At 39.7% G+C, this 144,179-nt stretch overlaps 1 protein-coding gene across 1 annotated transcript; it reads right to left on the reverse strand.

The window, feature by feature from the left end:
* Positions 1-6,833: 6,833 nt before the first annotated feature.
* vstm2a (V-set and transmembrane domain containing 2A) lies at positions 6,834-113,868 on the reverse strand. Its single transcript, XM_031300962.2, has 5 exons — positions 113,416-113,868; positions 112,105-112,271; positions 33,578-33,628; positions 25,706-26,042; positions 6,834-10,080 (listed from the first exon to the last, which is right to left on the reverse strand). The coding sequence occupies exons 1-5, from the start codon at positions 113,492-113,494 to the stop codon at positions 10,007-10,009; spliced, it is 708 nt and encodes a 235-aa protein (XP_031156822.1). The 5' UTR covers positions 113,495-113,868; the 3' UTR covers positions 6,834-10,006.
* Positions 113,869-144,179: the final 30,311 nt, after the last annotated feature.

Here is a 144,179-nt window from a genome sequence, read left to right on the forward strand (position 1 = left end):
TTAATACTAATATTGAGCTGGCCTTTGTGTGGTGAGGCTTCTCTATATCTGAGGTCACTGAGATTTCTGTCACAGTCTTTTCCCACCCCAACCTTCCTTGTAGTTCCTGAAAATCCCATCTTTGCTACAGAATTATCTGACTGTCACAAATTGTTTAATTTACATCCAGTGGAAAACAATCAACCTCTGATAAAGTCTCCATGCAGTGTCTCCATGTTGCCAGGTCCTCTCTGAAATGCATATGCAAAATAAAATGACGCAAACTTTAACTGCAACCTAGAGTAGTCTCATATTGCCAGACCTATCTCCACAGCACTGTGGAGTAAGGTCTGGCCACACCATAGATACATTCTAAGATAGGAGTAAAAAAATGCTCTGGGTTGTTTTTATTTCTTTAAACCGATCACAATTGTCTTGAGCGGCGCAGCAATCCTGCCAATCTGTCCCAAAATGTCCCAGTTGGAGAGTAAATGCCCTAAACATAATCTTTGCAAATCTTTATCCGCTAATCTCTCTGCCCAAGTAGCAGTGCTTCGCCTTCTGAGAATATAGTTACCAGTTTGTATACAGTTAGAAGATGGCTGTCTCATGTTACGTTGTTATTTGTACACTCTGTGACTATACAAATCACAACATGTAAATAGGACAATGTTGGCATTATTTTGTCACTTATTGGGAGCAGTAGGCTAGATGGAGGTGGTTACCTCCAGGATCTGGGCTAAGCTAGGATAGCTGTGGGTGTGTCAGACAGAGTTACAAAACACACAGAGATGAGAATGGTATGTATGGACTTATCTAACTCGGGGGGATACGGTGAATAAGCTAAAGTCCCAATAAGTTGTCGTGTTCCTTTAAAAGGTAGAGGTTTTTACACGTCTGTAACGTTGTGAAACGGTTGCATTTTTGTTATGCACAAAAACCACTTGGTTAGGTTTAGGCACCAAAACTACTTAGTTAAGTTTAGAAAAAGATTGTGGTTTGGGTTGAAATTAGACGTTACTTCACTTCCAATTAAGCATGTGACGCTGAACGTGATGTTCGTAAAGTAAAAAAAAGGCCTCCTGGGTGAAAGTCCTGGAGCTCTTATAGAGTATATCGTCACCTTACTTCCTGCTTTGCTCCCATTATAATTACTACGGCCACTAGTGGGCCCTATCACTATAAACATAAAAATAGGTTGTAATTGCTGCTTGAACAAACGACCTATGGTAGCGTTTTTCAGTGGAGAACAGTCTCTTCAGGGCATAAAGGCAGGTGAGCTGGATCACCTGCCTGTGCAGTCATCATCAGTAACTGATGTTGCTTCAGATGACACTTACATTTAAAGGTCCTATGACATGCTGCTTTTTGGATGCTTTTATATAGGCCTTAGTGGTCCCCTAATACTATATCTGAAGTCTCTTTCCCAAAATTCAGCCTTGGAGCAGTGTTACAGCCACTAGAGCCAGTCCCACAATGAGCTTTTCTTAGGATGTGCCATTTCTGTGTATGTATCTTTAAATGCTATTGAGGAGGAGAGAGGGGGGGGGAGGTGGAGGGTGGGAGTGTGGCCTTGACCAACTGCCACTTTGCTTGTTTGCAAGTCATGATGTCTCTCTCTTTCTCATGGGTGGGCCAAATTGTCTGGGCGGGCAAAGAGAAAGGGGAGGTAACCTTTCCCCTTATGACCTCATAAGGAGCAGATTCCAGATCGGCCCATCTGAGCTTTCATTTTCTCAAAGGCAGAGCAGGATACCCAGGGCTCAGTTTACACCTATCGCCATTTCTAACCACTGGGGGACCATAGGCAGGCTGGGGGAACTCATATTAATGTTAAAAAACCTCATAAAGTGAAATTTTCATGCCATGGGACCTTTAAGAGGGATATAGGTACCAAAAGAAGAGGCTTAATGGTTAAAGATGGTTCATTTTTTTCAGATCTGGTTTGGTGAACTTTGAGTAATAAATATCTGGTTCTATTTGGCTTGTTAGATATTTGACTCTCGATCAGTGAGTGAGCTGAGAACTGCACAAAGCTGCAGATTAGGTTGTTGATTTTTGGTGGGATCAGCACTACAGTCATTCCTTTCACATTACAGGGAGATATTTGAAGAACAGTTGTTATTGCTCGACATTCAAGCAAAGGAGGTGTTTGGAATTTAATCCTAGATTAAAATTTTTTAATTTACATCTCAGTTATTAGTTATCTCAGTGTTAGTATATCTTCAACAATGTTGACAGGCAAAATATTTTTTATAAGACAGGTGCTTGAGGCTAGTAGTTTCCCCCCGCATCCACTCTTTGTGCCAAGCTAGTCTAAACATATTCTGGATGGATCTTTCTGCTTCATGCGGATGAAACTGATATTGATCTCCTTCATTTATTTTCAGTTCGAGTGACAAAGATATATGTTAGCATTTGCCATTTAATCTCAAAACCATTGTAGTAATTTAAGTCTTAAAACTGTATTTTACTCTGTAGGCAACCACTCAGCGCAAAGGTAAGGGACCCGTCTGTCACTAATTTGTTTTAAATAAAAACCTTGAATTGATTTGACAGCCGGTTGTCACTCACCTCCTGTGTATGCTGTTCACTTCCTTCACACTATTGCAACCTGTGAGGATTTAAGGGAGAAGGAAGATTTTGCTGGAGGGGTCTTCCGTATTGGATGGCACGTAGATTTGGAACTGCAGCTTTTGCATGCTGGATTTAAAGACACAGTAATGTACTTTACCCAACAAAAAACACACACACACACACACACACACACACACACACACACATTTTTCAACAGCAATGATTAATAGTGATTGGAACTAATTTGTTTGTTTTCATGTAAGGGAAGTGCTCAGGAGAACAGCACATGCCTGTCCCCAGTTCTATAGTTTAATGAGGCAGGCTTCACATTCTGTCAACACACTCAGTTCTCTTGGGCTTTCTTTTTTAATCAACACACCCACTCACTTATAGCAGTGCAGCACATTTCCAAAACTGCCTTCCTATTGCTTCATCTGTCTCTCATGTTGGGTTAAACTCAGAGCTTTGTATTCACACACTTTAAGGTAACACAGCTGTTGTTATCCCACCCAGTCACTGACAGGAATCCTAAGCCTGCCGCAATATATTTCTGGCTGATATGCCAATATGATTTTCTATCAAAGCCTTTGGGGTTCGTAAATCCTACAGCATTGAGAGATGCTTAGCATTGATGGGTCCGCACAAACACATTTCCGTTCCTCTGGGCGTTTTGTGGAACAAAACAATCAAGCAGGGTTAAAAAGTCACACGGTACATTACAGTGACGGATTCCTGAAAGCCCAATAAAGACCCTTACATCAATGCCAGTTCCAATTGATTACATTTAATGAGCGCAAATAAATAATGCAGGACTGTTCTCTCTCTCTCTCTCTCACACACACACACACACACACACACACACACACACACTGGCAAGCAACAGAAACTTTAGTAAAGTTGAATGCCCTTCAATTCATTTTCCTTTGTTAAAATGTCTTAGAGCAGAATTGCTTGTTAGCACATTGCCAGCCACCAGATCCAAATCGCACCAATAAGACAGTGTCAGAGGACCCTCCATCCTGTTAAGTCAGAGGCACGGTCACATTTTTGAAATCGTGGGAGATTTGTCTTGATTTTTGGGAAATGCAAAATGGCCAGAGTAGTATAACTTTTTCAGGCATTGCTAAGGGTAGATCATAGATTTCTTCAGGGTAAGGTTTGCAGAGTAGGTTTGTTCTTGCTCCTGTTTCTTTGGGGAAAGTGCATAATCATAAAGAAAGACTGTCCATTCATCTGTACCATACCTGGGCCAAGAGCATGTTAACTCAACAGTGACTGGTCAGATTTCTATTAAATTTGGTAAAGATATTCATGGTCCTCAGAAGATAATTTTGGTCGTCATCCTCTGACCTTTCATTCAGTGTTACAATCAATATCTGAAAGTGTAAATGCTTATTATCCATGAATTACCATTAGTGTAGGTAGATGACTGAAGTCATGCTGACATTTGTTGTTCATTCATGCTTCACAACCACTGGCTCATTCGTCACCTTTTGGCTACAAGCTGAGATGTACAAGGTGACTGCTTCTACCTGACATAATACTCTGCTAATACTTAATGCAATTAACACTGTTTTCTCCCACAACTACCTTCATCACCCTGTCTTCCTATGTGCTAAGCTTTGGTGTTCATTTATGATTATGTGATTATATATGTGTTAAGTGGGAGTTAGTTCTGCCAGCAATCGTCATTGCTGTTCAGATTCTTTGAGAGTTCCCTCAAAGAGCAGAACCTTTACTGTCCAGCTTATTTAACTCTGGACGCAATTAGATAGACTTACTACCAATCAGAGCAATTAAATGTGAACTACAACCAATCAGAGCAATGAAATGTGAACTACAACCAATCAGAGCAATGAAATGTGACCTACAACCAATCCAAGCAATGTAACGACTTCGGGGTGGTGCTTGGTCCATTTTGAAGAAGGAAAAATGGCAGCCGGGTCACAAACTTTCTTAAATTACACCTGAACACTGCACTGAACAACTGCTACACTAAAATGTGTTTATAAAAAAAAAAAAATAGGCAATACAGTAACAGAATTCTGAATCATATTTGGCAGCACTGCCTAGTTTGACAGTTTGATCTGAGCTTTTTGAGCCTGATAAGTTACGCTGGACGGAGAATGCCAGTTATGTCTAAATTCAACCATGACACTCCTCTGTCAATAATCATCTTAAACCGCCCAACATTAGATAAACTGTTGTGATTGGTCCGCCGAGGGCCTGGTCGACTGGAAGTCTGTCTGAACAGGAGGCGGGCCAGATGTATCTGCCTGAACAAATGAGCATGAGCTCAGCAGATTTGTCTGGTTCCCAGGTTAGGATACTTGTGCTGTATCCAGATGATGAACCCTGGTGATTTAAGACTCTCCTCACCAGAAAAATTACAACATTGATTGATTATTCAAATACTTTAAACAACCTATGTTTTCCTTGTCCTACCAGAAGAAATTCCTATTGCCATACGAATGAGGACTGTGACTGACCTTGTAGGAATGAAGTCTGGGTGGATGGATGGGTCAACAAAAAGTATGACTTTGACACAAGAGTACCATGTAGATTAGGTCGCCTAAACCTAACCAAACCTTGATCATAGCAGTGCTAGATCTAAAATTGGCCCTATGAATAATGATTGCAGTGGTTAAGGAGGGCACTGGCAAATTATGTCTAGATCAGAAAATGTTAATAGGGCTTGAGCTTGAAGCTTTTCGTTTGAAAGATTCAGAAACAACAAGTTGGACCTTTTTTGGGATTTCCTTTTTTTATTGGCCAAGACATTTTAAAGTGTAGTGAATTGATTGCCTTGGCATTTGGTGATCACAATTACAAATAAACTGTATGAATTTAGGAATTCCATTAACTGTAATACAGTGACTAACTAAACTCAAAATGGCACAATAGATGCTACTTGTGAGGATTCAGACTTTAAGGCAGAAACGACTTCTCTAACCTTTAGGCAACTGCATCCCCACAGTGTTGTTATGGTAAGATCTTCCCCATGTTATCTGATGTACAATGTTATCCTCAAGGTGTGAGGAAGCAGTTGAACAAATTGCCTACAACATGCAGTGCTGCCAGTGGGGTGCTTTGCATAAAGGCTGGAATCTCAGCGGCTCTCTCGCTCAGCATGGATTCTTTCTCTACAATGTATGCATGTATATTTCATGAGCATATGAAAATGTAAACCCAACTTATCTCACTATTATATTTTTCCTCGATGGAAGCATATAAAAAGATGAATAGATCTATGCCATCTATGATTCGACATTGCCACAACACAGCATATTTGAATATGCAAAACAGACTAAGTCATACAATAATCTCCACCTTCCCTCTTTCTTTGTGCTGCAATAGGACCAGTGGCCTGATTAGAGTGCCAGAGGCAGGCTGGTGGTTTGCCCTCTCTTTGCCTCCACGTAAATAACTGTGTCATTGCTTGCTGAATTAGCAAACATGGGCAGAGGTTTAATTTTGCATTGTTCCTCGTTTATCTTGCCTTCGTTCTCTTTTGCTACTTGGACTGCTTTTGCATTCTGAATTTACTGATTGAGTAAACCTGATAAGGTGAGCTGCCACTTCCAAATTCCTCCTCAATTCCAAAGAGGATCTTTTTTTCCTCTCTTCATTTTCCATTTCTCTAACTTGTCTTTCAAACAGATGAATGGATAATGAGATTTGACAGGCCCATTTTTACCAAGAGAAAGGTAGTTTCCTGTTTCCAAGGTTTTCAGTGATGAAGGCTGACTGCCAAAACCAAGAGACCTGCAGTTAGACTAATTTGCAATATCACCTGCAAAATGTTACCTGTATTACACCACCTGTATTACACATTACGATTTAGCGTTCCTGAGTCATTATATATATATATATATATATATATATATATATATATATATATATATATACTACATCTACTACAAGTATATGGAGGAACATTCAGTCCCATTGGGTTAGCACAAAACTGGAAATTCCATTGAATTCCATCTTGCCCATCAGCAGCTATACACACAGCAATCACACACATTTTCTTTAGGAAATGCTTTTCTAGTGTTATATTACCACCATCCTTTTCTATTTGTTTTTTCTCCATTTCTCTGAGTAGTTGCATAAATGAAGGAAGGGCTGATTTTAAATAACATTTAGCAGTACTATCAAATGAAAAGTGGATAGAGAAAACTCAAGTTGGAAACTGGGCCAGTTTTCGGCGTAGTCAGCACTCTCTCCAGTTCACTCACTATGAGCTCAGTACTAACCAAACAGATGGAATCCCTGTGTTTGAATTTCATCTGTGAAAATGGTTTATTTAAATATTATTCTGATTTCGTCATTATAATACAAACTGTTGCAATGTTCCAGTACAGAAGCCTCACACAATACGAAAGAAAAGAAACTATAATTCATCAGAATTTTTGACAGCTCAACAAACAGACAGGACCGCATTGAAATGAAATACATTAGAATAAACAAATACATCTAGAGTGGATGAGTAGCATGGTATATCAAACAGAAGAATGGCTGTGTTTATGAAATAACATCCTGGATGAAAGAACTGCTGCTGTAGCCGTCATTGTGAACTGTTCTTCTCTTTGGTAACAGAGATCTTGTTGCTCATGAGCAATTCAGCCTCCATCACAACCCAAACTCATGACTCAGTTTTTTTTACTAAGCATCATTTTTCATCACTCCAATCACAATATCAAATCAATCTTCGTTCCAATATCTCCTTCTTTGTTATTCAATATGTTGCAAGGACCCACAGTCAAGTGAGTACCCTAGATTAGGATGAAAGCTTTATAAAGGAGATGTTTCTAATATATATAGATATTTTTTTTGTCATATACATTTACCCAAGTTCATTTTGAGGAGATGAAAACCCACTTTGGACTTGTTAACACTTGAATATGAGTACATGACACCATTGTTACAAGTACAGAACATCACTGGCCTCTGCCTTTTTAAATTGATTAAAAAAAAAAAAAAAAACGTTAACATGCTGATTATTTCATTTACAAGTTGTACACATCTGTAACTTTTTACATGAGGGTTGGACAAGCTGTCCACTCAAACTGTGCACACTCTTCAAAGTGCTGGTGCACTTTTCCAACAGAATCAACATCCTCATCCCATTCTACGTTAAAATAAGTACATTTTCTGAAAACTAAACATTCTGGATCATATTACATAACATGTTCTCATTTCAAAACACAGCAATCGATTTCCAGTCGCAGCAGAGTGGCATATATATATATATATATATATGACAGTGATGCTAGATTAACTGTCCAAATACACCCTGAAGCTATTTGGAATTTGAGGGATTAGACAGGGTTGCCCTCTGTCGCCCACACATCTTGTAGCCAGGCTGGAAGCTGCTGATCAGTAGATGTCTCAGGTCTGATCCTAAAGCATGACAAGGACTGCCAGCCTTTGGACTTCGGTGCTGAATCAACAAGTTTCCCTCCACAGTTCTTTGGGAATGCAGTACAACTATACAGGGGGATTTTTGCTTTGTCTGCAAAGCGGAATAAAAGCTTGAAGGGAGGTGAGTATTTTGCTTTTTAAAACACACAGCAAAGTAATCGTTGGCAATTACATGTTATGCAAGAATGTTAGATTATACCATACAACATATGAGAAACTACATAATCATGCATCATGTTAGCTTAAGTTACATGATGGTGTACATTTTGGGAATTAACTGAGCAGAAAAATAATATGGGTTTCGGAGTCAGTGTCTACCAAAATAAAATATTGATCTCATTGTAGGGCAACTGCCGCACTCTGGCAGCATGATCCTCAGGGTGGATAACATTCACTTAGAATATGATTCTTGAGACATAAATCAACTACTCTATTATTCATAAATATTTCAGTTTGAATTGGAACATCTGCATTTCTGATAGATGGTTCACAATTTCCTTTTTAGCTCAAAAGTTAACAACAAAAAAATTCCATTTATTTCAGAGGTTATACTGTATCTGTTGTTGCACTATGAAACCAAAAAAACACCTTTGTCCGTGTTTGAGTCAGATTGTCAAAGCGTTTTGCTCATAAATGCTCTGCCTGGATAAAAATCTCTATGATATATCATCTGAAAATAAAGCTAAAAATATAATACTGTAAGATATAAGAGAGAAGATTACAACAAAACTAACTAATTTCACCAAAACATGGGTCATATATAATGTTAATGAAAGCAAGTCTACTCTCCGTGTTGCACTGCATCTCATCCAGTCACTCAAACATCTACCTGCAAATGTGTGTGTTTGTTTGTTGGAATCAAAACAGTAAAAACTAGCAATACTCATGATCAAGTGTGTAAATACTCATTCATTTTCTGTAATAATGAGAAATACTAGGGAGGTGCACAAAACTGAAGCAAGCATGCTATTTGAAAATGGTGCAGGTCGATTAAAATTAATCATCCAATGGTCACATATCAGGATTTTCAATGACTCATAAATTGTGACATCCTTTTTATTCCTACTGGAGGATGCAATACAAATTAAAACGACAAGGGACAATGTTTTTTTTTTTCACATCAAAGCTAGCACATTAAAATAAAGCTAAATTCAATGTACTGTAACACTGAACTCCAGAGTGATGACTTATGTAGCTCAAATAACTTATGTCCCCCCCCCTCTCTCTTTTAAGCCAATCAGACCAATACGCATGCACACCTCTGTGTGTCACTAACAAGATGTAAACGTATGCATAATTAGATCATTTAGATGGCCAATACAGCTTTGGAAAAATTAGTATCTTAACCCCTTTTAACCTTATGGTTAATGTTAACAGTCTAAATTAACATGTACTTTAATCTCTTTTCTTTTCTGTAGTTTCTTTGAGAGGGCCAGAATGCCTTTACGATGCAGTTTCGGGGTCAATATAGTGAGTTTCAGCTATGTATACAGCACATACACTAATTCTAGGTGTTTCAAATAAAACAGACATATCTAGAATCATATGTATTACACAAATATAGATACTCCTTTTTTCTTGTTCACTTTTGAGCAATAAACACATGAACTGGAACAGTGAAACCATAAGAAAGTCATTCTTCCATGAGAGTTATCCAACAAGATACAGAGTCCGTTTTCACACTGAGCGTTGCACCTCGGATGGTGTCGAGTCGACTTCTGTACAAAAGGTAATCCAACCGGTTTAAAGGTGACTGGTGTTTGCAGTGGCTAATAACAATGTGCTGGGTGCAAGAGCAGTAGTGGCAGGGAAATGAGGGCCAGCTGTGCTGTTCACATGGTGTGTGTGTGTGTGTGTGTGTGTGTGTGTGTGTGTGTGTGTGTGTGTGTGTGTGTGTGTGTGTGTGTGTGTGTGTGTGTGTGTGTGGGAGGGCGGGGGCGGGGATAGAACAGACAATTTTCTTGTTCACTTTGAGAGCAAACAGAGAGAGAGTAGATCAGGGTGAAAACCATTTCAGTTCTTGAAATTATAACAAGGCATCCCTCACCAAACCACACACCAGGAGGACAGCCAGCCCATAGGTGGATGATATTCTTGTACCTGAGAAGAGAAAATCAAAGGATTGAAAAATGTACTATGAACATTACATTTTCTGATATAACCATTGCAAAAAAGAGAGAAACATATTTCTCTCTCTCTCTCTCTCTCTCTCTCTCTCTCTCTCTATTGCCAGATGTTACAAGATTTGTCAATTGTCAGAGACTTTGCCACAAAATAATTTTTTTAAATCTTCTTTTAAGAGAGACCTGAAAACATACATACATACATACAGCTTGCCCTCGTACTTTATAATACTTTTATAAAATACACATTATTTCATGCAGTGTTACAAATGTGTCTATATTGTTTTTTTTGTGTTATCTAACATTTGGTTGTCTCTTTGTGTTTCAACCTCCTCTGCATTCCAAATATTACACCATATGGTTTCATTAAGTTTGGTCCATAAGGCTGCAGTCACCTATAAAGCCTGTGAGCACTGCTTGGCTGCGGAGCATGTATTCATACACATTACATTGCAAAATACATCTAGGTTATTTTCTGTGTGAGTCAAATAGTTTTTAACAATTTGCCAAACAATATTAAACCATTAAACATTCATCCATCTTGTATTTTAACAATCTTTGGTGAGTTACTTTATTGACTTTATTGTTTTTCACTGTCACGACACAGACAACTGGAAACATTAGTTTCTTTTTTGTACTGGTGAACACATGCACAGCTCCTCAAGCACATACATTATGGCAAGGCTGCTCAATGTAATTGCAGAATTAGAGTAAATAGAACCTGGCACATCATTCATACAAAACTGTCAAGGTCTAAAATTGGCTTTTGACGAGTTGACTTAAAGTTAATATTCTTACATAAATTCCACTATCTTTACCAAACAACCACATAAAACTACATCTGTAACCCCCCTCAAAGTAAACAGCCTTTGAAGTGTTATGAAAATGATTTACATGGGCAGCTACTGTTGCCTTGGCCCTGCCAAACTGTTATCACCACTGCAGGCAGCTCTGACTGTTTACTGAGCATCTGACATGACTAACAACTGCAAACTAGAACACAGCCTCCTCAGCCTACTCTTTGATTCCCCTGCTTCTCAGGGACATCCAACCTGAACTTAAGAGAGCAAAGCAACCAATGTCAACTATAGAATTCTATGCAGCAGAATTCTTTGTACGAAAAATAGTTTACTCTCCATCAGCAGAAACAGAAAGAAAGGATTTGATAAGCTTAAAAGGAAGAAGAAGTGCAAAGTTGTAATCCTGTGAAACAAGGCAGGACTTGGGAAATACAAAATGAAATATTCACAAAATCATATTGACATTGACTAGATTCCTGTGTCAGGCCGGGGGATGGTTCTAAGAAGGAAATCGTCCGGGGGGGACACTTTGTACCTTGCGGCCCAGCTCTGTCTGGGCTGCTGGGGATTGGGGGATGAAGGGAGGAATGGTAGGGGGTAGGGCTTTGACCCTTCATTCCTCCCCACCACATCTCATTTGGCTTGAGGTGATCTAGAGAACAGGAGTGCCACAGAGGAGCAGCAATCACTCTGGGCCAAAACATCCTTCACACAGAGAATAATTAATCAGCCTCCAGCTACGAGTCAGAGCAAGACACAGATACAGACAGTACATAAAACTGTACATGGAAAAACATGCACTAATTCACTTATAACAAGCTTTTTACAATCGTCCAATCAGTAATCAATCAGTAAAGATCTTAAAGATGCACAATTTAATTTAAAAAACAGAAAACCTCTTAATTATTTTGAGAGAGTTGTGACCTTGTCCCATTTCTTTTTTCTTTGGATGCACCAAGCAGGTTTTCCTGAGGGCCATTAAGAAAGTGTGAGACCCCGAGCAGTTGCGAAGCTATCCTATGCCATTCTTTTTTTGAGACCAATTTTTTATTAGCACCATTTATCATTCAGACATACAGAACAAATTCCACAATATGTGCCAGGTAATATCAGATGGTGCACAGAACATGAAACACAAATTGAACAAGAACAAAAACCCTCTCCCACCCCCCACCCTCTGCGGTCTCGAGGAAAACAAAAGAAAGAAAGAAACAAACAGAAATCACACCTTGCCTAATCACTCTCCTCTAGTTCTTGTGGCGTTGAGTTCATTAGGTCTGATATTTGTGCTGCTGTGCTTTTCCATAGGTTGATAGTCGCTGATTTGGCCTTGTTAATCCTTGCTGTAGAGAGCTCAAGCATAACTATGTCTTGAAAATACCTGTATTTGGTTTTACATGGGAAGTTGTAAGGAATCAGCCAGACATTTTTTCTGTTGTGTTCTACTGTCATTACTACTCCTCCTACCATACTGTACATTTATACGTTTAATTCACAACCACGTACAGTACCTGAATTAATCAAATCATAACAATGAAGCACCATGCTTCAACAACACCTGGTCAACATCAGTCAAGCTTTATCCTGCACTGCATGACTAATCTGGTGAAAATGATAAAAGGTTTTTGAGGATGAATCTGGCTGAGTGTTTGAGTATTGAACTTACAATTATCTACACCTCCATGCTTTTAGTATAGCATTTCTTTACATTTTACCAAATCTTGGCAAAACATGATGAAAAGTCCTGCTGCTTTGGCTACTCATAGTTCTTGTCCCTACTGTAGAGACAACAATCCCCTGGATTAATTATTGCAAAATGTCTGAAGTTAAAAACAGTTTTGATCCTGTAAGCATCTGTGACAGGGTTTCTGCTCGGCCTTAAAAAGTCTTAAATTAGCTGAAGTTTTGTGTCTAGGTCTTAAATAATTTTAAACAGGTCTTAATTTTCCTACGTCCATTAGTTACTTTTAATGCTCATTGAAATGCTTCCGCAGCGCTTTAGCATATTTTTGTTGTTGTAGTTATTTCTTTCACTAGTGCAAACATAATTCGCTGTATAACGACTACAAATGAGACCAACATGCAACTTATATTGCAGCCAATCAGCTTTCGTGTTATTGGTGTCTCTTTTAGATTGTACCACAGACATAAACCGATTTTTTTCTTTAGGTATGTGCAAGTGCACGATTAGTGATACTTGGCTTGACAAACTGAATTTAGGGCAAAAAGCCATTTGCTTACAATGTATTTGAAGCCAAGTGCTTCTTATGCGAGCGAGAAAGCAAATTAAACTGGGAACGTTGAGTGTAGTGGCGCTGGAGTCTCATGCAGAAAGTAAGAAACGTGCTGCTGTGAAAGGTCTCCAGCAAACGACAGCCATCAGCCAGTTCTGCCAGGTATCTGGCAGTGGCTCCAGCTCTGGCCCCAGCACTACCTCCACACAGCCTAGGCGAGGCCCACACAGCAGCAGGTAATGTTAGCCCACCAGTAGCTGCTTATACGGTTAAATGCTGAAAGCTAAACGGTGTAAAGTGTGGCAGTATTTCACTGGAAATGATTCCAACAGTCTGCAGTTAAAGATAGAGAGTAGCTGCACCGTAGACACCGGTGGTGCTCTCAGAGTTGTCAGAGAAACAACACAGACAGGACGTAATGGTACATTCAATTACAGTTGGTAAACTGGTGGTGCATTTAATGGTATTGAAAAATACCCTTTTGTCATCTGTTGTTCTTCTTTTTGTCGTGTAACTGCAATTGACAGGTAAACTAAGTAAGTAATTGTTATTACATTTTACATAAATCATTTTAATTAAACCATATGGCCTTAGCAATACACAGGCCGTGCTCTTCTTTATTTTAAAGTATCGATTCAGATACTCAGAATGAGAGTTGATTTCATCCCTTTTTTTGCTAAACTGTAGACAAGCAAATGTTTTCTCTGTGCCTAATTTGTGTTTTTTCCTATGCAAAAGGTTAATCTATTTTGTCTAGTTTGTTGAACATGATACATAAGTTCAAGGCAACAGCAACAGCCATGGGGAGAATTCCCACAACCTGCATGCTGTAAGAATGACTCCTACTAATGTCAGGTTAAATTGATGCAATATATGTAGCTGTATCTGTTTGGGGTATGCTTACATAGAGTAGTACTAGCCTTATTCTTTAGCCATATTTATTATTGCACGTGTACAATACTCGATTTAAGGAAAAAAAATGTTTCATTTCATAGTTCAGAATTGATTTAGAATTCATATTATCTTATTTTATACCAAACTACTGTAAATCAAGTGTTTTTTTGTTGCTGGCTGATCTCACTGTGGCACCTATATCAAGAAGTATTGAAAAAACAAGTCCATCTATTTGTATTGATATATTTATATTGTGCAGGGTTTACACACTGCCATGTATGGCACTAGCCTTTTCATTGGGAACACATTTGGGGTTCAGTGTCTTTCTCAAGGATCATTTGACATGCAGACAGGAGGAGCAGCTGGGTCTACTGCTCCAACTGCTTCAGAGCTTTGAATAGTGTAGGCTGCATGGACCTGGATAGTAAGTAATCATTTCCTGAAACAACAACTAAATACACTAGCAATAAATTGAGGCAGGGCTGCTGGGTCATAATGACATCCTTCTGGGTACAACATGATAGGTCACTGCACGCTGCACAGCTGTGATGGGTCAATTCTTTGCTGTCAGTTCTGACATCCTCCAGATGTACTTTTAAAATCCATTGAAGCAACTCTAAATAGTGCTACACTCCCTCTAGAATCTGGGGATAAAGCCACACTTGTAGAGAACAGAAGGGAGATTGATATTCATACATTATTGATTTGCTGTTGTAGTGGTTTCTGTTGCTTTCGTTGGTATTTGCAAAGTCATTTTTCAGTTTGGTTGTCTGAGAGAACATAAAAAGTAAACGAAGGTACATGTAGATATGATTTTATCAGGCAAAATATAACCTGAGTGTAGCTGTAGCTGAAAAATCCAGTCAAAATAACTAATATATAGCGTAAACACTCTGTCTCCACCTGAAAATTCATAGAGTGAGGTGCTCCAAAATCCAGTCAGACCCCCAACTCTCTTCAGGGGGTCTGCATTTTTATTTGTCTTCTGGTGTTCTTCAGTTTCAGAAGAATGTGTTAACGTGCAGACAGACAAACAGCATTATGACAGTGGGCCCAACTATTTTTCCAATTATTTCACAAAGGATGAAGAAGCCATAATAGCAGAGCCAGTATAGCAAAGCAAAGTTGACCATTTTCCTATTTAAGACTATGATGGGTGAAGATCATTTTTTGTATTCTGTAAAATCTGACAAGTTGATTGACAATTTAGGAAACCAAATGCCTTCTTTTTCTTGCCTGTCTTTTTTGTGTTTACTGGTGTATGCTGGTGCAATGGAATGGAATAAACTACTTTTAAACTAAGGAGGCGACAAAACCCCTTATCTTCAAGGTAAAGGTTAAATGCTATTTGTTTTCAATAGTTTTGATCGTGCGCGGCTGTGAAGACACTGTTGTATTTATAACGATAAATAATGACTTTATCCTTCTATCCGTGGGAAAGTCTGATATGTTTTTTGATTTTTTTTTTGACAATAAACCAAATCAAAAGCCAAAGCCAACGCAATAACAGAGATCTGGGAGCACACAAGTTTGCTACAGTGAAGTCAAACAGGGAAAACGAGTGTTCGATCATCAGAGAGCATTTAAACAAGCCAACAGTCTATCCTGAATATTTTTACTTCTAGTTACCAACATTTTTGGGTTGTACCCATTCTAGCTAAGAAATGTCTCATCGCAGGTTGCATGAGAAAAAGCAAAGATTTGAGAAAAGTCCAAAAACAATGGAGGACATCATTTTGTGTTTAATTGAATATTTTTTCTCTTCTTCTTCCCTAATGTTTAAATCGTTTTGTAATCCATAAGATTTATCTTGTGACCCTCCAGGGTTGAAACCTCAATTTGGAGGTAAAAGCAAATATGAAAGGCACTCAAAAAGTTTGTTATAATTCTACAGGAAGACTGTATGCAAGCAACTATGGTTAGTGAGGTAGATCAAAGTTGAAGCAAGAAATCTGTCTGTAGCCTGTGATTGGTGTTTAATAATTTCACCGTGCACCTGCATTTTCAGGCCGATTGTGCAAGCAGCTCATAACGACCCATATTTACGTTTGCTGCAACCTCTTGTGGCAGAAGTAATTATCGCAGGAGCAAAGGAGGAAGTGAGGTAACAAATAATGCCAAATTCCACGTAAAGCAGTAGGTTGGGTTAATGAAAGGGTCAAACAAAGACAGGACTTTCACTCAGAAGACCAGGTTCTTTACCAAATCCGCATCAAAAATCAACTGTCACTTTTTGAAACTAACCAACTTTTACAGAACTTAATATGACGCAGTGCGGCACTTTGCTGCATGTCAATCATCCTCTCATCCCCCTTTCCTGTCTTCAGCTGTCCTGTTTAATAAAGGCATAAAAATGCCCTAAGAATGATCTTTAAAGAAAGATGTTATGTTAAATAGAATGGTCATATAATTAAACTAGCACCAAGGTCTTCTGTTAAAGTCACGTGTTAAAAACGGCCAGTAAATAGATAGATAGATATATATGTCGTTTTGGGAGTCAATGAAAATGTACCTATTCTGTTGATTGGGTATGAGGATATGTTGTGCATTTTGTACCTTGCAGCCCAGCTCTGGATTGTCTAGGCTGGGGGATTGCCACTTTGGCCTCAAGTGGTTTTGACAAGTTCCCAGATCTCCGAAATGAACATGGTAGGTAGTATCCAACATACTACAATCAAGGTAATTGTTCATTTCCTGCTGTCTTTTTTTACCTTGCAGTATGCGTTATTGAGACTGTTTTAACACAACAATGACGCCTTAGCTAGACATTGCAATCCTGTATCTGCGCTAAAAGGGATCCGCTGGAGTTATTTGGAGGGTCTTTTATTTATGATTCTTACGCAAATGTACAGTATGGACATTTATTCACTGTAAGTCATACTGAATCTAAAAATATGTGTATAATGTCTGTTTGTTCAGATTTGACTGAGTCATAACTCCGGGAAGGAGTAGAATTGTTGATGCAAATTGCAGTAATCAGGTGTTAAAGGTTTTGAAGTAGCTTAATTGCCTTTGTGTCACAGCAACTGCTGCTGCTTCTGCTGACCTTGTATGTGAGCGATTAATACTACTGTAAGTAACTTCTGTTACTTTTAGAACACCTGTATGCACCCGTTCATTTTCACCTAACAAGATAGCTTTGCCTCACATGTAGTTTACTTAAACTACATGAGTCATTTGGATTCTTTCCTTCAATGCCAGTCACATTGAAATACAGTCTGATTTTGTGTGACTTATATAACACATATGAGACTATATCAGCTTACTCTACCAATTAGCATGCATCTGGTGTCAGGTTGTCTCATGTGTTCTCTCCTTGGCACAGAAAATGCATGTAAGCCATCCACAAACAAATGAAACACAGTTTAAGCCATTTTTCTCATATAAATCACACATTATCTCAGCTATATATTTGTGTGAGCTGTTTTTCTCTTCAAAATTAACCTTGTCAGTGAGCATACTAAAGATAAAGCTACCTTCTGTGTTCCTGTGCTACTTTTAGAAAACAACAAAGGAAGAACATTTATGAATTATTGTTGTTTTTGTACACTAGTATGCATTTTAATTGCTGAGTAAATGAAAAATACAAAAAGAGTCCAGCAATACTGTTGAATACACAAAAAAACTACCTTGTATGTGGGCAGTAGTTGCATTATTTCACCTATCACTCATCACACATCACTGTGGCTACAAGCATCTCCACACACTTCGTGACATAGTTTGGTTGACAAGATCACTCTGTCTCTACATGCCATTTTACATCTGAATTCTTACATGGTTATTGAGCTGAAGAAGGGAATCTCAAAGAGAAATGAAAGCTGAAGGAAAAAGTTGCATCCATGGCAGATATGATTTGGAGACGCCTGACTTTTTATAGGATGTCTCAGGGTTTAGAACTGCACGATGCCTCTTTGAGTTTGCATTTTCTCCATGTATTTTCCTGGCTTTCTTCCACAGGACTGCAAACTACTTTAGCTCTGTAGCCGTAATGAGTGAGAGTATCTGTCTGAGCTAGTAGAAACCTTTTCAGGCTTTCTCGGTGCATGCTGTCTTTGAATAGACCCACACTGAATACTCTTCATTTTGTCCTACTTAACCTAACATAACTCTACATTTTGCCAAAATGTTTTTGGCTCAGTGAAATGGTGATGTTGAATATCAATTCCAGGCCAGCGAGGCAGTCAGGTTCAGTGAGGTAGGGAGGTGAATCACCACAGCACCTCTACAGGGAGCTCAAACTGGCTTAGTGCCAGTTCCATCTATGCTGATCCCTGGCCAGCTGACTGGCTAGCTGACTGTCTCTTTGACTCGCTTGCTTACTTGCCTGGTGGCTCTGTCACGAAACCTGCTGTCTGATTTGCTTGTGGACTGATACACTCTCTATCTGACTGTATGGCTGCCTAAGCCATGACTGGGTTTTTGGCTGACTGACTGGTTAAATACAACTTGATGTCATTCTCTTGCAGCTTGACTGTTCAACTGTGAATGAGGGTAAATGTGATAACACAGTCTGGTGGGTAATGCAAAAGCTTCAAAATTACCATCCACTACGTTTGGAAGGATCCCACCAGCAGTTTTGTGTGTTTTAGCTGACATTACTGCAACCATTTTCCAAACCATCTAGCCATAAATGACATGAGGAACAAGCAGCTGATTAGGGCTTAATGTGGGGCCCAGCTAAGAGGTAGTTGTACTTATCTCAGTCTGTTTCCTTCCTAAACCAAAAATACTGATTCTATGAATGTTTCAGCTTATGTCAACATCCAATTTGCAGCTGTTGCCATGTACTAAGTAACATCACTGTGGTCGAATGTAACAAAGTACATTTATTCAAGAACTTGTGCTACTTGAGTATTTTGATTTCATGCCACCTGCTACTTCTGCAAACACATTTAATTGATTCTCAGCAGAAAACTAAATACATTATGCAATCCAACAGAAACAGCTCTGCATACATACAGATATGCATGCATTTACATTCGAAAATAAATAAATGAACAAAACAAATCAATCCATCCTGTCCTTCCCATCCCTGTCCATCCCTCTATGCAAAGATAAACAACCAAAGTATGTTTAAAACACAGTCTCAGGTGGGCGACTCCACTGCTGTGAGAATCTGCTTTTTAATACAAATTCTTTAAGGTCATCAGGTAAATAGTCCAACAAGGGAGACCACATCCTCGTGAAGGACATCTCATTACCTTTAAGAACTGTGCAAATTATCTCATCAGGGAGAACCCTGAAGCTCAGTACAGTAATGCCTGTGCCTGTTAGACATAAACTGCCACTGTTGCAGACATTTAGCCATTTATCTATTGTGAGGCTTCATTGCATCTTCAGCTCAGAATTGAGCTTTTCCCCCCATGTCTTTTTGTCTTTTTGTCAGGACCCATAGAGGCATCCACATGAACTCGAAATGACACATTGACATTGCATGCGACTGCTTGAGCAATATGAATGCAGCCATGAACAGCAGTCCTGCGGTTCCTAACCACCTACTGGAGTGATGACTCATTGGTGTTCTTTCCTTAGACGTATGCAGTCGAGGCAGTTTGAAAAAATACGGTGGTTCTTTAAAACAAGGTCAGTGATTTTTTGTTTGGATGAATGCTTATGCAATAAGCTGAGTCCATATTTGTTTTTCTTTCATGCAGGAACCAGGCTGGCCTCGGGGCTGGGGGGACAAGTCTTGCTTAGGGGACATTCTTCCTTTTTTTTTTTTGCTCGCATTCAGCTCTAGTCACCTCTGAGCCTTGAGAAAACAACACTGCCAGGAATGATGGCCGAGCTGTGATCTAACAACATCTGACACACTGGTGGGGAGTAGCTGTGAACAAACCACTCGGTTCCTGCTGCTGCTGCAGACGCTCCACAAGCCACAGTCACATTCCCCCCATCTGGAAAGTGCCTCATTGTTTACAGATGCAGCAATGCGGAAAAGGAAAATATCTGCACTCTCCCAGGTTTAATTTCATCTCAGCCCATTTACCTATTGTTGCTCATCTGCCTCAAACCTGAGCGCGGCAGTAATAGAACTCTGTCGCCCTCAGCCGTAACACCTCTGTGCCACTCAGAGAAGGTGGCTTAGGCTGCCTGAGCAGACACGGAGAGGCATTTATCAGTGTCAGACACACCACACAGAGGACTCACTGCAACACAGTTGTCAGCATAATTTGGCTGCCTCATAATCTCTGACTCTGCAGCCCCGGGGATTATTCAATTTTCTACCTCTATTCAGTGGCAAGTAATATCTTTCTGTTTTGCTTCAGGGTGCAGAGGGCTATCTGAGCCCAGAGCAGGGCCGACTTTGTGTTTGAACTGACCAGGAAGAAAATGATTGGCATTTATAGATGAGGAGGAGGGGTACTGTTGTAACATAGTTTGATAGTCAGAAATTAAAATAATGCAAAGAGGTAATGAGAGAAAATTCACACTGAGCCAAGACTGATTTCCTCTATCATGCTGACATGAGAAATACATGAAGCACTACAAAAACACAAACTTACATCACATACATGTAAAGGAGGCATTATAAGTGATAGACAATTGTGTATTTTTAAGTAGTATGAAAATACAGCCACATTTTAGTTCAGTTAGGTTAGTCCAAATATTTTGGTTGAGATTAGGGTAAGGTTTTTACTGATACTATTGTGACAGAAAAAGACAACAGCATTGATTGTTTATTTTCACGACCATAAGAAGTTGGTCATGTCTGAACAATTTCTCTTAGCAACAAAGGTGGCAGTAGTGTGCCATTGTTATACTGAAAACCCTCTTAGGGAGATGGTGAGGGTGGCTGCAAGGGTGTACAAAGTGTTTAATCACAACGACAATCATTCCCTAATCTTAACCAAGGTTTATTTGAAGGGCAATAAACAACCTATTGTGTCATTTAGGACTCAAATCTTGGATGGTTCCACTTATTGGACTATATAAAAAACTCTGATATGGTCTGAACCTTTTCTTACTTAAAAAAATGAACTAAAAATTGTAAGTTTTGAAGAAAACTTTGTTTCGATTGTGCAACAAGGCAGGCCAGGTTGGTTCTTTCGGAGAATGATTGTAAAGATTTACAAAGAATATGTTTACAGCATTTAGTCTCTAACTGGGACATTTTGGGACCGCTCGGTGGACGATACACTGGTAAGAGCAAATTAAGTTTAACCAGGCCCGGGTTCGAGTCCGACCTGCGGCCCTTTGCTGCATGTCATCCCCTCTCTTTCTCTCCCCCTTTCCTGTCTATCCACTGTCACTACTGAATAAAGGGAAAAGCCCCAAAAAATAAGTTTAAAAAAAAAAAAAAAACATGTATCCAGCTAATTTAAATAGCTCACGTTACTGCACTGTGTGAACAGTTAACGTCATTTAATACTATATTTGGTGTTTTCTTTTGCGGGGTGCAAATGTTCCACCAAACCAAGTTCCTTCCTGAGACTTTTTTACAGAGGCATTGTTGCTGCATCTGGATCTTGAGAGCTGTTCTTTCTCCTATCCCAATATGTATGTATGTATGTATAACTCCAGAGTACTGTGGAGATAGGTCTGGCAATGCGAGACAGTAGTAAACACCCAAGTGCGATGTCATGGTGTACTGTCCACTAGTGCTGACAGATGTACTATGCGATAAACACATCATAAAAGACGCAATGAATGCCTGAAACGCAATGAATAAAGAAAATCATTCTATTTACAGTATCATTACCCCTGTTCAACAAGTTTTAACATGTAGACATTGAGGAAGCAATATTTAGTGTTTTTTAAGATTATTTTTTTGGCCATTTTAGGCTTTTATTATATAGGACAGCTGAAGATGTGAGAGAGAGAGGGGGAATGACATGCAGCAAAGGGCCGCAGGTTCGATTCCGACCTGCGGCCCTTTGCTGCATATCATGCTGTGACAAGGACTGAGCCTTTGTACATGCACGCTCCACCAGGCGAGCTATCCAGGCGCCCCAGGAAGCAATATTTTAATCTGCTCTTCTGCAGTCTCTCATCCACTGCCGTTATGTTTTACACGAGCACCCACTAGCTCAGCTAATGTGTACAAGCTAATAATTGTACACTTAGCTGCTGGCTGAGACAAACCAGCCCCACCTCCATCTTTCAGTAAAATTCACATGGCAAATTATTATTCACGTCAATGATGTCATCGGACCTCAGCAGAGTGAAGAGGACAAAGGACAGACATCAGTCATTAATACATTTCTAGGATCTTCATTTTTTTCTAAACTTAACTAAGTATTTTGATGTCAGGAATATCATTGTATTGCTATTTTAGATTGTTTCCAATGAGATATTAATATGTTTATATAGTGACTTTGCTGTTGTAAACATTACTGTTGCTGCTATAGAAATTGTATTTTAGCCTAGTGATATTGTACATTTTCAGTTATAATCCAGATCTGAATTTAAAGACAACCAGGCTGACATAGGAAATATATAGCTTATATGCACACTACAATATTCATGCGTGATCCGGCAGAATTTCCAGCAGCACCGGAGCAATTTCGGAAGTGGAACATCTTGGATATAGACTAACTTCTACATAACTGCAGCAAGGTAAGAGGTTATAGCACTAAAGCTAAAACAAGATTTTCAACTGGTGTTAAGTTAATCTTTTATCATATTATTTGTAAAAGGACAACATAAAAGTGATTCAGATGCCCACATAATATTGAAGTTACAGGTATTAGGGTTAAATATTTCCTTGTACAGTTTGTTCATTCAGAATGCATGCTCCTGTTCACTAGCTTGATTGTGATCAAACTAAAATGGTCAAGTCAACTTATAAAAGGCTGCACAAAACGTTTACAGTTACAGTTGAGTAATTAATCATTTTGAGATTCTACAAGTTAGTGAGGAATACCCTTTTAAAATGGTTGACAAAGTTGAGTAAGGAAATACACATGTTGAGCTAATTGCAGCTATTTAAATTGATGTTATATTAAATATACCCATAACTCCTTACAGGTCAATATGTAAACTGTTTTCTGTCTTTGCTGCTATATTTATTAATCATGCCATATTTCATTAACAATAACAGATGGCTGTTCCAATCATTTAATCTAGTAAAAACGTGAACCAAAACAAACATAGACTCCAATTTGGTTTCTGCTGGTAACCAATTTCAATAAAAAAAAATTAGACATATTTAAGATTGCTTCCATACTGTCTTAATCATTAAAAAACTAATCAGCAGTCTCATTTAACTTACACACATTTCCGTTAATACAGTAATTTAATCAACCCATAAAGCATTTATTTTCAATGTAAATAAATGATTACAAAGAAAATGTGTTCATTACTTAATTATTACCTGTTAAAATAATTTTAAGTAAAAATTTTGTTTTGCAATAGCTTTAGGGAAATAGGGAAATATTACTGTATTTTACAGATTGGTTGCTGCATATTATCTCTTATTTAAAGAAAGGGCTTCCTTGAATAGGTGCAATATGTTCATGTTTGTCAAAGAAATCCACTGGGAGCACAGCTGACCTCAACAATAATGAAAGGGTTCGATTATCCTCCACTAGCTTGGTGTGCACGTTTTTCATTTCTTGCAAAGGCTGATGATGTTTGCACTCACCAAGACAACTCAATAGCTATTACACTGCACACATCTTTGAAAGGATTTCAGCCTTACTGTGCTTGATGAAAGACAAAGGTAACATTGATATTCTTTGCAATCTGCTGAATGTAATTACAGCATGGGTATTAGATGATGGAGACGTACTGCAGTTAATCTCATGAATTCCAGTTGTTAAAGTTCAATGAAAATAATGATAGCTTAAAGTCAGTATGTTTAGCATTTTTATATTTATAGCATCTGTCAAATTATTCTAATGGCGTTTTTTTTATGCAGAAAAATTTGAGAATTTTGGAGAAAATGTGTTGCTTTCAGTACCTTATTTTACAGTATCCCAAGTTCATATTCAGAGGTGTCTTTCCATCAATATGGGCATGTTCAAATTCTACCCACAGCAAAATTTTAAGCAATTGGGGATAATAAAAAGGAGCAATGACATTCTTACCAAATAAATGTGGGAAATAATTTAGAAATGTGCTACTGATTTGGACTAGCCTACTCAGGCAGGGAGTCCCATAGCCGAGCACCCTGCAGCAAGGATACCCTGGGTAATAAGGTGAGTTTTAAGAAGCACCAGAGGAAGCTGCCTGGGGATCTCAGAAGCTGCTCATGGGGGATAACTATTTCTATAATATAGCTGGTAGCCTGACATATAGTGCTTTAACATTAACAGTAACGTCTAAAAATCAAAACTTACAAGCAGCATGCAAAGAGATGCATAAAGGGTAGAATGTGTTCTCATCTCATAGAATTAGTTAAGAGCCTAGCAGCAGCGTTTTGGGTATGCTGCAGGCAGGCAATTGACTTGTAATTTATGCCTCAATAAAGAGAATTGCAACACTTCAAACGAGATGAAATAAAACCAGACTTCTTCAATATCTGTGGTGACTGAAAAAAGAAATAATTTTGGCTCTGATCGTCATCTGAGGGAAACAAGACTGATATCTGAGTGACTGAGATGACTGACTGAGATCACCCTAGCCCCTTGCTTATCAATGGTTATTATTATTATTATTATTATTAATATTATTAATATTATAGTTTCTCTAAACAGATTGTACTTATGTAAGTCAGAGGAAGAAGCAGAGCTAAATAGCGGGGTCTCATATTTTGATTCATTGATAGTGACACAGTGACAAGGCCTGCTGCATGGTTCTCCAATTGGGCTCCATAAACATTCATGCCCATTATAACTTCCGCAATTATGTAATTGCAACTTTAAGACAGAATTTTAGACGGCAACTCATTTCAAAATATTTCTATAAGGATTCTTAACAACATTGATATTAACAAATTATTTGTCAGAATTAAGGTAAAAGTGTCTCTTTACCTGAGATGCTGAGCTATTTTTGCATACAACTTGAGGATCCTCACACCTTGGAACCTGAGGATTTTCCTATGACACACTAAGCTTCTCTCTCCTCCTCTCTTTCTCTCCAGCTGTGTGCATTAATGTCCCATTATTACATGTTACTAACTCAGATTCTTCCCTGGAGACCTTGTGCTTTCTCACCTCGTAGACGCTCTTGGATTGTGGTGGCACCTGGATTTTGGTCCTGCTCAACGCCCACTGCTACTACTATTATTTGTCATACTTATCTTTAGTGTTACTATAATTGCCACTGTTCATCATGTCATTTCATTATAGCCACTGCTATAATTATTATGAGTCATATTTATGTATAAATAATACAGAAGTATTTATAATATTTATAAAAACTGTTTAACTGAAGAGTGCATTTGTATTATGCATCTGTTGTCCCTTGTCTGTTTTTATTTTGCTCTATTTTAGGACTTCCCAGTTAAATAAAGGTTAAATGAATAAAGTAAAAAATGCGAGTATGTGCGTCTGTTTTCTAAAAAGGCCATTTTACACTGGACAGCTGTATAAATGCATGCTGAAGTCTGTTGTTGGTTGTTCTATATCTCCCCCAAACAACTTTATTTTAGGTATGTGACTCACAAACATGTCAAACAGATCAGGAACATTGCAGACCAGGCTATATGCTGATGGTAAAACTCTGACTACATGAGTTCTTTTTGTCTTCCACTGTGCCCTCATTAAGTAACCTTCCCCCAGGGCCTTACCTGAGCTGGGGTTGTGTTTAGCTGTATTGGAGGATGTGTGAGAGGTGGAGGTGGAGGCCACTCTCTGGTCTGAACTCATGCTGTCCTGGCCCAGAGGTGAGTTGGACTTTCTTGGCTTCTTGTCTGTCAGGTGCAGCGGGGAGCTTTTCTTGGGAGGCAGCAGTGGTCGTCGAGGCCTGGCCGTGGCATTAACTTTCAGCCAGGCTTGGGCTTTGTACTCCACAATCTCTCCGTAGTTAGCTCGTGTCACCCGGCACTCGTACAGTCCTTCGTCACTCTTGCCGACTCTTGAGATCTGCAGCTTGTGTGAGATGTCGTTGCCCTGGACTTTCACTGTCTGTTAGAGTGATTGAAAGAGACTAAAGTGTCATAACAGTGATGGAACCAAACAAGACTTCATGACACATCATGCCAATTTATTCTGCAACATATCTCATTGTCATTATACTGTGACATTTGGATACAAACATATTGAGCGGAAGTTGGACTCGGACATATAGACATATAGAGAAGTGGCAATGATAATTACAGTTTCAAATTTATTGCTTGATGCACAGGTCAAAGTTTGAATAGTGGTTCTTAACAGCGTCCCATAAGCATACTACATACAGGTTTTCCTTCTCTCTTGTGGTAAACCTTGAGGGCTCCGGACTACTTTTTTTCTTTTCTTTTTTTTTTTCAATAATATTTTATTAATTTTTACATTAACAAACAAAGAACCAGACAGCTCAGATCTTGCCAAATTACAACAGAGTAATAATGTACATTGTACATGTTACATCAACACATATTAGGATCATATCATATACGTTATTATTTGCATTAGAGTCATGTCAAAGGAAGAAGTTAAACAATCTATGACTTATTTATGAAGGCAAGGTGCGGACGCCCTTTCTGCAATAGATCAACAAGATCACTAGAAAGGTAATCGAGAAGGGGTTGCCATATATTATAAAAAACACCCTTTAAAATAGCGCTAAGGTGTTCACAGGAAAAACCTTAAAGGCACCTAGAGGCTTCTCCTCAATCCACTGGAACAGAATACACCAGTCCCTCCAGGATTTCACAGCCTTTTTCTGAGATTGTTACAGCCCAAAATGCCTGATTTTGCGGGAGCTTTTGTAAAAAATTGTGATAAAAGTTGCGATGTCTTTTGTATTTTTGTTGCAATGAAGTTGAAAGAGACAGTGAAAATTGCAAAAAAAGTTTTGGTATACTTCTTTAAAAATAAAAGGAAACTTGTTTCGGGGAGAATAAAACTACTCTGGGCTGAGTTTTCCTAGTAACCTTACCAAAAAGGCTCAGGGTGCTGAAAATGTTGGTATAGTATGAAAATGGCTGGTGAATTTAAAAAAAAAAAAAAAAATAGAAATAACAATAATAATAATTTATTGAATGAATCAAATTTGAACATATGTGTCAGTGGCGTGTTGATCTGTTGTTGTTAGTTAATTTCCTATCCTGTCCTGGGACACATTCATACGATTTGATAAAGTACTTATTGGACTTGTCATTGCACTTACAATAATGAGCGTAGCTGTCCTCAATTTAGGTCATTGTGTCTCATCTCCGGTTTTTCCTGCATCCACCGTGTGTGTTTGTGTGTGTGTGTATGTGTGCACCCGCTGCAGAGAGCCGACAGGATTGAAACAGCAGCAGCTTTCAGCGACTTTAGAGTGAAAACACGTTACAGCATACATTGATGTTAAAATTTATACAGGTTGGCAGGTTGTCTTTCGCTGTACCTTTTGTTGGTAAAAGTGAGATGTTCGAGTCACACACGTCTCGTCTTCATATCAGAAACAAGGAAATGAATTTGGTGATGTACGTGTGTTACGTCAACCCGTTCTCACTCCCGCTTGGTCAGACAGTCACATACTGACGCAAATTCTGGCACGTGGGACTGCTGTGATTGGGAGACTTCGGTTATTGGTCAAATTTGTGGAAAAGTTGCGGTGATTGGTTAAAATTGCGAGTCGCACCAAATTCACAGTGATTGGTTGAATTTGCGTGAATTGTTGCAATCATGACATCGCAAAATCCTGGAGGGACTGATACACTGTTTCGCCAAAAGCAGAAGTTTATACAATAAAGTCAGCTGTGCAGTAGACAAAGATAGCTGTCCCCTAGGTATACTCAGAAGAAACAAAACTGGGTCTAAGGTAATTGTTTTGGGAAAAATTTAACTAAGCTCCTTAGCGACATTTTTCCAATATCTGGATATTAAGGGGCATTGCCAAATACAGTGGTAGTAGGTTCCTATTGCTTTATTACACTTAACACAAAGCGGGGAAACCTGGGGATTTATTTTGTGTAAAAAGTGAGGAGTACGCTGCATCCTGTGTAATATTCTATATTGACTCTCCCGAAGTCTATTGCATGTAAATATTTTCTTAGCAGATACAAAAGCAGCGGACCACACCTCTGTGCTAAGTTCAACCTCCAAGTCCTTTTCCCATAGCTCCCTCGTCCTGTCAGCATTGACAGACATATAAGAGGTTAATTTTCCATGTAAAAAAGAAAGGAATTTCTTCTCATTTAAGACAGTTAAATTAAAATGAAGGAGGAAGCTTTCAATAGGACTCAAGACTGGTTGATCAATTGGTAATTTAAGATATGATTTTACAGAATGCCTCACTTGGAGAAAATCAAAAAAGTGGTTACGTGATACTTTATACTTATTCTGAATTTGTTTGAATGACATAAAATAACCATTTTCAAATAAATCAGAAACCAATCTTAGTTCCTTTGAATACCAGTCATCGAAAATGCTCACTACTATGCCTGAGGGAAAGCTTTAAAGGTTGTAACGTTGAGAAAAAAGTGTTTAGTGATATCATTTAGTGATCCGAAGTGTGTTAAGTATAATAAACACCAAGTATCCACGGGGGGTTCCCTTTGATGTAGGAAATATTTAAATCAACCTGATATTATGCAGCATGACAAGCCTAATTGTAGTAAAGAAAATTAGGGAGCGCTTGACCCCCCTTGTCTATTGGTAATTGTAAAGTCTTAATTTTCAATCTAGATTTCTTTCCATGCCATATGAATTTCGACAGCAATCCTTCAATATCCAAAATGACTCCTATTGATCTTTAGTGGCAGCATTTGCATAGGGTATAATATTCTGGGAAGCACATTCATCTTAATCAAACTTATTCTACCCATCCAGGACAATGGGAGATTGATTTTTAATTGATGTCAACGTTGCCTTAAAATTTTGTTTGTACAGCTCTTTAATATCTCCTGAGACTCTGATGTCCAGATAAGTAAAACCTAAGATTGACCACCTGAAAGGTAAATTGACAGGAGTTGCCCAGTCCTTAGAGCCACCCAATGTTAAGACCTCTGACTTGTTATAGTTAATTGTATACCCTGAAATCAGGCCAAACTGATTAATGACTCGGGAGGGAGTTTTTAGGTTTAACAATAAACACTAACATGTCAGATGTCAGCATAGCAAAATTCTGTATTCAATGTCTCCCAACTTGACTGGCACCCAAACCAAATCTGTTAAGAACATTAAATATATACTCCCACTCCACCCGGTCGAATGCCTTTTCAGCATCCAGTGACACTGCAATAACCTTGTTTTTTGTATTTTGTAAAAAAAAAAAAGTATAACATTCAGAAGCTGTCGGACATTGGAGTGAGAGCATCTACCCTTGATAAACCCTGTCTGGTCTGGTCTCACCAAAGTGGGCAGCACCTCCTCCAGCCTCCTAGCCAGAAGCTTGGATTGAATTTTAAAGTCCACCCCAAGCAAGCTTATTGGTCTGTAAGATGCACAAAGATCAAGAAGTTTATCTTTCTTTAATATCAGAGAGATATGGGCAAGATTTAAAGTTGGTGGAAGTGTGTCCCCTTCAAATGACTCCATAAACATGTTGGTCAAAGGACCCACCACAGACATGGCCATCTTTTTCTAAAATTCAGGCCCGAAGGCCAGGGCCTGGAGCCTTACCACGCTGTAGGATTTTAATGGTCTCCAGGACTTCTTGAGCTGTGATCGGCGCATTTTAACACTCGGATGAGTATAATTCCTGGTAGAACTCTTTCATTATTTTACTGATAATTTTGGTTTCAAAATATTGTTTACCCTTCTTATCTCTGAGCGAGGATATTGCATAGAACCCTGCCTTGCTCTGGGTTAGCTGAGCAAGTAGCCTGCCAGGTTTGTTACCGGATTCAAATAATCTGTGCCTGGCATAAAATAATGCTGATTCTGCTTTTTGAGTTAGCTGTTGATCTAAAGCAGAGCTGGCTGCTTCTAATTTCTTCAGTCCAGAGGTGGAGGGAGATGCCTTAAAAGTTTCTTTCCAGGCTAGCAACGTCTCGCTCAAGCTCTAATTGTTTAGCTAATGTACTCTTCCTTTTTGTTGCTGTAAGTAGCAGTAGAGACCTCAGGTGAATCATTTGTAGAAATAAAAAGTTCCCATTGATTTTCTAAATATGTCAAGAATGCAAGGTTGCTAAGAAGAGATGGATTTAAACGCTAGGGTCTAGAAAAAGGGTCACGATAAGGTGGCAATAGTTCTAAAGATACCGAAAAGTGGTCTGGGAAAACGTGTTAATGGAGCAAGTTCCGGTCCTATCAAGGACAGATCTAGAGACAAAGATATAATCAATTCTAGAAAAAGAATGATGGGGACGGAAGAAAATGTGAAATCTTTACGAAAATACTTCACCTAAACGTGTTTCTGCGAGAAAAAGGCCATGCAGTTGCTGAATCTGTCTTCATTTCAGATCGACAAAGGTCAGTTTAAAAGATTTTCGTCAGATTTTGAGAGGCGTTCGTCACGCTCATCCTGCTCGTCATTTCCGGTAATTGGTCATTGAGTCCGACTGCCCACTAGTCAAATCGGCCCAAATGAATGCCGACGGCTCCTCCGACTGACGACGGCACGGAACACACCAAACAGACTCGGGTCACCGACCTTGCCAGACAGATGGCCAATAATCGGGTTGGTGTGTCAGCGCCTTAGGGTGGTCTTGTAACAATGCCACTTGTACCTTATCTTTTTTAAGCATGTAAAGTATATTGCATCTCTTAACAATGTGGTTAATTCCTTTAACATTTAACGTTTAACATTTTCTTGGTAACTCATTTAAGTAGGTGATTGATCAGACAACCAATGAAAATGATCCAGATTGAACCAAAAAATTACCCATTATAGTGAATACAGCACATAACAGAGAAATTTGGCACAAGCTGAGTGAGCTGTGCTGGTATAAACATTTCCATCTTCTAATGTAGGAAAAAAAACTAGAACCTTGTTCATACACAGAAAATATTGTAAACATAAACAAACAGAGAGTTATGAACCAACAAAACGAAACAAAAACAAAAAGCTACCCGCTGGGTAGTTTTATAGGAGCACATGCTGCTAAAAGGAGTTTCCATTTCCGGAGCGAAGAATGAAGATCCGCGTCCGTCATGTTCCAGATTAGGCGTCGCCCTCACTGCAGCCATTATTCTCGGTTTATCCCTGGAGTTGTCTAGTTTAATAATCACCAGGTGGGGACGCACGCCCTTCGGGCCCAAGCTCCGGTGCGCCCGGTCAATTTTAATACAGGCTTTAACACCTGGACTCGCTTCTATACCGAGCACGGTGGGCAGCCATGTTTCAAAGAAGTGGATAGGGCGTTTTCCCTCCGTACCTTTTTCAGGTTGAGAACACAAATGTTATCCCGCCTGCTGCGGTTCTCCATATCATCCATGCAATCGGCTATTAGCTTAATTTTCCTCTCTGCTTCAGTGAGCCTTCCTTCTAGACCGGTCACTGTATCCTCCACATCCAACACTCTCTGCTCTGCCTCGGTAATGGGTTTCGACTGGCTTGACAGTGTCGTGGATTTTTTTTTCAAAGTCTCTGTAAACTTGGAGAATTTCTCTTCAATCATGTAGCTAAAGTTTTGAGTCACCTCGCAAATCAGAGCCGTGGTATTTACCGCCAAGGGCTCCTCACCTGTAAATGGCGAGTCTGTTTTTTGGCTAGTAGTTGTAGCATTAGTCATTCTTCGTGAGTTGATTTTCATCTGTTTCATCACTTGTTGTCAGAAGGGTACTTTTTCTTCTTGCCGCTGATTCGTACACTTCTGAATCATTATAATAAGCCAAAATGGGAACAATAAAGTGAGTTAAACATAAATATAAGAGGAGTGGGAGCAGGAGCTCGGTGGAAACACGTCTTCTAGCCAGCCATCATCATGTGACCCCCGGACTACTTTTTTTATACCCGGTGGCACTCGAGCCAATGTCTTACTGGCTTACTGGCTTGAGCACAAAATCTTATGGTGTCTTGAGATGGGTGATCTAAATAAAATCCTCTATCACAGTACATGTATTTGATTTGATATAGCAATTTTTTTTTAATCTGTATCATTATAGAGGAAGTTTTCTGGAAAGTCAGCGGAGAAACTGGTAATCGATAAAATAGCTAAATGGTAATATGTGTTTTTGGCAGACATTAAGGTACTTAATCACAGAGATGCAGCGAGCGGCAACATCAGCGTTTGCGTTAAACCTGCATTCTATCTAATTTCCAGCAGGGGGAGACTCCACTGGCTCCAAAAAGAAGTCAGTTTCTATAGGTCTATGGGGAAATGACCCTACCTCTCACTTGATTTATTGACCCAGTAGCTTAAAATTTTAAAAAAGAGTTTATGGTCTCAATCGCTAGTTTTTAAGTCTTCTTCAATACAGCATGATGTTCATTTTGTAAATTATGTTCCCAATTATTTTAAAATACACAATAAAGCAGAGGATGCTTTAAGGCGTGGCTACACGCCGACCTGTCAATCATGATGAGGCTTAGCAATGTGTATACATGGCACTGTGTAAATTAAATAGCCATGAACTTGTTTTCGGGGTGCTGTCCATGTTTTTATCTTAAACTCTGACCCTCTCACAGTGTGTTTTCACTTCATAAAAGTTAATTGGAACATTTTGGTCGCCTAAAAATGTATTGTTCAGTGTTCGGTAGCATCAACCAAAGCTAGCTAGCTACCCCTAGCGTTAGCTGGTAACTTGAGGGAAAGTCTGCCAAATTTTCGTTACTGCTGTACATGCAGATAACCGGCACCAGTATCTGGAGGTCTGCGTTTGACCGCCGGTGAAACTCTGCTGACTCAAGCCAGAAGGGTTGAAAATCGGCAACTTTCCCTCTTTAGCATTTAGCTTAGCACAGCGCCATTGAAACCATAGAGACAGTGGCGTAGCCGCGTCATTCTCCCCCAGCTCTGGCCTTTTTTCCTAAAATGGTCCAAAATACCAAGATGGCGTCTGCCAAAATGCAAACTTCAGTCTTCAGAACGGCAGTCCATAAACCAGTAGTCGAGGTCACTGATGCTACGTCCATTATTTTTAGTCTATGCAATGGAAACTTTTATTTACATTCTGAGTGCTGCATGTGGTTAGGTTTAGAAATGTAGGGTTAGGGAAATGTTGTGGTTTTAGTTTACGATGTTAATATAACTCATAGAAATGATAACCCAATTTGCAATAAACCATAATTTAAAACATCTACCTGTCACTTTACATTGCACATGACTGTTTGACTATCTGTGGACTCCAGTGAGGTCACTGGAAGGAAGTGTGTTGCACTGGGCACAGAATGCACATACAGAGAGACAGGAAAAAGGGGCAGAACGGTTGGCAGGGCAGGAACACAGGAAGGGAACCACTCTGACAGTAATAATACACTGCCACTGATTTCCCTGATTAGCTCCTTTCTCCGGTTGAAGGTGTATTATTCGGGGGAAATCAGCTGCTGTTGTGTTTGCTCGGAATGAAACGCTGCCAATAACACGGCACACATTTGAGAAGCACTAGGTTGCAACTAGGAACGCATGACGTGCTATTCAACTTACACTTATTTTTGTCCCCTCGTCATCAGGATCAGGCTCTGGTATCATCTCCATCTGGGAACACACAAAACAAGAGAAGGAGAAAGAGAGCATTAGCGTGCTGTAGTGTCTGCTGCAGTGTAGCTCTCAAAGAGCCATGCTGAGGACACATTCAAGTATGCATGTTATGGAAGTCTACTGTCAGACTCCCTAAAACCAGCTACAAGATTACTACGACAACTTTGAAAAAAAGGCATCATCTATCTGCTGACGGTTATAAATATTTCATTCCAACATCAACACACAGTTTACAAACTGAGTGATTGCATGGCTACTGTTCTTTTGCCTTTAAAAATAAATGCACAAAGATGTTGCTCATGCAACTGTATTTGATTTATTTTTAGATTCTTTGAGTGGTTCTGTAGAGAAAATAAAGACAGTTTCCAGATGATGCAGTGAATCAAGGGGAAAACTGGTTCAGACCAGGATGCTGTGTGACAAACTAAGAGCTTCCTGAGACAAATGATGCCTCAAAACCTCCATCAGTCTCTGCAGTAAAAGTTATATTATCAATGAAAACTTATGACCAATAATTAAATGTCAGAAGGACTGGAATAGCTTTTCAGGAAAAAAAGAAGAAATTCAAAGCACAAAAAGTACTTAACAGCAACGTAGTTCTGGGGCTCAAGAAATGCCCGTTTGAGCTCCAGTGGCATAATTCTAGCACGGTGGCAAGCACTAAGTCTACAGCCTACATCATGGACTGGGCATTGATTTTAGAGGCTATAATTTATTTATCTTACATCGGATGCCAAATGGATGTTTGCCCGGAAAAAGTCTGCTGACTACAAAGCTGAAGCTGAGCATGAGCAGTGCAGCAGAAAAGGCTTGAGAGGAGGAGGAAGTTTCTCCAGACGACATTAGGGCTTCATAGCTGAGACAAAAAAGGAAGGGTAGGAGAAGGATAAGATGGCTACTTATGAGCATTTGCAGCAGATAGCGTGTCTTCAAGTGCTGTAATTACCTCGGAGGAAACAGGCGCTTTTCTCTCGAGGATGTTCGGCAGACAGGTGATTAATGAGCAGAATTAGGAGCCATATTTTTCTCTGTCTGCATGTATGCATGACTCTTACATCTTGACTTCACAGATGGACCTGGCATCCGCTTTTGTATCAGGGAGACGTCTTTAACTGTGAGGAAGGATTAATTGTCCTCAAGTCTTGGCGTTGGGCTGTTTCAAGTCATCAATTTCAGCCTCCTCTTTTACAAACTTCTCAGTGGTTATATGGGCTGGGTGTGCAGTCTATATATGTCACCTGAGGAGAATAAAGTTAGGGTTCCACTTGAAGACAGATGCTTTACTCTTGTCTACACATAGTGGTTGCTGCAGGAAAACATGGTCACAGTGATGACGATGGTGGAAAACGATTTAATTGGTTCTCAAACATTTCATTATGGAAAGTCCTATGGGGCTATTAAAAAAGCCTTTCATTACCGCACAGTGTCCAGTGCAATACAAAATTGTTTTTTAATTAATTATTCCTAGTTCTTTGTTTTAATTTAAATCTTTTACTGACTTTTGTCAAAGCAGTAACACAAGCAACATGTTGTCATTGCTTCATTGATTATTGCAATTTGCATTATTCTCTTCTGACTGTAATATGTTCTTTAACTATTTATAATTACTGTATGTCATTGTCTTTATCATTGCAAACCATTTTAATGCTAAGAGCACCAAGCTTGGAACTCTATTCAAGCTCTATTCTGGTGTCGGCGCACAATGCAGTGAGCTGGTATTTTCCTGCGGCGCCCTGACGTTTTATCTCTTCAACTGCGCTGGTTTGGTATCATAGTGACTCGCCATACATCCCAGCAGAAGCAGAGGTGCAGGAGAGGGTGTAGATGAAAATCCAGTGGTGCACTGCGATCTTGGTGTCACTAATAATTGCGTCTTGCGTGGTCCACTGCCTGCCTGCTCAGAGCAGGGCGGCAGCTCAGCACACTGTTGTTCCTTAAACACTTAGTAAATCTATGTCGTGAAGGCACACACCCATGTAAACCTTGCTAACATTACACAAACTCATTTATTAATGTTTTGTTAATCTTTCCACTTTTCTACATTTACTTATCCATTGTTCTTACCAGCTTTGTAATCTACGACAGTAAGTAGCCTGTACTGAAGGCCTTTCCTTTTCTCTGGCCATCTGAAGGCAGCAGGTATCTGTTCCATCTGCAGTCTCTAACTGAGTGATGATGTGCAACGTCAAGGGGCAATTGTGCACAGCAGATCAATTGGTTACATTTTGTGCAACCAGCACCAGACTATTACAAAATACCAAATTTGTCATCTTGATGAATTATTCTACATTTTCTACTTCAAATCACCAGTTGTGTTGGAGATGGATGCATAGATTCATTTTAACTTCTTTCTGTGCTAATAACTCCCTCAGGGCTGTCCGGTCCTGCCAGTTCTCCCTCTGTGTCTCCATCCATGTTACAGTAAAAAGTACGGTTTGATGAATGGATAAATACATATTTGCCTTCATACCAGCAGCCCAATTCGTGTCCTGTCTCAGACTAGAGATGGTACGTGTCCACTGGCAAGTGTCATTTCCACGCTTACTATTCATTGTATATGTGAGCAGCTGTTCAATGCCTTCTGGTAGCGTTGCAGCGACTTTCGAGAAGCGGGGCGTCTAGTTGCCCACTGCTCATTTGCATAAAGTTGAATCCAGGCTACTTTATGCAAATCAGGGACCTCCAGCTCGACACGCTGCCTCTCAAACTCATACATGGCTTATTTCTGAATAAAATGTTTCCAGAAACACATTTCTATGAAGTATTTTCGTAAAATAAGAGACATTTTTCCTAACAAGCCACCATGTTTGTCTGTTTTGGAATCTGGGAGCAGACAGCCCTACGACTGAAGCTTTCGTCAAATCAGGTGCAGCCATCGCGGTTGTAGGAAGGAGTAGCCTGTTTTCTTTGCTTGTCAGTGGTCATTGAAGAGAAATTGATAACGCGTCCAATGCTGGAAAGCATTTCCCAATAAAACATTTCCTGAGGGTAATGACATGATTTTAGTTGCCTAACTGTACCATACTGTTGATGCTGTATGCAGATGTTGTAGGAGTGACCAAGTAAAAAACACTGGCAGTGAACGTTTTGCACTGATTTAATTAAAGAATGAGTACACTGACTATACTTGACCATCAGGAAGGAGCATAAACCTTACCCCTAAATACACACTACTACTACACACTGAACGACTGGTCAGTAACCACTGGAGTTCTGGAGGTAGACAACCACACAAATCCTGTGAGAACATCAACCGTTGTGTTCTTTGCACTGAAAAGGCTAAAGCAAGGAAAATGGATGTAGAGGCTGATGGGGAAGTGAACTGTATAGCCCACAGAGGGAGTTGGAGGAATCCCCATTCCTCTTCTTCTTTTTTTGTGATTAACAATTTCAATTCCTCTTCTTTTTTTATTATTCACTGGTATGTCTCACGCAGCAACACACAAGTGACGCCAACGGTCACCGGTGTCGGTCACAAATATCAAACATGTTTAAAATAATCGTCTTGCATCTGCCAACTGTCAACACCAACTGACCAAAAATGGAACAGACCCCGTACACCTTGGTTCTGTTAAGCCAAGTTCAGAACAAAGATTCGCAACAAGACAAAACCGTTTTACAACATCGCAGAGAAAGTTTGCAGCAGTCTGAAACGGCCCATCTCAACTTGACATAAACCAGCTGATGGTGTCGCCTGTCAAGTCGCCAGTGGCTGGTTTTAGAATGTAAGGAACATCACCTGCCAATAGAGAAGTCAGCTTGTAAAGTCAGCTTACAAACTACAGCAATAAAATGATTCATAATTCCATTTTTATTTCTATGTTACAAACTGTACACTGGTCGAAAAGAGTTTTAGACAGAGGCTCAACAACCGCTGTCAGTGACTAAAAAGAGGGAGTGCCTAGAACAAAGTCGTGAATCAGAGAAATAAAACGTTTTCGCTGATTCACCACTAGAAATGCAGCTGTAGCAAGCATCTCACTATCACTAACGTTATTCGCATTCATATTTTGACACAACAAATGATATCCAGCTAAAAAAGAGCCGGAAAGTCCCAAGTTGGAACGGAAATACAAAGAATCGTTGCTATGGAGATGATACACCGTCTCGTTGCATTGGTGTAAACTGGCAGGTTTCAGAACATTGCAAAGCGGCGCGTTGCAAGTAGTCGCAAGTTTCAACTTGTCTCGAACTGGAATAGAATTGGTTCAACAGTCCTAATGTGTAGGAACTAACATTTCCACCGCTGTTGCTGTGGGCATATGTAAACAGGGAGTTTGATGCTTTTATTTGTTAAAATCCTAAATTACCAATTTTAGAAATATGTACTCCGTAACATGTACCCACCCCCAGAGATAATTTTTGATTTAATGATGTGTTTCTTTACTTTTGAAGCTGGAGCTGCTCCTGAGCTAATAGACATCCAGCAAATTAGCAAAAGAGCAGACTTTCAAGAGATAACATCAAAAAACAGAACTCTCCTTCAAGGTTTATCAGGACACAGACTAATCACACAAAACAGTATTTTAAGGAACAAACAGCTAAATGTGTGTGTGGAAGCAGTGGGGGAGGATAAAAGGACTGACAATATGAATTATTTTTGTTTTCAGGACAATATCTCTCTGCTCAGTCCCCGGGTCAGCTGACTGTGCTCACCTCACATATTGGTAATAAATCTACATCTGGTTTCACCTCTGCCTTTCAAATATTTTAAAATATTTTATCCAAATTGACTCTTTGAATTTACAGGCACTAAAACTTAAAATTAGTCAGTATTTTATGAGTGTGAACCCATTAGTCACCCAGCACTGTGCAAATGCAATTAAGGTAATTGTGACATAATGAATGTCCAATATCAATTCAGAATCCTGGCATTTATCATCCGCTGTAAAAGGCATTTATCTGCCACTAAGATGTTGCTGCTGTGTGTCATAAAAAAGAACAGATAAAAACGTTAAACCTTTTATAGAGAATAATCACTCTGTTGCATTTAACAACAACAAAATAATGACTTTTTCTTTATCTAAATGTACCTGACAAATGTTCCCAGAAGTAAGTTTGGAGCCTGTGACAGCAATGTAAAAGTTTTCAATGACACTGTCGGAATAAACCTCCATTATTTTCCCATTTATATTTCATTTCTATCGCATGAGTGCCTTCTGAGCCAAAGCCACGGCCGCTCACAAGTATCTCAATTTCAATCTCTTGTCTTTTTATTGCAAAACCCTTCCACCATGACACACTGCCATTCTTCATGCAAATCTCAAATTGACTTCTTGTAAAATGTGCTCTGCAATTATTGTGCATCAAAAGAGCTCCATTGAGTTGCTGCGACTAAATTAACGTCACATGAAGAAAAATTGTTATCATTTAAACTGAAATATAGACTAGACCACCCTGTGTTGCTGTGATTGTATTACAGCTCTTACTGTGACGGGATAGGATATCGTGTGAGAGCCCTGACCCCGGATGATAAGACATGCACGGCCATTGAAAACACATTAAAAAGACCAAATATTTAAACAAGTTTATCCAGCAATCATCAGTTTTACAAACACCAACACTCAGAGGAGGTTAAACTGCAGTCATGGACTTCATATGACACATTAAACCCTGTAATCTTAAGCTATGGTGGTGGAGGAAATGGGTCATTATATACTGCTGTGAAAAGCTTATCATCACCATTTCCAGAATGTGATGCCATCTTAGTATTTTATTGAAAGACAGATTAAAAAATAGATAACCCTGGACACATAACCATACATTTATATTGTCCTTTAAATATCATAGGAATCAGTAATATTCCATTTAAATGCATCTGTGATGTGATACATGACAAAATCAATCTCAAGACATATGGATTTAAGTATATGTTTGTGTATACCGTGAAAGAAGCTGCATACAGAGTTAAACTCTACAATTAATTTCAGAATTAGATTAGACCACCCAACTTTACACCCAACGATGGCTGTGTCATCGGCGTACTTCTGTATGTGACACAGCTCCGAGTTGTAACAGAAGTCCGAGGTGTACAGGGTGAAGAGAAGAGGGGCCAGCACTGTGCCCTGGGGGGCTCCAGTCCTGCTTACCACAGTGTCAGACATGGTGTCCTTCAGCCTGACGTACCGTGGCCTGTCAGTGAGGTAATCCTTGATCCAGTCTACCAGATAGGGGTCCACTCCCATCCTGTTCAGTTTGTCCTGAAGTATAGGGGGCCGGATGGTATTAAAGGCACTGGAGAAGTCCAAGAAAAGGATCCTCACTGTGCCGCTTCCCTTATCCAGATGGGAGTGGACTCGGTGTAGCATGTAGAGCAGGGGTGGCGAACCTGTGGCTCTTGAGCCATATGCGGCTCTTTGCCTGCTCCTGTGAGGCTCTTACTGTGTGGCTGGGGGCTGTCTAATTGGTTGATTGTTGTTTTTAACTTTTCTGAAACATACAGTATTTCAGATAAGTAAAAAAAAACACATTTGTATGCATCTGCCAATACATTTGCCAATTATTTTAAAATGGAAAATAATGCAGCAGAGTTTTGAGGACAGATTCTGCAACCTGAGGAAAAACAGCGGCCACAGATCACCTTCCTCGTTAACCCTTTCACTGCTGAATCCGATTGTTTGAAAGCCCCTTTAGTGACAAATGAGTGAGAGAGTTGCTTCGAGTGGCCACAACCGAGTACAAGCAAGACCTGAAAAGGACTGTGGATAACAAAGACTGTCAGGTTTCCCACTGAGTCAATCTAAGTGAAACTATGAAAACTGCTATGTATTATGACTGTCATCAGATCTGGAAGACACTGTTGCTGTTGTAGTGTGGACGTGCATGTGTTGTGTGGCTTTTTGCTATGGTGCGTTTTTTTTTGTGGCTCTTTATACCTAACTGGTTGGCCACCCCTGATGTAGAGGATGGCATCCTCCACACCAACATCTGGCTGGTACGCAAACTGCAGGCGGTCCTGGGCGTGTTGTACCTGAGGTCTGAGAAGGCTGAGGAAGAGCCGCTCCAACGTCTTCATCAGGTGTGAAGTGAGTGCCACCGGTTGGAAGTTGTTCAGCTCGCTGTTCTTCTTGGGAACCGGAACGATGCAGGACGTCTTCCAGAGGGTGGGCACTCTCCCTAGCTGCAGGCTAAGGTTGAAGATCCGTTGTAGTGGTTCCCCCAGTTCTGCAGCGCAGGTCTTTAGTAGTCTCGGACACACTTTATCTGGGCCTGCTGCTTTCCTGGGCCGGAGCTTCCTCAGCTCTCCGCTGACCTGGTCTGTGGTGATGTGAGACGGGGGTTGTGTTGAGGTGGGGGAGAAGGAGGGGGATATTGTGGTGTCAGGGGGGAGGTGTGTAGAGGGAAGAAGGAGAGATGGCTGCGGTGAGGATGGGGGTAACAAGGGCTGGATAAACCTGTTGAAGAAGTCATTCAGCTCATTCGCCCTCTACATTGTAGCTCTGTAGCTCTGGTGTTGTGACCTGTGATGGTCCTCACACCTTCCCAGACCTTCCTCATGTTGTTCTCCCTCAGCTTCTGCTCCACCTTTTTCCTGTAGCTGCTCTTAGCTTCCCTCACACAGTGTTTCACCTCCTGCTGTGCTGCCTTCATGGCCTCCCTGTCCCTGCTTCTGAAGGCAGCCTTCTTCTTGTTGAGGACAGCCTTGACTACCCGCGTTACCCATGGCTTGTTATTAGGGTAACAGCGGACAGTCTTGATGGGGGAGACCACGTCTGCGCAGAAGTTCAGGTAGTCCGTCAGACAATGTGTCATCCCCTCTATGTCCTCACCATGCGGGTTGATCAGCACATCCCAGACTGTGGTGTTATAACAGTCTCTCAGGGCACTTTCCATCTCAGGGGACCACCTCTTGATGGTGCGAGTTGTCACCGGCTGTTTTTGGACCAGTGGAGTGTACAGTGGCTGTAGGTGAACCAGGTTGTGATCAGACTTCCCCAGTGGGGGGAGGGGAGTCGCTCTGTATGCATCCCTCACATTAGCATACAGGAGCTCAATTGTCCTGTTGTTTCTAGTAGGACAGTCTACAACCTGGTGAAAAACAGCCAAAGTACAATCCAGAGTTGCATGATTAAAGTCCCCAGAGATGATCATAAAAGCCTCAGGGTGCTGCGTCTGCAGCCTTGCTGTGACGGAGTGGATCTTCTCACAGGCAGTGGCTGTGTCCGCTCTCGGAGGGATGTAAACACAGATGGTAATCACGTGACTGAACTCCCTCGGCAGATAATGTGGCCGTAGGCTAACAGCTAACAGCTCGAGGTCCCGGCAACATGAGGCTGTCTTTACAGAGATATGTCCCAGGTTACACCAGTGGTTGTTAACATACATGATGAGTCCCCCACCTTTGCTTTTTCCGCTCGCTTTTGTGTCTCTGTCGGTTCTCATGGCAGTGAATCCCAGCAGGTCCACGTTAACATCCGGTACAAGGTGGTTTAGCCATGTCTCCGTAAAGATGAATAAGCTGCTCTCACGGTAGATCCACTGGTTGTTCAGCGCGAACAACTCGTCGATCTTGTTCGGCAGCGAGTTCACATTCCCCATGATTACGGAGGGAATCGATGGCTTGTAGCGCCTCCAATTCTCCGTTAGCTTGGCCTTTAGCTTAGCCCCAGCCTTGCAGCCCCTGGGTCTCCTCCTCAGCTCCGCCTGGATAGGGTGCCATATCCCGGCTCGTCCCTTTGTGCGCAGAGCCAGCAATTCCTCTCTTGAGTAAGTGAGAAAACTGGCTCTTGGTTGCATTTTAAAATTAGAAATATCCATAGGATATATATGAAACACACAATCTCTTCGCAAGAAGAGTAAAACAAGTAGAAAGAGAGAGGATAAAATAGGTTAAAAGAGCTAAAAACTGGAGAGCTACTGGACAAAAAAAACAGACACACAAAGGTGGCTACATGACATCACTACATTTAATAGCATTACATCTACATGTAACTCTTTGACCATTTTTGTATTTTCAAACATTAGTATTTTGTAAGTATTTGTCATGTCACAGAAACCACAGAGTGAATTATGTGTTTTAGATGTCATTATCATACTGTCTGTGTTTTTATGACAGTGCTCTGCAGTCTCTGACAACTGACATGCGCCTGCTGTCAACCCATCCCCAGCTCTCTGGAGCTCTGTGCCGCCGACAGGCCACCGGTAGACAATAACCTTATATTTTTATGTTCATAAAATGTAACTGAATTCTGGAATATGTAGAATATTACTGGAAACATTCATGTAAACTCACATCACAACATCTGCTGTATTGTTCTGAGCAGATAGAAGCCCAGCAGACCAGCCTGATTAAGCTGCCTCTAGCTAGTGTGCAGTGTTGCCAGGTTGGTTGAAAAACAGGGAAATGACCCACTAATACCAGTTAAAAGATTGAACTGGTATTAATGCATAAAATACACTTTAAATCATTCCCTGTCATCTGTCAATGACAACTTTCTTCTTTTTTTCCCGTTGGATTCTGCAGACTAGACGCTGCAATGGAGTACTACTGCCCCTGACAACTTTCGCTGGATGCTTATCTAAGTATTTGAGAACGTTGGAAGATGTTGGAGCTGCTTCCCCCGCAACCCGATACCAGATAAGTGGACGAAGATGGGTGGATGGATGGAAGATGTTGGAAAATGATCCAACAAAATATGATTGGCTAACCATATTACTCTTTACACAAAAATGTCTATCTCTGTAGGATCCAGTGATACTCTAATCTGACCACTTTTTTCAGTAACGAGTAATCTAACGCGTTACTATTTCCAAACCAGTAATCAGATTAAAGTTACTTATCCAAGTCACTGTGCGTTACTATTTTTGTCATTTTCCTTAGTAAAAATATATATTGTTTTTACTTTCTTCTTGCATCTCGGTGAGTGAAGTCACGTATGCGACGACAAGTCACGTTTTCAGTATGTGGACAGGTCACGTTTTCAGCATGTGCACAGGTCACGTGTACCACGCAGCGACACAAACGTAAACAACAATGGAGGGAGGAGAGAGATGCACGTTTTTTAGCTGGAAATACAGTCACTATTTTGAGCTTGTGTCAGCTAAAGATGGCAATTTTAAGGTTCGTTATACTCTCTGTGCTGGTGGCGACAAAGTGCTATCTAGCTACAAAAACACTACATCAAATTTGAAGAAACATTTGGAGTCGCAGCACTGCAGTCATACTTACAGAGCAAGTCCCACCAGGTGGTGCGAAGCAGAGAGCAGAAGGTCCCCCACCACCCAAACAACAAAAGCTGGACTTCGGTGCAAAACCAGTAAGTGGGGGAGAGTTGAAGAAGTTGGTCGGGCAGTATGTTGTAGAGGAAATGCTGCCCTTAAACACGGTTGACTCGCCTTTGTTTCGTGCGATAATAAACAAGATCCCTACTACTGGCAATGCCGAGCTGCCTCACAGTAAACCGGTTGTCATTTTTATGTTGAGGCTGTGGGGGTGTTGTCAGCAGCTGCTGAATGTAACTTATAAAGTAATGTAATTTGTAAATAATAAAATAATGTAACTTGTAATCTAACTTAGTTACTTTTAAAATCAAGTAATCTGTAAAGTAACTAAATTACTTTTAAAATTAAGTAATCTGTAAAGTAACTAAGTTACTTTTTCAAAGTAACTGTGGCAACACTGGTAGGATCCTTTCAATAATGTTGTCAGATAGTTTTAATAACAATCTGAGCTGTCAGTGGCAGCACATTTAGTGGATGGAAAAATAATGGTGCACATTTGCCTTATCATCGGATTCATGACTTTAGCCTGACTTACAGTAGGTCCAAGTAATGTGACTCTTTATAGGAATGTAGATTTGTTGTTATGTGTGGCTTTAAGATACTTTGTGTTAATTGTTTTTTTAACTGATATTTGATGTTTTGTGAAACTTTTAATGCTCTGCACAGAACATCACACACATTCTATATTTAGATGTGAAAACATCCTGTACCTAAAGTTCCTAAACTGTTTAACAGCTCTTGGCTATGTTCCCTGCACATCTGGATCCATTTTGTTGTTAGCTGGTTTCTCTCTTATCTTACAACTGGCCAAATGTGCACTCTGTGACACAATGTCATGATATTCCCAGTGCAGCATTAATAGGGTTTAATAGCAGAAAATATCTCAACGATCTGAACCACCATGTTTTGGTGTCAGTCTCTCAGAATCAAAGAGCAAGGCTTTCTTTGTAGAGTCGCCATTTGCACTGATTCTCAATAATGATAAAAGTAGAAATCCATCATGTTAGAGGTAGAAAACAGACCAGCATCTGTTGTAGCAATATGATGATATGTTTTGCGTAAGACAAATGTAACCCACAGGTTAATGTTCTCAATTTTGAGCTAATTATAAATAAGATCATGGCCCATTGATGAGGAATGTAGGACCTTATGAGCTGAAGTCGAGGTAGATGACGCAACCTTGACACGTCGACCATCACAAATTAATGATATTTAAAAATTTAAGAGTATCTCTATAAATGTTTTAGCTTTCTTCAACTAGTGTTGATGCTGTGAAGGAATCTTCTGCAATAGGAAGCATGGAAGCTAGAGTCAGAATAGGTTGTTTGATTTGATTAATATCATAAAAAGACAGCTGCCATATTAAAAATACAGAGCAATCTTCTAAAGAGATACTGTATAGTGACTGACACAATCAGAATAAAAATCCCGTTTATTGCTGAGTAGGTTTTCACATACAAGGAATTTGCTTTGGTGTATTGGTGCATAGACAATAAACAAATACAGAGTAATAAAAAATTAAGATAAGCAGTCAAACCAATGAACTGGGAGGAGGCCTCGGGGAAGACCCAGGACTAGGTGGAGGGATTATATCTCCAACCTGGCCTGGGAACGCCTCGGGATCAGCCAGTTGGAGCTGGTTAATGTGGCTTGGGAAAGGGAAGTTTGGGGGCCCCTGCTGGAGCTGCTGCCCCCGCGACCCGACCCCAGATAAGCGGACAAAGATGGATGGATGGATGGAGTCAAGCCAACAAGAGACACCAATCCAGAAAAGTATTGACATGGATACTTACATCCAGTGGCATTTTTATATCAAAGAAATTGGTGGGGCACAATTTCAAAAGATGGGCTACATACCAGTAAAACTAGAAAACTATCTCACTCTGTTAACATGTCAACAAAACGCATGGCTCCACAAAACAGACAATGTTGTAATGTGAACACATAGTGCGATGTGGCTACCAGCGCCAGTTGTTTAGCAGTCAATAGGTGACTGCAAGCCCAGCAACAGGCACCGCCACCTGACAGTGCTTTTAAGGGCCATGGTAGTAAAGTTAACTTCATGCGGCGATGCATACAGATTCATTCTATGACAGCAACTGAATATGTACACACTCGTCACCATCTAATGTAGCTAATATCAATCGATCCAACACAACATGATCAATGTACGGACCAGCACCACAAAGGTAGGATGATAAAATGTGTTTTCACTCACCAAGGCTAAGGGCTCTCTAAGAGAAAGGCAACGCGGCGGTTCTTCCTCTGGGAAAACTTGACTTATTTTGTAAGCTAACCACTCCACGTTTAACCGCGGTTACTTTTATCAGCAGTTTGAGTGATGACAATATCCCGAGGCTGGTGGGCACCAAGGCGTTTTAATTCCAGTTTCTCCTCCAAAAGGTTAAAACCTCTGCTTGAGTATTAATTCCACTTCGATCATTTTTCAAGTTAGCTAGAGACAATAACACAATCTCCCCTCTTCGCTCTTCTTGCCGACTGCCAATCATATCTGAGACATGAAATGACGCTGTCATGGGGCTATGGGCCGTCTGCCCCACTGGCCATCAAATTTGTGTGATCAACATTAAACACACTAACACTCTGAGCATGCATATTAATAATTTCCCATGTAATATGCACATTGCATTGTGTGTGAGGGGCTAGCCCCATTCTGACACATTCAGGCTGCCGTAGTCTACCGCGAACACGGGAGAACGCAGTCTGAAGCAGCAAGGCAGGGGCAGAATGTGTAATAAAATCCTACCACAAATGAAATGCAATTTAGGAAGATGTTATATTCATAGAAGACAATACATTATAGATGATAATTATCTTGAATTAATTAAAAATAACATAACATTTATTTGCATTTCTTTGGGCTGTGCCCCACCTGCCCCTAATGACCAGTCGCCACTGATACTTTAAAATAAGCAATCTCCAACTTGAAATACAAGACATGTCATCATCTTAAAAGAGGCAACCAGTCTGAAAACTGATCAACAACAAATCAAATGCACTGTGCAAGACATCAAATGCTTACTTCAGCAGGCTTCTCTGCCCACTGGCTTGAAGACCAGTGGGTTAGACAAGGCAGTCAGCCTTAATACAGTACATATAATATCATACTCTAGTGGTTGCTATCAATACTGGCCATGAAGCATTCCTTCCCAACGTGATTCCAACCTCAGAAATTAGGAACAAATACACACTTGTCTTATGGTCTATGAACCCTGATGGCAAGAAAGTCCATATTGGACAATTCTGCCAAAGCTTGGATTATGTTCAAGATACCCACTTGATTTGGACAGAATGCTAAGCTTCATATTGACTTCCACTGAAGTTTAGAATACATTTTTGCACATAAGGACTGTGGGTTTTTCTACAGTGGTGTAGTCAAAAGGGATTACTTCTCAGCCAGTATAGACAAGAGAAATCATTACAGCCACCAATAACTCGTGCACTCAGACAGCCTTGAAAAAATCCAAACCTGTCCATGCACACTGCTTATTCCATCTTATAGCACGGGTATACAAAAGAGAACCTTACCTGTTCTGCTCCTAAATCTGTAAAGGTTTAGGTTTGCTACACTTGTTCTGCCATTGTGAGACTGACCTTCTCTTACCTTATCAAAATAAGTGGGACATCTACCATGTAAAATCCTGTGAACTGTATAACGTTGGATTTTATATGCTCTTTTCCTCAATTCAAAACCAGAGTAGTTCTCTCAATGTATACAGCTCCACTTATCCAGTGCAAGCACAACACTCGTGAGTTTGTTTACTTAGTTCAATGCAAAATAATTCATCTTATGAATACATATCACCAAACCTCTAGGGCAATGCAATAGAGGAGTAATCACTGCATGTGTAAGGGACCTACAAATTGACAGCATATTGATACTCAGTGACACATCTCCAATTATGATGGATGTGTTTGGCACCATCAAGATCCATTACAGCCAGGACAACTTAATCACATCCGATAATGAGCTATGAATGTTTTTAATGAATTTCACATTCAATCTCTTCTCCAGCTGAGGCTATCGGTGGCAGTGTGCCTCCTCTTTAAGAACAAAGTGAGGCTGTAGTGGGTGTAAAGTTAGAGTACATAAAGCACAGTAGTGTGCCCTGTAAAGTGTTTCCTAATTACAATGCTCACTGACTCCCGCTTGAAGATGTTTTGGGTCTAAGCTTAGTTGTTAACCCTAATTACATCCCACAGCTGACATGGGTCCCATTCACATGCAAACAGTAATCCCCTTCACAGTCCATTGGTTTATGACAAGAGCTATGTTAATTACATGTAAAGCCTGCAATTGTGCGTGTAGAAAACATGAAAGTGCTTGAATTGTGTACAATTACTCCATTACTTAATCCAGTGAAGGGGAAATGATCCTTTGACAAGCCAATGTTACAGGAATTAAAGACCAAAGGAGCGATCTTATTGAACTGTGAGATGCTCTCAAAGCAACCAAAAGAAGAGGTACAAGATGGTTCTTGGGACTGACACTAAAATGCCATAAAGTCACATGCACTGCATTGCTGTTATCATCTCAGCTCTATTCATGACACCCATACACACTTTGGCAGCCATATTACTGTTGCAATGAGGACACAACAGTCCCAGTGTGCAACGGCGAGGTCAACATCAGAGATTTGCCCTCTTTTCAGCTACTGCTGTTGAAACAAGCCGTGCAGACATCCTCAGACATGCACTTGACTCTCTTTGTGTCGTAGCATCAGATTCCCATAGCGTTAGTGTCATCAAATTACAATTAGTAAGGTCAAAGGTCTGCTAGAATGCTTTCAGCTCTTCCATCATCTTTTCAAGTTTCATCAAAATTGCTGCACATAGACAAATACTTTTTTGTGTGATTATGTTTCGGCATGTATCAAAATTCTCTTTTTTCAAAAGTCTTTTTATTTAGGTAATTTTGTTATTTTCGTAAAAATAATTTGTGCAGTAGAGGACCTTTGATGACTATCACCCACTTAAAAACCTTTTAGTTTGAAACTGCCTTTCTATGCCATAAAATGCACAAAATGGTGGTGCTTTATCAGCCATCTTAATTTTTTAACTTCAACACACACAAAAATAACCTTACAGGCTACAGCGTTGCAACCTTGATGCAATGTTACCACACTGCACATAGCTGTACATACTGTACATATCTGTATATATGGTTCATTCAGAATATCTATATATATGTAATCTAAAATATATATATATATATATATATTAGGGCTGTCAATCGATTAAAAAAATTAATCTAATTAATTACATACTCTGTAATTAATTAATTGAAATTAATCGCATACATAATTAACGGTGCCTGAACCGATACTTTTTAAGAAAGTAAAAAAAGAAAAGAAAAAAAAAGGGTACTAAACAACAGTTGGTGACATTAAAGAATGGCTTGTTTATTGCTAAGGCCATATGGTCAAAATTAAATGATTTAATATAATGTATAACAATAACAATAACTTATTTCACTAGTCAATTGCTGTTGAACGACAAAAACAACCAGATAGGAAAAGGACATTTACAATAACTTCAAATGCACCACGAGACTGTAGTTTACCAGTGTCATTGAACGCACCGTCTGTGTTGTTTTTCCGACAGCTAAAACACAGTCAAACTTTATACCGTTTAGCGTTAGCTGTCAGCATTTTAACCGTTTTTAATCCAGCTACTAGCTAGCGGTAGGCTAACGTTAGCTGCTGTTGAGTATAGTGTCACGTGCAGTGGTGTTTGTGTTGCCGTCTGTTTCAGAGCAGCAGAGAGAAGTGCAGACATATCAATGGCACCAGATTTTGGTAGCCAGGGTTGGCAGGAAGAAGATTTTTACAAGTAAATGTTCCAATTAATGATCCAGGCAGCACATTCTCGTCTTCCTCCTTCATTTTACAGTCGAGTGGTGGCTAGAACGGCTCCGGGTCAAACGTCAATATGGAATGGATTAATCTGCGTTATTTTTTCTCAGATTAATTAATTGAAATTAACGCGTTATTTTGACAGCCCTAATATATATATATATATATATATATATATATATATACATATGTCACTGCTACTACATACATGTTGTTCATACATTGTTCATATTACATAGCCATATTTTGTCTGCTCTTATAACACTGCAATATATATATATATATATATATATATATTTCTTGTCCTGCCTATGCACCAACTGTCTATGCTTTGTATATCACATTGCACTTTTCTGCTTTTTTTGCACTTCTGGTTGGACGCAAACTGCATTTCGTTGTCTTTGTACTTGTACTCTGCACAATGACAATAAAGTTGAATTTAATCTAATCTAATCTAACCTTCAGACACATGTACTCACAAGAAAGCCAACAACCAATGTACTACAAATCCTTTAACCCCACACTTTTGTTCTTTAAAATAATAAGAACAAACTTGCCAAGTATGAGAATCCACACATTGAAACACAATTCAGATTTTTTTTCCCTCAAATATATAGACTGAAGCCTGGTCACTGTATTGCTGATTGATTAATGAAGACACTAAGTACAACCTTTTTTAAACATGCGCTTTGCGCACGAACCCTTTTTCCCCCCGTTAAACTAGCAAAAGTGGATTCGTACACGCCCTAAACGCACCTGCGCCAGGCGCTTCCCGCTGTTCGCTTAGATCGTTAAAATAGGTCCCTAAGTGTCTCACTGGCCAATAAGTAATTTTGTATTGCAAAGTATACGTAATTCTTACTATAACATACAAGGAGGAGAAGAGGAAGAAGAAGAAGCAAAAAAGGAAGCAGAAGATGACAACGCTGTTAAGAGAAGGTGCAGGGAATTTGTATCGTGGCTTGGTGGTTTACGACACATACAATATGACCACATGTAATTGAAAGGCCTCTTTCCAGATGGGGACTTTTGTTATGTTATCCACCTCTCTATCTCCCCACGTTTCCCTTTCCTGTCACTTGTGAAATAAAAGCAACATTTTCAAAAATATAAAAATAATTCAATAATACAGCCAAATTGTTAGTGGTCAGTTGTAAAAGCGTCATGAATGGAAAGGTAATAAATCAGACAGGAACACAGAACAATGTTACACACACACACACACACACACACACATACGCACGCATGCACACACGCACACACACACACACACACACACACACACACACACACACACACACACACACACACACACACACACACACAGACACAGGCAAATCCTCCAAACTCCAAGAACAAAATATGTCACCTGTCATGGCCATCTAAAACGATACATATGAATGAGACCCCTATCACAAACATTACATTATTTGTTAGTGTTATTCATGACGATGAAAGTGAAAAAGATTATTCATATGATCGCTGGGGCAATAAACCAGACTAGTGCTAGTGCATTCGAATAATGCATCATTAAGTTTGCCAGCAGTGGGCACACTGTCAGCCACAAAAACAGTTTCTTCCCCTCTGCAGTCAGCCTTACTAACGAGGCCCTGGACTCCCACTGACCTTAACTCTTAACCTACCCCATCCTGCACTAAACCATTCAGCCTCTTTTGTCTTAGTGTTAATTTTGTATATATTTGTTTCTGTATTTATTGTTTATTTCATGTTCATGATTTATATATTTATGTTCATTTATGCACCAACCACCAAGGCAAATTCCTTGTAAGTGTTTTCTGATTCAGATTCTGGTTCATAGCAGATAACAACAGGTATCTTTAAAGGGGTTATACATGACATTTAGAACATTAATATAGCAGCAAACAACTATTTGCTATGTAAAGATATAAATATAACTGTAAAGATTAAGTGAAGTAATGGCGTCCTAAACAGAGAATGAAGACACACTCCCTCTGATTGTATTGTAATCCGAGCACTTCGGCTCTTTGTTTTGGTAGTCGGGCCGGCCGCATGTGCATGTTAGTGCATGTGAGTGTAAGTAACAAAATAATTATTAAACTATAGCAAGTTTTGTATTGATAATATTAATAATGGTACAAAATGATGTGAAATTGGACGTTAGAAAATTAATCAAATGTAATAAGTTACATTACTTTAATGAAGTCATTTAGTTCAGTTCAGTTACTTTATTATCCCAAATGGGAAACTTGATATGCAGACAGGAATGCAAGATAAAAAGAAACACATTCACACAACTTACAAATAAACCAGGCAACAATACAAAGACGAGTAGAACAATGTTTCCTGTATGTAATACACACAACACAATGTATCACCACTGGAGCAATCTCTAAAAAATTCTACATTACATGTGCAAACTAAGCCGAGTTATTGCACATAGGACAAAGGAGTTTTTACTCCAAATTGCTCTTGAACCGGGATACTCTAAATATGCGACCTGATGGGAGTGTTATGATAGGTGGTTTGTACAGTCTAATATAGACCGGGCCTCGTGGAGTACTTGCTGGTCAAAGATAACCATCAAGGGGGACTGTGGGAAACCTATCACCTTGCCAGCCACCTTTACTATAATATGGCTGAGGTGGTTTTTGTCCCTGATGTTCAGGTTACCATAATAAGCAATAATGGCAAAAGAAAGAACAGATTAAATAAAGGACTTATAAAATGAGGACATCATTTTCCTATCTACATTAAAAGTGTTTAAATTCCTAAGGAAGTACAAACGTTGCTGTCCCTTCTTACAGACTGCGTCACAATTCACATAAAAATTCAGGTTTTTATCGATGACGGTTCCCAGATACTTATACTGTTCAACAAACTCAATTCCAGTTCCTTTAATGAACATCTGAGATGGTGGGAGGGATACTTTCCTAAATCAATGACCATATCCTTGGTTTTTGTGGCGTTTAATTGGAGAAAGGTCTCATCACACCATTGGACAAACTCATCTACCACTGGCCCATGCTCAGATTCGTCTTTACAGAGCAGGCTAATGATGACCGTGTCATCAGAAAACTTCAGAATGTGCCTGTTCTCATGCTGGCTTCTACAGTCATTGGTGTAAAGAATGTACAGCAATGGGGACAGGACACAGCCCTGAGGAGAGCCAGTGGAAGGGGTGCGCTGTTCTGACAAATAGCCATTCACCCTAACCCTCTGAGACCTAAATGTTAAAAAATCTACAATCCAGCCAACAAAATTTACATCAAGATTAAAATAGGTAAACAGTTTCCGAGCTAAAATATGTGGCTGGATAGTATTAAAAGCTGATGAAAAATCCATAAATAAAAGTCTGGCATGGGTGCCAAGACCTTCCAGGTGCAAGTAAAGGCAACTTCAACCCCCATCCCTGCCCTATATGCAAACTGCATGGGGTCCAAAGCAGAGTCCTCAAACACAGTCCAATCAGTACAATCAAAGCATCCCTGTAATTTAGAAACAGCATCTTCATTCCAGACCTTGACTTCTTTTGTCTTCACCTTCTCCCTCTTGAGCATGGGCTTATACACAGGGGTGAGATAGATGGTGCTGTGGTAAGACGAACCTAATGGGGGCCTAGAATAAGCTTTATATGCTCCTTTTATAGAACCGTAACACAAGTCTAGAGTCTTAGTTTTTCTAGTTGGGCAGGTGACGTACTGGTAAAGATTTAGGGATTTGCTCAGTTTACAATTATTACAATCCCCCATTACCAAGCACGGGGCATCAAGAAAAGGGGACTGGAGTTTTAGTGTCACTCTGTACACAGTGTCAGCAGCAATTTTTGCGTTTGATTTTGGGTGTATATACACAACTGTCACAAACAACTAGGGGAACTATCTAGGGGGATCAAATGGACGGACAGAGACAGACAATAGTTTGTCAGATGTGCATATGGACTCTCTGATTGTAACATTATTGCACCACTACTGATTTACATATAAACAGACTCCGCCTCCTTGAGATTTTCCCATGGCATTCACATCCCTGTACAGCCTGACAGGCGCTCCAAAGCCGCTGATTGTCATTTCCGGGTCCGAGTCTATAGCCGTGAGCCATGTTTCACTGAAGGCCATAATGCAAGCATCTCTGTACTCGTGTAAATAGTTAGTGTTTGCCTGCAACTCGTCAGTCTTGTTCCTGAGTGACTGAACATTTGCGAGGATGATAGAGGGGAGCGGGATGCGCCACAGTTTCTGACTTTTTATTCTCATACGGACGCCTCCTCTTTTCTTTCGTCTCCTCATTTTAGCTGAGTTTTTACAATCCCATTCACGAGACTTGTGCTTACCGATCTCCGAAATTTACATATTGAATAAGGAGCGGATCCATATGCATGTCCACTCGGTTTGGATCGTCCCGTTGCATCAGAAACTCTCGAGAATATTGCCTTAGTGGGTGGCATGGTTGAGGTTGGAGACTCTACGCGTGACTGATCCATAGTACCACTACGTAAAATATATCCATGACTGCTTACATAAACAGACAGTCATAGAAAGTCTGGAAAATATACGGCAAAAACAATGACGACAAGCTACTACAAGCAGCCCCCCTGTTGGGCATAGCGGCGCAAAGACGGTGATAGGTTGACCTGCACTTAGCCTGGCTTATGCCGGGTACACACCACACAAGAATCAAGCCAATTTTGGGACTGATTTTCCAACAGTTGTTAAGATATTTTAGTCTGTATCAAAGTGGTGGACCAACCGACAAAATCATTCTATGGATTTTAACTTTTAGGTAAGTTTTGGCACTATAACTTAGGGAAATATTGTCGTTTATGAGCTACTTTTGCTGCTTGTCCTAAATCAAATTGTACTGTGCCTAACTTCAATGGTGCTCTTTCCAAACCCTGCATGAAAATGCTCTCTTCATATATAGCAACTCTAGGTTGGCACATAGCAAAAGTGCAATCAATAATCCAAGGATGAAAACAGACAAGTGTAGAAAAGGGCGTGATGAACAAGCACGAAAATGAATCTGCACCTTTGAGAAGCCCTAATTGATTTGGCAGTTTAATTTTTGTCCTGTCTGGCTAATCCATTTCCAGGGAGACAAAAAGGTGAAATGGCATGGCTGGAAATGAGGGGACAGAGGCAAAGGCAGTCTCTGAAGAATACTGAATGAAATGAGAGACACTGAGTGAAATGTCAATTCATGTCGACGGCTAGAAGAATGACAAAGTACTTACTACTTGCAACAGGAATGCATAATGAGAGCCGAGAGGTGACATTTGAGGGTAAAGCGGAATTGTGACAGCTTTAGTCAAGTTTTTAAAGCTCAACTAGACTAATTTGTACATTGACAGCTCCGATTGACAACTGCTTGAAAAAACCTGAACTGAAATGCCTAGAAATCCTCAAAAATGTCATCATTCAGTGGTCTCCCCACTTTTATCTGGGCTGTGCATTGCTCACTATGTAGGAGAAACCTTTAGACAAGTTTAGATTTCTCTCTTCCTGTGGACAGACTTTTCCATCAGTGACAACATAGAAAATAGCATTTAATTTGGACAAACAGGTGAAACTACACCAGTTCAATTAACGGGCAGCCCTTTTCTCCTCCAGCCCCACTTTGTAATTTAGGTGGGTCACTTTCACATCAATGTTTTGCCTATTACAGCTTTACATCAAGCCTTCCGACTTCCAAATTAATTCTCTGCTCTTTATGTGAGGAATCCAATCAGCTCATCTCTTTAGATACCTACATTAGAATATGTAGCAATCTTGGTTGAACAATAACTAATGAGATTGCCTATATTTTAGATCTAAGCACGATATGGTCCAAACACATTGAGGAATCTAAAGGATAGAGTCCTAATGAGTTCACAAAAACTTTAAAAGATTTGACGCATACCCCACAAGACTTTGGAATATTCTTTGTTCAAAGCACTACAGATGGCTGTAGTTTGCTTACAGTAATTGTGTAAGACTGTTAAAAAAGAGCCACAGGGGTGGTGCAATCTTAGAAGCAGCACATGAAAAAGGCCTTTGAAATGACTAGATCACAATTAGAAAGGCAGCCACACAAGCAAGTCAGATCAAGTTGAATGACAATTAGCAGTATATCTGTCAGCAGGGAATAAGTAGACAAAGTTTGGCAGTCATTACAGAATGTGTTTTTACAGCCACATGAAGAAAGTAATAGATTACAAATTGTCCTGACATGCAAGAGAACTGGTCACAAAAACAGCACATTTTCCTAACCCTTCGAACCATTTGGCTGTTTACAGTAATATTGATAAATCAATGTTAGGCTTGGATTTGAAGAAATGGCTATTACTGGAAAGAGCAACTACACTAATTCCACCTAAATGCACACTACCTGATGTATGCACATCCTAAATTGAATAAATACTCTGATGAAGGATACATGTTGGTCTACACTGGTCATTCAAGGTCTAATGCAACTCTAGAAAACAATAAGCCACACAATGACAACCTTACTGAAACAGATAAGCAGGGGTGATAAATAAAAGTTAACTGTCGAAGTAGAAAATAAATTAAACTGTAATCTCACAAATTACCAGAGAAATGGATAAACACCGTCTCACCAAAAGCTTCAAGACCTAGTGTAAGGAGCACGATCAATGGCCATCATCAGTGGAAATAAAAACAATCTTTCCATCTATGATTTCACTTATGTTGCTCTCCAGCAAGCTCAGACAAACTCAATAAAGTCTTCAACCCACAATGTCTGAAACAGCTGCCAAACATGGTGGTGGTATGTTTATATATCGAGCAGTATGAGGCTAGAAGCACAATAGGGTACAAATGCTGCTCTTAATAAGTCTGAATTTTATCATCATGCTTAACTGCTCAATAATTAAAGAGTTGTTTCATCAAAAACAAGATATAGCCACTCCTCTTAAATAGCCTCCCAAACTAGCAATCGTAATTTCCAGATCTATGTATAATGTTGTTCAGTGTTGGGAGTAACGCGTTACAAAAGTAACGCAATTACAGTAATGTATTCCTTTTTGCTGTAACGCAGTAATATAACGCATTACTAATACAATTTTGGTAATATCATACCTGTTACAATCTCAGTAGCGCGAGTTACAATGCATTTTAACCCAAAATTAAGTGGTGTTTTGTTTTTTTAAGAATTCACCCACACCGCGAAACATTTCGGCACAGAAAAAAAAGTCCGTGAGTAAAAGAGTATCGTTTCCTCTGGCTGGGATTCGATGGTTGAGATGACTGCAGAGACTGATTCTACATTTGCCAGATGGTAATACGTAGGCCTAGATGGAGTCATTACGCTGCATTGAAACGAGGTGCTGTCCCGTCACTTCTCTGGTCAGAGCCAGAGATGGTACGGACAACATCTCCCAACAGGTAACGGGACATCAGCGCAGACAGCCGTGTGTCCAACCAACTGACACATATAAACATGTTTGGGAATTATTGTCTGGCGCTACACGTAAATATTAGCATTGCATTTATCAGCGGTGGAAATTCTATACCGTACTTCAATACAATAAGGCAGATACTTTTAATTGAGTGTTTTTATTTTTTTCTCCTACGTTATACTTCTTCTCCTACAATTCTGAGTCAAGTAGGCCTATTGTACATTTTAATTTACTATTTATTTTTTAGCTTGCAGATTCAGATTAATAATACAAAATACCATGAATAAATAAATGATGATGTATTAAAGTGGATAAAGGTTCCCGGTGGTGAAATTCACAAGCTACCGGCCAAGTCATAGCCTACTTTCGCTGTTATTTTGGTGGAAGTAACTCAAAGTAACGCAAAAGTAGTGTAAAGCATTACAATTCAGAGACAGTAATATTGTAGTATAACTAATTACTCTCAAATGACATTAACTAGTAATCTATAATGTATTACATTTTGGAAGTAACTTGCCCAACCCTGATGTTGTTAAACACATAGCAGCCACACCTCCATACCAAGGTCGTCACCATAGCTAAGTAGAATCTGCCTGATGTGTCCATTCATTTTATGTAACACTAAGTGGTGAATATACTGAATCACTTCAGTAAGAAAACTACTGCGTCCATCATTAGCAGAACAAAATAGTAAATTGTTTTGGGTCTCACTAAAGCTGGTAAAATGTTAAAAAAGGATGGTAAATTACTAAAAAGGGGAAATTTAGAGTTTCTGGTTGGGTGTGGTTAATTTCACTATCAAGTGTAGATCACAGCTGATTAATATCAATATCTCAACTGATGTTTTAACTTCTATAAAATCTGCTTTGACGCATCACTTTAAGACAAAAGTTTAGTGAGGCTTTTCGTTGTCTTCAAACTTAATATCCTATTTTCTGTGGTACTTTTGAAAGGTATATCCAAACCATTTTGTTTTCAAAAACCAAACCCTCCAACACCCCCTTCAAAGCCACTATTCATAAAGTAGTGTGCCTCCAGGCATCTGTAGCATTACCTACGTATCGCAATAGTCATCATAAATACATGTCTGATGGTCACTGGAGAGAAGGGAGGATGAGGATTTTCTGTTTAAAAAAGCAAACTGAATGTTTCAAGCTAATATATCATAGATTACCTTATAACTTGACAATTTAAGATGCAAGATTTCAAACACCCAAAAGGGGTAAATATTTCACTATAACTGTAGTATATTGAACAGTAAGTCGCACACAGTATGCTCATGTTTACCAACCAGGCTGATGTGTGGTGCTTCATATCAAAACCACCAAAGGTAAAACACAAAATAATCCACCTCTGAGGTTGCTTCTTATGTCATATTTTTATGTTCTGCTCATAAAATGTGTTCATTCAATACTATCTGTTCTCTGAGGTTTCCTGGCATTTGACATTTCCAACGTGAGTTTGTACGGACAAAACAAGGCTGTTGTTAAATTGCAGTCAGTGCTTCCTGATATACATCAACATTGTGCATTATGTTTAAATGCAAATTTTAGACTTACAGAGCGCAATCTTCCAATCTACACCTTGCAGGCTCAGTTTTTACTCTGAGGTTTAATGATGGAAACAATTCACTGAAGCACTTATTCAGCCCAGCCAAAATCAGATGCAAACACCAGTGACAGTTCAGTGAGAGATGCATGCATCCAATCAGATATGGAAAGGGTTGGTGCACATCAACGATTCATTACAGTTAAGCAATGCTGCAGACCTCTGCAATTTCTTTAAAGTCACTGCTACAAAATAAAACTACGACAGCCTTGGATCAAGAGTAAAACCACTGGTGGGCTTCTGATTTTAATGTGGGCACTAGTAGTACAATGTTCATCATTAATAATGTACTGAATATGGTATTAAAGGGTGCAAAATAACTATAGGCAGGTGGCACTACTGAAGCAAAACAAATGCAGAATTAGATTTTGGCACTATTTGTTTCATCATTAGAAACTAAACGAGGCAAAGGTTCATGGTGGACGTTAAAAGGAGTCAAATGAGAAACTAGAAAGGTGGGGTAAAATCGGTCACCACTCATCACTACTTATAATCTCTTTGTGACTGTGTTTCATTTGATTTAAGTGTCAAAACGTATGGTACAAAAATGTAAAACTTGAAACATGTTTCCTTAATTGCTGGGATGGACACTGGTTGTCTTCAGAGCCTGATTGCAGTCAACTTGGTGGACTCGTGGATGTATTGTGAACTGACTTTGGCATAGATTGAGAGATTTTGCAAAGTAATTTCCGGCTGTGTCTGTATTTCAACGCACAATAGCTTGGCCTCAAATGTTATATTTCCAGAATACACTTATACCAGAACCTGCTTGAGAATCATCAGGTTTTTAGGTTTTCTTCAGTATCAAAGTAATCTAGTGGTACATTGCAAACAGGACCTGCTAATAGCTAATTCACCACATGTCTAATGGTGCCAATATAGCCTAGAGCAGGGGTGTCAATCTCAGCTTCCCTAAGGGCCACCGTGGAAAATGAGGATCACATCCAGGGCCAGACATGTCGAGTTAAAGCAACACCAACGATTCTTTTGTACCTTAAAATAATGTTTCCAAAATCATTTCAGTGGTTCATCAACTCGTAACAGGGTGAATGGCACTTCTGCATTCGCTTTGTGGCTCTCTATCGGCTATAATGTAGAAAAAAGGCCCAAAAACTTTGTAAAAAGTGACAAAAACTAGACGGGCCGAAATGTATTGTGAATCTAAATTGACATGGGGGCCGGATAAAAATGTGCAAGGGGCCAGATTTGGCCCGAGGGCCTTGAGTTTCACATGTGTGCCCTAGAGGAATAAAAGAGGATCATTTCTTTGTTGTGATCTACTTCAGTTTTGTAAAAAACACATGCTGTTTGCATCCTTTTAGTCTTAGGTTTTGTGGCAATTAAGACATTTTGTCATATCCATGTTGAATTATTGCTATAATTAAATAATGATGTAATAGCTATTACTTATGCAGAGTATAATAATACAATAAGTGTAAGATATTAACTTATTCGATGGAAATTAATTGGCACATCAATCACACATTCAGGAGTTCCATTTTTGTTGCTTCCATGTCAGGAGTATTAATAGATGCTAAATCATGATTTAAAACAGAGTGAATTGTATCACAAGATTAACAAACAGGGGGAGTCACATATTAATATCTTGACAAGCTTGAAATTATGGAGATGTTTTGTCAGAGGTGTAGAGAAACAGAGGCCGTGGTTACATTTGTCTTTTCAATGCAACTTTTGTTGTGTCCCCATTTGTGTTGACACTTGACACTTCAATGCGACTGACCTGATCAGATAGTAATGTTTTCTGTGCAGATACGTCATTCCCATTCTAAAATGGCACTTTGGTGCAAAAGAGAGCCTTCTTCTTTTCTTTATATTTCGTTTATGTTGTGATGGTGGCAGAGACATGTACAAGACGCACTTTGTTGAGGAGAGAGCAACTCCACAAAGCTCCGCTAATTCAGTGATAAAACCGTTTCATTTCCTATAAATTCTTCACAATCAAAGTCCCCAATATTTTGTTATTTAAACGTGTTTGTGAAGCAACACAATCAGTAAATGTTGGGTTTTCATTAGCAGATATCTAACACGACTCCTACAACAGTAAAATAAAGCAGATATCTGAAAGTACAAACAGGGGGGAGCAGGAGAGATACTGATTATGCAGAAAGGCTCATTTCAGAAACCAGCCCCGGTTCCCTTTGCTCGGGAGAGGAACTCCCGTGTGGCGGGGAGATGATGCAAGACCTACATTTGATAAATTGTCCGGATTGTGCCCACATGCTGTCCACACTTCACTGAGATCTCAAAGCGAGCCAGGTCATCTCAACATGTAGACTGGCTAATCAGAACCCAATGAGAGCAAGATCTTGAGGTGTACAGACTTGACAGTTAATGCATCCTGGCATGATCAGATGGCAAACGTTGCATTGGAAAGGCAAGTGTAATCACGGCCAGAGCTGTGGTTGTCAGTCACAGTGAAAATGAATGCAATAATGTGACAGGTGCTTCAAATCAATGTTATTTAACAATTGTCTCTGGAGTTTGGAGTCAAACCTTTTCACTTTTCCTCCAGTGAACCATAGCCAGGAAAGGTGTGTGTGCTGCATTATTGAGGGGGTGTGCTCCAGCAGTGCTTTGATTCTATGAGCAATAGACCTCTATAAGCAGATAAAAAGTTTGCGAGAAAGAGAGCGAGAGATATAGAGAGTCTCTTCAGAATACTTGCCATGCCATGAATCCATATCAGCTTTGAAGTTCAGAAGCCTGACTTCAGAAGGTAATGAAATAGTTATCACAAAATTTCCAAAAGTTAAAAGGGAGAAATGAAAGCATGGAAGGGGAGAAATTTAAAAGTCACTAGTGCAGCAACCCAGTCTCACGGCAGTTCGTGAAATGGTCATGTTATTTAATCTATTGATTCGTGTATACGGACATGTTTGTCATTTTTTTCGTGGTGGTGAGCACAAATTGTAATGTAATGTATTTCAATGGGAAGCATATTTCGTGATCACAGCATGACTACGACAGGGAGTAGTATGAAAAGCCGAAAATCCGCGTACGGAGGTTGGTCGGGGTGGTGGATGGGTCAAACAATACAGTACTTTCACCCCAGAGACCAGGGATCACGTCTCGCGTGTGGCGTTTTATTTCCCTGTTGTTCTTTTCCTAAACACAACCGTCCGCGTGTGACGTGTCCTTTCACCGTTCTTCTTTTCCTAAACCCAACCTCCGTATAGATGCTTCCCATTCCGTGCTGAGCACCATGAAAAAAACAAGATGACTGTGTCCGTGTACACAAATCAATAGATTACAAATAACGTGACAATTTCACGAACTGCTGTGAGACTGTGTTGAGTGCAGTGCCTGTTTAAAACGTGCCTGTTCGGGAACATGCCGATTGCCGCTTGCAGCTTTCTCTGGACCGCTCATCCAAACAACTTCACACTCAACACTGCGCTTCCTTTGGTACTCAGCAATACACCTGCCTTGACATATTTGCATCCCCTAGCAATGCTAGATGATATGCGTCATTTGCTAACAGCTAGCTATTTGGGACCAGGCTATTTCCGGGAACAAAAGTGTTTATTTCCGACAACCTGCTTCAAAATTTTTAAGTTAGCTACAATGTAAAATCTCCGGTCTCTCTGGTCTCTCTTTATTAATGTGTTATTGCATGTACTGTAGCGAGTGACGGAGAGCGAGCTGTACCCAGCATGCCGTTCGGCGGTGTAACAGTTAATAGGGGGTCCCCTCTCAATAAACTACAGAGTGTGTACATAACGCACAACTAATCAGTGGTGGGTGGGTGAGTACTGAAAGTATTTACCCAAGTAAAGGTACAATTAATCCAATAAAAAATGGGTCAAGTAATAGTAAAAAAATACTATAACTATGAGGTTTCTTTGCTTTTTAATATTGTTTAGTGTGTGCAAGCCAGAAATCCTTATAAGTAATTTCATGTCCAAGTCAAATTTCATATCTTTGAGTCTAAGTCAATTCTCTCTTTGGAATAATGTTACATCCGCTGTGCATCAGGTTAGTTTGCTTTGATATGAAAAGTGCTGCATATGATTTGCCTTCTCCAATAGCACAGCCACCCAATATAATATCATTATTCCTGAAGCATCTATAAACATAATCTTTACAAAATGGCAACAGCCCATGGTTGAATGAAGTAAGGTAAGCCTATATATAGAGGGAGACCTGTGCGGGACACGTAAAGCCCAACAAGAATGTTTTGTTCACCCATATTTGCTCTCTCCCTATACTTCTCAAAAATGATTGTTTCCTGAATAAATAACAACTGCACTGGCGACAATATCTTTTATGAATTCAACATCAGACATTGCTATAAAACAAATAGCATCCAATGTAAATTGGTGAAAAGAAGGCTAATTTCCATCAAAAGAAAGCCATGCTCTGCGCAACGAGTTATCAAAACAACCGAACATTAAATCTCACAAAAATGAATTGAAATCACACAGAGAAAAATAATGAACAAGACCTTTGGCTGTTGAAAATTGTTCTCCAAAGTCTTGGCAATCAGGGAAAACAAAAATAAACACTGTAACTAACACAAAACCACAGTGGCTCAGTGGTTAGCACTGCTGCCTCAAAGCAAGTAGGCACTGCAAAGTTCAATCCCCAGTCTGGGCAGGGCCTTTCTGTTTGGAGTTTGCATGTTCTCCCCATGTTTGTGTGGGTTTTCTCCGGGTGCTCCGGTTACCTCCCACTATAAAGACATGCATGCTAGGACTACAGTTAAAAATGAACCTGCTGTCTAACATTGGCACATTTACAGAAATGTTGATTAATGTGCATGTATTGTCTTCATTAAAAAAAAAAAATCTTAAAGGAGAAACCGATTTTTACCTGAATCTTGATCGCCAGATATCTCCGAGTACTGTCGATAGGAAAAAAAATGACCAAACTGGAGTTGCTGCAGCTAATGGCCAGAGCTCCCATTTAGCTAAAATGCCAGTTGTTGGGGCATCATTCTAAAGAGTGCCTTTGTGCCTCTTAGCAGACACAGTTGGCCTTATTAAAGTATATGAACACCGTCGGGGTGGGCCCGCTGCTGTTCGTTTATGGTGTTCAGCAGGAGAGATAGCGCTATTTTTACATTGGCGTCGGGTGGAATATACACAGCTGTGATGATCACTACTGTTAGCTCTCTCGGTTGAAAAAAAAGGCTGGCATCTTACAGACATGTACTCGAGGTCAGGGGAACAGTGTTTATCTATAATTGTCCATTATTACACCAGTTCTCATGCATGTACATACAGAGCACCCTCTTCTGCTCTTACCGGAGTCCTCAATCCTGTCCCAGCAGAGCAGAGTGCGACCTGCTAGCTGCATGCTAGCATCGGGTATCCCCGGGTGAAGCCAGGTTTCAGTGATAATCAATCACAGCAGTCACGAACATAGCGATTTCCAGCGAGTTGTAATTCCAAGTCGTCCATTTTATGCACCAGGGATCTGGCATTGGAGAGCTACAGGTTCGGTAGAGGTGTCTTGTGTGGTTGTTTTCTTAGCCTTAGCATAACACCGGACCTGCGGCTTCGCTTCTGCTTCCTCTCCCTCCTCCATTTGCGCTGCCTCCTAGACCCGACAACAATCCACAGAGAGCCCAGCGGTCTCGCTATGTCATCTGGGCTGTTGTGCGTATAATGAAAGACACTCAAAATAGATATCTGGTGCTGGTCACTGATGTCCTCTGGAGGACATAGCCAGACCACCGGGCGCTCTGTGGATTGTCGGAAGCGGCAGGCGACGGGAGAGAAAGCAGAAGCGAGGATGCCGGTCGGGCCTGCTAGCCCGGCTAAGGAACTACACACGGAACTGCTGCGTGATGATTATCACCGAAACCTGGCTGAACACCCTCATCCTGGACGCTGCTGTGCAGCTAGCAGGCCGAGCTAGCTACCGGCAGTATTGAGACAAGGTAAGTGACAGTACAAACTTTAAATTTAAACAGTTTCATCACAATGTCTGAGTTGAAACCGCATCTTGTTGTCACGTAAGGGTCCTGTTCATGTTGCACAGAAATTTTAATTGCATTTTGTGTCTGCTAAGAGGCACAAAGGCACTCTTTAGAATTATGCCCCCACAACTGGCATTTTAGCTAACTGGGAGCTCTGGCCATTAGCTGCAGCAACTCCAGTTTGCTAGCACTGATTTTGGTTGTTTTTTCCCCTATCGACAGTACTCGTAGATATCTAGCGATCAAGATTCAGGTAAAAATCGGCCGGAGTTCTCCTTTAAATAAACATGTTTTGTCCACACGCTTTTATCCAAAAGGTTAGTTGTCCCATTTCTATTGCATTTCCTGTCTGCTATGAGAGCCAATTTATGTGACATCCCTGCAGTATACATATCCTGATAGCCCTGGTTGTACTGAAGAAATGATGTCTATAACTTGTACTGTGCGGTATTAATAGCCTTACTTCAGAAAAAAAAGTTTTCAGTAATACCAACATAACCAGGAAGAAAGGGTGAAAAGTAAAGGAAGACTCTGTTTGCCTGGGACCAAATCACTAAATCTTCCCCTGACAAACACAGCAAGTCACAGCTACTCACAATCAGAAACTCACTGAAATACAGTCAGTAGAGGTATTAATTTCCAAACAGGCATAACCACTGCACTTAGGAAGTAACATTAAAGCATGGGAGTAACGTTATTAGTGAAGTTAGTATGGCAAACTTGCACAATTTGAGTTGCATTGGCAGAGTGGCACTGTCCCTGTAGGATATCTGCTTATTGACTTCAGGGAAATGAAAAAGAGTTTGGCTATAACATTAGCATGTACAGCATGTTTCCATTGGAAGCACACACGGAGGTATTCATTCCCAAATAGGCTATTAGCTATTCACTGCGAAGACATGCTTGAAGTCCGCAGAGCCATCAAGCCCCGGTCCCCGTTTTATTTACAATTTATATTGAATGTGTCACATTTACAAATTACACCAAATTCCACACTGCATGTCATTGTACTGAGTATGAAGTAGCTCGGACACTCCTTGCTTTATCGTTAGATATTCCTTTAAAAAAATTGTAAAATGTGTGATATCTCATGCAAGAATTAACTCCCTGGATAAAGTATACCAGGCTTATATTACATCCATTGAAACAAAATTGTAAAACATTTTCATAATTCAAAGCATGCACGCTTATACTGTATTGAAGTTTTTATTCCAGATATCACAGAATATGATCCTCTCCAGTTCAAAAAACCACAAATCCTATGCCCATCAACCTGACAGCCTTCTATCTGTAAAGGTTAATTGCATGTTGCTGGTGGATATTGTTGAAGAGCAACCTTGACGACTTCTTCAAGTCTCTCATAGGCAGGCATTAGTGTCTTAATCAATTTTATGAGGTAAACGATCAGAGCAGTCAGTGGAGACGTTTCTAGTGTGGGAAGCAGATGGAGTGAAATAAATTGTGAAACAATGAACTGAATTGTAGATGTTTCCAGCAATGACGATTTGACTTTAATGAGGTGATTGTGAAAATATTGATTAGTTATAGTTGCACAGTGGAGCAGCCTGAGTGCCTCCCTTTTAATTTTAAAAGAAATAATTGTTTATATGACAGCTCCACCAGTCCATGCGTCAGCTTGTCCAAAACTTTGATCCAGAGAAAGATACTGTATCTCAATAACTACAGGCCAGATTGGTCATCAACCAGAAACCACCTGTTTCCTTTCCTCTGGGGAACCATGTTTGGGGAACATTCTCTTCTTGAAAAGAAGTATTTTTACACTTTACTCCATGAAAAGGTAACTCAAAAATCTAATGGCTGATTTCCATATAATTTGTTGTGTTGGTTATGGGTCCCAGGGACTCAATCCTAATGTTCTTGGTGACCCTCTAATCTTTCCTCAAGTGCCTAGCCTGACATCGGCAGACCATATCGCAAATGCGAGTTAAGGGCAGTCAACACCAAGAACGATAACTATAACAATAACTACAAATATATAGTTTTAAAATGGTTCTAACTCAAGTGGATGCCGGACACCACACCACTACTACAACGACGACAGTAGCAAACAATATCGTTGGGAACACTTTCAGAGTGATTTGATGAACAATAGAAACGGTAACAGCCATTCAAAACCCATCTGAATTTACAGGGCCTCGTGTTCAAATCGCCTCCCTGGTGCTGAACGATGCATAGCACCATGGCTGTTAGCAGCGGTTTTCTTCTTCTTATTATTCATATTCTTATTAATAATAATAATAATAATAATAATAATAAATAAAAGGTAGATCAAGTGCTTTATATTTGTTGTATTTGTCGTTTCTGACTACCTTTTTATGTAAGGTAATTGATGGCATTTTGGAAACACAATAATGCACAATACGAGGGACAGGTGGAGCGTTTATTTATTTTATTTATCAGTGTGAATGCTCACATCTTTATCGTTAAAGTTACTGTCATAGTTATTGTTCTTGGTGTGGACAGCCCTTTAGTCTGGAACCTTTCAGTCCATTTTTTTTTTTGGATTTCCCAGGGGTGTTATTAATGGCTACCCTGGCGAAATGCCTCTGAATGCAATGGGATGGACCTACAACCAATCAGAGCAACAAAATGTGATGTAGCGCTGAGTGACATACAAATGTAAATAGACTACAGCATGAAGATGAGCTGTGATGGTGTAGCATGTCTGTGTTGCAGTTTTTGCCATCATAATTTAAAAATATTACTTCAACAGAAAGTTCTACATCAGCTGCTACCATCTTGGTTGTTTTCAGAAATGCCTCCATGGTGCTCCTCTTTACTAAGCTAGGTTTATGCCTGCCATACTGTCCCCGGTGCGAGGTTGCGCGGGCCAGAAATAACATCATCATGTATAAAGCATGAATACTCCACAAGTTGTCAGTTATCGTCTGAAACTTTCCCCATATGAGATAAACGGTTGTGATTGGCCCAGCTAGGGCCTGGCTGGCTCAAATTGACTCTTTACTTCATCTCAGCTATTATCATTCATATAGACTGTCTTTACATGTATGCTGTGTTATTCCTGATTCTACTTCACTACCTAGACAAATATTTGCACTAACTGTATATTGACTCTTTACTATATTCAGCATTTAGACAGACTGTCTGTTTGTGTTTACTGTGTTATTACTGATCCACATCACTATCTAGATTACATCTTGCACTAACTGTATATTGACTTCACTACTTCTCAGCATTCATATAGACTATCTATTTATATAAACTGCGTTATAACTGATCACTGGATCCATATCACTATCTTGACCACAATTTAATTTGCACTAACTGTATTCTGACTCTTTACTACATCTCAGTAATGCTATGATTGTCTTTTCATGTATATTATGTTATCACCATACCGCTATTGCATATCCATCGACTTACTTAGACCTCACTTTGCTCCGCCTTTGAACTGCCTACTTAAAGGGATACTTCACCGATTAGCATTAAGCTTTGTATCAGTAGAAACCTGGTAGTATTTTCGAATGACAGTGCTTCCCTCCCTCATGTCCCCCTGAGACGAGAGTTCTCTGTATTGTGGGTCTGGAAAAAAGCCTCAGATGACGCAAAAATTGTCATTTAGCATCATCGGAGGCATTTTTGCCCAGAGGCTATGGACTACAGCCAGCCAGTTCCGCATGTTTTCAATCCGCCCATAGGGGGTGGGACTGTCACTACCGATGCGAATCGAGTGTCAGCCATCTTGGTGCTACGCTAAACAGGCTCTCTCTTTTCAGCAGCAAACTTTTACAACAATTATGTGCATTCAAACTATCGCACGTGTACCACCGGGATACATTGGTACAGATCGGAGAATATGCAGGAAACTTATTACAGACGGAATACTCAACGCACTACGTCAGCTTCGCCTGCTACGGAGACCAGCACCTCAGCCTGCGGTGTCGCTCGATGCTGCTAGCCGGGTAAGGGGACAAACGGGACAAGGGCAGGAGTTCGAGCTAGGTGGAAAGCTAACGCTAGCCGGCCACCTGTCCGATCCATCCTGCTTACAAGTGTCCGCTCATTAGACATCAAACTGGACTACATCCAACTTCAACGAAACTCCCAACGTGAGTTCAGAGACTACTGTGTTTTTGTTTTTGTGGAAACATGGCTGAACAACAGTGTATTTAGCTAACAGGCCTGCTAGCCTTCCGAGCAGATGCTGCTCTGTCGCCGGGTAAGACTCGTGGAGGTGGGCTGTGTTAACATGGATACGAACTATTGCAGAAATGGGGGGCTTTTATCCAACTACTGCTCACTGCTGGTGGAGTTTGTGACTGTTAAATGCCGACCATTCTACATTCCACGCAAATTCACGGCTGTGTTTATACAACAAGCGCAAATGCTACCAATGTGTTAGCTGAACTTTACAGCGCCTATAATGTGTGTGCACTAAATGTAGCCTGTTTCGTATGTCGTTTTTATATAATGTTGTTTTTATATATTTTAAATGTGTAACACCACTTGAGCCACGGTGAAACGTTTCGTGTATATGGTTGAAATGACAATAAAACACACTTGAGTTGACTTGACTGCCTGCCTCACTGTCTATGTCTGTAACCGGTAGGCGTGGCTTGGGAGTGGACTTGTAGGGAAGCGAAGCAAGTGCATTCTGGGAGTTGTTGTCTTTCATCCACATGAGCCAACAATACATTTTCTGGGTTTTCTCGGTCTAGAAGGCACCAACTTTTAAAAATGTTTCACATATGACCCAATTTAATACATATTCATCTTTCCAGCGGTGAAATATCCCTTTAATCTTAATAGCCTATTGTATTCTCTTTTCTTGCACTATATTGAATGTGAAACTGTATGTTGTCTTGTACGCTTATGCTTTTCTTGGCCAGGTAGCCGTTGCAAATGAGAACCTGGTTAAATAAAGGTTAAATAAATAAAAACAAATCTGTCTGATTTGGAGGGGGACCAGACGTATCTGCCAGAGCAAATAAAACGTGAGCTTACAGATTCGTCTGGTTCCCAGGCTATCTAGGGCTATGATCAGGCCACAATTTCCTTGACAAGAAACTAATCTAATAGAAAGAATGCCATGAAACATATTGGAACATTCATGCTAACTGAAGGGTGAACCCTTCTCCATTGTTTTACCCTGAGCAGCACCCTCAGGCCAAAGCATCAACTGTGAATGCATCATATAAACATTCAGGCCCTCGATGGGATAATCCCTTTTAATTTTAATGCCCCCTGTGCCTTTCTTAATGCGTCGTAAACGTTAAACATTAAATAAAATGTTTAACCCCACTTTGGTAAAACCCTAACCTCTCCTTCACACACCCACTCAAATACAGAAGGCGTTATAGCATGGTGTTGGTTGAGAATAGAACCACAACATACCATCCTGGCACCATCCACCATGGCTCAAGACTAAAGTTGCCCAGCTGCTCAATCTGTTCTCTGGGCATGCCACCCAGGAAAATTAACTACTTCATCCTGCGTTGTGTTAACAGGTGAAATTAATTGGAGCTGAGTGTGTTATTTATGTGCTCAGTGTAGAAACACACACAAGCTTATGGCTCATGAGAGGAAAGTAAGAGCCTGAGTCAATGTGTGAACAGGGAGTGAGGACCCTATTTTAAAGGCATAAGCTCATGGGTACACTGGCCCTCATTTATCAATCTAACGTAGAAACCAGCGCAGATATGAGTGCAGAAATCATCTTATGACAGGCTTCACGTGTGATTCACGAAACGTTCGTATCACACCAATCAGAGCGTAAGAATGGTCGTACATTCATAAATGCAGCCGCTGGAAACGATCGTAATTTAAATATCACGCCCCAATATATTCTTGGTTTTGAGGCCCCGCCCCTACAATTTACGACATAGCGAGACGTAATCCGGCTAAGAAGCGGCACTTTTCAGTGGTGGAGATTGAAACCCTGATATATCAGGTTCATTTGTACTATCGTGTACTATTTGGCAGCCTGAAAACTGGTATTAAAGGCTGTAGGAAGAATGTGGAATGGAAAGAGATCACTGATGCAGTCAACAGTGTTGCCGTGGTAAATCGGACTCGAGCTGAAGTTTTTTTTTTATTTATACATCCTTGACATATGTATGTTATAGTCCTAGTAATAGCCTATACAGGCTTATATTGCAATCTCTTAGGCCTACATGGTGTACCTATATTTAAAGAAACACACAGTAGCGGAGTTTATGCAGTGTCTTTTATTTTACTCGTGTTTTTTTCATGAGTCAAAGCCAGGCAACAGCTGTGAGGGAGAGCGCGTGTCCTCCGCCCCCCGTGCTGGACCACCATCCCGACCCTGACTCCTGACAAGCAGAGGGGCTGGAAAAACAAGCCGGAATATGTTGGTCAATGGCAGAAATAAATTGTTCACTTGTGGCCATTAACAACACTTTAAAAGAGAAACGAAAACCTGAAGAATAAATAAAAATGTTGTGCATCGTCATGTTGCCTGGGTCCCCCCCGCAGATGCAAGACAGAGCCATCTGCCCTTAATCAATCCGATAAAGTGCTCCACCGTGGCCCGTGCGCGTACGTGTGCACTGTTGTACCGGTGCATAGAGGTCTTCTAAAAGAGCCACATCTGCCATTGCTGATAAGTGATCAACTGATGACTTCTCCTTCTCCTGTTAAACTGATTATATGCTGCACCGCAAGTCCACACTGACTCGAAAACTTGCGTACACAAGTTTACACAAGAGATTTTAGCCTACGCTCACGTTCAAATTGATAAATGCCTTGCTTTGCGTAGAAATCGGCGTACGCCTGTCCTACGCCTGTTTTAAGTCGTAAACACGTTTCATAAATGAGGACCACAGACTCTGTGGGCATTCAAGCCCAACTGCTTAGTTAATCAAGACACAGCAGTGCTGTGTGCAAACAGTGCATAAAGAATATAAATCATAGGTAGTGGTGACAGCAAGTTACGGTACATGTCTCACAGTGCTAAAACACCTGTGCCAATCACACAACTTCTACGACACAATTTTTACCAAAATCCAACATATTGCTTTGCTCTGCTTCATTTGAATGAAAATCGAAGCTTGAACCTTTACCCCCATGGGCAAGGCTAGTTTCAAGGTCAGGTAAGTATTCTGGTTCTAACAAACTAATTCCCCCTTTGAGGACAATAATATCTGTCTATCTATCTATACCATTCACATATTCTTAATGAACTAAGGATAACATGGCAACGGAAGGGTTTGTGTTTGACAGTGTTATACAAATGCAATTCTGTTGTCGGAGGCAATGACAACAAAGCTCTGTTAAAGGTATTCTGTCTTCTGGTGCTGTTGTTGTTAGGCCTACCTCCCACTGTCCTGGGAAACAGCACATTGATTTTGTCAGCAGCCAACAGATGCTCTGCCCTTATCTTAACAAAACTGAACTTTAATCTCCCAACTGTCCATCAACAGGAAACAGCGTGATTAGCTGACACTCACTTCAATAGAATAAAAAAACGTTTGCTACAGTTTTGTATCCTTCAAATATTCCTGCTTGTTTACTTTTAAAGAATACACATTTGGAACTTTGACATTTTTTATTCGATTTTACTCTGCTATAATCCTTTCTTGCTGTGTCTAATTGTGATGGTGTTCTGTCTTGTGACTGTTTTTAGACTTCTATTTCTGAGTTTGAAAGGCATATCTAGAACTCGTCAATTAAAAATAGTTTTTAGTCAGAATAATACAATGGATCAAAAATAGAACATTTGATGGGGACTTTTTAACACAAAGCAATGTTCTCGTTGTGCTGCAATATTAATAGGGATGCACCAATATGAAAATTCTGGCTGATACGGTTAACCAATATTAACATTGCTGTTATGGCCAATAGCTGATATTTACAGATGTCGATATGATCTGTATAAAACAAGTTTGTATGGTAATCATATCTTTTACACTTAAGGTCTTTCATTATTTGCAAAACATTCAAAAAAAGCCCATAAATAATAGAGTTACAGCATTGTTTCCTCTCAACAAGTTACAGGGCCACCACGGAAAATACAAATAACAAACAAAAGTAATAGTTTTAGGCTACTTTTATAACTTGTAGCAAGTGTAAAAGTTAAAGAAAGTACAGTTTAACTCACATATGTGAGAAAGTGTGGATCATAGTTCATATAACAAATATTCTGCTTAGGTTGTTTGACTAATCAGGGTTTCCCTGGGTTGAAGAGGGAAAGATCACTAAAGCAAAGCTTTGTTGCTAGCGTCGTGGCTAACCCATGCTAACCAAGGGGGTAAGCGAGCATCTGGAAAGCGTACCTCCTATGGGGAGATTCTGAGGCTAACAAGCCATCACCTTCCGCTAGCATTCCATTGACTCCCATTCATTTTGGCATCACTTTGACAGCGAATAACTTTACATGTGAAGCGTTTAAAGACTCTATTTGTCCATTGTTTATTTCTAAAGAAACACGACAATGTATAAAAGGCTCCATTACCTTGTATCTCACGTTATGGCCCCATAGCAACCGTTTTTGTAAAAATAGGCTAATGATTGTGTCATAACCACATGACTTTGTCGCACAGTAGAGAAATTACCGCATAGTCAGGACAAGCTCGCAGGCAATCAGGGGGACAAGGGAGAAACACATAGAAAGTCCATGAAAGCATCGGAACAAAATATTTCAGCAATGTTTTGATGGATTGGAAATACTTCGGTATGTGGCAATTGAATTCATATGAAGTAACATTTATCCACGATCCACTTTATCCACAATATTCGGAATGATTCAGATTTCTCTTGGCACAGCTACCAGAAGACTTCAGACAGGATGCTCACGTCACATCTACGTCATCAAGCTCAGTTTGAGGCTGTGCAGTACGCTCAGCCATCACCAGAAAAGTGCTTCTAATTGACTTCACTGGTCTCCGTCGAAGTCTATGTGTCCATTTCTTTCACTGTCTGTGATGCTAACCCCCTTCTCTTCAACGAGCAGGTAGTAAGCGAGACACAAGAACTTGGCTTGTGTCTTGAGGAATTGTAGAATTTATTCACCGACGGATAAACTGGGCACACTCTGCACTGCTACATTCACAGCCATTACTGCTAACTTCATACTCACCGACACACACACCTCCCTCTCTCTTTTTTTCCTTCTCTTTCTCTCTCTCCACCGCACATTCTGCTGCTGCTGTTTGTGTTTAGGCTGCTTACTAGTAGACTGTAAAAATAGTGGACGTAGCATCCGTGACATCACTCATTGGTTTTCATTGGCTTTGAATCTGGTGATACTAGATCGCCATCTTGGTTTTTTGCAACCCGATATGATGATTTTTTACCAGAAGGTGGAGCTGGGGAGGATGAGGCAGCCAAGGCAGTGTTGTTAATAATTTTAAGCAATTACTGGTGGGATAACACGGACCCCCGGGTACTGCCGCCATTCTGCATGTACAGCAGAACAGAAAATCTCCAAACTTTCCCTTAAGGTACAGGCTAACGCTAGTGGTAGCTAGTTAGCTTGGTTGGCAGAATGCTTAACAAGACATTTTAGGCGACTAAATGTTCCAATTAACTTTGCAAAGTGAAAACACTGTGAAAGGGTCAAAATTTAAGAGGAAAACACAGTTCAAGTTCACGGCTATTTTAATGTAAACATGCATCGATATCGATACACATTGCTAAGCCTCTGTCATGATTGACAGGTCGGCGTGTAGCCACGCCCCTAAAGCATCCCCTGCTTTATCATCAAGTTTAAAATGGGACCATAATTTACAAAAAAAAATTATAGAAAATAATAGATACTAAGAAGCAGGGACCACCTAACCAAATACAGTAAGAGGCTGACTACAGCTGGACCGATTCTTAAATCCAGCATGATCAGAGAGTGATCCCCAGTAGCCAGTCCTCAGTTTGGCTCTAATGTCACTGCGTTACCAGTATAAACGCTGCTGCACTCTGAGTGATTGATACCTCCATCTTCGAGCAGATGTCAGCGATTCCTTTTGATTGACAGCTTGAAATGACTTTCTTTACTCACCCAAAGTGCTTTCTGTCTGCTTTCACCTGAGGATATTGAATCAGTCATTCCTGCTACTTTCCTCCCTTCCTCCCACACACACAAACTCACATACTCATGCACACACATGCATACAAACACAAACACACACACACACACACACACACACACACACACACACACACACACACACACACACACATTTTGCGATGTAAAGAACTTCCTTTCTTCCTTCAAAGTGTATGCTGGCCTTCACACTGTCATTGACCTGAGACTGATAGAGCCCTGTCAATAGAATGTCTGCAGTGTGGGTGTATTCAATTTCAAGTCAGCCAAGACTCATTCGATTCAATTGTGGAATTTGAATAAACAAAGTCTTGAGGACATGACTGCATTATATTATCTTATTGTGTTGAAATATACCTCTCTTAGCAGACACTGTAATTTGCAGCCACGTTCCCTGCTGCAGAAGCACCTTGACAGCACACGTCACTGTTGTGCCATCTCATCTGGGGTTATACAAGTGGAGACCACAGATAATACTTAAATAAAGCATTGCTGGGAGTGTAATTTCAGGCCCTGTATGCAAAAGTGCTGGTTTCATCATCTCAAGCATGCTGTGGAAAATTGCCTAAATGTTAATCCAACTGTTGTACAAGCGTGTGACAACTCCTCTATCCCTGCACACTAAAAGCAATCCTCTTCTTTTTGTTCCCTCCTTCTGTTTTCCTAGACAGTTACTTCATTTGAAATGATAACATTATTGTTCCAGACAAAGAGGTAAAAAAAAGAAAAGTCAGAAGATGAAGGTAATTCAAACAAAAACCCACAGGATGAGTCAAGATTTAAGTGGCTATTTAAATTAGGTGTGAGGAGTTAGAGTGGAATGAATGTGAAGACTCAGGTGATGAGGCAGTGTCACAGGATGAGGTAGGTTTTAAATGGGCTCATCCCAGCTTGCCGGAATTGAAAAGCAGACTACAGCACTATAAAAAACCAGGGATCTCAGGTAGAGTTTGAGCTGACCTTGACCCATTGAGTCAAGGTGCATTCAGTTTATATTAAAACTCTATTAAGGGACGTTTTTGATATTAACATTAAATCAAATGACTCAGTAATATAAAAGGGCTGCTACTACTGCTAACCCACTGGGAAATAACAGCCATCTCTGCAGCTCTATGCAGCTTTTAGCCAATTTAGACTTATTGTTTGGGGTTTTCGGTCCATACAGACTGTATGAAAGAGAAATTTTGAGGGGAAGTGAGTCAGTTCCGAAAAAAAATACTTTATAACAGGGAAAATAAGGGATCGAGGTGTTTCAAATGAAGGTCTGGGTCTCATTTAGGTTGGTGCTCTCATTCCTCCCAAACACAAAATGTATGTCCTTTGGTATACAACCACAGAGCTGCTTAATCATTTCTCTTTTCTTTTGTTATTGCTAATGGAACATTAACGCATCATAGCAGCAAGGACACGCAGCCCTCTTATGGCTTATCCAACAGCTTGAACCCACAAACTGGTATACTCTTAGCATTCTAAAATGTGATGTTTTAGAAAAAAATATTTTCACACTGCCCTTGTGTGTCGTTCAGTTCAGTTCAGTCAAGAGTCAACACTAAATCTCTGAGGTTTCCATTTGTCTCTCCATCTCTCCTATGCCAACCTGTTCTCACTCCCAACTCGTCAAATGCTGATGCTGGTCAGACAGCTGTTTCGTGCAAAAAAAGCTTAGATAAACCCACTGTACACTACCTGCCCAGTACCAAACAGCAGACAGACACAGTTAGAGACTAGCTGGTGAACATAGTGGAGCATTTAGCAGCTAAAGAAACTGATATTTTTATTAGGAGTCAAGACCAACACAGAGCTAAAAGGACAGCAAATATTGGGCTCACATTCATAAGGTAGCCAGAAACATGACACTAATAAATGTGTGCTGGATGGGTGAATGGGTAACTGTTTGTTAACATGTTTGTCATATCAATTAAAGGTTTTATTTTGTTCATGTTGTGGTTGCAGATGGCCCCCAAAGTGGCCAAAAAAGATTGTATTTAGTGTTTTGTCAAGAAAATGACTGCATGTGGACAAACTGACATGCCTAACATGTTTATATCATTCTATGTATTAGTGTTACAACAAAACAGCTACTCAAAGGACAAGGTCGTAATAATTAGTCTATAATGTGATTTTATCCCAGATTCTTACATTTTCCAGTTCACTTTGCATTGCCAACCACCAATAGGAGTCACCCGCGTCCCACCCAAGAGCATAGACCTTGATGGAAAGCACAACCAAGCACTATCGTGAATTGAACTCCAGATATGTGTGGTGGTGGACAGGAGCTTAAGATCTGCCTAACAAATGTGCCCAAATATCAAAAGATTGCAACCATTTTCAGTTAGTTTACTGGGATGTTCTCAAAGCTGTCTTAGGTTGGAATTATAGTTCTGAACATGTAGATGTCGCTGCGCATCAATGCAGAGAAGGGTGTTATGGGTAACCGTTGGTCACAACTCCTAAATCTCAACAGTGTGCGGTGATTTCCTGCCTGATGTATGGCCTGTCTCTATCTGATTTTTGTCTGGATTTTACCCACATTTGGACACCAAGGACACAGCTTAGTGAATTCCTCCATATGACATGACCTCTTATTTGCAGACCAAAAAAAATTAATGTTACAGGCTCCACCATTATCCACAATTTGATTTAATTTCTTACAGCTGTTAACGTTCTGATTTCTGTTGTGGGGCAATTGTTTCCATCAACACTACCTTAAAAATCAAGTATTAGCATTTTTCCCATATAAATAAAAAATCAAAACCAGGTTGGAATTAGTGTGGAGTGTTTAATTGGAACACAGCTCAGTTTTGCAATCAGTTTGTCTTCTGTGCCTCCTCTCTTTAAAATGATCTGTCACTGCAAACAATGTGCAACAACCAATATGAAGCTTCATGTAGAAGGCTACATTAACCTGAGCTAACTACAGTCAACAATTAGCCGATAACAGTGTAGAGCAATTATGAGCTCCAGAATAGCCAATGCAGCATGATGAAAACAGTACTAAACAGTTTAGTATTGGAATTAGCAATTATAAATACATCATTTGAAGTTTATTTACATATTTAAAAAAATCCCCTTCTTTTTCTTCCGCCAAGCTCAGGTCCTTCTGCCGGAGGGTTCTGCGCAGTATCTTAGCTGTTCCTACTGCGCTCTTCTGGACAGTTATTTCAGATGTTGCTATATATATATATATATATATATATATATATATATATATATATATATATATATATACTGTATATACTGTAAATTGTTGCAGATGATTCAGGGGGCTTAGGTGCTTTCCAACTATATTGGATTTGTGTAAGAGAGCTTTTTTTTTTTTTTTCAAGCCTGTATCCTGCAAATAGCATAGTGGCCTGTCAGATCTCTGTCCTAGTACTCATTATAAGGGTTCAAGGCTAGGAGTTCCAACACATTAACCACATAATGAAACACAATAAAGCCACCATGCAGAGTGCTCCAGTCATACAGCATATTAGCTGACTAAATCAATATTATGATAAAGAACTGCTTATATTATGATAATTCAAAGAAAGAAAGAAAAAGGTGGGAGAAAAAGTGCATAGTTCAACTCAGTCACTGAAAGGAATCAATGGAGATACGTAGGACCATTATGTCAGCGCTCATTGAAGCTTAGATTTTTTTTTTTTACAATAACAAAAAGGAATAGCACCACCATCAACAAAAAGTAAGGCATTGATAATTATAAGTTACCTTAGGTATCTCTTTGTAGCATACAAGTGTGAGTGTATGCTAACAGTTTTCAAAGTAGTAGAGTCAAAGTAGTTGGTGAGGAAAGTTAAGCATCTATCAAGCCAAAGAGATAGATATTTTCATCAGGTGGACAAAGAGACAACAATGGAATGCTTATCTGTTGGATTTTTTTTAAGAAGGCAATTGTTTGCGTGCATGTTACTGTAACCACTAGATATAACAATGGTACATCAGGACATTGTTTCTGTGCCTACACAATATAAATCACAAAGTGATCTTGCAACAGAGAAAAGTACCTTAACCACCTACCTAGTACACCATGGATTTACTTATGTATAATAAACTCTGATGCTGGGTATTGGCCAGCCCATCCTCACCCAGAAAACGACAATTACATTTCTTATTAGGCGACGATCTCTCGTGGCTGTAGTAATTATCGCAAAAGCAAACGAGGAAGTGAGGTGACAAATTCCAAGAGCACCACATTACGCATAAGGAGGAAGGTTGGGCTGGTGTATGGATCAAACAAACACAGGACTTTCACTCAGGAGACCGGGGTTTGTGTCCTGTGTAAAACCAAAGGTCAACTGTCATTTTAAAATCAACCAAGTTTTACCTATGAGTTTATAGACCTTGGTCCGTGAAGCAAGGACATCGGTGTAACGTTGCAACCTCATTTCAGTAGTTTAACGTCATTTTAAGCCAATCCCTGATGTACTAACCCTAACTATTGATGCCTAAACTTAACTAGTTCCGTTTGACAACCTTTACTGTGTTTAAAACTGATTATTATGTTAAAAAGAACGGTCACGAGTCACATGATTAAACTGCCACCGTGCAACAGTAAATAGAACAGTCGTATGTGTCGTTTTGGGAGTCTTTGAAAATCAACCTATGATGATGTTTAGATATGAAGATGTGTCAGCATTGGCACTGGACACAATATGAGAGGAGGACATATAACCTCACAGTTCGGGGTAATAAAATCAATCAAACATTTTAAAACACCATAAGCTATTTCCTGCTTTCATTTAGGGTTGCGAAAGTGAGAAATGGCCAAGCACAATTTTAAAATAAACAGTCTGACATTTTGGGAAATACACATTGATTGCCATCTTACTCAGTCAGATGAGATGATCAATATAATTTTCATCTCTGGACATCCACTAAACAGATGTTTAACTTAGCTTTGCACAAGGCCTGGAAGCAAGGGGAAACTGTCAGCATAGCTGCATCAAAAAGTGAAAGAATATGCCTTCAAACAATGCCAAAGCTGTCCTTTTTGCACCTAATATCTTTATTGATATGTGTAGAAATATAAATGTTAAATCAATAAGTTGTATTTCTAGCAGCTGTTAGGTAAAATAGCTATTTATTGGCAATATCTTAAAAATACTGTTCTCATTTTGAGGTTGCCAGGGTAACTCACTGTCAGAACTCAGATGACTGCTGGATACAGCTATCTCAGCAAGCCTAACCTTGTCATCCTAGCAACAAAACACATTATTTTTGCATTGCCTTTAAAATGACCCATGCATCATCATATTTTGCATCACGGTTTAATTAAAACGTTTTTTCATAAGATTTTTATAATTCACGAGACAGCTAGACATTTCAACAATTTGACTGATGGTGTCATTTTTCAGCTAGTCAGCTAGTTACAACATGCAAATAAGACAACTTTAGAGTTGTTGAACTACAAGTCCCAAAGAGTGATAACATGGAGTGAGAGGTGGTGTTTTATAGAAAATGATGAACACAATGTTACATGCTACAATTTTGAATTCAATTCAGAATTCTAAATTTGCTAAAACTCGGATTTCAATGCTCTGGATAATATATTCAAAGACCACTGAGCACATTAATCCCTATTTGAACGACTTTTGCACCTCACCTCCTGTGTAACCGAGTGTGGCCATTCGGAACAGCTATAACCCCTTTTTAGAATTAGAAAAGGGTTTATTGCCAAGTAAGTAACACTTACAAGGAATTGCCTTGAAACATGATTGACACTTTGTATAAACTAGTTTGTCTCGGTCATACCCCGGCTTTTAGACCAATGAATGAATTAAAATAAAGACAATAGAAATGTCTTGAAGGACCCAGGGTTCCTGCAGCACTGGAATTTCATCCTGATATAAATGTTGGTGCTATCCTTTGAAAATCATTGTGGACAAAGAATCATTTAAAAACATAAGAGGACAGGGATGTAGGAAATCATTAGTTTGGCTCAATAAAATATCCATGCTGGATGAAAACGGAGCGCTGCTCTGTCTGAGTTATGCCCCTAAACAATCGCCGTAATTGTTTGGAGGCGGCCCCAATCGATAAAAGGATTATTGGCACTGACAACACATGAGTACATATCAGTGTGTGATCAGTGTCATAACCGTTCTAGTGCAACAATACATTACATTTAATATCCTTGGACTGGTATCGAGCAAACGGAGGCCTAAAGCAATTAAAGGCAGAATCAATGCCCTGAGTCAAAACACTGTGACAGCTCTATTATCCCTAGATATAGGAGGCCTAGTGGAGTCCCATTTCTCTGCTTCTCTCTCTTCCTGTTGTCTGGTGCGCACGCACACACACACACACACACACACACACATACACTCTCTCTCATTCGTCTTTGAATATCTGCAGTAGAGTAGATACACCGCAGCACTATCACATACACAATACTCCGACCTTTCACATTTTTTAAGCCATTTTCCTTCTCTTTTTTCCAAAAACATTCTTACCGTCTTTGAGTCTGAAATAATCCCTTCTGGTATTTTCTTACTTTTTCCTTCATTACCTGCCTCTCCTCATTCTGTCTCCCTGTCTGTCAGCATCAGTCTTTTACCGTTGAAACCCACCCCATCAATGTCAGCCACACATCAGCACTGACAGCGCTTTCATCTATTCACACTCTTTATGTGCTCAGGCTCTTCTAGCCTTCTAAGGTAACCACAGGAGAAAATGATTTTTGCCTGCATTTGTTCAATACTTTGCTTCATTGACCGCTCTAGTGGGCTTAAAAGTATTTCAATAACCGCGACCCGACCCCTTGAGCCCCCCTAAAAAGGGTCTAAAATCACCCATGAATGAAAACATCCTGGATTGGAATTTGGTGCTAATTAATACAGTAATAAAGTTTAGAGATACTTGTTTTAGTTCTTGAGTTTCAAAGGAATTCCCTTGAAAGAGAACATAAAGGGGCATTGGTGACCTAGGGGTTAAGGAAGGGAGGTCACTGGTTCAATCCCCAGACCGGCAGGATAAAATCTGGGTGGGAAAAGTGAAAGAGCAGCGCTTGTCCCTCCCTCAATACCACCACTGAGGTGCCCTTGAGCAAGGCCCTTAACCCCAATGGCTCCAGTGGAGCTGCTCAGCGGCCAGCAGATCAGACTGTGGTTGTACTGGGCAGCTTCCAGGTATGAATGTGTAACTATGTGAATGTGACAGGTCGTCGTTGCAAATGAGAAATTGTTCTCAATTGACTTACCTGGATAAATAAAGGTTAAAAAAAATAATAAACAAAACTTGCATTTAAACAAACCACAATAACTACAGCCAGTGGCCAGCAACTGCCTACATTAGATCTTATTATTGAGCTCTTTTAATGCCACTGTGAATTTATACCAATCTTAACCAATCATATATGATCAGAATACACATTTAAAATATGTCTGATTAGAAAGTTGCAATTGGTACTGTAAAGTTTGCTTAGCTTGATGATCTGTTTCCATAGAGTGCTAGAGAGATTCATTTGCATGTCATTTAAAATACAAATAAAAAATGTTCAAAACACATAAAAACACTGACATACTTGGCACAATTGGCAGAGAACACAAGTTCTAATAAATAGATGCTTACAAGTCCACAAATCTGCACAGGTGTTGGTGCTCAAGCGCACATAGACTACAGGCAGTGATAGCAAAGAGTCGTAGTATTCAAACTGGTGCATCATCCTTTGCAAAACTTTATGGATTTATCATTTCATACTCCATTTATCGAGCCCCTTGTCCTGTATAGCATCTGCATTTTTTGTTTCTCCTCTTATTTATTAAGATAAGATTTTCCCTTGAGTTTGTCACAGTGTGAGCAGCCAGACAGCTGTCTCTCACAGGCTGCCTTTGCTGCTGATTCAACATGATGGGATGCCTAAATAACCACTGATAAGAGCCGACTACAGCCAACAGACAAACACACTGCCAAAGCTGAAAGCGGCAATCAGCCACAGATGCTCAGTGGTGGCCCAATAGTGCCTGATTATCTTTTAGATATGTGTGACTTTACTGTGTCTTTGATATATTTTGTAATATCTATTTTATGAGGTATTTTACACGATTGGTCTAAGAAAGTCTCTTGTAAGTTATATGCTATGTATTCATTCAAATGAAAGGACAGTCCAGTTTTAAAACATCTACATGAATTCATGTATCTCAATGTAAAACTATTTCAAATATGTACAAAATGAACAAGTGTATTAAATATAAACTAAAAGAAACTGACTCACTCATTCTGTTCACCTGTGCTGCTTTGTCTAGACAGTCCATGAGCATCATGGTGGTTAGTAAGCTTAATGCCAGCAGGCAGACAGGGCTGACTGATGAGGCCGCTGCCTGAGGAAGTCACACTTCCTGCAGAGTCCCTACATGTTTTTTTGTCACTTCACTGTTAGTTTGTTGCCTTAATATAGTGCAGCAGGTCCTGCAGCCTGCCAGCTTCGCCACATATGAGCATTGTTACAAGACAAGCATTTAAGGTAATGAACATGGTGCTAGATTTATCCTGGGAATGTAAACTAAACTCCGCTTGTCATTGATAATTGACAAATAAAAACATGATAGCCGATGGTGTCGCTACAAGACTAATTCTAGTATTTCTGACCATGGCATTTTAAATACAATGAAACGTCATGCAGAATTGGTCAGTTTATTCTGACTGAGCGGTTATTTGTACATGATGTAGCTTTGATTCTGATTATTAGCCGTTTTTTTGGCTCAGCTGGCCTTTATACGGAAACCGACAACCTTCCAAGTCTTCATAACCTCTAGGCTACTGCTGTCACATGTGTTAGGTCCACCACATAAAATAATTTGGATATAATACTAGATATTCTGCCCTACTTCAGAACATTTCCAAAACTGAAATTCATTCTCGTCACATTCAGAGGTATTTCTCTTGTTACCTACAGTACTTAACAGCAATCGGAAGAATCAATGGGCAGCTTGTTACATCTACAGCAAGTTTAAAAAAAACACTACAAATTAAATGTGCTACTCCTAATTAAATTAAAACTACAAAAACTGTAAATTTGTGTAAATGTGCAAGCTCGAAGTGATGCAGTGTGCTAAGCATAAAAACTCAAAGGGTAACTACCGTTTTTTTCAACCTGGACCCTATTTTCCTATGTTTTTGTGTCTAAGTGACTGATGGGAACAACAATCTTTGACAATGGTCCAGTATTAAGCAAGCTCGCTGCAGTCGAAACAAGCTTCAATGTAAGTTAATAGGGCAGTTGTCCAGCTTGTATTTACCTTCACAAAAGTGCTCATTTTGCCACTGATAGGCTCAGATTATTAAGTATTATTAAGTGTCTGACAAAATAAAATTTTGCATCTGATTTCTGAAGAAACTGACTACTGGACTGCTAGATATTAAGTTAAGTACAGACTTTATTTGGGTTTTTGCTGCTTCTTGTACTTTTCTACTGCTGCTGTGTGTTCTTTGCTGGATTGGTTGTGTTGTTAGGCATAATTTAGAGGATTTTCTTAAAGTGAAACTAGTTAGTGTAAAGTGTGAATTTGGGGAGTGGAGGTTAACGACTCTCAGGTGCTTTTGACTGATTAGCCAGGGTGTGGCCTCCCCACCTGATTCTGACTACAAAAGTAAGCTAGAATCAGACCAAATGACAGAGTGCATTTGATTTCTAAAGGAACTGACTACTGGACTGCTAGATATTAAGTTAAGTACAGACTTTATTTGGGTTTTTGCTGCTTCTTGTACTTTTCTACTTTCTACTGCTGCTGTGTGTTCTTTGCTGGATTGGTTGTGTTGTTAGGCATAATTTAGAGGATTTTCTTAAAGTGAAACTAGTTAGTGTAAAGTATGAATTTGGGGAGTGGAGGTTAACGACTCTCAGGTGCTTTTGACTGATTAGCCAGGGTGTGGCCTCCCCACCTGTAGCCAACACCAATCACCTCCTTGTATTTAATGTTGGCAATTGCGTGAAGCGGCAGCCTCATCGGACGAAGACTCGGAGGACAAAGACAAAGGAGTCTACGCGGGAGTCTTCGTGGGAGGCTAAGTGGGCTTAACCTTATCTTTATCTCACTTAACTGCTCGGTGTCTTCATCTGGAAATGTGCTGCTTCTCCATTCCTGTCTGTGTTTCCTCTCGGAGATACTACAAACCACGCATTAGCTCGCAACATTTCCGCAACCCCACCTCTCTTACCTATCCCACCCGTTCCACACACATTCAACACCTTGTTGCAGGTGGCCTGTGGAACTGCCAGTCTGCCACTCGCAAGAGTTCATCTCTGGCTTTGCCAGCCTGAAATCCCTTGACTTCCTTGCTTTCACTGAGACCTGGATTACACCGACCAACACATCCACCCCTGCTGCCCTTTCTTCTGCCTACTCTTTCACCCACACACCAAGACCCACTGGTAGAGGTGGGGGGACAGGCCTACTCATTAACCCCAAGTGGAGATTTTCTCTCTACCCATTGCCACAGTTCACTCCACAATCTTTTGAACTTCATGCTGTCACCATAACCCATCCGGTACAACTAGTCATCATTGTTATCTACCGCCCACCAGGTCCTCTGGGAGAGTTTTTGGAGGAGCTGGATGTCCTTCTTTCAAACATCCCTGAAACTGGCCCTCCGCTGGTACTTCTGGGCGACTTCAACATCCAGACAGAGAAGTTAGCTGCCTTTTCTCACCTTCTCTCTTCTTTTGCCCTCTCACTCTCTCCTTCACCACCCACTCACAAAGCTGGCAACCACTTAGATCTCATATTCACCAGAAACTGCTCTACAGCCAACCTCACTGTTACTCCACTCCATACCTCAGACCATTTCTTCATCTCTTACTCTCTCCCGCTCTCCCAAGCTCACAACCATATCTCAAGAGACACCATACCTGTCCGCCGTAATATTCGTTCACTCTCTCCTTCTTCTCTGGCGGCATGTACTTTATCAACCCTCCCTCCATCCGACTCTTTCTTACTCATGTCTCCCAATGATGCCACAGACACTCTCTTCTCTACTCTATCCTCCTCTCTCGACTCTCTCTGCCCTCTTACTTCACGACAGGCTCGCAAATCCTCCCCAGCTCCGTGGTTATCTGACTCAGTACGTGCTGAAAGATCAACTATACGGGCAGCGGAAAGGAAATGGTAGAAATCTAAACACCCAGATGATCTGCTTACCTATCAGTCTCTTCTTTCCTCCTTCACTGCCTCTATTTCTGCAGCCAAAAGCTCTTTTTATCAAACCAAAATTGAATCATCTTTCTCGAACCCCAAAAAACTTTTTTCCATCTTCTCTAACCTCCTAGATTCCCCCAGTCCACCTCCTCCCTCCTACCAACCCACTTTGTCAACTACTTTGTAAAAAAGATAGATGACATACGCTCTTCATTCTCAACCACACCTCCTGAAATCACCTTACCATCCATCACTTCCAGTACTCTTTCCTCTTTCACCCCTTTATCTCCAAACCAAATTCTTACTTTGATTACCTCTGCCCGCCCAACCACCTGCCCCCTGGATCCTATCCCTTCTCACCTTCTCCAGTCCATTGCTCCGGACCTCCTTCCTTTCCTCACCCATCTCATTAACATCTCCTTGTCAACTGGCTGTTTCCCCGATGCTCTCAAAGAGGCAAGAGTGACCCCACTGCTCAAAAAACCAACACTCGACTCCTCTGATGTAAATAACTATAGACCCGTCTCCCTTCTTCCATTTCTATCTAAAACTCTTGAGCGTGCCATTTATAATCAACTCTCTACCTATCTCCACCAGAACAACCTTCTTCATCCCCACCAGTCTGGCTTCAAGGCTGGCCACTCAACAGAAACTGCCCTCCTTGCTGTCACTGAGCAGCTTCACATTGCTAGAACAACCTCTCTCTCTTCCATTATCATCCTTCTGGATCTTTCTGCTGCCTTTGACACAGTGAACCACCAGATCCTCATTTCGACACTCCAAAATCTGGGTGTCTCAGGCTCTGCGCTCTCATTACTCACATCTTACCTGGCAGACCGAACCTACCGGGTACCTGGAGAGGGTCTAGCTCAGAACCTTGCCCACTTAAAACTGGGGTTCCTCAAGGTTCAGTCCTGGGTCCCCTCCTCTTCTCTCTGTACACCTACTCTCTGGGGTCTGTCATTCAGTCGCACGGCTTTTCTTATCACAGCTACGCAGATGACACCCAACTAATTCTCTCCTTTCCTGAGTCTGAAACTCAGGTAGCAGCACGTATCTCGGCCTGTCTGACTGACATCTCTTCTTGGATGTCCACACACCATCTGAAACTCAACCTCGACAAGACTGAGCTCCTTTTCCTTCCTTGGAAGGGCTCTCCTACCCAAGACCTGACTATAACAATTGACAACTCTATAGTAGTCCCCACCAAGACTGCTAGAAACCTGGGTGTAACACTTGACGACCAACTCTCCTTCACTGCTAACATTGCTGCAACCACCCGATCGTGTAGATACATGCTGCATAACATCAGAAGGATATGTCCCCTTCTAACGCAGAAGGCGGCTCAGGTTCTGGTTCAGGCTCTAGTCATCTCACGTCTAGACTACTGCAACTCCCTCCTGATTGGCCTGCCTGCATGTGCCATCCAACCCCTGCAGCTCATTCAGAATGCAGCGGCTCGACTTGTCTTCAACCTCCCCAAGTTCTCTCACACTACACCTCTCCTCCGCTCTCTTCACTGGTTACCAATTGCGGCCCGCATCCGCTTCAAGACACTAGTACTTATGTACAGGGCCACGAACGGATCAGCACCCGCTTACATCCAGAACATGGTCAAACCATATACCCCAACCCGGCCAAACTGCTGGCTGCTCCCTCACAGCGAGGGAGAACTAATCACTCAACGAAATCCCGACTGTTCACTGTCCTGGCTCCCAAATGGTGGAACGAGCTCCCCATCGATATCAGGATGTCCGAAAGCCTACACATCTTCCGCCGAAGGCTAAAAACGCATCTCTTCCAACTACACCTCGGATAAAAAAAAATTATTCTTGAACTTGCACTTTCGAACCTGCACTTTCATTTGTCTCTTTGTAGCTTTGCCTATTTAAAGCTACTGTATTTGCACTTACTACTTGTGGTCTGGAGTTTGAACCTTCACAGTTGAAAGCACTTAATTGTAAGTCGCTTTGGATAAAAGCGTCAGCTAAATGACATGACATGTAATGACATGACATGACATGACATGTAAAATAGGGTCCAGGTTGAAAAAAACGGTAGTTACCCTTTAATGCTGGATTTAACCAACTTGGAAAAACAATGGGCAACTGTCCCAAAAACCCAGACCTCCAGGGGGCCCAGAGTCTGCAGTTTCAGTACTTTGCTGAATGTCTGAATACAAAACTTAAAAATATCAACCATCGACCATTGTTGGAATTTTCTTTTCTTTTCATTTTGAAGAAGCTGCACCACCAATCATCTGGATTAGTTTTAAGAAGTATTAAAGTATAAAAATAAGTTTTAAATTATAAAACCAAGTCAAATGTATGGAAGTTTATTGTTGATGGACATTGAACATATTAAATTCACAGGAAACATTGAGTTCTGCTGATTGTAGCAGTGTCAGCATCTCTTGAGTTCTGACTAGGAAAATAAGAAGTCTCATGCCAACAATTTAAAATTACTGCATACAGTTGTTCAGAGTGCATTATTTATTAATATGTGAAAATATATATATTCAAATTTATATTCAGTTACAGTTCAGTTACTAACCCTAACCCCCTAGAATCGACAGAGTGGAAGCTCATTTATTTACTCGGTTCCCCTGCTACTGTTAATGAGTTGTAATGACTTCTTGTCACATTTGGTTATACACTGTTTTTTTTAGTTGTTTTTTTTGTTTTGTTTTCTATTTCTAAAGGTCCCATTAAGTCACCCAGACATATTTGTGGAAAAAACAGAATTCATATCTTTACCCAGAAACCTTTAACAGTGAGCTTCCTTCCACGGCTTTTACATCTATATGCTGTTATTCAGCAGCCATAGCCATTTTATTTAAGGCATATCGTTTTCAAACATGGTTGGAAATTGTTAAAAGTAATTATTTCTACTAAATAAACAATACAGTACATAGTTAACCCTTCTGTTGTCCTTCCAGGTCAAAATAATTGAAAATGTACACTTTTATTTGACACTTGTCATATTTGTGAATTATTAAGCCACTTTTTTAAAAACACTTTTGTCTCTTTTCAACGTTTTTTTCAACATCTTGTAGCATTTTTCTGCACTATTCTTAGCACTACCACCAGTATACACCAACACCAACTTATTACCACTATTGTTACACTCATTTTTGGAATTTTATGTTCAATAAACCTCATGTAGCCTATATTAAAATTACATCTAATTTGAGTTAAAAAAGCAGGAAGTTTGAATTATTTCGACTAATATTTAAGATCAGAGGATGCTGATAGGTAATCACAGACTATAAAACACCCAAAAGTCAATGATAGTGAACTGATCCTTAAGTCGACTTGTGAAGAGCGTTTACTTTTGGACAATTTGGTTGAAAGAAAACCCAAATGTCTGCTATAGAAACTTTAACAAAAGGGGCAAATTTGACCCAAGGACAACATGAGGGTTAACACATGGCATTGGGTATGTAATTATCTATATTTCAGTGAAGATAGGTGTATAAGGGGACTGGAAGCAATTAGAGAAATGAATCATGAAGGCCAATAAATGTCCTCTACATTAGATCTAAGCTCCTCAGGGAAAGCATTATGGGCCATGAGTCCTGTAAGCTGAAACAAATCATCCTCTGCTCTTCCTCTGGCAATAGTCTGCTACCATTATGATCTAGAGTTAAGCTACAATACTGTCTTCCTTACTGTATATATAGTAAGGTTGTCCTGCCCCTGCCTTACACTTGGATATTCATATTGAAACACAAAAGAGAGCACAACAAATACGGGACATATAGAACCCTGTTTTCGCCCTGAATGCTGTTTATTCTTTTCCCATTAGCATGCTATTTATTCTTGGGTTTCACTGATAGTTACAAGACGTATGGGAATGGAGAAATAGAGATGATGACATGCAGCCATGGACATGGATTGATTATAAGGTTCTGTATGAAAGATTAAGGTAAATAGTTTTTGGAAATGCAATTTTTATGTTTACAATACAAGGTTAAAATGAATGATCCGCACTGCAATCTGGAAATTAGAAGAGGCTACAATGATCACGAAACACCTGAAAAATGAAAGCGTTCAAGTAAAGGGAAATCCAGACTACAGTCACCATTGACAATCAAATAATGAACAAATACGGGAGCAAAAGATTGTCTGCTAATTTCTCTCTATGTCCTCTCCTCTTTGTTCTCTCTCCCCCTTTGTATTCATTGCCTCTCCCTCTCTCTGGGACTCCTCACTTGTCTCTCCTGCCAAAGTGTATTCAAGATAATTGAGTAAAATTATATATACCTTCTGTATTTCATCTTTTTGTTTAAGTTTGCATCATTTGGGATTTGAATTATCAAAATGTGTGTTATACAGGGTAATATATTTAATTAAACAATAAAACTATTATTACACTTTATATTATGATGCTAGGATGTTTGTATTGCTGTTAAATTGAGCCTATAAGTTCCACTGTAATTACCACAGAACATATCTTTGTGGTAAGGACACTTTTAATTGGATTATGTCAGTTTTTGTTTTTGTTTCAGCACAGAGACAAAATGCTAATCCTATCCTGGACACAATGGGCAGTACCTGCTCTTCCTTTCTCATCTCCATCACCTTCTCTCCTTCTTTTTCTCTCAGTCTCTTCATCTTGTCCTCTATCTCTTCCCTTGCCATGAGCATTGATTGACAGAGTATTTTCATTTTCATCTGTTTCAGTGACAGAAAGTAAAAACAAATGTCAAATGATATTTATGAGAAGAAACAACATATTTTATTTATGTTTATTACCTAATTTATGTGCACTTGTTTCACTTCAGCTCAGAGGGAGAGTCTTAACTCGGTTTTGCAAATATTTTTGGTCGCGCTAGTTTCTCTCCTCTTCTCTGCTCTCACTTTGGCCCTCCGCTGGAGAGTGGAGCAGAGGAGAGACAGCTGGAGTGAAGATAACGCTACTCAAATTATGCAATAAAAGCTTCCCAAAAAGTCATTTATCCATCTAAAACCAAAGATTGACAGAAGTCGACCCTACACGTCTGAAATTCAAGCAAAATATCTGTTTTTTAAATGCACCTAACCTGTATCTGGCGACAGTGGTGAGGATGCTAAAAGCTCTGCTGCTGATGTGAGAGAAGCTAGAGAGAGGAAATATTCCAATATTGGTAAGGTTAGATGCGAAGGTAAATAAAAAGAATCACTGAGGAACAAAATGCAGAGAATATGACTCCTTTAACTGGTTGTTTGTTCCAATCCATATGTTTTGTAATATTGTAATTAATTGGGTTAGCAAGATCATCCACCTTACCACCCACCCTCCTACACACAAGCAATGATGATTCACAGATGAGCAAGTGGTTAATCTTGGCATTGTACAATAGCTTTGCTGCACCAAAGTAATTATTTTTTGGCAGTTATTTCACAACTTTTATTATATACAGTATATCTCAGAAAAAATACTCTGGACCTTGGTGAACTCAATGCTGATTGATGAATGATCAATGGACCTGAGATGCAGCAAAGAAATGTATGAACATCAAGTCTGTATTATGTGTTTGTCAATGATGTATTGCCATTACATTTGAAGCACATTTTAATACGCAAACGTACAACAAAAAGCAAATGTTGCATTACAATGCAGTTATAATAACTTAGATCAAAAATAATATTTACTGTGATGGATGACACAACCCAAGCAAGTGTTGTCACTATACACACATTATGCTCCAAACTAACACATTTAGAAACATCTTGTTTGTGCTGAGATTACATCATTCAGACAAAACAGCTAAAAAGAAAATACAAGCAATAAAACTAGACTTTAATCACATTGAGTATAAAAAAAAATCAGCTGAGCAAGTATTTATTTAAAGCATCAATATATGAATTAAGAGCGTCACCGCTACAACGTGTACAGCTAAGATTAATCATGCTCTTAATGAGTTCTCTGAAATTATTCAGGGACACCAGAGTATCAAGCTGCAAGACCTGTCGGAAATGACTCCATGAAGATGGAGCAGCACAGCACAGCTGAAAGAAGACTTTGAAACCTCTAAATGAAATGTAATGAAAGTAATAGATCATTGGAACAAGAGACATTATACCTTCAAATAAAGGACCTTAACTGTGGGATTTTCAGCATGTGTTTCGGAATTAAAACATGGCATTGACACAGATGGATACTGGGACATAATTACGTGTCACTGCTTGCACATTGTAGCACTACGATTCACCAGGCATGTACAATCTGACATGGCTCAGAGTTGACCTTATTAGGTTATTTTTTATTTTTGGGGGGCTTTTTATTTTTATTTTGTTAGATAGTGATAGTTGATAAAGAGGGGATGACACGCAACAAAAGGCTGCCCCAACCTTTTTAGGTTTTTAAACAAATGCAAATGCAAATGTTGCAAATTGTTATTGTTGTGATGGTTAGTTACAATATAGTGTGGTGAAGCCAAAAGTGCAAATTGCCTTAATGTTTTAACCATACAGGGACAATTGCAGCAGCATCCCCCTACCCTTTAAAATCATTGTTGATGCATCCTTAACAAAATGCCAAGTGGTGTACATGTTCATACAGGAATTCATATTTACTGCAGACAAAGCAGAAGAGTCAGTCTCAGATTAGACGATACTACGGTGGGCCTGAGAGCTCAAGGCACAATTAAGAAAACACATGCAAATAGACACAGCGCAAGCAAATGAAGAAACATCTTCACCATTTTGATGACACATGCACAGCATTTATAAAACATCACCTTGACGACTGCAAGAAGCTCAACATAACAAAAACTGTTACCAGAGGACACTAAAATGTGATGCACACGCCTAGGACACGGTTGTTGTTGTTGTTGTTGTTGTTGTTGTTGTTGCTGCAATTGTGTGTGGTTTATGAAGTTATTGAAGTCGGGTAATCGTCATTGTGACTGCATGATTCCGATATAATAATAAGCAAAAGGCTAAGGGTAGGTGAATTTACATTGAGGAGATACAGATCTCATACATTTTATGTAAAATATTAAATCCTGTTGAATCTAAGGTGAATCAATATTAAAGCACAGCTGAATCAAATTGTATACAATCCGCTTTGGATTGCAAATCTGTTGTTTTAGCATGTGTATCAGATCGTGACTGTAGACTGATATGTGTGGCAAGAGATTGCTAAAGAAATTAACACTTCTTTAAAATACTCTTTGCTGCTAGCAAGAAAGCCAGCACACAGAAATGGCTGCAGTCAAACCCTCCAACAAACTGGATACTGGAATAAATTGCATGGAAAAATTGACCTTCACCTTAAGACTATGGTATGTTTAAATCAATATGTACTGGGAAAAATGGACTACATATATGTGCCTATAAGTCATTGAAGGGCCCCTCTTCTTGTAACAAGTATACTGTTGCCCATGTGAACAACCTCTTCTTGAAAATGTTATTAAATATAAAGTTGAAATGCATGTACATGTGCAAAACATAACCAAACAAAAATGCATCCCGGTAGCATAGATCAGATAGTATAGCACAGAGTAACAAAGCAAGCAAAGGGCTGCAACTTGGCAACCTTTCCAACAATGGAAGAGCATTCCAACAGAGCAGACATCAAAGGCATTGTCTGTAGGCATTTGGACAAGCCTCTAATTCAATTTGAAAAGTACTTCTCCGAGCCTGACAACTGCTGTTGTGACACCAAATGGATTCAGTTTTCTTTTGGTGACAGTGTTACAGAGGGGTCAAGAAGAACAGTGACAGCAAAGGATCCGTTGATTGAATTATCTGCAGTGGCTGTTAGAAAAAGGCAGATATGAGATCCAGCCCCCCTCTTGTACTGCGGTGGATCGGCTGCATGCTGCTTACTTGGGCTGACATCAAAAGCAATAAAGTGACTTTGCTGTTTACGACCACGCATCTGTGACAGTGGATTCTCCACCCTTGTGTACAGAGAACAAATGTAATGCCACACTTCGGAACGAAAATAATAAGTCTGTGTTCAATAGAAGAAAAATAGTGTGAGCAGCTAAGGACATTCAGATGTCCCATTAGCAGGATACAAAAAGCATTTTAAAACTTTTCTATTAATGAAAATGATGGAGGTTAATTGATTGGTCTTGAGCAAATGTGGAGGTTGAAAACTCCAGTAAAAATCATCACCCACTGTAAAAGTGAAGCGCTGATATTTTGTATGAATACAACCATCACGTCAGGCAGCTATTTTCAACATAATCCTCACTGCCATATCAGCAATACAATATATAAAATAGAGCTTGTGCATTCAGATCAACATGAGGAAAATAGTCAGTGTATATAAGCTGATTTTCAATGTGTTAAAGTCAAAGCCAACCTTAACACCTCCATCATTACGCATGTATTATAATCTGCCTCTGCTATCAAACCGCAAGGATAAACCATCCTCCCTAATCCATGTTTAATTTCCTGTCCCACTGTGATGTATATAAGCTCTTTTTATGCCATCACTGGTCATTATGTGCTGCTGATTAAAGCACTGAAAGGAATATGGTGGATTGTAGAAAAGCTGTTGGTAAATATATTAGCTGCAGGAAATGTATAGACATGTGAGAGCAGCAGTGATTGATGTGTATTCTATAGAGTATGTTTTTCAGAATCGATAATTTGTGTGGTAACCGATTCTTGTAAAGTAGGGTTGAGAGGTTGAGCTTTTGGCAATTTTTTCCACCCAGCCTGTCCTCACCCAGAAAACGACCGTATAGGTTGATTGTGCAAGCAGCTTATAACGACGACAATTACATTTCTTGTTAGGCGGCGAATTGTCGTGTCTGTAGTAATTATCGCAAGGGCAAACAAGGAAGTGAGGTGACAAAGTATAAGAGCAGCAAATTCCACGTAAGGAGGTAGGTTGGGGTGGTGGATGGGTCAAACACACACCGGACTTTCACTCAGGTATTAGTGTTCGTGTCCCATGTGAAATTAAAAGTTAACCGTCATTTTGAAAATAAGTTCCACGTTCACAGTTCACGTTACATCCTCATTTTAGCAGTTTTACGCAACTCATTTTAAGCCAAATCCTGAAGTTTGACTAACCCTAACTGTTGTCAATATGTTACATTCCATTCTGTGAAAACTCTGAATAAAGCCTCTCTCATCTGTTTTAATTGGTATTATAAATTGTTACACTGTTTTCCTTCCGAAAGATTTATCTGCATAAAACTACCTTGAACCAATCCTCCTTTCCTATAATGCCTCTTTCTTATCTATCTACTCTCAGGTCATCGAAGTGAATGGAGTGATTGTTAGTCAATCTATATATACTTGTGTCTTATTAAACCTTTAGAACATTGTGAACTGAACCCTGCTTCCTGCAACTCAAAGAGGTCAACCAGTAGATGATTGAATACGAACCACAAAACAATCGTGATGGGATTGTTTCATAACACTAAGTATTTCCGCTGCCTAAACTTAGTTCCCTTTTACAAAGTTAAAACTGCGGCTGTTCAATTAGGTTTTTCCAAGTCCAGCCTGTGTTTGCCTTCACAGGGTGCTCGTTTTGCCGCTGACAGGCTCAGATTGGTGTTCGGACAGCCAGGCAGGAAGTGAAATGAGAGCATCCAGTCAATTTACCAAAAGACACCAATTGATTCATCTGTTGACATGAAAAATATAGTTTGTGGAAAATAAACAAAAAAGAAACTGGGTCAAGCTTATATGTAGATATGGAGACATACATTGAGTAAAATTAGGATCCCAGACTCAAACTCAAAGAGTTTGTGGTAACACTTTACAATAAGGGTACATTAATTAGCATTACTTAATGCTGTAATAAGCATTATTAACAATTAATTACAGTTAAATAAGGTGTCTAATAAACATTTATTAACAATGCTCATGTTTGTTCATGTTAACTAAGGTATTAATTGATGCATTATTTACCATTAGTTAATGTCTTAACTAATTGTTAATTACAGTTAACTAAGGTGTCTATTTTACCATTAGTTAATGCAGTAAGAAGCCTTGACTAACTGTTAATAACAGTTAATTAAGGTGTCTATTTTAACAATAGTTAATGTACTAATAAGTCTAAACTTGAAATAACAGCTAACTAAAGTGTCTAACTAAAGTGTCTACTACTTACTAATGTTGTTAATGTTAACTAAGGTATTGATTGATTCATTGTTTAATGGTTTGTAAGATGCTATTTACATTAGTTAGTACAGTAATAAGCTTCACTTAAAAGTTAATTATACAATATTAAACATTAGGTAAATGTTAACAAACGTCTCTTGATAACATCAACTAAGGTTTACTTGTTAATTAAGGTATTTCCTAATATTACTAGGTGGTTGATAAAGATGTTTGATAGCATGTATGTCTTCAGGTTCACAGCCAAGCCATCTCATTATGAGAAAACCTTTTATTGTTTATTTACGGGTTATGGTTGTCCACATACCTTTGTCCACTATATTTGTCCATCCTCCAACGTATGACTTACTTTTAGTAGAGGGTCAGATCAGTGAAAAGACTCCATAGTCTCCATGCAGAGGTTTGCTTGTTCCTTTGTCTTCATGTAGACATAGTGCCCACATTATGAAAAAATCACTTTTTCTGGGATTTGGGGTGTTCTTTTGTGTCTCTGGTGCTTCCACACGCATACAAACTTTGAAAAAAATCCATCCATGCTGTTTTGAGTGAGATACGGTTTCTGAATGTGTCCTGCCTTCAGTCTCCGGGTGAGCTGTTCAAAATCGGCACGGCTTGTGACGAAACGAGCAGGCTAACCGCAACCATTAGCTCGTAGCGTTAGCGTTAGCATGCTAACGCTAACGCTAGCATGCTACCTCGTTCTCAATAGCAAAGCACTGCTACAACACACACAAGTTCACCATAATCTACAAAAGAACTACTTACATGTGCGCCCTCATTTAGAAGTTTCCCAGCTAATCCTGCCTTCTAACTGACCGAAGTTGTAGAAACAGCCTCTTTTACTGTCTATGGAGCTAGCTAGCTGACATGATCTACATCTAAGCTATGCATATGCGAGTGCAATCAAAGATAGTACAGAAGAAGAAGACGAAAAGAGGTCTCACTCTGTAGCTAAAACAGAGACCAGCTGAAAAGAGGATCTGCAGCAGTGAGAGAGAGCGGTGCAGTACAACAAAAATATGGTGTTTTTTGAAAATTAAACCATGTAAACCTATTCTGGTACAACCTTAAAATACAATTATGAACTTGAAAATGAGCATAATTATGGGTGCTTTAAAGCCCAACCTATATAAATGATTGTGCATGCTAAGCATTACTTAACCATAACTGGTCACTTGATTAATGTATAATAATACTGAATAAGCATTACTAAACCATAACTAAATAGTTATGAATGCCCTTTGATAGCCTTATTGTAAAGTTGAGAACATATGCACCTTAACTATCACTTGACTAATGTATAATACTGAATAAGCATTACTAAGCCAAAACTAAACAGTTAGTAATGCTCTTTGATAGCCTTATTGTAAAGTTGAGAACATATGCACCTTAACTATCACTTGATTAATGTATAATAATACGTAAATTGAGACAGCTAGCTAGACTATCTGTCAACTGGTTCTTCAGCGCAAAGGGAGGAAGCTCATAGACATTGTCAAGCAATGTAAACAAGCTGTTGAGGCTGATGAAGCCATTTTGAAAAAGGTACAGCAGTTTAAAGAGATTCAAGAGCTTCTGCCAATAAAAAAAAAAAAAAACTCATTTGCCTCATGCAGGCATTTATATTGTTATAAAGTTATAAAGTGATACAGTTCATGTTAAAGTTAATTAATACCCAATCCTAGTAATTATATAGACCACTGCAATGTTTTCTTTATGATTCATTCCTTTTGGAGGCTCTTTAATTTTATTAGAAATTACAAAAGCAAGTGGCAATTTGTAGTGAAATTGTTAACATACATTTTGTATAAAGAATTGTTTTTTTCATTTAACATGTAGCATATGGTCTCTTTTTTGGGTGGATAACAGATGGTTTTCCAAAAAAAAAATATTTCCATTTGGTTCACTAATGTTGAATGACAGTTTAATTAAGTATGGTGAATTAATGCATTAATCAAGTGTTACTCAAGGGGTATATGCGTTCATCTTTACAATAGTGCTCACAGAGAACATTAATAACTGGTTAACTATGGTTAAGTGATGTTTTACCTGCTGCTATTATGCATTTATCAAGTGTAAGTTAAGGTGCATATGTTCTCAACTTTACAATAAGGCTAACAAAGATCATTAATAACTGTTTAGTTATGGTTTAGTAATGCTTATTCAGTATTATTATACATTAATCAAGTGACCAATTATGGTTAAGTAATGCTTATATAGCATGCACACTAATTTATATAGGTTGGGCTTTAAATGAATGTCTACATGAAGACAAAGGAACAAGCAAACCTCTGCATGGAGACTATGGAGTATTTCACTGATCTCACCCTCTACTAAAAGTAAGTCATATGTTGGAGGATGGACAAATATAGTGGACAAAAGTATGTGGACAACCATAATCCATAAATAAACAATAAAAACAGTTTTCTCATAATGGCTGTGAACCTGAAGACATACATGCTATCAAACATATTTATCAACCACCTAGTAATATTAGGAAATACCTTAATTAACAAGTAAACTCTTAGTTGATGGTATCAAGAGACGTTTGGTAACATTTACCTAATGTTTAATATTGTATGATTAACTGTGATGCTTATTACTGTAATAACTAATGTAAATAGCAGCTTACAAACCATTAAACAATGAATCAATCAATACCTTAGTTAACATTAACAACATTAGTAAATAATAGTTAGACACTTTAGTTAGCTGTTATTTCCAATTTAGGCTTATTAGTACATTAACTATTGTTAAAATAGACCTTAGTTAACTGTTATTAATAGTTAGTCAAGGCTTCTTACTGCATTAACTAATGGTAAAATAGACACCTTAGTTAATTGTAATTAACAATTAGTTAAGGCACTAACTAATGGTAAATAATGCATCAATTAATACCTTAGTTAACATGAACAAACATGAACATTGTTTATAAATGTTTATTAGACATCTTATTTAACTGTAATTAATGGTTAATTAATGATTATTAATGCATTAAGTAATGCTAATTAATGTATCCTTATTGTAAAGTGTTACCGAGTTGGTTATAGTCTTGCATGATGACATTTCATATTTTTATATTAACAATGGATGTGAAAGATATCCCTTGTAGTGATGAACCCACAGAGAATTAACACCAACTCTACAGCTCTTCTGTGCCTCGACAGGCCTAAATCAGGCTAGTTTTTAGGCTTGACTTCTTACCAGGCATAAATCAATTACTTTGTTCCTTTTTATGACATTGCTAGTTTAGTGAATCCACTTGAATGCATCGCCTTGGTTTCATAATGATCAGTCAGCCTTCTGTCTATTACTTTGTAAGGAACTGCAGGTAGTTGCACAAGTCAATTCCATCTGGTCTAGTTTATGTAAAAGAAACAGCACATTTCACTACATTTTACTAGATTTTATCCCATGCTTTAGTTCCATTTAAAAAAAATTGCCATAGGGGCCAGCTCAGAACAGAATCAAATAAAGAGTCTGAAATTAGCAGATTTTGTGTATTTAGAATGCACCTGCCTACTGCAGCTGGATCATGACAGGTTTAATTATGAACACTTCATCCCAAGTAAAAGAAAACAAGCTTTTATGAATGAATTTGTTGTAGTATAAAATAAATTATTTTGCTTTAAATGTAGGATGGCAGGACATTCAATCAATGGCAGCCAGACAAGTGTTACGACAGGTCTTTCAGTGAATGTGGTTAGTTTTGATAAGGGTCAGAACTGATATGACACATGACACATGAGGGGGCGTGTTTGTGTGACGCTAATTAAATACAGCCCAAGCGGCAGGTGGGGGAGATTTATTGAGGGATTGATTCAAGATGAAAAAAAAGGAGAAGCTGGAGGCTTCCAGTTGCAAGACACACGAGAGCTGCAAACCACCAACTACAAGAAAGACACTATTTGAAAGACTGTTTTGTTTTCCCCACAACATGACTTTTTGTAAATACACCGTTTAATACCTGAACCACAAAACAGAGAGCAGGATCGCAGAGTCCCGACGCCGACGGACACCCCTGAAAAGTGGACCTGAAGTAGAGGTCACTCCCTACGGCGTGAACACCAAACCCAGCAGGCCTGGCTATGGAACGAGAATTATTAAAATGCGGCTGGGTGAGTCAGTTTAACACAGCACAAGCCCTTGTAGTCCTATTTTTCACCGGGCGCATCTGCGCTGCATTCCGTAGGCGTCGCGACAAGCAATCATGACCATTCAAGTCAATGCTTGATATTCCACCACCTGCATCACAGCGCGTCCCTGAAGCATGCGTGAAGCAGCTCTCCGCTCTGCTAAAGATACGCACCAGGTCTATTTTCGCGGGGCGTTTGGGCAGTCGGGCAGGAAGTGAAACAGCGAGAGCATCCAGTCAAGACAATATTGTATATGTCTCCGCTTGATTCATCTTGGAGGAGGAAACACCTAATTCGTCATCACAGATCCTTTTATAAGGACGATACCAAAAAAGAGTTTGTGCTTGGAGTGGAAGGTAGATACTAGCTTAATAACCACATGATTTTGAAGTAGGCTACTTGTAGAGACAATAAAATCTGCGAGTCGGGCAGGCAAGACACAAAATCACGCCACAGCCGGAATGCAGCACAGTGGAAAATCCGGGGTTAGCTAGGAAATATATACACTCGTCCAGGCCAGCTTAGTCTCATTCTCACATTAAATGCACACATGCAGGGAGAGGAAACAATATAATTATTGTTACGAGCTAGGTTAGCCTTTAGAAGCTGTGTTTTGTTATCCAACGAGCCCATGTTGGCTTAGCCCCGTAACACAATAAACACAATAAGATTATAGGGTAAGACGCCCTTTTGGACTGGAGGGTAGATTTGGTAAGTGCACAGTCCAGTCACTGTTTGGAGGCTGATCAGTCGGAGCCGAATGCTCATAGCAGAAGTGTAAAGAGCCATGTAGTCAGTTAAACCATAATGTCTCTTACTCCCCTCATCGTGGACGAGAAGCACGGATAGCTTGCTTCAATGTTACAGCAAGTCCCTGCTTTGTGAGTCTAATGTGTTCATGTCATACAGTCTTGCCAATATACAGAGCTGTGCAGATACACATGGGACAGTAAATGAGGATTTGTTTTGCATGCATGTATGAATCTCTTCCAGATATTTCCCCAAAGGCATCCTGTATCCTTATTGCATCACACCTCCCATATGTTTTTTCCATCTGCTCGTCCCTTCATCCCTCCCTCCCTCATTTCATTCCTCTGCAGCACACAAATGGGCTCAACATGGCTGAAGCTGCCCTGGATCCAACAATAGAGCCATTTAACCCATTTGTGCCTAAAGATTATATTTAGTACGATAGATCAAATGACAAATCACAATTCAAAAGTCTAAGTCAGGATTCTTTATTTTTTTTAAGAGAAAAAATGCTAACATTGTGTTTTTTAAATGTCTTCCCTATAATTGTTCACACTGCATATGTGTGCATATCTTGGATATTCGACTTGTTATAAGTTCATAGATACCATGTACTTGACTGTACTCCTTGTAGTTTCTGAGATACAGCCATTTCTTTCATTCTTATCATACTAGTCTCTGGGCACTTGGGACTGTTTTTTCCTAAAATATAATGAAACATATAGAAAAAATAGTAGTCCCATGTGGCTAATAGCAGCCTTAGCACCCTAACCTTTTTACTGATTTAAATGTACTGTATACTGCATACAGTACATTTAAATCAGTAAAAAGGTTAGGATGCACATGCTTTTCTAAATATGTTTTACTTATTTAATCTATTTAACAACACTGGAAATCAGGCCATGGTGCAGACCAAAAAGTATAAAACTTCCAGAGTTGGAGGAGTGTCATTAAACCACAAAAGGCAGACCAAATTCAAATTGTGCAAATCCAAACACAACTAAAATCCTTGAAAGAGTGAAAAAAAGGTCTCTCTGACCTTCACATTTCAAAACACATTATGTTTGTATTGCGTGACAAACCAATGAGTCATTCCAGCACTTTGATTTTCAAAGAAGAGAAAAGCAGACAGGCATCTGAATCATATTTTTCAATATGAAGAAGCATAGCTGTGGCTTTTTTTCCTGAGATATTGCAGAGTCGGCTGTCGGGCTCTGTCTGTCAATATCTCTGACACCAGAGCAGTCAATCATATTCCATAACCCTCCATTGTCTTTATAAGATAATAAATGCCCCCTAACTAGAAAACCTTGGCATATATGTTTTCTTATTGTCACTTTTTGACCATGAAAAGATCCAAACAACAAAATAAATGTATGTATACTTATGTGTAAGTATTGTGTGTGTGTCCAAAGCCTGATGTATCTTCTTCCTCTGTGCCATGGCGCTCCATTGTTGTCCAAAAACTATTAAAAACACATCAATGAGCCACCATGTTGCATTGGGTGACATGTTCCTTCATTATCATGAACACACACACACACACACACACACACACACACACACACACACACACACACACACACACACACACTAGAGTTTATTTTGATTGCATCCCACCATTCTGCTCCCCCAAATACTCACTTGAGCATCAAATGTTGATTAATCTGTCACTTAAAATAGTCTCTAACAAAAGCACAATTACCTCCTGTTTGAGTAATGTTTCTTAAAAACTATAGTGGCCAGCTATTTCAGTAAATTACTGAGCCTTTTCTAAAAATGTAATTAAATATTTGTTTTTGTCATTTTTAAACTCCAACTGATTTTGAACTGAAAAGACACATTTGATTCTTAACAATTGTTTAAGCTAATTTAGCACGTTAGCAATGTTGTACACCACCCTGTTCCTTTAGAGGATGAAAGTGAGATATGAAAGGTCCATTAGTCCATTGAAGTAATCCCTCAACCATCTTCGTTATTATTTGTCTTAAAAACCTTTGTGTGCTAAATTAGGGACTAAACAAAAAACCCTGTACTGCTAGTCAGTTGTAACAGTTGACAGTTGAACAGCTCAAAAGTGAATGTGAATGTCTGTTTAGGTCAGTTCATGCAAAGAGATCTGACCCTTATTCTTCAGTACCACTGCTAATAAAACAGTCTACAGTTCCAAGAACAGGTTTGTCCACAGTATATTGTCTCGTCATGCCCTTCCCAGCTGCCAAAAACACATAGACTAGCGTGCCTACTCTAGGTTCGGAGCAGGGATAAATCTATAGACTATATAAGCACAAAAAACATATTGATGGCCCCCTGGTGGCTGGCTGCAGTATAGTAGGTCATAAACCCACCCACTCCATGTTAGCAGATGGGACATTAAATAAACTACATAAACTAAGAAGTTAAAGTACACGTCAAATACATTTTCCCAAAGATGGTTTCTGTCAGTTCTTATCACGCTGATGTATGTTTAAGTGTTCATTTTTCTGATAGGTTCATTTTTTATTAATTGACTCGTAATTGGTCAGGCGGGTGTATGTGCGGGACTGTGGCTAGACCGCCAGATCACTACTGGGGAGAGTCTGGTTCGAAAAATTACAAGGTGGCTTCACTTTTGTATAGTGGAAGGAAGTGGAGACGCATCATCCATCTCTTTTTACTTTCTGATGAATCTCCCGTTTCAGACCATTTTTGCTTCCTTTCAACAATAAAACATATAACTATGTAACTACTAAAATATTGATAATAAAGACTAATTGGGATTCAATTGGATGTTACAGCTTTATGTGTTCAATATGAACCAATGAATCCAAAACCAGCCATTTGTAGTTTTGGTGTTTTCATGTGATTTAAAGCTCCTATCCTTTCATCAATAATGATTTTACAATGTCAAACTCTTTATCATAAATTAGTTTTCAAATATTATGTCTGAAATTCTTTAAACTAGTTGGCTGGTCTGGAGGTAAAACTTCTATAACCACGGGCCATCACAAAAGTTAAGCTGATGGAAATAAAGGCCACTCAATTGTATAGTAACTTGAACAGTTTTTTTTTTTGTGTAGAAAAATTAAGAATGTGACACTGGTCAGATTGAAGGGACCCAGATTCCATTTAGCCCAATATTATTTGTTCTGGGAGATGGGTCAATCCTAAGCGGGATGGATAAGCACATAAGAAGCTGGGTCCAGACTAGTTTAATGATAGCCAGACAGATTATTTTAAGAGGATGGAGGAATAAAGGGGTGTCGTCAATTCAGGAGTGGGCTTGTGAGATGGCTAGGGTGGCGGCGTTTTAAAAAAGTCATATAAACGGTTTGCCAGACTGGATATCTATACTAGAAAATGGGGAAGGTACCTGAGCTTTCTGGATGGCTCCTAAGAAGCTTTGTGCTGGGGAGAGGCGTGTATGATGGGCTTATGAAGTTGTCATTTATACATATGTTCATTTGGTTTATGGCTTAATGTCTATTTTTTTACTATTTTGTTGAATGGTCTTGAATATTGTGGTTTCTGTGTCATCTTTTCTTGATTTTTGTCTGGGTGTGTGGTTATGATGAGGCGGGGGGGGCTGTTCATGTTGCAAGTAGTATGTTTTGTATGTTAAAAAAAAAAAAAAAAAAGTTAATCACAAAAAAGAATGTGACGCTGGTGCAGTGTAACACAAGGCCAGTGTTCCAGCAGCACAATGCAATAATGCACCAGCTTTCAGTGATTTCAAGGAAGCCTTCCTTCCATGACTGATGACTGTAGTGGAGCCTGACAGCGAGTGGTCCACAGTCCACTAGTCGAAAATGAAAGCAGCAGGCTCTATCATGTGTAGGTGCATGCTCACACACAAACACAGCCTCCTGTGGAGAAATCATATTCACCGCAAACCATTTGGAAACCATTACAATTATTACAGACGCGTGTGCACATAAGGGGGGCGACAGGGCTGATGAGAGCAGTTAACGGGACTATGCCTGGTGCATCATATCGACTCTTGATGCAGTTATCTCAGCGAGAGTGTTGGAGGAGGCTGCACAATCTGCAGTCAGGCAGTGATGGAGGGACAGAGAGGCAGACAGTAAGGTCACTCAGAGAGCACGGCAGCCAATGGATTTTATGCTTCCTTGCTGTTACACCCTCTGGATTTATAAACTCACTTGTTAAGAGAGGTAAAGCTTGCAGTGGCTTGAGTGCAGTTTGGTCAAAGTGCACCGGTAGATGTTTTATGTAATGGTCATTTGTATTCTGACCTGAAGGCCAAGGCTGATCCCTTTTTCCGCTGCCAGGCTTGGGCGAGGGCAGCTTTGCATCATGTCCGCTTACCTTTCCTTAACTCATCTCACTTCTACAGACACATCACACTGTCTTTTAACATATCCCAGGTAAGGTGAATCCAGGTTTGAATCTAGCAGCCTAGCCATTTATGCACTCCAGGCGGTATTTCAGGAATGAAAATGCAGTATGAATTTTTAAACAGCCCACATATGCGTTGAGTCTCCAGCAGCATCTCTGATTCTTTTTTTGCCTCAGCTTGATCCAGCTTCGAAATTCATACTGTCAAAATGTAGCTTTTTTGATATTCCAGATATACAAAGATTTTTCTCTTTTCACAAAAAGCATTAAATTGATTCTTAGCTGTTTTTATTTTGTATGTATTTATTCTTAAACTAGGTAGGAATAAAGATACACGACAAAACTCACTGAGCAGTGGCTGAGAGGATCAGAGCAGTTACCTTCACAGATATAACCCAGCTCTTCTCCGTTGTTTCCTTATATCCAAACATAATCCCACACCAAATAGAATTACCAGTGGACAGGGTTGTAAAGATTTACTCAATAAATTGATCTTATGGCAAACAATAACGGTCGGATTAGCTGGATAAAAAAGGGAGATCAACCCTGGGAAGAATCGAATCCACCTCTTGAAAATAAGAGGGATTTAGGGTTTGAAACCAAAAGGGAAATTCACAACTGTATTTTTAAATTGAAAAACATGGAAATGATGCTCTTTGTCCACAAAGTGTGACATAGCTGTCAGTTATTATAATTACCTAGGAGGTTGTGTTCTGTTCTTTCTATGCTTTCTGATTCTATGATGGAGGTGAAGGCAGCAAAGCAGAAATCCACAGCCTTAGGGTATTCTTATTTAGTGTTGGTGTATGTATTATTCCACCAGTAAAAGCCCATCATGTTTTCACCTCTGACTTGAACGTATGATATAACAAAAGTAACTACAGACTAGATTGATATGTGGTTAGATTAGGAGGTGGTGTTAATTTGGATGGACGACGTCCAGCATTGGTGATTTACATCATCAGAACTAGTATAACTATGTATATAACTATATAGCTTATCATTGCAGGCTTCAAGTCAGCTGTTAAACTGTCTTACACTTGCATGGTAGTTTGACAGAAAATCAAACACAGAAGACAAATTGTAACCAATAAGATACCATTTTGTTTGTGCCTTTCGGTCAGTCAGTTATAGATTTAGATTTACTGTATACAGATTTAGCATCACAGAAAGGGATTTTGCTTTTTTTAGATCACAATGAATAAAATGCATAAATGAAAAGGAGCTAATTTAGGCAGTTTGTTGCTACACTCACATGGCACATTGTTCTTACAGCGACATATTTACAATGAACCTTTCTTATATTGGCGGTGTAATTAACCCTTGCATTTTGTTGACTTTGGCTTTACTTCCTCATTTTTGGTGATTCCAACAGACCCTAGTGTTTTATCATTACCATTTTTTCTTTTCTCCTGACCTTATTAAAAGCCAATATGTAAACAAAATGTGTAAATAATCTTAAAGCATTATTGAACCAAATGAGAAAATATGTTGTGTTTCCTATGTGCTATGCATAAACAAATGTAGCAGCTGGCATTACTGTCATAATTCTGCTTTTTTTTAATTTAGCATTTCATAAGACACAACTGAGCCCCAGCATCCATCTGTAGTCTACAGCTGTGTTGGAAACTGTTCCCTCATTCACTCACTCACTATTTCCTACATAGCAGAGATCTTCAACAGGAGGTCCGCAACCCCTAGGGGGTCCTCAGAGTCAATGCAAGGGGGCCGCCAAATTATTGTTTGAATCCTTCCCCCCCCCAAACTTAAAATATGTCTAAAACAATATATATTCATACAAATCCAACATACTATTAGCAAAGATAAATCAGCCTATTTGTAAAAAAAAACAACCTCAACAACATTAAAGATATGCTTACGTATCAATACATGGCTTATGGATTCACTGTGCCTTCCACAAGTATGTTTGGCATTAAAACATGATGATATATGAATATGTAAATAGTAGCTTAGTATTGTAGGGCACCATAAAAAGGAATGCGCATAGGCTTTAGGCCACTCTACATGTTATTGTCGGCTCAGTTTATTATGCAACTTAATTTTATACAATATATGTAGTAGAGGGTCCCTGCTCCGTCTCTCTTTCAGGTTAGGGGTCCTTGGCCTAAAAAAAGTTGAAGACCTCTGCTCTATAGTGTTTAATGAACTATATAGGGAACAACCTGAAAACTGAAAACAAGCATCATGTAAACAAACCCAATCTAAAATAGTAACACTATAACTGGTAACACTTTACTTGAAGGTATCTACATAAGAGTGTCATGACACAGTCATGACACATGAACCCTAACTTTAACCCTAACCATAACTTGTCATGACAAAAACCAAATGACACTTACTAAAAGAAGCGTTATGTCATAAACGTTTATGACTTGTTTATGTTTATGACACGTTCATGACAGTGTCACGTCACTCTTATGTAGATACCTTCAAGTAAAGTGTAACCAATACTTCTATTACATCGCTGAAACAAACCGAGCACCCAGGAGGATAGTAAAAGGTTGTATATATGTTGCATGTTACATTTCCACTGTTCAGAAACGAAAGCCTGCTCCATTTTTATTTTTCAGTTTTCACGGTGACTTGTGCTTCTTCTTCTCCTCCGGGAAAACACGACCGCTTTGCATTGTGGTATACGGGAGTAAAATGTAGTGTACATCATATGTACACTCAAATTAGCAGTGCATTGTGGGTATTTTATAGTGGACTATATAGTGAATGAAATTAACCGTGGAGAATTCAAACACCACTACAAAATGGAAAACACACTATATAGGAAACAATTTCTGTGAAAGGGAACAATTTCCAACACAGCTTATGAGTCTGCTCACTCTTATGGGCATATTCTACATGTACATATATTCTATATTCACATACTAATCTATATGAATTATTGAAAACAATATTATATTAAATTATAATACTATATTACTTAGATTGACTTGGTGTTGATAGGTGTTAGTTTGGGTTATCCATCAGTATTGAGACATGTAAGAGATGTGAGTATACTGTGTTCACAGGATAGGGAAGAAGAAAAAATAACATTTGTGTTCATTTTATTTCTGACTTATGTACTTTTTGGTTTTTCCTTGGAAGGAATGAAAGAAATAAATGCTAAATACTTTCCTGTATCATAGGCTTGTTTAAATTATAAGAAAATCGACAATGTCTTGAAGCACAAGATGATGTGTTTACTTTATCAATATTTAGCCCAAATAATAACCGTTAAATGAATGTTGCCAGTGGACATATTTGCAGGCAGTAATTGAATTTCCTTCAAAACATGTTTGGCAAAACATCTTAGTAGTATACAAATGTAATTTTGAGGAGTCAGGGTTGGGGACACAATACACATGGCTTCACTTTAAGGGGTCACAAACTAAAGAGGTTGTGAACCCCTGATCTATACAGTTAGTGGAATTACTTGTAATGCTTAATATACAAGAGTTGTGTGACATGTCTTATTTTTTATGAAATGCATAACTGAACCTGGATCACTGTTTTCCAGGTGGTTACCAAAAACAGACCTAGAACATCCAAATGAAGTGGACTGCATACTGGATGTGCAGAGACAAGATTCTGCCGGATGAGTATGACACACAGCACCTCTAATTTTAGTCCTCATCCAGCTCATTACTGTCATCTTTTGTCATCAAAAATGTATCCTGCATTAAAAATGATTGGAGAATGGCTTCGCTTTTCAATGCAACAAGCTTCAAAGATGCTTTTAAAATGAAAGATGTGCTATATAAGCCCTCCAACAAACTACTTCACCTGCTCAGAGCTTTTCAAATCTCATCATCCAAGTTATATTCTTCTGTGTCTTTTGAGAGCTACGTTTCAGCCTTTGTGTGATTATAATCCAAAATAACAAAAATGACCCAGAGCATGCAATAGAATATGAAATTACACATATTAATATGCAATACAGCCCTGTCGCCTAAAAATTTAATTCCCATACAACTAAACTGCATTCTCACTTATGTTTCGAGGGAAACGTATTTTCTCCCGAATTCAGTTTGTTTTTGACGCATCTCAAATACATTTCTAATAAAAGTCTGCGGAGGGGGTCAGGGTCGATGGACGGGTCAAACAAACACAGGACTTTTACACAATTGAGAATGCAGTTTAGTTTTACAGGAACATACTTTTAGGAGACAAGGGTACCCAATGCTGCCTTATTTTGTACTTTAAAAACTGCAGCCAAAATGCCATATAGAGTGATGACCCGCTCATGTTCTATAACAGCAAATGTTAAGCTCACACTCATGCTCCACCATCACTCTCCTCCTCTCTTTGTATCTTGACTGTATGACTTGAATCAACAATATCACAAGTGTAGCAAATCCCGTCAGCAACATGAATCCTCTTTGTCACGGAGGTGTGAATATTTTGTTTCCGTCTCTCTGTGTTTGTGCATAATTATGAACTGGCAGTGTGTCATTTATAATCTGAGAGGAGAATCATTTACCACTTGGTGTGGAAGCTGGAGCCAAACAGCAGCCTTCTCTATTGACGTGTGTGTGTGTGTGTGTGTGTGTGTGTGTGTGTGTGTGTGTGTGTGTGTGTGTGTGTGTGTGTGTGTGTGTGTGTGTGTGTGTGTGTTTCTTTCTTTCTTTCTCTAATCCATGTCCAGTGCAGAAATGAGCACAAACATTACAACGTGGAAAGGATTTTCCTCCAATACAAATGAGACTTTGTGAAAACATCACAAATTGACCATGCTATGTTCTTCAGCATGTAAAACTCTCCATGTAGCTAACAGTATATTACTGTCAACTAAGAGAATTCTTAGAGTCCTCAATCTCAATCTTTCCCCCGAGATCCAGAAATTGCAACCTTGGGTTGGTCACCAAAATAAGCAGACTGTAACCTTTAAAGTTTGTAGCTTAGAAATTAATTCTAATAGTTTGGAATAAAGACGCTTTATCACAAAATGAACAGCGGTTCAGAGGGAATTAATTAGCCTGAAAAAAATTAGATATGATTTAGCTGGAAAATCAAACGTTTATTTTTTATTATTTGTTTTAGATGTACGGAATCCATTTTTCCTGTGGCACACCTAAAAAGACCCGAGTGATCAAAAGGGTTCATTAATGTTTATTTCTTGAAAATAACTGAATAGACTGTTAGGTCATTTTTGTATTCCTGTCTGAATCCGGTTTCCACTCATTGGAATACTGTATGGATACCAGTTTCCCATGAATTATAATGGATGGTGTGAAATTAAACCAGATGTAATTTGATAATTTATAACTAACTTATATTTGTGTATTGCATATTTCTGTTTCAGGTGTGGATATATGTATGTATGTTTTTCTTTGTGGTATAACTGATACAATATTCCAAAAAAATAAAAATAAAGGTTGAACAACAAGGATTTTAGCAAAGGACAAAAATAGTACAATTTCACAGTATACCCATTTGTAAAGTTGAGAACTGATGCTGGGTGGTTGGGAGTTGGAGATAAAGTATCCACCCACCCATCCACCCGACTCTTGCTTTCCTTCTGCTGCGCAATTTCAATGGAAAACTGTTTGTTTTTCTTGGCATTGCTCTTTTCATGTCATCCTTTCGAGGATCCAACAACTCTTACTTTTCATGCATGCAGCTTATATTTGCATACATATTTGCATTTGCAAACATTGCACTCATTTCCTCTAAATTTCCAGGAGACCAGCTGCTTTCCAAGCAGCATCTCTGACACAGCCTTGACTCTGTTCCCATTCAAACTGCAACACTGCAGGACACACACACACACACACACACACACACACACACACACACAGCGGCTTTCATTTCAAACAGCCTTCCATGATAAGAAATGTGGGTAACAATGAGATGTCTGCATCAATAGCCCACTTCAGCCCGACATCCAAGAGTCACGTGGGATCAAACCCACATCAAAGCCTGGCCGATGCCACTATGAAAGCCCAGCAACAATGGAACAATAACTAAAACCACATGGATATCGAACCACCCCCCTGTCACACACACACATATCTCTCTCTCCTGCTTTGTTACAGAAATAGAAAGAGCACTGTTTGATGTCTGTCATGACAATACACCAACTCTTCCCAATCTTGACATGCAGCAACCTGCCATACATTGTGTAAGCAAGTCATTTCCATCCATGTAAATGCAGTAAACACATTTACGTGGACACTCTCATCCACAAAGCAGGCGATCATTATTTGGGGCGAGGGAAGCTGTCATAGCCAGCAGTAATGCAACAGCAATACTTCACAAAATGTCAAAGTGCCTCCAATGCACTGTTTAATGAGGCAATATACAAGAATATGCTTTGGCTCTATTGATTCAGACACTTTTTTTTATCCATTCATGAATAGTCAGGCTCATTTACTTCATTTATCATGTAATTAATATCCAGAACGAGCTCATTTTTCCCCCAGTAGCACTGCTTCCTGCTCAGTGCCTGGAGGGATTATTTTAAATATTTGAGAGAAAGAAACAAAAAAAAATGTAAAATGAAATATCAAAAGAATTTAAGTTTAACATCCACATTTTTGGGAGAATTGATGGGTATTTAAAGCATCGACAATGTCTTATTAAAATGGGTCTGCCTCTGTTCTGATGAAAATACAACACAGTGGTTCCCAAACATATGAGGGGGCTTTAGCGTTAAAGGTAAAGGTGTTTAAAGCAACTAACTGCGCATGAAGTTTTTCATCACCCCAAGGCAGCAGATATTAGATATTTGAAGGTTATAACATGTTGTTCACTGTACGAAAACAGGTAAGTAAAAAGTTCTACCATAAGTGCCGGATTTTGTCTTCAGGGCTGCTACTGTACACGCGCACGACGCTGATGACATAAGGCGCGTAATAGCGCGGATACTTGTTGGATGCTTATTCCCTTTATGAGTGGGTGTGCTTAATACATAACTCGAACAGCTCATGGTAGGGAAGGGGAAGAAAAAAAGGTCCCTTGTACCTCTTCAGCATCGACCTCCTCCTCGCTGTCAGTGGGTTCCGGCTCTTTCACGAACCACCACTGGATCTCCAAATACACCGACGCGGTACCGCTCTGGAAAGCACACGCCATTTCTATGTTTTGTCCTTCTTTAACCGTCATGTTGGAGGGCAGATCCGTGAAGCGACCTGCAGATAAGAGAAGGAAGGAAGTGGGTGATACGATGGGGGACAGAAATGCTCATGAATAAATCACTTATATGGTCCGCTTGTGAATGCAGTCATGAATGTGGCGGGCAACAGCAGCTGTGTTATTGAAACCCAGCGCTTGATAAAGGTGCGTTAAGGAGATGCTCCCCGACTAATCCCCCCCCCCCCCCCACACACACACACACACACACACACACACCATCCTCAGATACCGAAGCGTATCATCGGGAATTTACATAATGCACAGTCGCACCATGGCAACATTATTCAGACACTTAATTGCGAGCTATGTTGAGATTTCTTCATGGGAGTTGTTTTTATGTCATTCTGTGGCCGTTGCTGTACCACAATTAGGGCGAACACAAGAACGCATAAAAGGAAAACCACAAGAAATAATGAGTTTGGTTTGAAGGAGGCTAAAAGGGAAATAGATAAAATCTAAAAGGAGAGTGGTGGCGACGACAGAAAAAGGAGTGAGGCTATTCGTGCATGCAAACTTCCATACAAAACCATCATTCCAGTTCTGTATAAGACTGTTCAGACATCTAAGGGCTTGTGCGCACTTGTCACAGATTTAAGAATGCAGCTATAAGGAGGAAGAAGAGCACAAAGGCAGTTTGAAAGTGGTAATCTCAGTCAGATGAAGCTTAGGTTTAGGTTTTCAGGACCACGGACAGTCGCATGCAGAAGCTGTGGTCCTCTGTGCCGGTGATTTCAGCTGTGGTGCTGAAATCACCGGCTAATCGCTCACTTTTTACTCAAGGAGCCTCTTAGAATAAGTTATATTTCTTAACAGACAATCTATTTTCCGGCATGATAAAAATAGCAAGACAAAAAACAGCCGCCCGCTCTCTTCCACACGACGTGAAATGACTTGATTCCCAACAATCACCAGTTGCATTTTTTTTGTCATCGCGGGGTAAAAAACACCCGCAACCTACTTCATCTTTTATCTTGAGCTTGCTTTTCCCTATTCTGGGTTTATTACAATACAGCTCAAATGCAATACAAAATATGCGCACTTTTAACACTTTCTACCGAGCAGCTTCCACCATGCAGGGCAGCGAGCTCGACACGATGACACCGACAACGACTGTTTGTTACGAAAATATGCAATTCTTACCTTCAAAGGAGAATCCGATTTGCACACAAAACCCGGCTAAGAAAACAAATCCAACAGTATCATGAGAGGTCCACATCATTCCAATATAGAGGTGTTTTCTTTTTTACATCAGCTGAAAAAGGCAAAAAGGGCGAATGTTTCCACAAAGAAAAAGAAAATAAGAATTGCAAAGACACCAGCAAAATCAAACAGTTGCTGGGCGAGTATGTTTAAACGGAGATTGCCGAAGGTGGAACATGCTGCAAAACTACAGCTTGTCGTTGGTGAAGTTCTATTTTCCTTCTCTGTATCTCTGCGGGAGAGACAGTCGACTGTTTGCCTGTACTGAAGTCTGTAAAATAACCGTGCTGCGGTCTTCGTCTGCGCTACTGGAGAGACGTCAGTCTAGTGGATCACTGTGGCATCCACACACTCCACACCTCTGCAAATCGGCTCCTCATCCAGCCCCTTACTGTCACCTTGACCGCTTGATTACAAAATGCGCCGCACATTATTGCGTCAACAACAAATAATTGCATCTTTGCGAGGGATCTTTATTTGGAAATGTCTTTAAACATGAGCGCCAAATGATGTGGAGTTTGTTGTTTTGTGTCTTGTGCTTTAATGTGTCTATATTTGCTGATGTTTTAAAGGCCTTCCACCAAACGTATAGGCTACTTATTAACAAAACAGAAACAAGTAGAATAGAAAACTTCTCCTCTCAAAGCCATAATTCTATATCATAAAACAAGTGTGCGTATTTAGTATGGGTGTGTCCAACTCTTGAGTGCTTATGCAGTCAGGAGACACTCCGACAACCCGTCTAAGAGGCCATAAAACAATATTGTAGCATTAGATAGGAGCAAACAGGGAGGGGGTGGGGTTGGAGCAGAGACCCGGCAAAGGCAGGGCAAGTATAGCATGTCCTGAGTCATTAAGATAGAAGAGACCCTGCTGGAATATTATTAGTCTCCTGCAGCAGACTGAGAACACTGTGCTCTTTGTTGCAATTGGCACAACTTGTGCCACTCCTAATATCTGCTCTCAATTGATTCAGAGACCAATCAGAGATCATCCTTTTGGGACAAGCACTTTTCTCTACCAAAAAAGTATCTGTGCGCAGAGGTATTAAAGTGACTCGTCTAAAGTCAGCTGGATAATCACTGTTCCCTCCTGTCATCTGCTTCCCATCAGATTCACAGCTTTACTTTGAGTAGTAAAGTTACACCTGGAAACACTACAAAGATTATAGACTGTAAATATTGCAAGTATTTTTTAAGAATACTTTCTTTTAATTTCTGAGCTGTTGCCAGAGTTATTTCAACACCAGTCTAACATTTTCCCACTGTGAATAGCTCTGTAATTTCTGTTAGTCTATGTGTTCTATTGTGGAGAAAAAAAGTGTTCAATATTATTGAAACTATAGCAATCATCAGTAATTGTTAAGGGAGGGCATTTCCAAGCCTTTATTTTTGACAGGGGACAGTAGAGAAGTGACAGGAGATGAGGATAGAGTGATGAGACACGCAGTAAAGGTTCCCAGCTGCACTCGAAACCAGGACCATTAAGATTGCATGATCAGCGTATAGGTTAACATTTTTGTGAAAAAATGTCTCGAGTTCTGAGTTTAAAGTCAGAATTCTATGAATAAAGTCAGAATTCTGACTTCAATCTCAGAATTCTGATTTTTTTTTTACTTACATTTTTTTTTTTACCTTTAAAACAAAGTCAAAATTCTGAGATCAAAGTCAAAGAGTTTTTTCTTAAGAGAACTTTAAAAAAAAATTCTGTATTCTGAGAAAAAAGTAAGAATTCTGAAAAAAATGTCAGAATTCTGACTTTAATCTTAGAATTCTGACTTTATTAAACTCAGAACTCAAATACATTTTTCACATGTGGCCCTAATCCTCTTCCGTACGTCTCTGTATGTACGTTGAACGTTTTTTTTTTTTTTTTTTCTTGACTGTACTGGCTGCATATATGTCCCTTTCTGAAGCTATTTTGATTTAAGTGATGGGGGACAAAATCCACAGTCCTGTGGATTTATATTTATAGATGCAATATTTATAAATGAATTATAAATCCTATAAAAAAAAGTGTTATTAAGGATTAAGCCAAATAGCATTATACAGTGGCAACCTCTGAATTGTCACCTTAATTAAATTGAAATTGAAGTCTTTTATATGTAAATTATTTACATTTGGTCAGTTTTTAGGGCTTTTGACTATTGGAAGCCCCTTAAACTCTACACACAAACTTAAGAAAAAAACTAGGACTGGGCAATATATTGATATATGAGGCTAGATATCGTCTTAAATTTTGGATATCATAATATCGCAATGTGACCTAAGTGTTGTCTTTTCCTGGTTTTAAAGGCTACATTACAGTAAAGTGATGTCATGTTCTGAATGTACCAGACTGTTCTGGCTGTTCCGTTATTTGCCTTTAACCACTTAGTCATATAACCCATATCAACATTACTGATGATTGTTTGTCAGAAATATCGTGTAAATATTTTGTGATAGCACGAACAGTCAACCCTACAATATCGTCACAATATCGATATCAACATATTTGGTAAAAAATATGGTGATATTTGATTTTCTCCATAACGCCCAGCTTTTATTACAACCCATCAGTTTTCCCCTTTAAATCTTTGTCAAGTTGTGAGCTGTGTGTGTTTGTGTGTGTGTGTGTGTGTGTGTGTGTGTGTGTGTGTGTGTGTGTGTGTGTGTCCGTGCGTGCGTGCGTGCATGTGCGTGTAAGTGGCGCCAGTGCTGTTGTCAGCTTCTGCTTATTGTCATGTCAAAGTCATCTGAGCAGAGAAGTTCGATGTTGACATGTGATAGCCTGTGGTTCCTGGTGCTCCGAGGCCAGCCATGTCACAATGTAATGAGGGCACTTTAAGAGTCACCTTGGGATCGGATGACGCCTCATCATTTTGGCAGAAAATGCACATTGATACTGACATTTTCCTTATGAATTCCAGAATGTTTATCTAAAACTTTGCTGTGGATTTGGATTGTTAAAAAAGTATTTAATTTGGTGGTATGACTTCATGGTATGGCTACCATGCAGAACAAGCTGTCCTACTGTACCTTTAATTACAAACCTAAACAAAACAAAATGATTTCCATTATTATTATTATTATTATTATTATTTAGACTAGGACTGGCTTAAAATAATCAATTCTCCAATTAAAATCAAAATTTTGGTGATCTAATATTGACTAATCAGATCCTGAAATCGATGTTTTTATGTATGCCTTTTCACCGTGGATTTGGTAAATTCTTAATGTAACCTGGCGCGTTATAAATATTACTTGAAGGTTGCTGCTTGCTTGTACAGTTCAAGTTTACATTCAAGCCATTGCCAAATGAGTTAACAAGCTAATTAAGACTATCAGCTCCACACAACTCTCTCTGTATTTCTCAGTATGACTATGTTCAGAAGATTGTGGCGAGTTAATACTTGCAATTTTTTGTTAATATTTTTTGTGTAAATGTTTTTGAAATGACTTACAGACCAAAATAAATTTCAATAAAAAGGATGGTTTTTTTTATCTAATTAGCTGTAAATCTTCTTTCAGATAATCACTAACTATCATGCCAAATAAAAATATTTCATTATCTAAAAGGGATGTAAGAAATCCTTGACAGATCTGGGATCCCTGCTGTGAAAATAAGAAAGCCTCTCCTAGACTGTCACATGTTAATCCAACTTTGTATCCCAGCACTCTGATACAGCATGTCATACTTGTTTGATTAATTAAAGCATTGACTCAGTGTTGGGCTATAAGCAAACAAACCACAACATCAGAGTAGAGCCACAGATCTGTGTGTCAGATAATGGCTAAATATCAGATAAAGACATGACTTGGTTGCTGTTCCTGATGTCTGTTTCCCTGCTTCAATCCTTCTGTTTCTTAATACACAGTTTGTTGTTCTAACATCTGTTGTTTTTTCACATGCCTAAATATGACATTTATCCTAAGACCTATAGCAGCTGGTGTGAATTATGATTGTTGTCTGTCATGAGCAAAGGCGTAAGTAGCAAAGCGTTATAAAAAAATCCAGGGCTAAATTAACCCATTACAGAGTCAAAGGACAAACATATTGCATTGCTTCCCCAAAAAATATTTGATTGGGGGCAGTAAGCCACCAAGATCCTTTGAAATAGCACATCCATTCTTAAAACATAAACATTTATATTATTATCTATGAATTTAAACGTGGTGTTTATGACGTGGTATTATAACACTGTTATGTATGGATTGGTATTTTGTAAAATGTAATGAAAATCACATATACATTTAGGAATATACACTATTTAAGCACTATATACACTGAAATACTAAAGGCCTTAATACTAGATTTTTACTTTTTACTTTACCTCTACAGCACATAGAATATACTGTACATATATATATATATATATATTTTAAAAAAGCAAACAGCTATCTTAAAGAAAAGGAATATTGCAGGTATTGCCACACAGCGAACCTGGAACCTTCGAGGCCCCTGAGCGTCTTGGATCCCAGGGCAGTTGCCAGCCTTACCCAGTTGGTAATCCAGCCTAGAGTACAGATTTACAATTTCCACTCCGACTCAAAAAAAGGACATAAATGGATGCAACAGAACCAGAGATATTGTCTTTTTTAATCCACATTCTTCTTCCATGTCAAAACCATGTCACCTACATTACCCACAATGCAACGTTGACAGTTCGGTCGGCGATACTGGTGTTATGCTATAAGCAGCTAGTCTGGCTATCACCAGACCAAGCTCAATCTTTTAAGATTGAACATTATCTGGGGAGTCTGCTCTGTATTTTCTACTGTACTGTTGCTGTGGCATAGTTCAAATGACTCTGTACGCAATTGGATAGTCCTTCAACCAATCAGACCAATGATCCAGGTGACGTAGCAGCGACAGCGGCACCAGCGGGTTGCTGCGCTTGCTTGGTCGCTTCTCTATCGTCATTGTGCTAAACCCGCCAATAGGTGGATCAGCCAGTTTGTGATTGGTCCCCGCAAAATTGTAACGGAAGCAGGATAGATAAACGTACAGGTTTCCAGCCTGAGCTGCAGGGCGAAATCAAATCGCCGGCAGATCGGGTTTACCCTGTCTAATAAGCAGCTAATGTTGCCTCAAACGTTGCCTCAAGCAGAGATATGAAGTGGGCTGCAGAGTTCTGCTATGCTCACTTAAAACCCCATTAGCCGTAAATTGCTCTGGATCAACGGTTTGTTTACCGGATAGTTTAAACAAGGCAGGCCTGCTTGGTTCGTTTGGGGAATGATAGTAAAGATTTACAAAAATTATGTTTACGGCATTTTCTCTCTAACTGGGACGTTTTGGGACCGATTAGCTTTGGACAAAATACACACGGTGATACACTAGTAAGAGCAAATTACGTTTAACCATGTATCCAGCTAATGTAAATAGCTCACGTTACTGTACTGTGTCAACAGTTAACTTCATTTAATATTGTATGTGGCATTTTCTTTTGTGGCAAATGTTCCACCAAAACAAGTTCCTTCGCAAGACTATTTAGCATAGACTCGCTTCCTGCGTCTGGAGCTTAGCGCCGCCCAAGACAATTGTGATTGGTTTAAAGAAAGGCAAACAACCCCTGACAGTTTTTTCTTTTTTATCCAGGAGTGTATGCTCCTGTTGCCAGACCTTCCTCCACAGCGCTGTGGAGATAAGTCTGGCAATGCGAGACTAGCTGTAAATAGACTTTGATGTGTAAAGTGGAGATCCCCTTTGGCAAAGCTCATGGGAGGGGGCTCAAGGTGAATGGATGGATCAACAAATTGTGTGAGTTTGACACATAGGACCACTGTTTGTTTCACTGGGGGTTTTTTTTACCCACAGTCAACGCTTACTTTCTCCTAACCATGACCACGATATTTCCCTAACCTTTCCAGGTAGGTATTTTAACCCAAACTACAGCATTATCCTTTCCTCACAAAGTAGCTTGCGTGCCTAACCCTAACCAAACCTTAACCTAAGTGGTGGCAGATCAGAAAAGAATCACGTGAATCATTCTAAATGGTGATTTGTGTCATTACAAAGGCAATAATAATTGATTTAGTTTGGAGGAATAAAGAATGCAGGACTCAACATTTCCCCACCAGATGTTTTTTTCCTGTCAGTGTGTAGAAGGCTTCTTGTTGACCTTCATGGTGCAAAATCAAATTCACAGACAATATAACCAATTAACTGATTAAATAAAGCACTTCCTGGAAGTAGAGGGAACTTGGACAACTGACTTCAGTGTTTCTAAAATCCTGGCCACTGTCATGTTTAGAGGACTTCCGAGAAACAATATCCATAACGTTTTATACGGTACGTTTTAGTGTGTTGAGCTGACCTGTTCAGCTGCTGCAGACATTGATCATTGGGGGGGGGCGCGAAGAAAACCCTTTAAAACGAAGCAGTGTCACCTCTGCTGCAGCAGACCTCAGTGCATCTCTGCTGTCAAGAAATACCATCTGCCCTGCCAGTACAATAGCCATTAGGCAGTGAAACCACAGTTTAGCTGGTACTTTGCCAGCATCCATTTTGTCAGCCTGAGCACACTCCACAAGGCTCGCTGAGTGCAACAGAGTGCATCAAAAAATAATTAAACACTTTTTCCAGGTTGATGATGCAAGCAGTAATTAATTGCCTGTGCATTCAGTAATGTTCATTAATGTGACTGTCACAATAATAATGCTTTTTACCAAACTGTCTCACTTCTCCTTATCTTGCTTCCCAAGGTTTCATGGTTATAATACAGTATATCATATACTGTATGTTTGTAGAGAACAACTGCATATCAACAAGACCCAAAGCCCACAATAGCCAGTGTAGCAGTGTACAGTGGTGTACATTTGGAATGTATTAACACAAAGTTAAAGTTTAGAGAAAGCAAATGTAGTTCATCTGCTATACCTGAACTGCTTATTTTGTGCTTCACTGCTCTAATCTTTTTTCTTTCTTAAAAAAGCAGATGGCTCTCCGTTCTTCTTATCATCATCAACCTCCGAGCGCAGTGTCACATCCTTCCCGAAGCAGCCTGATGTCAGAATGATGCAGCTTTGGTGTTTGAGCAGTGTGAGAGGTCTTTGAGACGAGCCTGTAGTGTCTTTTTACCTTTGATGCAGGGAGAATGTCATCTATGAAAGGACTAGTTGAGCTGAGTCTGCGTGTGTAACACAAGATAAAAGCCAATTCACTTTTAATGGAATGTTTAACTTTATTGGTTCCTGTGGGCAAATGCTCTTTTTTTCTTCTTGATCTGTTACAGGCAGGCCAGAAGTCAGGGTCAGCTCCAAAACACCACCACTGAGGCACAACTGATTTGACTTGTGGTTGGATTTATTTAAGATATGTGCAACTTTACAGTGTAGAAAACCCTGCCTATAGTTCCACTCTGTGGAGGGAGGAAGTCTTGGAGGAATGGAATACCATCTGGGCTGACGGAAAAAGGCTTGCACCTGTCAATTAAACAACAAAGCAGACTTTAAACGATACTGAAGATATACATCTTTAAAAACCACTCACACATATATAGTTTCACTTGTTTAAAACGATTAAGTCATTTCCTAAAAAAGTCCCTGTAGTTTGAATCTAAATGTTACAAACAGGTGGATATATTGCATATGTTTGGAACTATTTACGGTGGTGGATTAATCCACGTGACTGAGTATTTGTGGCAGCAGGACGGTGTATTGGGGATTGAGTCAAAATAAACTACAGTTCATAATAATGAAGGAACATGTCACCCAGTGCAACTGTGTCTTATTTTTTTAAAGATAATTTTTTGCCATTTTAGGCCTTTATTTATAGGACAGCTGAAGACATGAAAGGGGAGAGAGAGGGGGAATGACATGCAGCAAAGGGTCGCAGGTCGGAGTCGAACCAGCCGCCGCTGCAGCGAGGACCAAGCCTCTGTACATTGGGCCCACGCTCTACCAGGTGAGCTACCCAGGCGCCCCAACAACTGTGTCTTATTGATGTGATTTCAAATTCTTTGGACCTCTATGACACAGAGGAATAATATAAATCAGGCTTTGATACACAAACAATACTTGTTAGTAGTGATGTCCAAATGAAGCTTCATGAAGCATTTTCTGAGCCCTATAGAGTGCTCTCTCTGTTCACAACAACAAAAGGTTGAAAGCATACTGAATTGCCATTCATTGAGCCTTTTTCTTTGAACCAAAAGCGCCATTTAGTTGAGTCAACAAATACAACTAAGGATCACTACTTGTTAGTAGGATACATTCATTACTGGTTTGGTTCTGCACATGGGAGTTTTTGACAATAAGAAAAATATAGAATATGACCAGACTCATCCTTGAGACTTTGTTTCTTTGGAGGGGAATATAGAATGCTAACATTTCAAAATTAAGTCATAAGGGCACCTTCATTATTGCACTTGAATGTTTTCCAAAACTTTGTATTTTCTATTACCTGCTTCATTACCTCTCCCAAATGTTCCAATCCACATGCCACATGACCTCTTTCACAGCCATTGGCAGGAACACAGCCTGTTATTTATGTTAGTTTGAATGACTTTGTTACCATTCTCATTCCGCGAAGACCCACCTTACTCTGCCTTTGATTGGCTAGTACTCGTTGCCTTCTTCACAGAATGCGGTGGGAGAACAAAAATGACACTGCCTGTGCGGGCTCGGTAGATAATAGCAGGCTTAATGCTGATATGGCACACTGATTAACAAGAACATTTTAAAATGGCACTTCATATTAAAAAGGTTGTCAACCCCTAACCTACAGTAAACTCAAAGTGAGTTCAGGTTTTTATCATAGGAGTTAACTTGAGGGCCCTTAAGACCTTGTTAGCTTTAGGGTTAGTTAACATAGAGAACTGTATTTTGCCCACATAGATCATAGATGGCTTTTTATTTTACCAGTAATAAATGCAATTGCAAGACAACATCCACCTAGTCCTTACATATAATTAAAACTGTTGGGTATTATTGTGGCTTGATGTCCAAATGAATCTTCGTGAAGCAATGTTTGTATTTCTGAGCCCAATAGATGGTGCTCTCTGTTCAACAAAGTGTTGACAGCAGCCTGCATTGCCATTCCTTGATTCTTTTTCTTTAAGGCTGAATCAACAAATACAACTAATACTTCATGAAGCTTCATTTGGACATCACTAATTGTGGCCCTCGTTGTACAGGAGAGAGAGTAAGATTACAAAAAGTTTAATGTGTGCCATGATGTTGTTTCAAAAAAGACATGTTGGTGCACAGTGCTACAAACCTTTAGAGCCTACAGGGAGTGAGTGTTTGATACTCAAGTCAGTAGTCTATTCTATCAGTCTCTTGTGCAAACTGGAAATTAGTAGGGTTCACTTTGGCAGTGTCAGTGCTTGTAGGCAACATAGAACTCAGTTCATTTGCTCTACTCACTACACAACGCTGCTGTCTTTCTTCACATGAGGTGGTATGATGGCAGTCAAACTTAACAGCTGTCACAACTCCATTCCTAGTTATTCAGTCTGTTGTTTACTCTGTTTCTTGGCCATATACCAACTCTCCATGTCATTCCAGATCCAGCCCCTCCTTCCTATCCTGCAGTAACCCCTTTCCTGCCATTCTCATCACCTGACCTTCCCCACCCACATACCCACTTGCTCCTTATTCCCTAATTAGTCCTGCAGCCTATATATACCAGCCCACATCATTCACTCTTTGCCGGATTGTCTATCAATCTGTTCTGTGCTGCCGCCATTACAACAGCTAAAGAAAACAAGTAAAAGTCTGATTAGATGTGGTAACATGAATATTTAAAAGTGTGTCTGTAATTAGAAAAGGTATAACTTTTGTGCAAGGTATGTGTAGAATGTAGCAACTGAAGCCAATGCAATGTTTAAATTACGTACTTCTATTTCTTTTTCTTTTTGGTGACTTGGAGGCAGCAGACCAAGCTACAATACGTTATTAGCTTATAAAGTTGTGATGGCGCATAGATATAATTTATATACTGACTAGATGTCGCCTTGGGCTTCTAAGCATGCATCAACACCTCTGTACCGTTCATAAGTTGAGACAACACCATGTGGCAAAGGTTCATACTCTGCAACTGCAGAGCAAAAGTCTAAGAAAGAAACTGTGTAAGGTAGTGTTGTGGCAGGGATACTAAACACTTAGTTTTAAGAATGGTTGGAAAGAAGAATGGAAGGTGTGTTATATACTGTAATCATCTGTAATAAATATGAAATGTTTTGATATCAGTTAAAATATCAGAAAAAAAACGGATCCTTGTTTTTGTCTTGTAATATATCCATTTTACGCTGGGTAGCTCTTACATCACATTGTATTGCAGGATGCTGATGTACAAAGTAAACCAATACAATTCAAATGTTTAAATTAATTAACATGTATTTTCAAATATGGATAGTCACACCATTGTAGCCATTTTGCATGCAGTAGGCTAGGCTAAGGTAAGTAGCGATAGTTCATTTTAAGTTTACTTAAGTGGAAGAATGTGACTAATAAACCTAGGCCTACTAGCACTAGGCATTACATTTTGAACATGAAGTAGATTATATTAATATCAAAAGCTTAAATTTTCTCTGGACTCGATCATAAATACATGTCTGACCTTTGGAATGAACCAAATATTTTTTATTTCCGTTAGACCTTTGCCTACATTGACGCTCATGCGTTAAAGAGGAGTGGCTCCCCCGCGCCAAGATGGCGGCTCTATTGACACATTTGAACAGCAGTAGCCAAGGCGACATCTGGTCAGTATATCTATGGTGATGGCGGATGTGTTAGCAAGTGGCAGCTATCTAACTGTGTCTGTCTGCTGTTTGGCACTGAGCAGGTAGTGCACAGTAGGTTTATAGGAGGCTTTTTCACTGAAAACAGATGCTTGCTGCTGCTGGAAAAAAATGTAGTCATAAATATGCATTAGGTCTGCATTGTAAATGTCAATAAAATGTAATGAACTCAATTCGGTCCAGATGCTCCGCAGCTCTTTATACCCAGGTTCAAAGGTGGGTTGGAGGTGTCTTCCTGATGAACAAAAGAGGTAAAACGAGTGATGAACACCATCTATAGAGCCCTAGTAAATGATTTATTAACCATTAGTTATGACTTATAAACCATATATAAAGGCATAGTTATTAGAAGGGTACCACCATTTAAAGGCATACTATGTAACTTTTCCCTCTTCGGACCCCTACAGGTTGTCTCATTGGAACTACAGCTCGCGCGTCCCAAGCAACTACGCACTATAGCTTTAATAAAGGGACAACGCAAATTAATAAAATGCATGATTATAGGTCAAAAACGCCAGAATTAACCAAAAGGCTTCTTTTTTTATCTGTAGTCCCCTTGTCTTGATGTTAAAAATGCATTTTAAAATACAAATAAACAAGAAAGAAAGACACAAGCAGAGCAGAACTTAGCACAAAACAAGACACAGCACAGAAGCAAAAAGATTAGCATTAAAACAAAGCACAGAGCAGAACAGGTGACAAGATAAACAACAAAGCATAGAGTACAAAGATTAGACCAGACACAGCTGTTGAGAGCAGTAAAAGCAGTAGTGGACTAAGAGGAAACAAAAAGTAATATACACATATGTTGAGATTAATATAGATTACATATATGTTAAAATACATATATGATTAAACTAACAGAATACATACAAGATAAATAGTTATTGCTGACATGTATATGTATTGACCATCAATTGCTTTAGCTGCTTAGTAAAAGTGTTATATGTGTTTAATTGTCTGATATGGTGTGGGATTGACTTCCACTTTCTTGACCCACTGACGGACCAGGCTGACTGACTAAAAGAACGTTTCCGCAGCAGAATAACACAATCTCCTCTTGAGGATGCCCTTTGTGACTCCGTCAGTAATGTTTGCGTTTGTATAAATAAAACAATAAATAAAGACATTATAAAACAAAGAAAACTACATGATATACAGCCAAAACATTTTAGATTTACATTCTACCACCTTGCCACCTTTACTACATTCATGGATCAACACATTCCAGCACGTCAAAAACCGATGCTTGGTCAGGTGCCTTTAGCGTTACTGACGCAAAAAGTTTCCTTTAGCGTCTCAGTCAGACGCAGGGGTCTTTGCCCTTTGGAGTCATTTTTCGACGCGCTTGGTCGGGGCTCTTGGCGTCACTTTTTGATGCTCTGGGTCGGGATGTCATTTTTCAACGTGCAAGATAAAAAACACTTAGTTAGGGAAAGATCATGGATGGGGTTACAAAATGTACCTTTTTGTACGTCAGATTTTTGGTCTTTGATACTACTCGCTACTGTTGTCACTCTTAATACTACGTCATCCTATAGCCTCATAAAAGTATTACCCAAACTGTTTTACCTCCAAGTACAGAGGTTTATTTAATCTAGTTTAGAGTGTTACTCTTGTTTACATCCTGTCTGAGCTTCTGACCTTTCGTTTCTTGACCTGTCAGATATCGTTGTGGAGATTTTCCCATGTCTCAATGATCACTCTTGTTTGTTTCATCATTGTTCATAGCTGTTCTTACATCATGTGCTCTCATAGCATCTCTTTCTTCTTCTCCCTCTGTGTGAAGGGTATAGCAAGGGCTATCAGGGTATGGTTCAGGCAGCTAATGATTCCACTCACAAATGCAAACCTACTTATGTACCAGCGGTCAGTTTAAGCAAGCCGTTTACGACAATTGTGCAGTTAAGAGGGTTTGCTGAATCTGCCTTGGGACATTCACACGAGCATATTTAACAAAAATGTATGAGAGGGTCAGGATAAGAATACAAAAATGTTCTTGCATGGGGCCCATTGTTGGGTGAATAAAGAGGTAACGTTCAAAAGAATATGGATCAGAAACGGAAGAGACATCAATACTTCCAGGTGCTACCAAGCACTGGTAGGAACTTGTCCACAACACCTCCGCTGTACTGTGAAAACACATACAAGAGACATGACTCAGCTATAAAATGGCTTCCTGTTCTGCTCCATTTGTGAGAAAGTTTCATTGTTCCAAAGTCACCAAAGAGTAAGAGGAGAGGCGTTAAGGGGCCCGCAAAAATGAGAATATGTTACTACAGCTGGTCCATGAATTAGATGGTCAAGGGGATGTGACAGTCACAGAGATGGATCAGAGAATTTGTTCCAATATAGGTGCTGTTACACTGTTGGACGGTATAAAGAGGATGTTCCCCTGGACAGCAACTAATTATAATCCCAATTCATTCAAAGTAAAGCCCTATTCGTACAAGACTAGTATTACCTGGTGACCTCTAGTCATTTGTAATATTTACAGAGGTTGTCTGTGATCTTAATCCCATGCGAATCGGCCATGTCTGTAATTTGTAAAGGAAAAATTCCTCCACAAATGACCTACCACATTTCACCTAGCACCGAGGTCCTGTGATAATATTAGTCCCTTGCGAATCGACATGTTTGTGATTTTGTTAAACTTTTTTCAAGGTTTTTCTTTCCTGTGTGCCTTTTTATCCCTCTCACGAAGACGGATATGGGATCGCCGGGGGCAGCGGACGCCCCCTTTCATGACCAACCAAGTCTGAAACACTGCCCAACCGGAGACCTCCGTCCCCGAGTCGACGCCCTCCCTGCAGCTTTGTCCGAGGGCTGACTGCGATGCTGTGTGGGTGCCAGCACGGCAGGCATAGGGGATGCACCTCTGGTAACCTCTACTGGGCCTGGCCCAAAAAGATACAGAACCTCGACCAAGTGCGGTGCAGCGGCATCACCCTGGCCGTCCTCCGCGGGCCTCCAGGTACCCAACTTTTGGGGTACAGATAAGTCATTAAATTTGAGTAAAATCACAGGCTTCGCTTATCCCGTGCAAATGTGCCACACGAAACTCGTGTGGGGGGTAAGTTTCTAAATCATAGAAGTCCCCCAATAGATACTAATCCTGTGCGTATAGGGCTTTTCACATTGTAATTCTTAACCCAATGTTCTGTTTGGGGTCCTGGAGACCCTAAACATTGTTTATCACCTTGATACTTGATACTCTAAATATTGGGTTTTAATTAGGTCAGAAGAAAAGAAATGGTTACTTGCAATGTGGCCCAAAACAATGAGAAAGTAAAGTCAATGATGAGAAAATACAAGGATTAGGTAAAGTGATTTTCCTACTTTTTTTTTTACCGACTTTCTGTATATGACTCGTACAACAGGTCTGGAATTTTGTTTGTACCTAAGAGAAAATTGATGAATGCCACAAATTCTAGTATGAGCCACTTACGAACACATTTGTGTTTTGTGCTATATAAATGAAATTGACTTAACTTGAGACAAATCTGAGGAAACAGACGGACACATTGTTTTCTGTCATAGCAGTACTTTATTGACCCATGAGGCCTGTTTGATTAAAATGCAGGGTTGTAGACCGTAATTGCTCTGAACTTGTTTATGCAGCTGACCTTTGACAAATGAGATATTTGTGTGAAGGCAGTATATTGTGAAAACCCCTCTCCCCTGTCCTTGATTTTATCAACAATGATTGAGGCAAACACTATCAGTGATGAGGGAAACCTGTATGCCTCTCTCTGGCTATAAAGCAAAGCCAGTCACACATCAATGAAAACATCTCATCAAACATTTATGATATCAGCTCCACAGCAAATCCATTTGGATGCACCGAACCCCAGGCATCATTACAACCCATGATGATAAATAATCTTCATCAGCAAAGTTAGAGAGACACATTCAGACATTATGTTTCTCCCAGCCAATGCATGTGACGAGGTAATTAATAACAGCATGAAAATCATGACACAATTTCTTAGTTAATGCTAATTACCTGTCTCTCCATGGTGGATTTCAGCAAGCCCACTATATCTTTTGTCAATTTGATGCTGTAAACCCAGGGCCTTAGCGCTGTGTGTTTAATCAAATAATATGGAGCAACATGTAGATGAGAAGATAATATTAAGTAATGAAATTAAATCTATTTTTGAGGCTACAGAGGAGATTAATTGTTGTCTGGTTGGACTCTCCTGGAGAGAGAGAGAGAGAGAGAGAGAGAGAGAGAGAGAGAGAGAGAGAGAGAGAGAGAGAGAGAGAGAGAGAGAGGGATTAAGAAAAGTGGAGTTTGAATGACAAAGTTAAGGGCTAGGAAAGATAGAAATACTTATATTATTGGTGATATATGTGTATATTAGCAGTAGACTTTATGGTACCACTTTCTAATAGGGTGCCTGTGATCAAGGGTTCATATAATGTATAGCCTGGTTGACACCAGACCCTTCCCTCCCCCAGTTGTAACTGAGAGTGTGTCTGGGCAAGGTTCATTCACAGCTCATTTCCAAAGGGGCGTCACAAACAGACGCCACTCAAATGCCTCTGGGCACAATTAGATAGTCCTTCAACCAATCAGACCAACGGGTGATGAAGCAGCGACAGCGGCATCAACGGGTTGCTGCGCTTCGCTAGCCATCATGTTGAATGTAAACAAAAAGCTGCTCACTGTCGCTGCGCTATGTCGTGTAAAGCCCACCTCAACGGTTGTGATTGGTGCCTCGATTTGGAAAAATTGGAAATGGGCTTGAATGGGCTCTTGGCCAGACGGACTTGCAGAGCAAATCTCAAATTTGCCAGAAGTTCGTCAGGGTTTTCTTAGGCTATATAATGTAACTAATGACTTTATGAGTGAAACAAGAATGCTTTATCGGTCAATTATAATCTGTTAATGCAAACCGCTTTTACATTCCTGGAACTCTAGAATAGAATAGAATAGAATATACTTTATTGTCCCCTAGGGGAAATTTGTCATGGACTCAAAAATGCATAGTGCGTAGTAGTAGCTGCCATTACAGACAATAAATACACGTAAAAAAAAAAAAAAATACAGAACACCAAGTTATTGCACACTTCTCAGGCCTATCATTACAAATCGTACAAATCTATTTAAAATTTTGATTTAAAATTTTGGTGGAGACTGGTACAATTCTTTAATGCTGCTGATTAACAAAGGTTCACAAGTTTTCACTTTCTAAAAAGTCATTAAGTCTGCCATTCTAAATGGTAGTACGTCATTCATAAATGGTCACAATTTTCTCATTCTCTAAAGGCCAAGGTCATAACTATTCATTAAGTCTGCATTGTGAATGTCAATAAAATTGAATTTTGGTCCAGATGCTCCACAGCTCTTTATACCCAGGGTCAAAGGTCACTCAGTGGATTGGAGGTGTCTTCCTGATAAACAAAAAAAGTGAAACAACTTAAAAGAGGTAAAAAGACTGGATGAGGATAAACACCAGCCAAAGAGATTTCCCACAACCTGCCAACCACAAATTGTTCTTATTAATTACTTATTACAGATCTATAGAGCCCTAGTAAATGATTTATTAACCATTTGCTACAACCTATAAACCCTTTATAAAGGGTACCACCATTTAAGTGGTTGTGCTTAAAGTGCACATGAAACCTTACCCAGCTCAAAGAAGTTTACAGTCTCTGCAAAATGATAATAGTGTTCTAAAATGACTTGTGATGAATGATTGCTTGGTTTTGATTTAGGTTTAGATTTTGATTCACATTAGTCACTTAGACACCAATGCATGGGAAAATAGGGTCCAAGTTAAAAAATACTGAAACACCATTATTTATGCAAATAAGCACATAATGCATGCCTAATTTGCATAATTAAACATACAAGTTCAGAAAACTTGTAATATAAAATATGGTTGTCTTAATGTAAGTAATCAACTGCGGAAGTTTCATGTTGATATCTGTTAGTTAAAATATTTCCCTTTTCCCCTGTAGTGTCTCCTTTTAACATGGGCTGCAATGGGAAATTGGCATCACAGATTTTAGTATTTTTCAATACTTTCCACCACTTGGATTTCTTAGGACTTTTTTTTACGAAGAAACTGCAACTTTATGAAACACATGCAAATAGACCAAACACAAGCAAATTAAGAAAACATCTTCATTAATTTGACAACACGTGCACATTTAGCAAATGCACTTGCATATACACAATACACAACCAAATACACAAATGTGCTGCAAATACAGAAACGATGCAAAAAGAAAAGCACACAACCCCTGAAAACAAATGCACCAGAAAAACGCTGCATCCAGTTTTAAATTGAGTAATTGGTTGGGTTGTGTGTATTTGCAGCATGGTTGCTAAATGCTGCGCATGTGTTGTCAAATTAATGAAGAGGTTTTCTTAATTTGCTTGTGTATTGTCTATTTGTGTGTGTTTCATTAAGTTGCAGTGCATTTGCCCCTGTCGGCCACCGTACTTTTAATATGTTATAGAGGAAGATTTTTATGAGACTAGATCAGTTGAAAGAGTTTCTGTTGCAATTTGTGTGGGGTCATGTTGCATAATGCCTTTACTATAAATTTACATTCAGCAAAACAACCTTCAAGTTGCTCTTTAGAAGAACTTGGGCTTTACTGATCATAATAAGCAGGATTGTTCTTGAGTTCTTGAATCTTGAATTGGAACGACTTTGAATAAGCATAACCAACCATGAGCAAGTGCTTCTGCTTGTCTTATGTGAGGTATATATATAGGCTTTTATTTAGTGGCTGGTATAGATGAATGCCAAATTTGAATAAAAGCCAACATAAAGTGTCTCCAGATCGGCTTTATTACTGCTTGTCACAGATTCTCTGGAGGAATCTACACAGTTCTGTCGAAAGATATTCCCTCATTTGATTTTGAGAATGGTGGTGGACTGTTCAAAATGTTTCAAAAAAGGTGTTCGGTTAGGTTGAGATCTGGTGACTGTGAAGGCCATAGTATATAATTCATGTCATTTTCATAGTTATATTTCTTCACTTAATTTATCATCTTTTGTATGTGACTGTATAAGCCAAAAGGCAGGTGTGTGCATGCAGCAGTAAAGATTTAACATTACCAAAACACCAACACCAAATTCTTGTGATAGACAGACAAACACGAGGCTAGACCTTTGTGAGTCCAGAGGGTGACAGGCAGTCCTCCTACATCATTAACCTGGTTTGTTGTGAGGACCTACTGCCATTGTGAGGTTGTGTTTTTGGCACGCTGTGTTATCAGTAGTGATGTGGAGACTGATTGCAGCTACACAAGGGGGAGGGAATTTCCACAGCCCATCTATCACAGCTTCAGATAAACAGATGGAAGACTGTCGGCAGTACAGGCTGCCTCCCATGCTGTCCATTAAAGCAAAGGATTCAGTGGATCAGTCAAAAAAGTTAAAGATGCGCTCCAGGCAAGATTCTCTTTAATGTAAAAGAGGCTTAATCACTCAGTACAAAGGACAGCCCCTATCATTATCAATCCAGATGTCGTAGGTTCACACTATTTTCCCACATTACATTCTGGTATCAGAATTGTCATTGGTTCTCCTCGGAAACTGGTGACTGAGGACTAATCATGACCCTTATCTCTATATATTTATCATAGCATGACATGTCTATATATCCCATTATAAAACACTTTCTCTATTACATAGGAAGGACTAATCCCCCCCGACCCCAAAGAAAAAAAACTGCATGCAATGATGCAACCACAAGTAAAAGCGTGATAAAAAAAAGCTCTGAAAAAGTCCATGATCACAGTCTTTCTAATAGCATTATGTGTTACAGATGGATCTAGTGTTCCTGATGTGGTTGTGTTGTGGATATTCCACCTAGATCGACTTTGAAAAAAGCATGTGACAGTCTAGAGCTGTTGCCTAGAAATGACATTTATATTGAATGATTCTGCCAATCCAGGAACTACAGATATGAGTTGGAAGTAAAGGTGTGGGTGGTTAAGCACGTAGTAGCGTATTAGTACGGTGGCCGACAGGGGCAAACGCCCTGCAACTTAAGAAAACACACGCAAATAGACAAAACACAAGCAAATTAAGAAAACAACTTCATTAATTTGACAACACATGCGCAGCATTCAGCAAACGCGCTGCAAATACCACAACACAACCAAATACATAAACGCACTGCAAATAAAAAACTATGCAAAAAGAAAAGCACGCAAACCCCGAAAAAAGAAGCGATGCAAAAAGAAAAACAACTTCATTAATTTGACAACACATGCGCAGCATTCAGCAAACGCGCTGCAAATATCACAAGACAACCAAATACATAAACGTGCTTCAAATACACACAACACAACCAAATAGATAAACGCGCTGCAAATATGAAACGATGCAAAAAGAAAAGCACACAAACCCAGAAAACAAATGCAACAAAAAAACGCAGCATCCAGATTACACAACGGAAGTTCTCCAGACCTCTAGAGGGAGCAGCTAAGTGGAACAGCTGGATTTTCGACCGTTATTAACCGATATTAAATTCATATTATTATTATTATTATTATTATTATTATTATTATTAATAACATAATATATTATTAATATACAGTCTATGCTCCGTCTCATGCCCTCCCGGCTGGTGCCATCCCCGAGCTTCGGCTTTTCAAAATAAAAGCTCGCGTCTGGTCCGCTGTGTGTTTGTACTTTGGTGTGTTGGATGTTTGTGAACTAAACAGGACGGCAATCATACTAATGAATACAATAACTTTTTCAGCAGATGTCTTACTTACAACACGTTGGAGTTAGCAAAGCAGTTTTGTGTTTATATGTGCAGGCAGGATTTATTCAGTTTGATAAATCCCACGGTAAATTGGCTGGTTTACTAACAGGGAGGGACTAGAAATCCTGTCTGTTTTTTGTATTTCAAGAGCGAATTGCTCCACAATATGAATACAGATTGATCACTTATTTTGTTGGTAACCGTTGTTGTATATCACAATATTACACTTGAGGAGGCCTACACTTCAGTAATTTCGGACCTCGAAATTAAACCCTCTCATGTAATATGGCTTAAACAAACGTCAACGTTAAACGCTGATGCAGTTTTAAATGTTTTATCACCACGAGTTTACAGACGTCTCTGCTGATTGAGTATCAGCTGGGACCTGAGCCGAGACACACCCACCAAACCAGAGAAAACATATCTCAAACATAGATTTAATATTTACAGTCTATGCAGTCTCTCTCTCTCTCTCTCTCTCTCTCTCTCTCTCTCCCCGTGAGGTCGAAAATCCAGCTGTTCCACTAGCTGCTCCCTCTAGAGGCCTGGAGAACTTCCGTTGTGTAATCTGGATGCAGCGTTTTTTTGTTGCATTTGTTTTCTGGGTTGGTGTGCTTTTCTTTTTGCATCGTTTCATATTTGCAGCGCGTTTATCTATTTGGTTGTGTTGTGTGTATTTGCAGTGCGTTTATGTATTTGGTTGTGTTGTGATATTTGCAGTGCGTTTGCTGAATGCTGCGCATGTGTTGTCAAATTAATGAAGTTGTTTTTCTTTTTGCATCGCTTCTTTTTTTCGGGGTTTGCGTGCTTTTCTTTTTGCATCGTTTTTTATTTGCAGTGCGTTTATGTATTTGGTTGTGTTGTGGTATTTGCAGTGCGTTTGATGAATGCTGCACATGTGTTGTCAAATTAATGAAGTTGTTTTCTTAATTTGCTTGTGTTTTGTCTATTTGCGTGTGTTTTCTTAAGTTGCAGGGCGTTTGCCCCTGTCGGCCACCGTATATTAGACTTTCATGCAGGAGAGACCAGTCTGTGTCCCATAACATTTGCCTTTTTGTAAAAGGGGTTCTCAGGTTTTACACAGGAAGTAACACCGATGATGTCATCATCTTGGGCTTGAGACGTTTAAAAACAAAAAGTTTGCATTCCAAAATGGAGTTGTGGGGTTTGAAAGAAGTGGGGATTTAGGAGGCAGGAGAGCTATAATTAAAGATGCTATTAAGTTTTATTGTGGGAAATGTAGGAGCTTCACCCATACAGTACTAGGAAACTCAGCCAACTTGGACTACCCCTTTAATCATCTCCTTACAACACATCCTCACTCCTAGGTATGTGCTGCTGTCAACTGTCCAAATTGCTGCACGGCAACCGCACTGACAACTGCCTACCTGCAAGAGAGTTCCCAAAAAAAAGCAAAGCGGTTTTGTTTTTAAAGTGGCTAGCCAAAGCCCATCAGTTACCGCCTTCCTGCATTGAAATGACTGCAGGCAGCGAGTTACCGCACGATGAAAGCCACTGTATCCTCTTGGTTCATTTGTTAATAGCCAGTGTGAACACAAACTGGACCAGGGCTAGTGTATATGTTTTTTTTCTTGGTCTGAACCAAATGAACTGAACTACATGTGTGTAAATGACCTACATTTTTACCAGTTCTTTGAGAATCAATGAATGAAATGTGAAGCACAGTATACTGTGGATAATAGCAGTATATGTGAAATATGAAGTAAATCCTTTGTAGTAAATATGCTACATAGTGCAAAAAACACTGTTCTGGTTCCCTTAAACAGTTGTGTAAATGTGATGTAACATTTAAAATAAACCCATCATTTTGTTTTTGAAATGAAAGTGTAACTTAACCAAAAAGCAGCATTATCTTCTTGAGACCAACCAGCACACACCCACACACACTGACAGTCCAAAATGTTCCCAGCAACTGTATCTGGAACTGATTGTTACAGTGGCCATGATAATTATGCCCTACAAGATTGCAGATTGGGACCTTGCTCTCTGATTGAATGCTGGCAAAACTAGAGGGAGGACAGCCTGGCAAGATGGCACAATAATAAGCACACAGAGCACAGTGCTGACTTTCAAACAACTGGCCCTGAAACGTCAACCAGGGTTGATGAGTGCATATGTGTGTTTGTACTCTGTGTGGGCATGAAGGGATGATTCATGACACCAGCCAGTGACTCACCTTTAAACAGCGAAGAACAATGACAGGATATTGCAGTTAAGACAATAACAACCTACCCAGCTGTAAATTACTTTCTTGATGCCGCAATTACTGTGACTTTTTTTGTCTGAATCATCTGCAGCCTTTCTGTCCTTTTGCCATGCTCACTGGAAAGTGCTTTTTTCATTAAGACTCTGAATCTTTGCCTCTGGAACTTTGAGATATATATATATTTTACATTATACATTTTTTAAATGTGCATGTAAAAGAAACTCAACTGTGAAAAGGTTAACCATGCCACTTAGCATTCTGGAAGGATCGAGCTTCAACCTGCGAGTCAATCTGTCATTAAATCACAGCAGCACCATCTCTGCTACACACAAAGTGAGGACATCAATAAGCCATCTCCAGCAGCATCGGGTTAGGCTGCTGAATTGATCATTGTTATCCTGATGGCCATGTGCCATTGACACTAAAAGGCTGGATCTATGGAATGGAAGTCATTTTCAGATAGGGTAGGCCTGAGGTGTCTGTTCCTCATACCGTGGCAGATGTATGTGGCATTATGTGCTTAAGTTTATGGTGTAAATCCTCCCTAAATTGTCTTAAATCTTTCAAAAATAATCCCCCACCAGTTTTTCTTTCTGCCTCTAACAAAGATTATCCCAGCTGACCCTCCAGCTGTAATAATAATGCCCTGCAATGTGAATAATTATAAAAAGGTTTGTCTATGTTCTGCAAAAAGTGGGCGTGTAAGAAGTGAAAGAAACAAGATTTAGGGGAAAATATATCTGCTAGGGATGTGCATCTCTCCCTAACAGGACGATCTGATACGTATCTAGATACGTGGGCTACAATACGGTTCAGGGATGATACATTTTAATATGTAACAATTCAGTGCGATACAATGAGATACAATTCAGTCTGATACAGTTAATATTTGTTTATTTTACACACATTCATTTCCCATTATAATTTAAAATAAGCCAATTTTATAAAAGATGTATTGCCTACCTTCAAATAAATATATAGTTTGTAAAAGGGACCAGGGAATAGCAAAGCTAGTACATGCTATTAGTATACACTGTAACTTCAACTTAATTAGCTAGCCACTTATAACCAAATCACATCAGCTCCATGTTAAAGTGCTCATATTATGCTTTTTGTTTTTTCCCTTTCCTTTATTGTGTTATATATCTTTTTTGTGCACGTTATAGGTTTACAAAGTGAAAAAGCCCAAAGTCCACCCCAAAGGGACCATCTCCAACAGAAAACACTGTTTACAAACTGCTCCAAACAGCTCTATTGTAGTCCAGCCTTTACTTCAGAGACAAACGTGGTCACTTTGTAACACACGTTGTAACACACGTTGTAACACACGTTGTAATACACGTAATGCTTGCTTAGCTCCCTCCCTCATGCTCTGTAACTGACTAGCTAGCAGTACTTACTGCGCATGTGCGACTCCCAACAAAGATAGTACAGAAGTGAGATGCCTCACTCTGTAGATAAAACAGAGAGCTCAACACACAGGGTGAAAAGAGGAGCTGCAGCAGTGTGCAGTACAACAACAATATGGTGTTTTCTGAAAATGTAACCACATAAACCTATTCTGGTACAACCTCTAAATACAATTATGAACCAGAAAATGAGCATAATATGAGTACTTTAAATGAAACTGCCTCTTTGCTGCTTTAATCTTAGAGACTAACTCAAACACAGGTCCACGTTACACAGCCATTGTGAGCACTCCAATAATAATCATATAGCTAGCATATAGCTAGAATTCAAGAGTGCATTTGACTTCTGAGGAGACTTACTACTAGACAGCTAGATATTAAGATAAGTACTTACTTTATTAGGCTTATCTTCTGCCTTAAGATTAAATTGACTGCGTTCTGCTGATTTTGCTGTTTGCTACTTGGTTTTGCTGCCTTTGTTGCTTGCCTCTTATCTTTGCTGCTTTCACTGTGGGTTCTGCTGCTTCTTCTACTTCTGCTGTGTGTTTTGCTGGATTTGCTGTGTTTTTTGGCAAGAATTGTGTGGTCTTAGCTAGCTAGCTTAAGCCTGGTTCACACGGGACGATTTTAAAATTGTCGGCCGATTTTCCAATCCTGAGAGACCCTACACACGGCAATAAAAAATCACAGTCTAACAGTTTTGGTCGTACAGTGTGTGGTGCGCAGCACACGGCAAAATCAACACATCACACACGAACCGATTTGACTCCCGGGCAAAATCCCTCGAGATCAAACGTGACTTCAGAGTAAACAATCATGGCGGACGAAGAGGATGCAGTGGCGATAATTTGTAGTTTGTTTTTAACCGAAAAAAAAACGTTATCAAAAGAAAAGGCGATGGTCAAAGAAGTGGAGACAACGTGAGCATGGACTATACTTGCTATACTTATCTCCGACATCCACCGGACTTTCTGGTGCGCCATGCCGCCGGCTGTTTTGATTTTGTTTCCCGGTGCTTTCCTCGCCGCCTCGTCACCTCGCTTTCTGATTGGCTACACGCCACAGTCCACAGGCTGCGTGCTCGTTTGTCCCCGGGGGACACCACACACGAGGAGAAATCAGGCCAAAACAATCCAACATGTTGGATATCCCCGATTTGAGATCGGAGCGGTCCCGACGTCCTTCCGAGCAGACGAGAGCAGTCTTAACACACCACACACGGCAGGAATATCTGATCAGATTATTTTACGATAATCGGAGCATCCTTAAGATTGTTGGAAGGGGTGAATCGGGGCTAAAATCGGCCTAATTATCCTGCTGTGTGAACCAGGCTTTAGTGTGAAGTGTGGAGTTGGGGAGTGGTGCTTAACGACTGTCCAGGTGCTTTGTTGAGTGATTAGCGAGGATGGGGCCTCCTCACCTGTAGCCAATTACATAAGACAGCTCAAATCAGACCAGACTTAGGGCGTTTTCACACATACCTCATTTGGTCCGGACTTTCGGACTTTTCAGTTTAGAGGTGTGAAACCTCTCCCCGGACCACGGTCTGGATCAAAAGACCAAATTTTGGTCCGACCAAAAGAGGTGGTCTCGGTCCGGACCAAACTGAACCATGGTCCGGTTCGTTTACAGTGTGAAAGCATTTTTTGGATGGTTCGGACTTTCGGACCAAATAGAAGAAGCTCTGGCAGGCTCTCCTTGTGTTACAAGACCGGGGAATAGCTCCTTTAAGGAATAGCTTGGTGCTTAGTGTGTAGACTACATGAGAGAGTGAGAGTGACGGTGAATGCGCTCAGAACAGACAGCTGTCGGCTATCAGAGCAGAGAATACATCAGCAGTTTATTTGTTAAGTGGTAGTAAATGTACAGTGTAGGTTTCCGTTTGTCTCTGAATAAATTCTCCAGAAAGTTCCAGTGTCTTGCTTCTCAACATCACAACAAAACAAAAAGAGCCGCGGCAGTAGGGGAGAGCAGCAGTCAGTAGGGGAGAGCAGCAGTCAGCTGAAAAAACTCTGACACAGAGAGAGATACAAGAGGACGGGGAAGCCTGTCTACAAACCAATCAATTATAAGTATCTGGAGACGCAGCTCACGTATGTGATGACGGCAGGACGTAGTTTTGTCACGTATAGATCTTTAGTGCGCTTGCATAACTGCAGTGTGAAACCAAAACTTACCGGATCAATGTAACAAAAACATGAACCTTGGTCCGGACCTTGGTTCGGACTTTCATGTGTGAAAACGCCCTTAGAGTGCATTTGACTTCTGGAGAGACTTACTACTAGACAGCTAGATATTAAGATAATTACTTTATTAGGCTTCTCTGCCCACTGTCACTGGATCTGTGGACTCAGTGCGTGCTGAAATATCAACTATACGGGCAGCGGAAAGGAAATGGTGGAAATCTAAACACCCAGATGATCTGCTCTATCAGTCTCTTCTTTCCTCTCTCTTCTTCTGCCTCTATTTCTGCAGCAAAAAGCTATTTTTATCAAACCAAAATTGAATCATCTTTCTCCAACCCAAAAAAACTTGTTTCCATCTTCTCTAACCTCCTAGATTCCCCCAGTCCACCTCCTCCCTCCTACCAACTTTGTCAACTATTTTGTAAAAAAGATAGATGACATACGCTCTTTATTCTCCACCACACTTCCTGAAATCATCTTACCATCCATCACATCCAGTACTCTTTCCTCTTTCACCCCTCTATCTCCAAATCAAATTCTTACTTTGATTACCTCCGCCCGCCCAACCACTTGCCCCCTTGATCCTATCCCTTCTCACCTTCTCCAGTCTATATCTCCTGACCTTCTTCCTTTCCTCACCCATCTCATCAACATCTCCTTGTCAACTGGCTGTTTCCCCGACTCCCTCAAAGAGGCAAGAGTGACCCCATTACTCAAAAAACACTCGACTCGTCTGAGGTTGCCATTTATAATCAACTCTCTACCTATCTCCAACCGAACAACCTTCTTGATCCCCACCAGTCTGGCTTCAAGGTCACTCAAAACTGGGGTTCCTCAGGGATCAGTCCTGGGTCCCCTGCTCTTTTCTCTGTACGCCAACTCTCTCGGGTCTGTCATTCATTCGCACGGCTTTTCTTATGACACCCAACTAATTCTCTCCTTTTTGGAGTCTGAAACTCAAGTAGCAGCATGTATCTCGACCTGTCTGACTGAAATTTCTTCTTGGATGTCCACACACCATCTGAAACTCAACCTTGACAAGACTGAGCTCCTTTTCCTTCCAGGGAAGGGCTCTCCTACCCAATACCTGACTATAACAATTGACAACTCTGTGGTAGTCCCCACCCAGATTGCTAGAAACCTGGGTGTGACACTTGATGACCAACTCTCCTTCACTGCCAACATTGCTGCAACTACCCGATCGTGTAGATACATGCTGCATAACATCAGAAGGATACGTCCCCTTCTAACGCAGAAGGCAGCTCAGGTTCTCGTTCAGGCTCTAGTAATCTCACGTCTAGACTACTGCAACTCCCTCCTGATTGGCCTGCCTGCATGTGCCATCCGGCCCCTGCAGCTCATTCAGAACGCAGCAGCTCGACTTGTCTTCAACCTCCCCAAGTTCTCTCACACTACACCGCTCCTCTGCTCTCTTCACTGGTTACCAATTGCTGCCCGCATCCGCTTCAAGACACTAGTTCTTGCATACAGGGCCACGAACGGATCAGCCCCAGCATACATCCAGGACATGGTCAAACCCTATACCACAACCCGCCCACTCTGCTCTGCATCAGCCAACCTGCTTGCTGCCTCACAGCGAGGGACAACTAATCACTCAACGAAATCCCAACTGGCTCCTGGCACCTAAATGGTGGAATAGGCTCCCTATTGACATCAGTATGGCCGAAAGCCTACGCATCTTACACCGAAGGCTAAAAACACATCTCTTACGACTACACCTTGGATAAACATAAAGCAAAAATAATAAAAAAAAATGTATATATATTTCTTGAAGCTGCATTTTCATATTGCTCTTGTAGTTTTGCTTATTTAAAGCTAATGTACTTGCACTTACTACTTGTTGTCTGGAGTTTGCACCTTCATGGTTGAAAGCACTTAATTGGAAGTCGCTTTGGATAAAAGCGTCAGCTAAATGACATGTAATGGAATTTAGCTACAGTATTACTTGGCGTGGGTAAACATGTGAGCACGATATTACGGTTGTGAGCATTAGCTATATATATATACATATATATATATATATATATATATATATATATATATATATGTATATATATATACACATATATATATATATATATATATATATATATGTATATATATATATATATATATATATATATTATATATATATATATATATATATATATATATACCATTCTACTCACATGTTTATGAACACACACATGGAAGGTGCAGCTAGTACAATTTACAATATCCTCTCAGCCACTTTCACCGCTAACTCCAAAAACAAAACCTAGCAGTTTAGTCGGCATGTTGTTTTTGCAAACCCAAACAAAGGCACTGATTGGCTGATCTCTGCTATCACACAAATGGTGAGGCTTTTGTCTCAGTCACACAAACACACCCGTCTCTTTCAACAGCATTGCGCACACCACAGCAGCTTCGTTGAATTGACAGCAAAGCTTCAGTCAACCGTTTCGTAACATTAGAACCGGGACATCGGCCGAATCTTGGTCCATTTAGACCGATGCAGGGGTCCGAGTATCGATGTAGCCATATCTGTGATAATACAACTGGATACCGATTCCTATCGGTGAATCTTTACACCCCTTATATCTGCATTCTGATAGAGTCTGGGCGGTGATGAATGAACAGCAGTTTGAAGCAGTTAGTATTATACTTTAATCATTGCAAATATTGCAGAGTTAAAAACATCTTCACTGGATACAGAACTATTGTAGCATTAGTCATTTTAGGTAGGCATAAGGTTTTTGCTATTCATTGCCCAGACATGTCATTTTATCAAACAACTCTTTTACAAAGCCAAAATGCCCCCAAAAGGCGAATAAAATCCAAATATTTATCACCTTTGACATTAGTAAAATGTAGGATTAATAGTTATTGAACTAACATCATCCCCACTCAGAATCTGACTTATATTTGTCTGGGTCTTTATATTATTGATTATAGGCTATGGGGTGAATTAGAGTAAATTAGAGATTAAATTAAATTATGTCTTGCATCATTTTAAGACACACACATGCAGTTTAACAGCCTGATTATATTTGGGTTAAGGCAATACCCCGATTTCTCAAACACCATGTAAACACCTTACCCCGGCTAAAATCGGAGTGCTCATACCTCGGTTAACAGACCTAGATAACTCCTTTAGTAACAATAATGTGCATGTATACACCTTAAAGGTGCCGTAGGTAGGATTGCGAAGATCCAGGATTTAGCCCAAAAATTTGAACATCGACAACTTCTCAGTCCCTCCCCCCTTTCCGCTAAAGCCCAAAACGGTCTCCTAAGCCCCTCCCCCAACAAGGGAGAATGAATGCGTGTGCATGAGCAGTGATTGATACGCAGTTAGACACCCCCCTTGGCCCTGATTGGTGCATCTGAACAGGGAGCGGTGGATTTTTGCAAATCACACTACAGGCTGTAGGTGGTGCCAGAGGAGCCAGATTTTTTTTAAATTACCTGCTTCATGTAGTTCTACTGGAACATAGGGTCAGTTTCAGCAAATATGACAGAAAGTTAGTTTTATAAGTCTTACCTACTACACCTTCAAGCTTGGGTTACGCTCTGTAGGTTAGAACTGCCCATCCCCACTCCGCTGCAGCAAGTTTTGACCCAGAAATAGAAGAGAGCAGAATTTATTGGGAACATCTATCATATTGAGGCGGCTGTGGCTCAGGTGGTGGAGCTGTCGTCTGCCAATCGGAAGGTCAATGTTCGATCCCTGGCCCTGCAGTCCCATGTCGAAGTAGGGCTGGGCGATATGGAGAAAATAAAATATCCCAATATTTTTGACCAAATACCTCGATATCGATACCGCAACGATATTGTAGTGTTGACTATTGGTGCTTTCACAAAATATTTACACAATGAGATTTTTGATAAATAATCAGTAATGTGGATATAATGACTAAGTGGGTAAAGGCAAATAATAGAACAGTTACAACAGTCTGGTAAGTTTAGAAAATGACATCACTTTACTGTAATGCAGCCTTTAAAACCAGGAAAAGACAACACTTATGCCATATTACGATATTACGATATCCAAAATCAAAGACGATATCTAGTCTCATATCACGATATCGATATAATATTGATATATTGCCCAGCTCTATGTCGAAGTGTCCTTGGGCTGTATCCCAAATTGCTCCCAATGCTGCGCCATCAGTGTTTAAATGTGTGTGACTGTTTATCTGATGAGCAGGTGGCACCTTGTAAGGCAGCCTTGGCCACAGTGTATGAATGTGTGTGACTGGTGAATGGTTCCTGTACTATGTAAAAGTGCTTTGAGTAGTCGTTAAGACTAGAAAAGCGCTATATGAATGCAGACCATTTACATATCTCCATTTTTAATCATTGATTTTAGTCTCAGACCTATATTGTAATGAAATAAAATGTAAAATATAAGTTTACATTCTGAGAAAAATTGAAATGATACCCATCCTTTTTTGGCACATTACATTATACACCTACACCCTTGAATTCAGTATAGTGGATCTGTCAGTAAATTATTTCTAAGTTACTAGTCTTGCATTGCCAGACCTATCTTCCCAGCACTGTGGAGTAAGGTCTGGCTACACCACACATACATTCACAGATAGGAGAAAAAAAAACGCTCTGGGTTGTTTGCATTTCTTTAAACCAATCACAATCATCTTGGGCGGCGCTAAGCCTGGGTTGCAAAGATGGTGGCTCTGCAAAATAGTCTCGGGAAGAAACTTGTTTTGGTGGAACATTTGCATCTCGCAAAAGAAAACGAACACATAAAATATTCAATTAACGGTTCACACAATACAGTACCGTGAGCTATTTAAAAAAAAGCTGGATACTAGAGATGCACCGATTACAACTTTCTAGGCCGATTCTGATTTCCGATTTTCATTGAGTTAGGCCATCCGATACCGATTTTAGCCGATTCCGATTTCATTTTTTCTAACCACTTTACAGCACACACAAATATTTATTTTCTATCTTTTCTTTAATAGAACATTTTGCACAGAACATAGAACATTTTTTGAATAGATAATGGATCACTATAAAATAGAACTATATAAATTACTCCTGGTGTGGGAAATTCACACACATCTAAAGTGCAATGTTAGAACCATTTCCTTCTTTTCACATCCAATATCCAACTAAAAAAATGTGATTTTGGTGTCATCCCTCCACACCCTACTTTTTCCTTGCAGGTGTTGCATATTGCAAACTTGTTATATTCTGCACACACGCTGAAGAATTTCCAAACAGCTGACATGTTGCAGGTTAATTCACGAGGTTCCCGACATGTTCAAGAATAGCGCGGACACGCGCTTCACACCGAGAGCGGGTATGCGCAACACACGGCAGAAAAGTTGAGAGAAAGGAAAAAGAGACCGTGCTGGCGTCTGTGTGTGTGTGTGTGTGTGTGT

This window comes from Sander lucioperca, chromosome 23 (genome assembly GCF_008315115.2).
Source record: "Sander lucioperca isolate FBNREF2018 chromosome 23, SLUC_FBN_1.2, whole genome shotgun sequence".
Lineage (NCBI taxonomy): Eukaryota > Metazoa > Chordata > Actinopteri > Perciformes > Percidae > Sander > Sander lucioperca.

Coding starts and splice junctions, on each gene's coding strand:
- vstm2a (XM_031300962.2), bottom strand. CDS start 113,494: ATGATGTGGACCTCTCATGATACTGTTGGATTTGTTTTCTTAGCCGGG. Junction 26,043..33,577: donor ACGAGGGGACAAAAATAAGT/GTAAGTTGAATA, acceptor TCACTCTAACAG/ACAGTGAAAGTCCAGGGCAA. Junction 10,081..25,705: donor TAAACACAACCCCAGCTCAG/GTAAGGCCCTGG, acceptor TTCTCTTCTCAG/GTACAAGAATATCATCCACC.